Below are 144179 nucleotides of genomic sequence, written 5' to 3'. Positions count from 1 at the left end.
TATTTAGGCATTATCCATGCTAACCAAATACAGGCATGGCCACCTACATCCGTTCATCTACGTCACAACGAGTTCTTGGAAAACCAGACTCTTAAGCCTTTAGGACTTCCCCTTGCTTGGATATTGATTTCTCCAAGAACTCATTATTATGCATGAACATCTATTCCTTAGGGGTTCAATCATGACGTTCTTCTTCCCGACTTTTACATCAATACCGGCATTCCTAAACACCTTAAAGGTATAAATATACCTTCACTTACCATGGCAAACCACGGTTCGGCTGTCTATTTGCACGACGCGGCTCTCCACGGCAAGTTCGGAAGGAAGTCAAGTCCCCGCCTGACGCACTGACCAGACGCTGTCATCCTCCTCGCAGAGAATCCAGCTCCAGTGTTTCTGACTCCCCTTGCGGAGTGTTAGAGATCGAGACTTGGAAAGAGAATCCAACCTCACTCATTCTAGAGGTATGGAGCAGACTAGAACCTAGAGGGACTTTTGGCAAATCTTGGCACCTATAGCTAAAGTAGACTATAGACAAACAGCACCTACTTCTCACCTCGTACTACACTTAGGTTAGGTACACTAGGGTAGAACTAGATAGAAGCATCAGATGAGTATTAACATTTTAGCCTGTGTTATTTATGTATGTATTTTTATGAATATCTGTCATAGCTATAAACCATGCTATTGCAGTATTATTTTATCTTACTGCTAACGCTGTACGTATTATACTTCGCATTCTGTCTTACGATTGTAGCAGTGTGTTGTATTCTCGTGCACATTCTGTTCCATGTTGGAACAGATGCGCGTTATGAATGTTCGGAGTTGCTTGAGAATGCAGGGGGGGGCAGTTGGATGGGCGAACACGGAGGGGCAACATCTTTTGTCTGTTGGTGGTGCTATTGGTAATAAAGCAAAAATAACAATTGATGGACAGAATGCAGAACAATGTCATACATTCACCCCAGTACAGAGATCTGGGCCTAAATCCATCGTTTTTTTGCTCACCATGCCATTCCAGTTTGAACCCAGCCATATGCAAATCAGTCTTGACCCTGTGCCCCATGGGAACAGTCCAGCCCGAACTACCAAGCCAGGTCCTCCCTGGACTGGAAACAAGCATCCTAGGACCGGTTTCGGGCTTTCAGCCCTCATCAGCCAGGATAGCCTGATTCCAGTGGCATGGAGAGCAAGGGACTCACGTCTGAGCATACCCTTCCCACTCGGGGTGACAAATGCAAAAATAACAATTGATGGACAGAATGCAGAACAATGTCATACATTCACCCCAGTACAGAGATCTGGGCCTAAATCCATCGTTTTTTTGCTCACCATGCCATTCCAGTTTGAACCCAGCCATATGCAAATCAGTCTTGACCCTGTGCCCCATGGGAACAGTCCAGCCCGAACTACCAAGCCAGGTCCTCCCTGGACTGGAAACAAGCATCCTAGGACCGGTTTCGGGCTTTCAGCCCTCATCAGCCAGGATAGCCTGATTCCAGTGGCATGGAGAGCAAGGGACTCACGTCTGAGCATACCCTTCCCACTCGGGGTGACAAATGCAAAAATAACAATTGATGGACAGAATGCAGAACAATGTCATACATTCACCCCAGTACAGAGATCTGGGCCTAAATCCATCGTTTTTTTGCTCACCATGCCATTCCAGTTTGAACCCAGCCATATGCAAATCAGTCTTGACCCTGTGCCCCATGGGAACAGTCCAGCCCGAACTACCAAGCCAGGTCCTCCCTGGACTGGAAACAAGCATCCTAGGACCGGTTTCGGGCTTTCAGCCCTCATCAGCCAGGATAGCCTGATTCCAGTGGCATGGAGAGCAAGGGACTCACGTCTGAGCATACCCTTCCCACTCGGGGTGACAAATGCAAAAATTGGGACCCGTGCTCACTACGCCACTGGAGTCAAGCTATCCTGGCTGATGACGGCTGATAGCCAGAAACCGGTCCTAGGATGCTTGATTCCGGTCCAGGGAAGACATGGCTTGGCAGTTCGGGCTGGACTGTTCCCATGAGGCACAGGGTCAAGACTGATTTGCATATGGCCATGTCTAAACTGGGGTGGTGTAGTGGGCAAAAGAACGATGGATTTAACCCAGATCTCTTGACTGGGGGAGAATGTCTGCATTGTCAGCATTCCGTCCATCATTTGTTTGTTGTAACGCTTTTCGCCCTAAGTGGGATGGGTATTCCCAGACGTGGGACCCGTGCTCACTACGCCACTGGAGTCAAGCTATCCTGGCTGATGACGGCTGATAGCCAGAAACCGGTCCTAGGATGCTTGATTCCGGTCCAGGGAAGACATGGCTTGGCAGTTCGGGCTGGACTGTTCCCATGAGGCACAGGGTCAAGACTGATTTGCATATGGCCATGTCTAAACTGGGGTGGTGTAGTGGGCAAAAGAACGATGGATTTAACCCAGATCTCTTGACTGGGGGAGAATGTCTGCATTGTCAGCATTCCGTCCATCATTTGTTTGTTGTAACGCTTTTCGCCCTAAGTGGGATGGGTATTCCCAGACGTGGGACCCGTGCTCACTACGCCACTGGAGTCAAGCTATCCTGGCTGATGACGGCTGATAGCCAGAAACCGGTCCTAGGATGCTTGATTCCGGTCCAGGGAAGACATGGCTTGGCAGTTCGGGTTGGACTGTTCCCATGAGGCACAGGGTCAAGACTGATTTGCATATGGCCATGTCTAAACTGGGGTGGTGTAGTGGGCAAAAGAACGATGGATTTAACCCAGATCTCTTGACTGGGGGAGAATGTCTGCATTGTCAGCATTCCGTCCATCATTTGTTTGTTGTAACGCTTTTCGCCCTAAGTGGGATGGGTATTCCCAGACGTGGGACCCGTGCTCACTACGCCACTGGAGTCAAGCTATCCTGGCTGATGACGGCTGATAGCCAGAAACCGGTCCTAGGATGCTTGATTCCGGTCCAGGGAAGACATGGCTTGGCAGTTCGGGCTGGACTGTTCCCATGAGGCACAGGGTCAAGACTGATTTGCATATGGCCATGTCTAAACTGGGGTGGTGTAGTGGGCAAAAGAACGATGGATTTAACCCAGATCTCTTGACTGGGGGAGAATGTCTGCATTGTCAGCATTCCGTCCATCATTTGTTTGTTGTAACGCTTTTCGCCCTAAGTGGGATGGGTATTCCCAGACGTGGGACCCGTGCTCACTACGCCACTGGAGTCAAGCTATCCTGGCTGATGACGGCTGATAGCCAGAAACCGGTCCTAGGATGCTTGATTCCGGTCCAGGGAAGACATGGCTTGGCAGTTCGGGCTGGACTGTTCCCATGAGGCACAGGGTCAAGACTGATTTGCATATGGCCATGTCTAAACTGGGGTGGTGTAGTGGGCAAAAGAACGATGGATTTAACCCAGATCTCTTGACTGGGGGAGAATGTCTGCATTGTCAGCATTCCGTCCATCATTTGTTTGTTGTAACGCTTTTCGCCCTAAGTGGGATGGGTATTCCCAGACGTGGGACCCGTGCTCACTACGCCACTGGAGTCAAGCTATCCTGGCTGATGACGGCTGATAGCCAGAAACCGGTCCTAGGATGCTTGATTCCGGTCCAGGGAAGACATGGCTTGGCAGTTCGGGCTGGACTGTTCCCATGAGGCACAGGGTCAAGACTGATTTGCATATGGCCATGTCTAAACTGGGGTGGTGTAGTGGGCAAAAGAACGATGGATTTAACCCAGATCTCTTGACTGGGGGAGAATGTCTGCATTGTCAGCATTCCGTCCATCATTTGTTTGTTGTAACGCTTTTCGCCCTAAGTGGGATGGGTATTCCCAGACGTGGGACCCGTGCTCACTACGCCACTGGAGTCAAGCTATCCTGGCTGATGACGGCTGATAGCCAGAAACCGGTCCTAGGATGCTTGATTCCGGTCCAGGGAAGACATGGCTTGGCAGTTCGGGCTGGACTGTTCCCATGAGGCACAGGGTCAAGACTGATTTGCATATGGCCATGTCTAAACTGGGGTGGTGTAGTGGGCAAAAGAACGATGGATTTAACCCAGATCTCTTGACTGGGGGAGAATGTCTGCATTGTCAGCATTCCGTCCATCATTTGTTTGTTGTAACGCTTTTCGCCCTAAGTGGGATGGGTATTCCCAGACGTGGGACCCGTGCTCACTACGCCACTGGAGTCAAGCTATCCTGGCTGATGACGGCTGATAGCCAGAAACCGGTCCTAGGATGCTTGATTCCGGTCCAGGGAAGACATGGCTTGGCAGTTCCGGCTGGACTGTTCCCATGAGGCACAGGGTCAAGACTGATTTGCATATGGCCATGTCTAAACTGGGGTGGTGTAGTGGGCAAAAGAACGATGGATTTAACCCAGATCTCTTGACTGGGGGAGAATGTCTGCATTGTCAGCATTCCGTCCATCATTTGTTTGTTGTATTGGTAATAAAGCAGCAATTGGAATATTTATTGGAGTCCTGCGACTTTTTAACACTGGCGACGATTGGCTGTAGGAGCACCACCAACGTTTGAAGAACCCACGGATTGATTTTGTATTATCGTCCGAGTCGGCAACATTTGCATGGATGTGAATGGACTTTGGACTCTACATCCTGGTAATGACTGTTTTCCCTTCGAGAGGTACAGCAAGTCAGAGGGACTGCTGCTGGTTTTCGCCCAAGGCATAGTGTTTCGTGCTGGAAACGGGAAAAGCGGCAAGAAACAAGGAAGCGAAGAGTTATTGCCGTTTTGAACAGGCAAGTCAATTAATGGACTGTGGCTTGCCGGATGTTTCGTGTTGCGGTGCTTTCTAGTGAATATTCACACTTACCGGTGTGATTAACGGACATCCACGGGGCTCGCGCTGACTTTCTGGTCTGCATGCGCGTTAATCGAATCTTCATAGCCTCATCTCATCGCGGTGGTGTCATCGCGCATCACGCATCACGTGATTGGCCAGTGCGTCACGTCACGTTGGACGTGCCTCCATTTTGGGGGTAGTAACCTTGGTTACAGCTGAAGCTTTCTACGGAGTGAAGGAAGGTTTGCAAGTCGCGTTTCTTATGCTGTTTCTACGTGTTGGAGGGAGACATTAACAACCTGCGTTCATGCTGTTCCTATTGACTGTGATTATGGCATTTTAGTCAGTTTCTCGTTTTTTTTTTTTTCTCGTATTTTTTAACTTGAAATGTCGTCGATCTCAATGAGCCAGCCACCTGCATTTCTGTGTGAGAAAGGTGAGCCATTACTTCCTTGGAAGCGATGGAAAAATCTTTTTGACTCCTATTTGGTGGCAATTGGGGGGGAAAGATTCTCGGCCATTCGGAAACAAGCCATTCTTCTACATAACTTGGGGGTTGAGGGGCGAAATATTTATGACAGCATTGATGAACTTCCGATGGGGGATGGATCGGGTGAACCGTCTGATGTCTTTGAAATGTCAATGAAGATGCTTGAGAACTACTTTGGGCCACGCATTAATGTTGTGCTGGAACGTCATAAGTTTTTCATGAGAATTCAGGAACCAAAGGAGAAGGTTGGGAACTATGTAGCATATTTGAAGACTTTAGCCAGAACATGTGATTTTGGAGATTTAACGGAATCACTGATCCGCGATCAGTTAGTCAGATGTACAAATAGTTCCAGAGTTCAGGAAAAACTCCTTTCTAAAAACCCATCTTTACGTGAAGCTATTGCAATTGTGGAAGGCATGGAAAATACTTCAGGTTGGGTAAAGGAGTTGAAGGAACATAAAACCTCCACAGACTGTACTTCTGCCCCCAGCAGTATCCACGAAGTGGCAGCTATGGTTCAACAACCAATTGTGGAAGACAATGTGGGCAAAGTTTCTCAAGTCCCTAAGGCGAAATTCCAAATTGATCATAGCAAAATCAAGTGTTATCGTTGTGGGAGTTCGAATCATACTGCTAATTTTCCGAAATGTTTTGCTAAATCTGCAACTTGTCTAAAATGTGGCATGAAGGGTCATTATGCCAGGGTTTGTAAGTCTCCTCGCAAGGTTCAATGTCTTGAGAATGCTGAATCTGTTACAACTGGTCCAAGGATGGTCATTTCTAATGTTAGGAGTGATGGTATCGTGGATGCTGATCCCATATTTATGCCTGAATGTGATGTTGTGATTGGTGGGGAAAGTTTTGTTGTATTAGCAGATTCTGGTTCTCCTTTCACAATGATTGGAGAAGAGATTTGGAAAAAAACTTTTCCTGACATTACGTTACTGATACTGATATTAATCCGGTTAGTTATGGGGGGTCACGGATTAATGTGTTTGGCTACACGATTATGGGTATATTTTTCAAGGGCCGTGAGACCATTGGTAAGATCTATGTGGCACAGAGGGGGGATAATCTGTTGGGTTGGAGGCATCAGAGGGATCTGGGTATTATACTTAATCTCAATGCTCTCAAAGCTGCTGATCAAGTCATGCTTATTGACTGTATCCCCAATTCCAACAGGTTTTTTGAAGAATTTCCCCAAGTTTTTACAGATAAGTTGGGTCTTTTAAAAGATTTTGAACATCGCATTATCTTAAAGCATAATGCAATACCGTGTGTGCATAAGGTTCGGAAGGTTCCAAACATGATGATAGCTCCTCTTAAAAAAGAGTTGGACAGGCTAATGGATTTGAAGGTTATTGAGGAGATTGAATCATCTGAATGGTTGGCTCCGGTGGTTTTGGCCCCCAAGGATTCTGGGAGGAGCATTCGCATGTGTGTGGATCTCAGAGGTCTGAACAAATGGATATGGGTTGACCGCCAACCGTTGCCCAATATTAATGAGTCTTTGTCTATGCTGAATGGTGCGAGGGTTTTTTCTGGTCTTGACTTATCATCGGCGTATCATCAAGTATCTCTTCATGCTGATTCTAAGCATCTGACGTCCTTTGTAACTCCATTAGGAGCATTCAGATTCGTCAGGATACCCTTTGGGTTGGCATCAGCTGCGGCTTGTTTTCAACGTATTATGAAGTTGGTCATTGGTGATATGTCAAATGTCATTTTCTTCCAAGATGATATTCTTGTTTTTGGCAAAGATGACTCGGAACATGACATAATTTTAAGAGTGGTTCTAACAAAGTTAGCAAGTAAGGGCCTCACGGTCAACAAGCTGAAGTGTAGAATTGGAGTGTCTTCAGTTACATATCTTGGGCATGTAATTTCTGGGGAGGGCATTCAACCTAAGCTTGAATTAGCTAAGAGCATTGTTGAAGCTCCAACTCCAATGGACAAGGAGCAAGTTAGATCCTTCTTGGGTTTGGCTGAATTCTATGCCAAGTTTGTTAAAGGATTTGCATCTGTGGTTGAGCCAACAAGAAATTTGCTTAAGAAAGGTGCTCATTTTGAGTGGAATGAAGCCTGTGAAGTTGCTTTTGGGATTGTTAAACGTTCCATCAGCCAGTTACCCAGTTTAGGCCATTTTGATGCCAACAAGAGAACTATTCTTACCACTGATGCGAGTTTGGCTGGTTTGGGTGCGGTACTATCCCAAGTGGAGAATGGGGTGGACAAAGTTGTTGCTTTTGCTTCTCGGGCTTTGAGAAAAGCCGAGCAACAATATTCTTGTATTGTGAGGGAAGCGCTTGCAATAGTTTGGGCAATTAAGCATTTTAAGTTTTACCTTTGGGGTATTCCCTTTGTTGTAAGATCAGATCATCGTCCTCTTGTGCAAGTTTTCTCTTGCATGGAAAGTGACAGATTGACTCCTAGATTGAAGCGTTGGAGTGAGTGATTGGAGGAGTTCAATTTCCAAGTGCAGTACTTGCCTGGGTCCTCGAATGTGACTGCTGACTGTCTGTCCAGATTGCCTATTCAAGAACAGGAAGATTATGTTGATGTTGATGTTTCTTGGGTTAGGGAGTCCTCTATTTCCCATGAAGAATGGAGTCAGGCTGTTTCTGATGATCCTTTATTTTCTTGTATCAAGGATTTTATCATTAAAGGTTGGCCGGTTCATTGCAAGGATGTGGATACAGAGCTTCATCCTTTTTGGTCTGTTAGGAATGAGCTAACTTTTGCACATGGGGGGTTGATGAGGGGTAGTAGATTTATTCCTCCTGTATCCTAGAGACCAAAATTGATAAACCTGGCTCATGAGGGGCACCTTGGAAGGAGTCTCACTAAATCGCGGCTTAGGGAGAGATATTGGGGGCCATTTATGGATCGTCAGGTGGAGGTTATGGTTAAGGATTGTCATCTATGTGCGTCTAATGATAAGTCCAAAGTGGTCAATAATGCCCCTTTGTCTCCAGTTGAAGTTCCCAGTCAGCCATGGACAAAGCTAGGTCTGGACTTAATGGGTCCATTTGATTTACTTGCGCCGTCTGAGAGATTGGTTATTCTCTTGGTAGATTATACTTCCAAATGGGTATCTACCAAATGTGCGAGTAATGTCAACTCAAAAGTTATTGTGGAATTTCTGAAAGATTAATTTGCTGGGGAGGGTATTCCGAAATATCTCATTTTCGGAAAATGGTGTGCAATTTGTCTCTTCTGAGATGGGGGAGTTTTTGGATGATCTTGGTATCATTCATCTTAAAACAGCTCTTTATTCTCCTCAGGCCAACGGTCTTGCTGAGCGCATGAATCGTGTTGTCAAGGGTTGTGTGCAAACAGCGTTGGATACGAAAACTCCCCTTAAGGATGTGTTACGTGATACATGGTGGGCTCATCGTACCACTGTGAACCATGTTGTATGTAACTCGCCTTTTTTTCTTCTGCGGGGCAGACATGCGAAGTCCAAGTTGAATCCGACTTGGTTTCCTTCTCATGATCTGATTCCTTTGGATGGAAAGGAAGTGGAATCTAGGATTCATTCTTATCAGTCAGAGTATAAAAAACGGTTTGATCTCAAGAATGCTGTTAAGTCCAAAGTATGGTGTGTGGGGGAGTGGGTGTTGGTCAAGAAACCCAGGTTTTCGAAAAAAGGTATTTCGGAATTTATGGGTCCGTTCACGATTTCTTCAATTCACAAGAATGTGGTTACGATGCAGAATGGGTGTAAGTGGAATATGTCGAGGTTGGTGAAATACACGGGGCCTGATCCTTCTTGTGGTTCTAGTCCTTGTGATGTTTCAGTTTTTGATCAGTCTAGTTTTTCTGCTTCTTCAAGTTGTGATAACTTTCCTAGCACTTCAGTTCTTCCTGATCCAGGTCATGTACCGCCCAGGGATCCTTCTAGGAGAGTGCGTCGCACTCCTGCAAAGTTTAATGATTTTTATTTGAATACCTGTTAGTTAATTTGTGTTTTTATTTTCTTCCATTCTTGTCATTATTTGATTTTTCTATTGTTATGTAAAGGGGATGTGTTGTAATCTCGTGCACATTCTGTTCCATGTTGGAACAGATGCGCGTTATGAATGTTCGGAGTTGCTTGGGAATGCGGGGGGTGGCAGTTGGATGGGCGAACACGGAGGGGCAACATCTTTTGTCTGTTGGTGGTGCTATTGGTAATAAAGCAGCATTTGGAATATTTATTGGAGTCCTGTGACTTTTTAACACAGTTCATATCTCTTGCACGAGAATTAAGACTGTTCAATAAACCCTTTATATTGAAACGCCCGTCTATCCATTTCTGTGTAACTCTGTAGAAATGAAGCATGCACAATTGACTGAGTGAAACTGTTATCTATTGTTTCCACGATTCTGAGATTGTTCGGATTCTAAGGGAAACAAAGTTGTCATGTTTATGCGGTTGTCAGAAACTAATTCCTTCTTTTTGATTCGAGAAGTTTCTAGTGACCTCTGAGTTAGCTGGCACACACAAGTAATTAAGTTTAATGTACTCGATAGAGACATATTGACCTCAGTCCTATGTCAAAACTATAGTGTATATTATTCCAATGCGCAGAGCCTATCAGGAATATGGGAACTACACTACATGGCGCCCAACGGTTTGGTAAGGCACTAATTTTACGCTAGATACTGAAGTAACTCAGTCGTGCTTTTCTCAGAGACCCTACTCATAATACTCCATAAGACGTCTGGAGTGAGTAGGGATAATATCTGCCATAGCTGAGTAGGACAAAAATCCTATGTACTAGCTGTTTGGTTTGTTCAACGTTGAAGGATACAGTGTTCCAAAATATTGTGCACCTTATCTGTGTTCGCTTGAAACTTGCTCTGCAACTTTCATTAAACAATGTCCGAAATCGGCACAAACACCGAAACTGGTGGAACTGTACCAGACGAAGTCGCGGTACTTTTTGATAATACAAGTTTTAATGAAACCGATGAAAATGAGAAAATCATCGCTCCAAATTTAAGGAGAGCCATCACTCAAACTTATAAAACATTGCCTAACACCAAGAGGTGGTAGAGCAGTTTTTGTAATAGAGGCACATGAATCTCACCAGACAGAGGTATGCTATTCATGGATAGTATTCCCAGAATCAAATCCAGTAACTAAAACGTTTCACTTCTTCAAAGAAGATGAACCACCTGAGGAATATATTCCTTTCGAGGATATTGAAATTCCACTCACATACCAGGAGCATGATCTCTGGTTTAAAGGCGTCCTAAAACATTACAAACACATTATCAGGCTCGGTCCATTAGGTAGACCAGGAGCAACATGGCCGATTTTAGCTGGCTACACACCTCATCCGGACATTGAAGAAATGTCAGATGTAGAATTACTTGCTCAACTCAAAGAGTTAATCAAAATATATAGACAATTGGTTTAATATGTCATGCAGACTTTCACAGTCCAAACAACAATAGCCATTCCAAGACAAATCTCTCACCAGGGAAATGTGCTAAAAATCACTCCATAGAATTTACAGCAGTCATGGGTAAAATGCCCACAAAACGTGAACAAATTCCATTCTGTATAGCTAAAAAAATTACTCAAATCAAAGCGGTATTTCCTAATACCAGCCCTTATGAAAAACACAGAATTCTAACAATCCGTTTACCAATGGGGATAACACAACATCTGGAAGACTGCACCACTTGGGGCACAGTCTTTGCTGCTATCTACACTAAAACACATGGTGTTCCATCTATGGCGGTAATAACAGATGTCCGGAAACAAATTCAAAATGAATACGGGCCAGAGCCTGCTCTGAATTTAGGTATGAAGTTACTGAAAAATTTCGACCAGGTCTCAACGATAATATTATCTGATATTAAAGGAGAAGCAGCATCAGTGGCAATCCACCAGAAATTAAGGGAATTTGATGCAAAAGAACAACCACAAGAACTAGTCAGAATAATTGAAAAATCCTATGACGAATTAGGCCGAGACAGTTTGGGAGGGAAACCAGTTAAACCACAACTGTCCGAAAATCCTGAAAAGGCCTTTACTAAAAACAATCCTACCTCTTCTAAAAAGAAGTGGGAAAATAACAAACATTCAAAAGAGAAAGATTCTCAATCCCGAGGTAGGTCTCCTCAAAAGGAGCCCTCTGAAAGAAGGTATAACCTCAGGAATAGGGATAATTGGAGAAAACCTGATAGGTATCAAGATACTGATACACGTTCCTCTCATACCTTTCAGATATCGTCACAGACATCCGAAAGAAGAGGACGGTCAGATCAAAAAGAAGAACGCGTGAAGTCCAAAGACGATCAACACGTTCAGAAAAACAAACCAAAACCTCAATTCTCCAAGAAGAAAGTAGCAGGTCTGAAGATCAGACATGCCAAGGATTCTGAGAACACAACTCAAGAACGGAGAATGGGCTCAGACAATGTTGGACAGCGCAGCAGAACTAACAATAGCTCACCAGAACCTGAAGGGACTTCTGGAGATAGTGGACTTGAATGAGGGCATTCAGGTTGAAACTGTAGATACCAGGGTTAGCTCTCCACACAGGTTATATGAAATAACACTCCGGATGGAGGGAGACATACCAAGACATCTTTCAAGGGGTTATGGTATACTTCTAGCAGAACGGGACTGGCCACCAGAATTTGTCAGAGTGCACCCACATGGCGCAGAAATCATTATGCCAGCATTCTCCAACCATGTTCCAGTACATTTAAAATACACTTATGCCAGGAAATGGGCAGTGGCCCAAGCCCCAGCATTATACAAAAATCATGTAGGATGGGATGAGGACTCGCCTCACCATAAGGTCCAGCTAAAAAAAAATCAACCAACTGCATAAAGGCAGTATCCAATTAAGCAGGAAGCTAAAAAAACAGGTCAGGGAGATCTTAGATCAACTTGAATACCAAGGGGGTCATTGAAACATGCACCTCATCAATGAACAATCCTTGGTTTCCTGTTTCCAAACCAGACCATACATATCATCTAGTTTTGGATTACAGACACCTAAACTCTTGTAAAACATTTGCAGTGCAAAATGCACATAGTACAGCATTAATGAATAACATTGTGCGGGAAAAAATATAAAACCACATTAGATATTTCTAAAGGTATCTTTTGTCAAAACATAGCACCTGAAAGTAGGTATTTGACAGCTTTCTCAATAATGGGGACCCAGCGTCAATTCTGTTGTCTCCCTCAGGGATTCAAGAATAGTCCAGGGTTATTCTCAGCAAGGGTAACAGAGCTACTACAAACTTATGATGACAAGGCATTGTCATATGTCGATGATATCTATCTGACAGACGATGACCTGAACAGACACTTGAACAGGGTGAATACCATTATACTGGGCTTCACCGCTGAGGGCTATAAATTCAAATAATCAAGAATTGCCCATCTCAACATCTTTTTCCTAGCATATGAATTATCAAGTGAAGGCAAAAGCCTGGCAGCCAACTTTTTAGAAAAATGTGCGCTGCTCCAACCTCCAAAAACAATGAAAAACTTAGTTGATTCTAGGTTTCCTAAATTTTGGAAGAACCTGCATTCTAAACTACGCAGAAACTGATTCACCTACTTAACTTTTAACAAAGGTGAAAAGGTACCAATTGCATACAAATCACATTTGTATACGCAAACAGAAATGAAGTTTACATCGACAGACAAAATTCTGACAGCAGTTCAAACTGCTGTAGCAAAAGGAAGAGCCCTAGCACAGGGGAAACACATTATGGTCGTAACCCCTGTACCAGCCTTGAAGGCAGTTACAAAAGCGAGTATTCCGAATGCAAAAGCTTTACATCCAAGATGGATACAGTGGTTTAATTCTCTTGCTGCAACTGATGTTGAATATGTTTTTGATCCTTATTTAAAAACACAAGCATTCCTGCAATACGAACACGAATATCCTCTGCCTACTGAAATTCTCTCTCTCTTGACCAGTACGAATTTATAATTTATACTGACGGATCTGCACAACCTGTTACGGAGGGTAAGCAAGCGTATAGTGCAGCATGCCCGATCGTTAAAGGTCGTATGCTCGATGGCAAATTCAGACTAATGGTCACAAAAACGCAATGTCTAGGAGATTGTACAGCTCAGCGAGCTGAACTACAAGCATTTAAAATGGCACTTGAAAATACGGATCGCGAATTCCCCACACTCAGTGTGCGATTCTTTTTATTGCGTTCAATCATACAATTAATATTTACAGAATTTGCTTCAAAATGGTTTCAAAGATGCAAAAGGTGGCACAATCAAGCATAAAACGCTTTAGGAACAAGTAGTTCAGTTGCGAAACAGACTACAAAACACTCACGTGATACACACGCTGAGTCATCAACGTGATGGCGTTCACGGTGAAGGGAATTCATTGGCTGATGAAGCCGCGAAAGGGGCTGTGCAAACGGCTTCCATAGCTGCAATCACTCGTTCAAAAACAAAAATAGACAGTGAAATAATACTGGCTGTCAATGCTTCAAGCAAAGGCAGCGGTGCAGCGGTACCTAAAAAGTTTCCACTCAAATACTCATATATAATTGATGCGAACAATGTTCCGTTTGCTCGAATCCCTGGAGTGGGGGATAGGGTAATATCAAACATGGAACATAGATTAGGACTAATCCTAGCAGCACATGAACGGATCACCTCTGCCCATGCAGGTGTTTCCGCCACAGTATCATTATTAAAACAGAGATACTGGTGGCCAGGCATTAGAAAACAGACCAGGAATTAGGTTTTGGACTGCGAAATATGCCAGAAGATTTAAGTCTCTTCTGTGAAACGTCCTGCGCAGACGCCCCTGTTTCAGATAAACCATTAGCATATGTTTACCTGGACCACTGCGGTCCTTTAAAAAGGGATGGTAACTATAAATATATCATGGTCACAGTGGATTCGTGTTCAAGGTTCCTTTGGATTTGGCCTCAGCACTCGGCTGACGCTCGAACTGTTATAAAAGATTTGCGAGTCTATCGGTACATACGCAATTGGCACACTACATTCTGACCAGGGTCCTGGGTTTTGCTCTGGAGCTTACAAAGAAGCCATGGCCTGTTTGGGCGTAGCATTGCGGTATTCTTCTCCATTCCATCCTGAGGGAAATTCTGTTGTGGAAAGAAAAAGCCGGGACATAAAGCAGTCTATAAGAGCTAGGGTATTAGGTTCGGGTGATGGGTGGGTTAAACATCTTTATGGGGTCCAACGCTCATTAAACAGTTTGCCAAGAAGTTCTCTAGGGGGTGTCACTCCATATGAAGTCCTATTTGGAACTAGAATGTTGATTCCAGACCTGGACATGAAAGGCACAGTGGTAGAAAACAAAAAGTTTGATATCAAAGATCGTTTGGCTGTTTTACAGGACTTACATGAACTAAGATCGAAACAAAGCAACGTGTTCCTGAAGCCAACCACCACTGGGGAAAAACCAACCATCCCAGCAAGGCCTGTCTGGATCCCAAAGCTTGGTGATCTAGTCAGAGAAAAGATCGCGGACAAGAAGGAATTTGGGCCTTCTTACAGACAACCAGTACCTGTCCTAGCAATCCACGGATCGAGAACAGTACTACTGCCACCCCTTGCTGGTAAAAAGGAGAAAAGATTTGCGTCCATCGACCTGATCAAACCACACTATGTGGCCGATACTAAGCAGTAGGCCAAGTGGACTCCGACAATGTAGCAGGCGCACTCCGCTAGCTACAATCCAAGAGGTTCAAACTGAGAGACTCATCACCTTTGAAAATTCTACAGTGAGAAATAAAGAACTAAGCAACAAAGCTATGGAACTCATCCCTCTTGAAACCCAAATAACAGTTCGTCCTGATACACCGGTCTACAACAAAGTAACAAGTGAGCAACTGGCTCCAGCGAAATCAACAAATCCTGATGCAATTCCAACCATTGACAGAACTGCCTCTGGCTATTTCATTAACTTTGATACATTTTCTGAGGATCCCAGCGAACCTGAAATGACGGCAGCACAAAGAACTTTCAAAGAACAAGCAACAGACTTTTTTCATCTCCTGAAAAACACTTATCTGGTTTCACCATGGATTGAACTATGGATTGTTTTGGGAATATTATTCTTTCTACTGGTTAGCTCTGGTAATAACTCTGTGTATGCTGATAAATGGAATATATATACAAATGGACACAGCAAGTAAAAGAGTGAACTTACTTCTCCCGCCACACAAATCATCCCATCGTGAAGCAAGAGACTTGTCAGCAGTGAACATCACAGCCGTTCCTATACCAGATGGTATAGTTTGCGACAGAAATGAATATGACATTTTTGGCCCGTTGGAACATTTGAAGATTCCACACTTATTTAAAATTTCACTAAGTGACTTTATTACCTCTAGTACCTTTTCTGATGATTGGGACTTAGAGACTGTTAATAACAGGATGTCTGAACTAGAAATGTCTGCAGTATTCACAAATCATGAATATTTAGAGGGTTCATCAGACTATGAAGAAATGTATTGTTATAACCACTATGGTCATCATTTCTAGCATAAAACTGCATCACCTAGAAATTTATTTAGGTATAACCAATGGGAACATTGTCCTACACCGCCAAAGGGTACCTCAAAAACCTTTGCAATGAAGTTTCCATATTTTTTAGGGTTCAACCTATCAAATCCAGAATAGTTTTATTTTAAGAATGTGAATAAGACAGGAACGAAAAATATGTTAACCAATACGAAACAGATTTATTCTGCAGCCTTTATTGCCCAACTGTCTATACAGGGTTTCAACTTTTAGAGAGACAACATTGAGACAAAATCTGTCTGGGGGACAAAAGATTGGCAAGTGCAGGGGGTAGAAGCTTTGTTTAGAGCCTGTATCATCCCTGAGCAAATTAGGTTTTTGAATGACACTGTCCAACAAACATCGTGCCTTGGATTAGCCAAGATCAAAGACATGGACACACCGACCATACCTATATCTGCAAGTAATAGCACTACACGGGGGGGGGGGGGGGGGGGAGGTCGACGCACATAATATTTTACATCACAACAGATCAGATCCAGAATGGAAAAAATGGTTGCTCTGGCCCACAGACACAAACAACTGTCAAGATCGATTCCTGAACAAAACACAGGGTTTCACTATCAATAGGCCAGACCCACGCTATGTTCAAAAACAGCATCCAGGGGTAGTAACAACATACAGTGTAGGGAAACTCTGCCTGGATTGGCTACAGAAAGCTACACTGCAGGATGTGAAACAACACTTATCTTTACTTCAAGAAGGCGCAGACCTTAGGGAATTCTTGCTAGGACCAAGAAAACCACGTCAAAAACGTTTCATATGCGCCGGTATCTACGCTGCTTATAATGAAATATGGAAGATTACCCAAGCAGAGACTGCAGAACGAATACGAGAAATTGATCGTATTAATTTAGAGAAATCTCTCTCTGTAGTAGACAATGGGTTAACGACTCTGTCGTCCAGGATATATTCATTGGACAGCATTGTGTCTTCTGACATAGACATCATGGAACAGGACTTGGTCATGTTGCAACATGGTCAGTCTCAACTGCGTTGTATCGATTAGGCTGGACGCTAAAAAACTTGCGCGCAGGCGATGTGCCTTGGCATTTAATCAAATCTACGTCACTGTTTTCAGAATTCAATCTCACTGATAAACAGATCAGATTGGCACAAAGGAGAGCAGACTACACGGTGCTGAGCATTGAAAAACTGGAGAAATTACCATTCATGGTGGCAGAAAAACCAGCTACTGAGTGGATAATACATGGTAAAATTACTCTGCCTGTTACAACTTTCCATTTTCAATATTGCCTGAAACCTATACCAGCAGGCAAATATGAAAGGTTGGGTAAGGAATACATCAAGACTTCTTGGGATTTACCTTACACACATAGATGTTGGAGTGGGGGACGTGAAGTGTTTCTTAGCAGTACAAACGGTGAAAACGCACTAAGCGGTTCTCTCCTTTGTCAGGGTATCAATTTACACGGGGCCTGCGATGGTTCCACTACAAACTTATCCTGTCACCTGCAAGGCTCACCAGCTGCAGTGATTACTCCAATTTTTGGACTACTTTCAAATGGAAGTTACCCCATGTTGAATGATCACAGCTGCTGTGGCATGTTGCCAAGTATTCCATATCTAGTAACGGTTACATCCAGGGTCACTTGCTGTATGCAAGTCTTGTTTCCACAAATACAGACCGTCAGGGAGTCGCCTCTATGGCCTTCACTGAACATCTCTTCTATACGAATTGATACTCTAAGCAGAATGAAAGCCATTCTTTTACAACAAACTGCCACTGACCTCGGCCAAAGAAGCCTATGATCTACAAGTCGCAAGGACTTCTGCCGAGAAACATGCCCTTTTGAATACAAACTGCCCTATACATTTCTCAGAAATGTTAGAACGCATCTTAAACATGTCTGATACGAGCGGTATTGTACATGTATTTAAAGCCGTGTGTTCAGGACTGTTAGCACCTTTTCAAGCAGTCCTCGGAATAATTCTCAACTTCGTGCACTCTATGTTTGGCGGACTGCCACTACTTTTTGGACTCGTTGCAGGGATCCTTTTTTTTGCTCCTACTGCTCCGATATGGCAAGCCAAATCACCAGCGTCACTCCAAGCACCATAGAGAGAGCTCTACTGGACATGAAGTGTCGCAAGCGCATCGTCCAAATTTGAGGTTTACCTCGTCTACGAGAATTAAATACAACATGGTTTCCGTCACTCAGATCAATTTGGCAAGATTGCATCTTACCTGTTCTATGCTGCCTGCTTTGCGGTGAAGAATGTGTGCTAGAAATCTGTCTAACACTCCCATCAATCATGCCTACGGATATCGATACTCTGCTGGACCCGATAACGGCCCATGCTGTGTGTTGTCCCCAGCGGCTACCAATCCCTTTGACGGCATTCATTGAGATCTCACAGACGCAAATTGCTACTGCTGAGGTACGAAAGGAAACAACAGGCACGCAGGTAACATGCGATACAAACATTGCTGATGCGACCAATGCTGAGGGCGATGCTTCTAATCTCTGTGCGGTTAATCTTCTAAACGAGGTAATCCAACTTTCACCTCCTCTATCCCGGTTAACCTGCACACTAACCTGCACCTCCTTCAAGCTCGTTTCTGTTTCCGCCCCGTCCAAGGACCGCTTCCGTCTTCCAGGTGCGACGCATTCAACACAGCAGTGTGAGGGAGCTGTTAACAAACGCTGGAGAACGCCGAACGCCGACCAACGCCGGAGTAGTGCTTCTGACGGCCTGTGTATCGGAGCGTAAGCGTACCGGGGGCCCAAGAGAAGAGCTTTGGTTGTGTAGGGCACGGAGGGGCAGGGTGAAGGGGGAATCAACAAGAAGTCCGCGCAGCCCATGTACCTACGCGCCGAGGGACTGAAATCCGACACTGCCTCGGATCGGAAAGATGTAAGGTGGTGCTGCAGCTTTTTAGTGAGCAGAACATTTTATTCCGCGTATTTTATATAAAGGACAGCAGGAGAGCAGCTGAAAACCAGCAGAGCTGTGTAAAGTAGGAGACTGTATTGGGAAAGATATACAAGCACAGGCGATAATAAGGGGCTGGAAAAGTGTGCAGGGGAAAACCGTGGAATAGAGGTAAGTGCTGAATAAACAGTTATTTTATGGTGGAACAATCTGTAGTGGTTTAAAGATTTAAAAGTCATTCTTTAAGGTTCAAATTAACCTACATTTAATTATAGCCCTAAAATACATAAATCTAAATTTAGTGTTGGAAAAGAGACGGAGTACCCCTCAGAGGAAGCCTGTACCAAACGAGTCAGAAACCCTGGGAATCTTAACCCAGCTGGGGGAGAGTAAAAGTTAAAGTCAGAGGAAAGAAATGGCACCGGTAAAAGTACCGTCCAAAGCGAGAGCTCGTAAGACCACAAAAACCGGGAAAAAGACTGAGAAGGATATTGTGGAGAACCCTGTAGAGTCTGGGGAAGAAAATAGAGTCAACACTCAAAGGGGGGTGGCAAGCGACCCAATCGAAAGGAAAAAGCGACGGACAAGAAATGCACAATCCCTGACCCTAACCCCCAAGCCAGTAAATCAAAAAGCAGCAAAAGGTGGCGCATCAGTATCTAATTCAATCAAAGATTTCCTTGGAAGACATTTTAAGGGAAAGGACGTGATGGAGAAGGAGTCAAGGGACATGGAGCATTCAACCTCTGGACTAGTAGGCAAAGAAGATTTAATTTCCATAAACCAGATTGTACTTAATTTATCTGAGGCCTCCTTAAACCCACGGCTGTCTTCTTCACCGAAATTGACTCAGTGGTCTTTTGAACGGGAAAAAGAGGACAAAGGCGAAGGCGAAGAAAGAACTATTTGCAGTATTGAGCTAAGCTCAAAAGAATTCAATGATTCGATGACCCATCCAAATGAGAAGGGGGGAGCTGACTATTCTCTTGGTATAGAGAATGATCTATCGCGCTCCCCACTGTGTGGGCTTGAGGTTACAGGAACTTCAAGTACCTCCATGCTTGAGGTTATGTGGGTCCTGCAAAAAACCCTACAAGGCCTACTAGAGGTCTCAGTATTGAATAATGACCTTTTAAAAATACAAGGAGAGCAGTCTAAGGCTATGCTGGGCGAGCTGACTCAGATTAGAGGTTTAATGCTCGCCTTTGCGAGCCCGATTGATGGAGTCCAGGAGGAGATAGGCAGTAAAAAGAAGGAGGAAGTAGGGTTGAGCGCCCCAATCTTAAAGAATGAGGAACCCTCAGTATATATATCTCGTCATCCAATGATTGTAAAGAAATGGGGTGAAAGGAGACACTATGCAAGCAGAATCCCGAGATTAGGAGGGGGTGAGGTAGCCCGTACTAAAAGATACCTAACCAATCTCCACGTAAGAAATAAGAGAAAAAAGGATGGAGGAAAGAAAGAATACAAAGGTAAAGAAAGGGAAAAAATGCAAAATTTAAAATCGAAGAAAGCAAAGATTCAGGTAGAAGATAAAAGAAACCATACAAAGTTAGAAAAACCAAAGGAAGGTAAAAGTGACCCGGTATTAACATCGAGGGAGACGGAGATGAAAGAAGGGAAAAGGATAAAAGGGATAAAAGGGAGATTGATGATACAGGGGGGACCAGGAAACCTAAATGGTAGCCAGATACCCAAAGGGAAAGAGAAGGAAGAATATAAGATAAAGGAAAAAGAACCCAGAATTAAGGGAGATTTGTATGGTACAGGGCAAGAGTGCTCCCCAGACTTATGGATCTTTTTAGAACCATATAGGGATGTTAAAGGTGGGAAAAGGGTTAGGAAGCTAAATCCTCTAAACCGATCCCAACTTCTTTTCTTTTCTCAATGGCCACATGCGTAAGTCTCAGTAGTATTGGCACAGAGGATCTCAAAGAAGTGGGGTTTGTCACAAGTAGTAATGGGGGAGAGTTGACTAAAGTTCTCTTTCACTCAGCCATGGTGAAAAATGCTGTAGAAAAAGCCAAAACTGAGCTGCAAAGGGAGGGAATTAGGCTGGTAAGAAAGGAGGAATTACAGGGACAGTACTTTTTGACGAAGCATGCGGGCCTAGGCCTACGGCAGGTAAGATTAATTAACACAAATTGGAATAGGAAGGAGGATCTTGCAATAACGATAACAGAGAGCGGATCCGCGAGTTATGAAACAGACCTATTAATAGGAAATAGATTTAATCATCTAGCATCCCCAGATTTTAGGGCGGATGATGAGGAGGGTTTCCGGAGTGAAACTGATTAGGAACATGGGACGTCACACAGCCTATCAGCCATTTCATGGAACATAAATGGTCTTAAGAAAATAAGTGCAAACACTGATTTTGTTAAATTTATAAGGAAAAATATTATATGTCTACAAGAGACTTGGCTGTGTGACGATATCCTAGAATTACAAGCCCTGGAAGGATTTATCCAACATTCCAAAGTAGCTAAGAGGGAAAAGAATTTGGGGAGACCATCCGGGGGCCAAATAACGTTGATCTCTTCACAGATAGCAAGGAAAATTGTTAAATTAAAGCTATCATGTGACTGGGCATTAGGTTGTAGGGTCTTATAACAGAAGACCGACCCTCGATTTGAAGGAATATGTGTCATAAATGTATATATTTATAAGGGGAAGGATAATGACTACAAAATAAATTTGGGAAATTTGAAAGAAGATATAGCGGCAGTTTGTGTAAAGTATCGGAAAGATCTAGTACTAGTGTTGGGAGATTTTAATCACAGATTAGATCCCCGAAGAGTGGATAAATGGTATAAAGAATTTTTAGACGCATATAACATAGAAGCAGCCATCTTTCCAAAAGGTGAGATCTCTGCACAGGATATGATATTTACCCAATTGATGGGTTCATTGGGTATGATCTGTGCAAACGGGAGATCTCACCTGGACCGACCATCTAGCCGGACCTTTGTGAGGGGCCAGCAATTCTGCCCAATCGATTATATGTTCTGCCAGGCCTGGTGTTTCGAGACAATTAAAAATTTTGAGGTGGTAAAAATGTCAGGTAGTGACCATTACCCATTGAGAGCAGAAATCCAACTATCAAGCAACAATAGAAATAGAGAAAGGGTGTTGCAGACACATGCAGAATATCCAAAACGGCTGAGAACATGTATAACTGAAGAGAATGTTAAAAAGCTTTTGTTAATCCAGCAGGAAATTTCAATGGAAGAAATGTATGTGAATGTTGGAATAACCTGGTATGAATCATCCTCGGGAAGGCTGGCGGAAATACTAAAGAAGAAGATTAGGGCAAAAAAGTCAGAGATGGGTATGAAAAATCCTGTAAACTTGAGGAAGCCCTGGTTTGATGAAGATTGTAGGAGGGCAAAGGCTGAGATCAGACAAAAGGAAAGAAAATTAAGGGCTAAATTTAAGCTGGATGTATATCTGTATATCAGTCGCTCCAACAAGTGAGAATCAAATATAAAAAATTAATTCGGGGAAAAAAAAGAAGCTATAAAGATAAATGTTGGTCAAATATGTTGGAGGTAATAGAATCCAAAGATATTAAAGGATTTTGGAAACTAGTCCAAGAAAGTATGGGGACGAAAACCGGCTCCCTGATATGTAAGGTTGCAGAAGATGATTGGGTGGGTTACCTAGGAGAAATTTATGGGCAATGGCCGATGCAAGAAGATCTAAGAGTTATTGACTGGACGCCGTTGTCAGAGGATATAAAAGAATATTTTTCCTCAGAAAATATAAAAAGTATTATAGCCTGTCTGAAGCTCACTGGTGCGGCAGGCCCAGATAACCTACCGGCTATAATAATAAAAACAAGACCGGAATGGTGGGCTGACCTTTTTAAAAATCTGTTCCAAATAATCCTGGAAACAGGAATTATCCCAGAAAGTTGGAAGGGTGCTATTATAAAACCCATACATAAAAAGGGCGATTATAATTTACCGAAAAATTACAGATTGATTAATCTCCTTGACATAGGGGAAAAGGTCTTCGCAAAAGCACTATTGAATGTATTAAAAGACTGGGCAGAGGAAAAACAGATAATCCCGCCGGAACAGGGGGTTTTAAAGCTGGCCATTCAACAATTGATCATTGTTTTGCGCTATGGGCAATAGCGCGGAAGTCAATGGAAACACGGGGAAATTTATTTTGTTGTTTTGTAGATTTCCGGGCAGCTTTCGACTTGACTGGATCGGAAGCTGCTATGGGAGGATCTAACTAGTTATGGGATCCCAAATGAATTGTTACGCCTGATACAAACCCTGCATACCAAAAATTGGGTCCAGATAATTTTAGATATAGACGGTAGTTTATCCAGGAAAATAGAGATTGGAAATGGGCTACGGCAGGGATGTGTATTGGCCCCCCTGTTGTTCTCCTTATTCCTGGCAGATCTACCTTTGACTCTAGGGGAACCAATTGGGGCTAGCCCGAAACTAGATGGGAAGCATATTGCCTGCTTACTCTATGCTGACGATCTGGTAATTATGGACCAGACCGAAGTGGGCTTGCAAAGGAAACTGAATTCTTTTAACGCGTATTGTTTGAAGAAAAAACTGGTGATTAATATGGATAAGACCAAAACTTTGACTTTTGGTCGAAAGAAATCCGGTTTTACTTGGTGGATGGGGACCGAGAAAGTGGAATCAGTTTCTGAATACAGATATTTGGGGATATGGTTTGAGAAGACCATGAAGTGGCATACCCATCTAGACGCATTAAGATTGAGATCCTCAACAAAAATCAGTGGCCTGAAAATATTTAACAAAGCCTATGGTGAAATGTCGGACGGCCCGGTGCTAAAAGCTTACTCCGCTATGGTACCCCCACAATTTTTGTATGGTGCTGAATTGATATATTTGAGTGGGAAGATGTCCTGGGACCTTGAGGAAGGCAAAAATTAAAAAAATTTAATTATGCTGCCTCAATCATCCATGGTTCAGGCCGTAAGATTGGAGCTAGGACTGACCTCATGGGGTATGCTAGCTGGTATGGCCTGGTTTCGTTTTTGACAACGATTAGGGGCTGATGGAAATATAAAAGTATCCCAATGGTGTAAAAATGAAGTAGAGAAAAGTGAGTTAAGATGGGCAAAAGGGATCAGGGCAACCATGAAGAAGTTATACCGTAGGATGGAGGTTACCCTGGACCCTAACGATTCTGTGGTAAATATTGATAAAAAGATTCTGAAATCGTTGGGGAAGGAAATATCTATTGTAGAGGATCGAAAGTATCTTGGGAACAAACCATCAGTACATTTCATGAATATTGCTTGGGAGGATAATCAATGCTTCCCTTATATTGATAGGCTACCAGATTGTGGATTACGGAGGGAAGTCCTTAGGGTAAGAATTGGGGTAAACCCATGTTATGCAAACTATATGGTAAAAAGCGCCATGGTCGACAAGATGGGATGATGTACTTGCACCTTGAACACACAGTGTGATTTGTTACATATATTATTAGATTGCCACAGGCATTTAGAATTACGATGTATGTTTTTAAAACCATTATTTAAGTCATATGAGATCAAAACAAGGGCACAGGCTGTCGCACTGCTAACCGAAATGACTAATTTAGATATTGCCGTTGCTATGGGGAAGTTTATGCAAAAAGTGAAAGTACTTCTGAATACTTTTATCGAGCTGTAACAAATAGATCACGTGCAATTTAGGTTATAAAGGTGTTTAAATGAGTTTTTAAGATGTATTTTAATATTTTAAAAGAAATGAATTTTTTAAGATGTAATTTATATATTGTGTGTTTGGTTTTTACGGTCCAAATAAACGTGAATTAATATTGAAATTGAAACTTTCACCTACAACGGTAGACGACCATTTGTCTACAGGGTTAGAATATTTCATGTTTTCTCCATCCTCATACACTGACTTGATTCAGCACACAGTGTACCGGGAAGACTCTAAATTTGACCTTCATTTTTTCAAAACAAAGGTTAAACTTGGAACCTTTTCCTCCGTTTAATTTTTTGTTCTCCAAATTTGATTTTTTTTTTATGGCACAGTAATCTGCTTATAGTAGAACCATTCATAGAGAACAGATTTCTTTGAATCACTTTTCAAAGACAATATGCCACCTAGTCAATTCCAATTGATTTATGTAACTGGACATGAAATGGTTTCGGCCTTTTTTCTTCTGTATTTATGAGCCATTTCATAATGTATTTATATGTATGTTCATTCATTTAGCATTCAATGTAAATATATGCTTCGTATGAAACATTGCTTTAATATGTACAATACCAATGCATTTTTATGCGTGCCAACAGTTTTTATGCATTCTTACAATGTATTTTTAGACATGTTCTTAGCAATTCATGTGTAGCTAAATTTTAGATATGTCTAGAATTTAGTAATGTCGTTCATACGAAAGTGGAGTGGGTGTTGTGTGTCGATTTAGATACCGTATATAGGTTTCCCGATTTAGGTCCTTATATAGGCACAATTCGCATTGCCCATATTTAGGCATAGAAATCCTACCCTTATCCATGCTAACCAAGTACAGGCATGGCCACCTACATCCGTTCATCTACGCCACAACAAGTTCTTGGAAAACCAGACTCTGAAGCCATTAGGACTTCCCCTTGCTTGGATATTGATTTCTCCAAGAACTCATTATTATGCATGAACATCTATTCCTTAGGGGTTCATTCATGACGTTCTTCTGCCCGACTTTTACATCAATACCGGCATTCCTAAACACCTTCAAGGTATAAATATACCTTAACTTACCATGGCAAACCACGGTTCGGCAGTCTACTTGCACGACACGGCTCGCCACAGCAAGTTCGGAAGGAAGTCAAGTCCCCGCCTGACGCACTGACCAGACGCCGTCATCCTCCTCGCAGAGAATCCAGCTCCAGTGTTTCCGACTCACGTTGCGGGGTGTTAGAGATCGAGACTCAGAAAGAGATTCCAACCTCACTCATTCTAAAGGTATGGAGTAGACTAGAACCTAGAGGGACTTTTGGCAAATCTTGGCAACTATAGCTAAACTAGACTATAGACAAACAGCACCTACTTCTCACCTCGTACTACACTTAGGTTAGGTACACTGGGGTAGAACTAGCTAGAAGCATCAGATGAGTATTGACATTTTAGCCTGTGTTATTTATGTATGTATTTTTATGAATATCTGTCATAGCTATAAACCATGCTATTGCAGTATTATTTTATCTAACTGCTAACGCTGTACGTATTATACTTCGCATTCTGTCTTACGATTATAGCAGTTCATATCTCTTGCACGAGAATTAAGACTGTTCAATAAACCCTTTTTATTTAAACCCACGTCTATCCATTTCTGCGTAACTCTGTAGAAATTAAGCAGGCACGATTGAGTGAAACTATTGTTTCCACGATTCTGAGATTGTTCCGATTCTAAGGGAAGCAAAGTTGTCATGTTTATGCGGTTGTCAGAAACTAATTCCTTCTTGTTAATTCGAGAAGTTTCTAGTGACCTCTGAGTTAGCTGGCACACACAAGTAATTAAGTTTAATATACTCGATCGAGACATACTGACCTCAGTCCTATGTCAAAACTATAGTGTATATTATTCCAATGCGCAGAGCCTATCAGGAATATATTTTTGCAGGTCTCCTCCAGAACCAGGTGTATCAGTTTAGTGACAGAATTAAGATTCAGGAAGCAGATTGAGGATATTTGTTAGATTTGGGTTGTGAAGGAGAGGTCGGAGTCCAACAGAATTCCCAGATTTCTCACCGATGAAGAAGGTGACGGGTTAAGGTCTGCAGGCCACCAGAAGTTTGCGGGTGGAGGAAGGGCATTCTAGCTGAAGTAGAGAACCTCTGTTTTGTCCGTGTTTAGTTTTAAAAAGTTGGACTCTATCCAATTAGCTGAGTCTTTCAAACACTCTTTGAATTTGAGGAAGGCCACTTCTGAATGCTCCCGTAAAGAAAACAGCAGTTACGAGTCATCCATGTAAGAAGCCACCTTCACCCCTAGGATACGATCCGGGTGGCAAGTCGGGCCAGATAGAGGTTGAATAGCAGCAGGCTCAGGGCACAGCCCTGAGGCGCCCTACAGACCAAGGGTTTGGAGGAGGAAGAGAAAGGGTGAAGAAAAACCTGCTGTGAGCGCTCTTCCAAGAAGGATTTTTAGCCAGGATAGAAATGTGTCTTGAAAGCCAAATTGGCTTACTCTATTCAATAGGGTGGTATGCGACTCCATGTTGAACGCTGCCGACAGATCTAATAGTACTACCATAGCAGAAACGCCTCCGTCCAGTGTTTCTCTAAGCGACTGACAATTCCAATCTTGCCGTTTCAGTCTCCTTAAGCTGCGCAATAGCTTTTTATATAAGCTTTTCTCTGCTCGTAAGGGGAGAACCAGGGAGCAGAAGGTTTGGATCTTTTAGCTATATGAGCTTTCAGGGGTGCTAGAAAGCCAAAGACCTTAGTGATCCATTGATTGAACAAGACCGCATCAGTTTGGGTTGATAGAAAATTGGGGAGGATTGAAGAGAGCGCACAAGAGGCTCCTCTGTAACATTCTGCCATCATCTCTTCGGTTAGCACACAGAATCCAGTAACCTGGAGGGATGGCCGTGGCAAGGTCAGGGTTGGAACCCTCCTTGAGCCAGTTTTCAGTGAGAAATATGAAGTCCTAGGTGTTATCTGATAGCAGAAGCAATATGTCAGCTGATTGCTTTGAAAGGGACCTGCAATTATTAAGGAAGGCCTTATAACCGACAGTTCCATGTAACACCTCAGGGAGCAAGGGTACACAGTCACTGGTTATAGCTCGAGTTGGCCTAGCATTCTGCGTAGAATTAAGAGTGAAGTCTCAAGTCTTGCACGCATAGCGGAGTCCTCATTGCAGGGATTATATGGCTTAGATATATGACAAGGGCCACAGTTGAAATTCATTTTCCTTTTAAGGGGAGCAATACTAACCCATGAGAGGGGAGAACGGGCAGCGATGCTGGTGCTGGACGCGGTCCAGGCGCAGAGGGGCTTGCCTTTGGCACGTCTGCAACATGGGTCTCCTTAAACAGCCGAGTGGGAGCTGGTCAAACAACATTAGTCCGCTCACCAATCAAACATGCAATGGCCCCGGGAATGCGAGGCAAAATGGCGCTCCGCTCCAAGTAAAAGTGTAGGAAGTGCCCCAAAAATTAGTGAAGAATGTATTTCAGATGCCAAAATCTAAAATGCAATCTGCCCAAGTACAGGATCTCTTTAGATAGCAACGGTTATTTTTATATGTTAGCAGTTCTCCACACGACACTAGTTACATGCCAGAACATCAAATTCTCCAAATAGTTCTTGCACGCACACTTTACATCATTTAAAAACAGAATTTACTCAAAGTCCAGGTCAGGTATGTCTACAGCGACAGGGAATGAAACGAAAAGTTATTTTATTCAAACACACGGGCTCTTGAGTGAGAGTCTCAAGAGGCTTTTCCTCCAAGGAAGTGCTGACCTTTTCTATGGCAAACCTGACTATTTCGGAGGTCTTTGGGAACTGAGAATGTGCAGAAAACTGCCAGGAAATCTGCACCAGGAACATCATAATCTGCACTGAGGGTATTCCAGTTGGCACCTTCATAGACAATGTAACAATTTAGAACCTATGGAGGCACCAAGCTAGGTGGTTGCAGGGCAAGCCGACAGAACTGGACTCATCTTTGCGGAATGGCCCAGGCTGACAAGAAGGCAGGCCAGCACGGCCCTGCTGAAAGGCCTGACCAGTGACTGGTAGGCAGACAAAGCCAGAAATCTTCTTCAGAACCATGTAAACAAAGACTTTACAAACAGGAAACTGTGCTGCCGAATATCAAAATAGTAATGAGAGAGAGAGGCAATTCCCTCAAGGCAGAAGAGGGCTTACACTTTTTAATGTTAGTGTTTAAGGGAGGAACCATTGTGGGACTGCTCTCTTTCTGTTGACTTGCCTTAAGGAGGGGACAGGACCATTTAAGGCTCAGTCAAAAATTAGTTGGCCTCCCACTCCTTGACTGCCTGAGTCCAAGGACAGGAGCATGAAAGAAAGTTTTTACTAAAATACAAAATAATAGTTAAAGTCACATGTGAAACGTTAACATGCAACTTATATAGAAATGACAAGACATTAAAATGTGTGACGTGCAGTATGAGGGCATACCTATTCGTACTAGGCCTCAAAATGTCTAAGCAAGCTTCATTTTACAAGCAACTAAACCAAATGTGCTGAGATGTGCTCAAAATGCTTAAAAGTTGACCTTACCCAGACATGCCTTTAATAAAAGCTTCACATCACAATGCAGAATGCTCCTGATTAACATGTTGAAATGTTTTGCTAGAAACACTATTGTTGAATAAAATAAATTCTTACTTCAGATGCTAAATATGATGCATGAATAGAAAATGTTGATCTTTTAACAGTTTCTCATTTTATAATGGAGATGTGATGCTGAATAATATTTGTTGCAGCAGATGTTTGTTTCATATGGCCTATTGCTTAGCTAACATACAATTCATTTAATTAGAAGGTTAAGAATGTGGTCATTCCCATGGGAAAGGAGGTCGAAGAATTGAAAGGCCTTATGTGTAGACACATTTTTAATGTTTCATACTTCATCATAATTCTTTGGAAGTTCTTTGTGTGGAATCGTGCTAAAGGAAGAGGAGTCTGTTCTCAGAAGAACCCCAAAAGCTTATTGGACTTGAGAAGATGTAACAGGACCTGCAACATTTTTTGACTGTTAAATTAGTACGTGTTTCTAGCGTAGGTAAACCCCACTACAGAGACTTTTCCAAATGTCTTTTTCCAGTCCCTTGCTTTATACGCTTACCATTACCTTTATGCTGGATGCCAACGGGTTTATGGTAAAGGCTGAACGCGGATTTGTCATCCTTTTCAGACCAGATTGCTACTGCATGATTATTTTTGCTTTATTACTGAGACTTTACTGAGTTTGGTGAACCTCTCTTTATGGAAGTTCAGCTATTATTGACAATCAACTTTGAGGTTAATGCTCTCACTCTGGTCTCTCGAACTTGAACTCTTATCGAGTCCCTGCTAACACCATGTTCACCCCTTTCTTTAGAACAGAGATTTTTTTTCCCTTTATGGAACACGCTCAATGCATTAGTTATGATTTGTTCCAACTTTATTTTTAATATATATTCTGCAATTAGACTGACACTTTAACTACTTGAATAAACAGAAATCTTACTAAACCTTTAACTGGAAATAAAACCCTTAAAAAAAAAATCTAAATTGTCTGATCTTAGAAATAGTTTTGCGATATGATTTTTGTGATTCTTTGCTCCTGGTCTTCATATATGACGGCAAAGATCTGTTGCAGAGAGAGAAAAAAAAAAAGTCAGCAAGTGGGGGATTAACGCTGTTGGTGTGAGATAGAGATGTTAAATGGTTTTTATTTCAATCGAGTCCCGCTCCAGCATGTCAAAGGCTCAGGTTTGGACCAGAAACACCATAATCACGTCATGTAGATCCAACAAAGCCATCTACATTTGTTATCAATGGGGTTTGAACTATGAAACTTTTGGAGGTATCATTTGACCTAGCCAGTGCCTAAGCATTTGCAAGGAATTTCAGTAAACATAGAAAAGCTCTGGACTAGTACTGGTATGGTGCAGAAAAACAGAAAAGGACAGAACCAGGCAGCACCTTATACAGGTCAATGTGGTCACATCCTGGTTAAACTGAGTAGTAATTGGACTCACATGGCACCCTTTAGTAGCACTGGAGGGATACTGCGCATGAAAATGTTTTCTGGGAAGTATTCATAGGATGAGGAATCTACTGAAATCAGATTACAGCCAACTGTAAAATGTAGTTAGTCCAAATCAAATTCTTTGCTCTTACACTACAAATGCCTTGCCTATCTTTCAAAAGACACTCAGTTTTACGTTGTCTTAATGCATGTATTTTTAAGACTGAGACAACCTTTTTTGCTCCTCACAGCGCACAAAAACAAAACCAGCATTTACACTCAACGCTTTTTTTAAATATAATCTCAAAGCAAAACAGGTTAAATATGTTGATGTTGGTAGAGATATAGATATAGCCATGGTAGCAGAGCAGGCCACATTCCTTCACAGGAAATGCCCAAAGAAATGGGGAAGGGTGTGGGGCAAATGGAACGTATATAGGGGGGTGGGGGGTGGGGGGGGGGGGGGAACATCTGTACACCTCCGGTGTTGGCTAATGACTCAGACGATGACATATAACATTACCGCATTCATATAAGTGTTGCTGTCCCTGTGAAACTATGCACCGAATGACTATGTGCATGGCACCGTGATTATAAAACTACATATGCAGATTGTTGTTTCAATACAAATAATTTAAAAAGAAAAAACTATATGTTGATGTTGTTTCAAGTGCTCACATCTGCTTCTGTACTGCCTAAAGATACGGTGGCTAATTTGCAAGAATCGCATAGTTTACCAGTTGGTTTTGCACTTTGAAGACTTTTCTAGAATCCGCAATCTAGTGACGGGATCTGATTTTCTCCACTCTATTGTAGTCATTTCTCTATTTTTTGTTGTTGGTGGGCATAGAGGGACCCCCATTTGGTGTCTCTTGTGACGTTGCACTGCTTCCACCGGAAGCTCCCCTCTGTGGTGGTCATCTTCAGATTTTTATTTTTTCCTCTGGTATTTTGATTCTCCCTTCCATCTTTGTGGTGGAGGTAGGTGGGTCACTTGTGAATCCAGAAAATACTCCAAGCTGCAAAACCACACCTAAATGTAACAAATAAGTTTTGCAGCGTGAATATTTTCTGGAATTACATTCTGTGCATTGATTTTGTAGCGGTTTGTTAATTTTGCGGAGGTTGTGTTGAAAATGGGCATCGATTGGTTAACATACGTTTTAAGACCTTTTGTCACACTTGTGCTTTCTGGTTCATTTGTAGGTCTAAACAATAGTGTTTTCTTATAGTGTGATCAGATGACCATGTTGTCATACTAAGTTCATGCAAGGAAATTCTCGAAACGCAATGGTCGATCCCTTCTTTCTTGTAGAATAGGCTTTAGGTGTTGAACACAATCCTTCTCTAGCATACATGTGGCACAGCTGAATATTCTGTGCTATTCAACTTGTAATTGAGTTTTTAGTGACTGGTCTTGCCAGAAAAAGGTTTGCAAATGTGAATAGTTGCTTAATCTTTGTTGGGGTTTATTTTTTCAATATAATAAATATGTTAAGTCTTGCGTCCAATGTTCTTTCTGCGGGTCTTTGGTTTGTGAAAAAAAAAAACTAGAAATTTGTATGCTTTGATTCATAGGGAATTGTGAAATTACCTTTGGCAGGAACTGTGGGTCTGTCCTCATGACAATTCTGTCCTTGTGAACCTGAAAATATGGTTCTTGTAGAGCGAGTGCCTGCAATTCAATCACCCTGCGCAGAAAAGTAATAGCCACTGGAAATGCAGTCTTTAAGGTAAACATTTGTAATGAATCCATGTACAAAGATTTGAGGGCGCTTTCATTAACTGTGTGAGTAGCACATTTAGATTCCATGTGGGAGCAGGCATCTTTCTGGGTGGTGCAATCCTCTTAACTCCTTCTAAGAACCTCTTTATTACTGGTGCTGTGAAAAAACATGTTCCAATATGGAAGCAATGTGTAAGCAACTACTGCTACTAGGTGTACCCTCCAGGATGTATATATTAGCTTGCCCCCGGAACGGATGTTAGATATTTTAACACAATCTTCTCTTGCGTTTTTCCCCCCATAATCCTTTTTAAAGACACCATAGTGAATAGCTTTTCCACTTTGCCATATTGCACTTCCATGTTGTTGGCTTTCTTGCTTCTCTTAGAACAGCCATTGTGTTTTTCTGCAGTTTTAGATGTTTGAAATGAAGTCTTCAAGAATCATGCTGCTAGGCTCAAATACTCTGGGTAGAATACCCTTCCTTCTTCAATTGACAACAGATCCTGCTGAGTTGGTAATTTTTTTTTTTTAAGTTCACTTGTGCTAGTTCTATCAACTCTGAGAACCATGACTGTTTGTCCAACTGTGGTGCAATTAGTATCATCTTGTTTATTCTGCATTCGCTAATCACCTTGTGTAATAGTGGTATCAGCAAGTGTCCCCGACCGGTTTATCATTCAGTGCTTTCCCCAGGGGTTGGCGAGGCGGTTGTCTGAGTCAAAGCTTAGGCATTTAGCATTCAGTGGTGTTGCAAACAAGTCGGTTTCTGGTGTTCCCCATTGCTGAAAGATCTTTCTTATTGCACTTTGGTTTAGTTCCCATTCGTGGGAGCATGAGGTGTGTCTGCTCAGTCCGTCTGCCACCATATAGTCTGTCCTTGGCAAATGAACTGCTACAAGTGCCATCTTCCTCTGAATTGCCCACTTCCAGACTTCTTCGGCTAGCTTTGAAAGGGGTAAGGTTTGAGTACCTACCAGTTTTTCGATGTAAGACATGGTAGTGTTATTGTCCGTTTGGGAGCAATATTTCTTTCAATAGCTCTTTCTGAAAGGCTCTTACTGCTAGGAACACTTTTTAATTCCAGGATGCTGCTATGTTCTCACATGTTTACTGCAGGGGTGTACTGCATATTGTTCCTTCCAGACTCCTCGTACCTTGAGGTTGCCCATGTAAGCCCCCCACAACCCATATGGAAGGAGTCTTGTGTTGGAGAGCCTTCAGCAAGCATCCAGTCCCAACGGTGGAAAAAAAGAATCTGAAGATTGCGACCAAAGGTGGGTGCTTCTGGTGGAAGCAGTACAACGTCTCAATAGACACCAAATGGGAGTCTGTTGACGCCCACGAACAAGAAAAAAACCAAACAGAACAAGCATTGGCATAGCCAATAGGTCTCGCCTTTGGGACCTTTTAAGTTTTTAGCCATGAAACACTTGATGCTGTTGCACCAAGGATATTGTGCTGGATAACTAAACACTTCTAAAGTCCCAAAGGCGAGACCTATTGGCTATGCCAATGCTAGTTTCCTTAGTTACAACTTTTCAGGCAGAGCTTAGCCACCTATCGTTCTTCAGAAGACATAAAATGTAACTGTTTCAATATCTACCCATTTAAAGCTTGAGAAACAGTGACCAAGTAATGCTTAATATGAGATAATGCTTTCTCTTAGAAATTGTAATTGCTTTCTGACAAACTAGTGCTATCCATTTCTCCAACATACGCACCAAGTGCTTGCATCGTATATGTGACACTGCAGCCAGTTCTGTGTTTTGTAAGGAACCATATTACATGCTGAACTATCTACTCTTACTAATAATGCGGATTTATCAGTCGTGTAGCAAGGATATCATGGGCCCCAACACAAGCATGTGTAGGGAGCCACAGTGTCACCCAGATGGGTAGCAAAAACATTCATGAGTGGAGGGCACCCCTACGACCCCTTGGCCCCTGTGCCATTGTACCTCCTGCACTAATTATGCCACAGCACTGAAATTGATGAGGTTCAACTCCCACAATACAGAGTTGTTGGTTAAGAAATCCAGGGCTGGGTGTGCTGTACAACACATCTGACCCCCTAACTAGGTATGCTTGTAAAACAATTGACAAAGTGGACACAGACATAGCGCACTGCCACCTCAACCAAGGAGCGCACGGCCACCTCAACCAAGGACCAATGTAGAAGATTCCCTGTGTCCTGAGCAACTACGTCTTGACCTTGCCTCGAGGCGAGGGAGGGTACAAACTTTGCTCGAAACATATCAACATGTCATTAGCTCACAAATTTTCCACCCTGGCCTTTCATTTGACTACAGTGCCTTCTAGGAGAGGCAGTTTTGTTTGATTTGAAGCAGTTGTCACAACATACTTCATATTTGTAATTGAAATTATAGGAGTGATAGATATTAGAAAGTGATTGATGATGTAGCTGTAGAAAACGCAGGCGTTGTTTGCAAATTCTGAAATGAAACAATTTTAAAGGCATCCTCTGATCCAGCGGACTGCTCGTAAGCTAAAAAGTTCCAAATGTCTAAATTGTGATAGAACAGGGAGCTACTGTAGTTAAAACGTTTTATCTAATTGTAATGCAGTTTAATTAAGTTTGATTCAATTAACACACCTGATAAAAAAAAAAAAAGTGACTTGAAAGACAGTTTTGACACGTTTACCCTTGCGCATTTTGGCACCTTCATTCACCTCGCTGGGGAGGCTTCAGTTGAGTGGAGGGTGAGTGGCCTGACAATGGCGGTCGCTGAAAGGCTCCCCTGGAGGTTCTGGGACACAACATCATCACCACCTTCAGTGAGGCAATGTCCGTGCCAGTCAGAGCAGTCTCTCATCGCCCCTGACTGGTCGTGCAAACTGTGGGAGACCTCGGAGGGCATCTGGCAGGAAGGGGCGACAGGCTGCGACTGGGCTAACGACGTGAAGAGCTCACTCACCCAAGAGCTGGGGCGCACGGGTATATTGAAAGACGGTCCATTCACATTATGGAGGCCTTCCGAGAGCCTGAATGCTATGATGAGTAAAACAGGCGTGAAAGGTTTCAAATTACCTCAGATGTATTTACTTTAGGGGGAGTACATTGCAACATGAGGAGGGGTGGAAGGAAAGCAAACAGCAGAATGCACAGAATGGACAATTTGGATGTAATCGAACAAGGTCAGGTGAAAACAATACACGTTTGCATTTTGTGGCGCGTTTCTACTTTTAAATAAAATCTACCAATATCACTTTTGTGATCGCTATTTATACTGGGAGATTATGTGGTTTATCGGCTAGAGCTGCAGACATGCAACTGGGTAACTATGTTCAACAAACCCTCTTACACTGAATCAGTAAGACAACACATTTGAACGGGCACACGCAAGAAAAACAAGCAGCAGCTAAACACGCGAGTGGTGCGCGTGGGGCGTGCTGCACTCACTAACAAGCAGCAGCTGTTTTTGGGAGTGGTGCGTGAGCAGTCTTCACTTTTCAAGCACTGCACTTGTGTTTGTGGCGCACCGCTGCTCGCTCCCGCGAAGTGGATGCCGCCACAAGCACGAGTGTGTGCTTGAAAATTAGCAGAGCGATGGCTAAAGGCCCTCCTATGCAGCGCATGTGCGCTGCGTAGCTGAGACCTAAAAAGGACTACAAAAGAGTGGAGAATTCCAGACCCAACCACTAGATGGCAGAACAATGCACAGCATGTGAATCCAAAAAAGATTCACGCTGCAAAAATCTTGTTGATAATACAGCATAGTCTCAACAATGATCATTTAACATTAGTGTTGGAATGGTTTATGAACATGATTAAACAGAAGACATGTTTAGAAGAAAAAAAAAAGTTTATTTCGAAATTCATTGTGTAAACAAATGTACCACTTTCAAATATATGTCCCACCCAACCCCAAAAAAATACAACTACAGAGGCAGTTGTAAGGCCATGTGCATATCTTCAAAATAAAATGAATTCACAATCCATAACGCATAAGAGTAGCCCATCAACATTTTAACAGTGGTTTCACGTCCAATAACTTGGATCCTTTAAGACACCCCATGAATTGTACACCTGCCCTATTCAGTTCTACCTGAAGCCTTTATCAGGAACTAAAACATATTGGGCATTGTACAAAACCATAAGAATGGAGTGCTTGGCATTTGGCTAAATTAGAAGAGCTTGTAGGGACTTTTAAAAGAAATACATAATTAATCAGACAGGAAAGATGTAGGGAATTTGCTCTTAACTTACGCTCTCGCAGCTACTGTGAGCTTTAAATTATTTGGCTTTCAACAAATTAACTGCCAACCCCACAACTTAAAAAGAAAATCAAATGAATAGAGAATACAGGCTATAGTAATGCAATGGATAACAATGCAGTAGGATCAATTAAACCACCTTTGACGTCACTAGTAACACATTATGCCCTAGAATACAAACATTCTTTTGCTTAACCCCTTGCGTGCTGCGGACAGCCCCTGGCCGTCCGACGTCATGGTGGACGTGTGGAGAGGACAGCCGGGGGCCGTCCGAACCCCGCCCACTCTTCGCCCGCACAGCGGGAAGCTTCGCGCAGTGCGCAATGGGTTAAAATTAAATGTTTTGCTAATGGTAAAAGGAGTCCAAAACTGACACTTCTGTGTACTCTGCCTTTTGTTGAGATGTTTCGTAATGCTTCAACAAGAAGAATAGTTTGTATTTCTAGTGCACACACATTCAGGCATACAATATTAAGTAGTTTCAAAGTGCGTTTTGGCAAAACAATGAAGTATCAGAAAATTAGCAAAACATAAGAGCGGTGATAATGGGATGACTTTTACTTTCATTTTCCCCATAGGCTACTGAAATAACAAATGTATTCCCTTCAAAAATATTTCAAATGTAATGGCCCCATCTAGCATGGCTCTGGACAACATCTAGGAATGTTCATCATTTTGATATTCAAGCACTTGGAGACCAACACCTACACAGCACAAATGAACATAAAATGATAAGCAACAATTTGGTTTCCGAAGATCTCTCAGTTGTTACAAAGAGTTTAAGATTCACGGAGGCTTAAAAATTAAAGAATCTTACAGGGCCCTATACCATAATTCACAAATTTTCATATTTAAGTCAGAGATTTTGTGCGCAAAGTAATAAGAAAAATAATCTCAAGTTAAACCCCTGGTCGCTAGCAATACCCCCACAAAGACGTCTTTTCTGTAACCGTTTCACATGATTGTGGTAAATCTACAAAAGATTTGTTGGGACCAAGAGGAGTCAGTTTTTTTTTGTCTTTTTTTTTTTTTTTTACAGTTCATCTCTGGCAAGACGCATTACAAAGCTGTGTAACGTTTCCAAGTCTCTAGCTCCGTTGTGCTCTTCCACTTTTTCTCCTGCACGGAATAGCAACAGCGATGGGTAGCCACGGACCTAAAACACAGAATAAAGAACAAGGTTTAGTAATGGTATCAGATGGGCATCCTCACAAACACCTCAGTAAAAGCAACACAAACATACCCACTTGATCAATAAAGGCAGTGAACATTCACTGACTTGATGCAAGTTACTGCATTGACTGAGCAAACTAGGCGCACATGAATTTCCATAGGCACCATTCTTTAAGAAAAGAAGCCTGTATATTTTACACCAATATACGTTTTAATTTCAGTAACTAGGGTAGTGATTAAAACAATCATTGTGCTGTTGAGAGTAGAACTGGCTGCCAGGATTGGACCATGTTACATAAGTTCACACAAGATGTAAGGAGTGAACTTTTAAATCACAAACTCTTGTTAGCTTATTTCTTAAAGATGCAGAAGGAAAACCAATCTTCACAGTAGCACCAAGAATAAGCTACAAAACATGGTAAAACCACAATAAATTGCAACACTTGCTTTTCTCTTGTGCTCTTGAATCTTCTGTCAACCGTCATTTAGACAACAAGGCAAGATCTAAATCACACTTCCTCCTAGGTCCCTTGTCTGTTGAAATCAGTGGTACTAACAAGCAGTGGAATAATCTATAGGTCATGCTTTTAGAATGAGTGCCAAGCTATTGGCTTAGTCAATGGTAGTTTGTAAAGCATTTTTAAAAATAAAAAAAAAAACTTTTCAATGAAAAGCAAACAATTATATGGTATCTTGATACTGTATATTGAATTCAATATTTTCAATCTTTATAAACAGGCCAGTTTATTTCTCAAATACTTTGAGCAGGAAACTGAACACAATTTGGAGAGACTAAGAAAGAGTCAGAATTTAACAGAAAAAGCATCCCAAGTCCTAAGTTACTTTCTATAGTACTCAAAAGTGAAACCGTGCTCGAGGCATTTGGTGCTCTGCAGCAACTAGTGGAGCAGATTTATGGCCCTCGAGAAGAGACATCTTTCCAGTAACTCAGAGTACAACTTCTGCCTTAAATGCCAACTAAATGAGCAGTAGCCCACCAGTCTCCAGCGCCATAAATGTTGAGTTAGTGGGCCAAGGTGTGGGCTTTAATGCAACATATGGTATGCAGGAGGTTAAACAAACTCAAAGACTTCTCTTTAGTCAAACCCTGGAAAAAATATAACTATTGGTGTGCTTTAAAAGAAAAAGTAGGGAGGCGTGCTGAGCTACACTGAAAGCACAAGGGGTGGGAATGCAAGGGGGGAGCCGCACATGAAAAAGAGCAGGAAAACACGTAATTTCATGGAGTGTTGAAAGACAAGTATAGAGTAACTCTGAAGTATTCCAATGGAAGATATAAACCATCCACTCAAGAAGATGGCAAAGAACTATGCTTCAAGGAAAGGATTAAATCCAAGAAGTGGAAAGAAAGCTGATAAATAAAATACCAGTAAATGAGATGGACAAGAAAGGCAACCAATCATAAGCAATGGGCTGATCTAAAACCCGCTACGAGTATTGGTATTGTACACAATAGGCAATACCTAAAAATAGGACTTTATAAATAACATTATGCATCCAATTTCTCAGTCAATCCAGATTTCAAAAGGCAATTAGCTGCCCTATTAAAACCTGGGATGCATCTTATTTAGGATAGAACACGAGTTCAGCCCACTTCACTTTAATCACCAATAGTTTTCAATACTTGCCCCCACTGCTTACTGTGCATTGGCAAAGAGAGCAGCAAGGAAAAAGATGGCAAAAAGCAGACTGGAGAGGAGGAGAAGAACTCTCTCTACTGTGGGTCAAACAGGGACCCACAACCCATTCCTCTTGTGACCCTCATCCTGGATCACTTTCTTCATTAACACATGCTCAGAGCTCCTTAACAAATTGAAACAGAAAAACATTAATGAGCCTTTGGGCTGCAAAGTGAATTTCCTTCACAAAGAGAAAACTGGAAGAGTACCTTTTTTATAACAATTTTGGCACTGCCACTATGGTGCAGAGTAATTTGTCCCATCCCAGAAAGCAAACCAGTGTCAGGACAGTTGGTTGTAAAGATATGGATATAACCAATCAGTTTGCAGTTCTCTCGTACAGAATATATCTGAATTGTTATGTACCACCGCTTTCTCTAGTAAACCGGAAGAGTAAATCCTTTTGCTGTTTTGTGACCGATACTTTTTTAGATAAGATAAATCGACTTTGCAGGATGGATGCTTGCTTAAGAGCTTTAAACTTAAGACCGTAACTGCTCTCGTACAATATTTACCACATAGCGATCTTGCCGGGTGGAAAGAAAGTCATGAGGTTTCAACTTTATCAATGCTGGACAGTGGAGAAAAGGGAGAATTCCCAGCTTTATTTGATGGATGTTTTTCAACTACTACAGGAAGACATTGTAGCCTCTGTCTCTAGTTGTGGTCTTTGTCAGAGTGGATATTGAGAGTTTTGATAGCTGAATGTTGCTGCTGTTAGATGCATCCTTTCCCCGAGCTGCCTCTGCACATGGGCTAGCAACTTCTTTGAGGGTAACTGCCTGTATTTTCATTCTGCAGACTTCATCCTTCTTTGTGGAGTCACATCAAAGTGGCATTTTTGTGTTCTAGCAGATTCTCATTATATTTGGAATGTTTGCCATATTTCTTCATTCCTTCCAGCAGCATACCATTAGGATTTGAAATGTTCCCATTCAAAATACATTAAAAGATAGCTGCTAGAAGGAAGGTAACGTTTTTTTTTCCTGGTTGCAGCTACACAAGTAATAATTATGAGGATCCTGGAGGCACATTCACTCTGACTGGAGGTTTTGACCAAAGGCCTATCAACCTCCTTGTGGCATTTGGAATCAGTAGCTAGATGTATCCCACGGTTCTCCAGTTCTACAAGCTGGGGTTAAGTTGCTGGTTCTGAGGCACCTTCCTTAACTGGTCTGGTGTAAAATGTTAATCTGGTACAGCACAAGAGACCAAGAGTCAATGCTTTCACTCCAAAAATTGCAGCCAGAGGATGCTCTTCCTAAGCGGTCATGGAGAAATTCCTTCATAGAGACATGGGGAAAAAAGACAAACTTTTGTCCAGAATTGCTGCTCCAGGGACCCTGCCCAAAGTAATACTTTTACCGAAATGCACCAGGCCTTGTTCTAGCACATGCCCCCTCTAGGATATTTGATGAAGTCAGGCACACAATGAGGAAATGCTCTCTAGATTGCAGTTTAATCAAGATGAAACAGGCTTTCAGAGGGTCATCCACCAACACCAGCTTGCTGCATCCAAAGCACCGTTGAACGTCTGTTGTGAATGCCATACGTTGCACGGAGAGAAATTTCTCAGTAGACTAATAAAACCACATTTACTTAGTAGAAAAAGGACAACCCGAATATGATCACATTCGGCTTGAAGAAGCTTTTTAAGCCATGCCTGTAGATAGCAGGTAATTCTAAACCAGTTAGGAAGGCAGGATGTCAAAAGACCTTGAGTGGACATTGACTTAAGTAAATACGGGAACTTGTGATAATCGCTTGTACTCTGCTGTCTACTTGGAGAAGCTGGGTGTTAAGCCCTAGTTAAAATAGGAAAGCATTTGGTCTTACATCAATACTATTTAACTTCAGAGTGCTCTGAAGGCATTTTGATAGGGTGAAAGATAGAAGGAACATGCTGTTGATGTTCCTAGGCAGCGCCCCGGTCAGCTTGGGGTTAGTGGTGTCTTGCCCTTGGTCGTATTTGATGCGCAGGACCTTCAACATCTAGCTCCTCTGGGTCATGTGCCTTGCTGTTGAAGCCCTACCCTATGGCAACATGCGTTAATAACTAGCATGACCATGATATGCCCCCAGGAAGAGAACAAACAACGGCACTCTTTCACTCAATAACCCATTTGGTGCACAAAACAGGTGGTAGATGGACACGAGGTAATGGAGAACATGACCTTGTCCTTTGTTTTTGTTGGACTGGACGGAAGGTAGTGGGGCACTTTAAGGGAATCAGTAAAAACGCCTATTGTGCTGTGAATAGATACACGAGTTAATGGATGTTAACAAAGATCTCATGATAGAAAATATGAGCTGCTGTGAATGTCCTTCCTTTTTAAGGAGTATCTGTTTTTGCACTAGATCCTTGATGAGGAGTCAAGCTCATAGTGCTGAAAGTGTGGGCTCCACTGTATTATAATTGTTGGACAGCCCAGTTTGCTATACTCTGGGCTGCATGAAGCGGAACACCCTCAAACACCCTGTTACAGGTAAATGGCCCAAATTGGTGTAATGCAGAGACTCTCCTCTGGAAAAAGGAGCCAGGGTGGTGCGACCCGTACACTCTCGTCTACTATTAAAAAACAAACAGTTTAGCCTTTAATCCTAGAAGGAATGGGTTAAAAGCCAGTAGTGGTTTACACAAAGTTATGTGCACCTAAGCCCATCGTGGTAGGACTGACCCTGGAGGTACCCTGTTTCGAGGGAAAGCTTTAGACCAACACCAACATGTGTCTGAGCAAACATGTTGCAAATAAAGTTGAAGCAAGAATGTAAAACTTCTGAGAAGATGTGGCACAAGAGCAGTTACCAGCATAATTATTTTTATAAAAGGCAATGAATGAGCCCAAAGCAATACCCTACAAGAGGTAAGAGTCGTGCAGAACATGCCATATAGTCATGCTCCACTGCACAGCCAAAGTATCTGTCCCTGCTTGCTTGATGAGTCTGGCAGTAGTGCTTGGTAAAAGTAAGCAAGGAGGACCACATGGCTACACAGGAGATGTCTTTTACAGGAACCGCTCTGGTGAGAGCAATAGAAGCTGCCCTGGCCCTAGTGAATTAGGAACCAATGCCCTTTGGAGGATCTCTCCTGGTCAGGGCATTGCATATCTACATATAGAGGATAAAGCAATGCAAACTGCTGCACTTGGTCACTGCCTTGCTCTTCTTGGCTCAACGAAGCTGCACAAAGAAGTGATCATCCGCTCTGTACTGTGGAGTGCAGTCTATAGAATACGATAATGCAAGTCTGGGGTCTAATCAAAACAGCCTCTCCTTTTCTTTGCAGGTCCTTCTCATTGTTGGTATGATCAGGGAGAAAGAAGTTTAAAAAAAAAAAATGTTTGAGTGATGGACTGGCTAATGGGAAAAGTGGTTACCGCTTTTACATCTGTAAGTAGAACCACTGTCTGGAAAAATTACCCATCGCTGCGCTTAATGCCACATATAAACCCATCACTTGAAACCGGGTCAATAAATGCACGAACCTCGTCTGTTCACATTGTCAACAATAATGGTGGTAACCAACAGGATCTGAATAGTGGTCAATGAGATGGAAGGGAGAAAGGACTACCAACATCTTCAGCACTTTTATGTGTAGTCACTGCTTCGATGCAGACTTCATACCAAATAGGCACACCAGACCAGTGTGAGTGCAACAGCTTGCACCTGCAGAAGGTGAATTCATAAAAAGGCTGTAGGAGATACATTTACCAGGGCAGATCCTGATGTAATGACGGAAATATGCACCCTAGCAGAGGCACTTTTACATTGGGACTAATGTTTTCTCAGGCACCACTAACAAGCCCTTATCTGCTATCAGCACCAATAGGATGCAGGAGGCGATAAGGGCCCATGAAGTAAAGAACAAAATCCCATGCATTTCTCCCAGATGCACATTTCTAGGGCCCTTTTATTCATTCGGATGAGGACCACTGCCTCTAAAACCAAACTGTATGTCCGACAGCACATCCTGGCGAAGGGGAGTGTTTGAGATGGGAGTAAATAAATGGAAGAGCATGGCCCGTGCAAATTAGTTTGATGATCTAGCGATCCTTTGAGATGATCTCCCAAATGCTGTAAAAGTGGAAGATCCTCCCCGCCACAGACAGATGGTAAAGCAGTGGGAGTTCACAGATGATTAGAGGCAGCAGAACTGGCAGAGTATGGGGTGTTCTGGATCTACTGCTGGCGATGGAATCCCTAAATTCACCCCTACTCCACAAGTAGAGGTATATATGTTGTAGTGTTTGGGGGGGGCTGGAAGGTTGGTGCTGCTGTGAGGATTGTGTTCTGAGCAGCCTCAATACCTTCATATTGTAGGTGGAACTGCCTGACTGAAAGGTCACCCCCAGCTTGCAATAGCTGGTTATCTGGACCTCTCCAGAAAAGCATTTGGAACACATCTAAGCCTGGCAGCACAGGGTGATGGCTATGCTCATGGACTGAGCCACAGTGTTCCAAGCCCAGGCTGCCCTACAAGATATGTTTAAAGGCATCAGGACAGTCACTGACTAGATAAGTAAAAGGCTTTTTTTTACTGTGATTAGTAGGATGATTCTTAGATTTCTTGCCAGTCCCCACCAAGTGTGGGTAGCTAAGTAGATAGATGGCATTTGCCGTACAAAGGACTAAGCCACCAGAGGAGCAGATTTTACAGCTCACAGACTTCAGTTTGTTAAACTCGGCCCAGAGATGCAGTCCGAAAGGCATTTGAAATAACTTCTGAAGTAGAAGCTTAGACCACAAGAGCTTCTGGGGAATGCTTTACCTACCGAAAATATTAATCACATGGGGCAGGACTATGTTGTCTGGTTATTGATCTATGGGGTGCTGGGGCAAAAAGGGTTTGTCCCATGCAGGCAAAACCGGTTCCAGAAGAACCTCGTTCATGGAGAGCAAGGGCTCTGTAACTGTGGAGGATGACAACCTACAAAAGGTTGGATTTTGCCTCCTCAGAGCGTATGGTTAACTTCTAAGTGCCTGTTAGTATCATACCACCATAAAGAATGAGGAGACTTCTTATGAAGGAGACCCAGAGGCTTTAGAGATGACCCCCATCATTCAGGCTACTTACACTTTGCAAGTCAAGATAGAAGCAAGAATCCGTATTATAGATGGAACGAGGTTATCAGCCGCCGAGTCCAATTTCTGTACAGCTGTATTGCTCATCAGATACAGCAATGGCCTCGGAGTCGGACCGAAAGAATTCTTCCCTCCAGCCGAATCGGAGGCTTAGAAAGGTGGGTTGTCTTTAAGATTAAGACGTCCATTTCTGTACTTTTTAAAGCTGATCAAACACCAACAGTAAACACTACGGACTTCTTCAATGTTTCCATCGCTCTCTTTGGATGCGGACTATAGCATTGAAACTGATCCCCTTGCACATGCCTCATGGTTTAATGAAAAAATAGAAACAAAATCCACATAGCCATCTAATCCAAAACAGATATGGCTTTGACCGTTTTCACATTTTAAAAGCCATGGAAGGCCATCCATTAGGGAAGTCCAAACAAGGTGTATAGTTCAGAACAAAATAGAAAACAATACATTGCCATTAATTATTTTATCCAATATAAACTTGATGCTAATCAGCAAGGTATCTCATTCTCTGCTCGTTTCGGCTGCACATATACTAAAATATATTATGGTACATCAATCCTTCCCTAGCATAAATTTATTTACTATCATCTTTCTTCTAGATCAATGCAATTGAAATCCTTACAGTGGCGATGGATTCATATGGTGCAACAAAAAAAATGAGTTCAAAATCAAGCTATCTACGTGCAATCATGCAAGCAATTTCCAAATATGTAAAACAATTAGCCAGCCATATGGATGGGCATCTTTCACTACTGGTCCCTTGACATACTTACAGAGAATTTGTTGCACAGGTTTCGCTCTGCAGTGCAGTCCACTTTTCCAATCTTAACATCAGTTAAGCCAGGGAACTCTTTTTTGGAAAGATCCTCCCACGTGGGTGCTAGATGCTTACAGTGACCGCACCTGGAGACAATTGAAGAAAGGTTAGATTTACACATCTGCACAGGCAAGAAACTCATACACGACAGAGGTTGCCTCCTCTACAGCTGTAGGAGAGAGAACGTTTAATACTAAAAAGACTTATGCAGCTTTCACAGGTATGCAAGCAGTAAAATGACAAGTGGACAAGTGGCATGCTTTAATTACTTCAAGCCCTTCTGGGCAAAATTTAATGAACAACAATTTTAAAACCATTTTGTAGTGCCTACAGTGGAGCTTCATGGGTTATGAACCTTGGACATTAAAAAAAAATTCCTACTCATCATTTAGAGCAAGCTCTATTCATTTGGAGGTGACAAGTGTTTCAGGGACTCGGTACTGTGGGTACAATGTTCTAGCCAGTACTGCATTTCAAGATGATTGTGGGGTATTTTCGTATTACTTATTACACCTAAGTAAAAGACAATACTGGAGGTAGTACTAGAACTGCAAGTCTGAAATGATTCCTCAGACATTTATTTGCACAGCGGGGTGGGAGACAATGAATATCCTCAGGTTCATGTAAGTGTAGTAATGCCCTGCAAACCACAGAACAACCGATACCAGAGATACAGAACAAAGCAAATGGTTACACACATCTTAGGAACCCCAGGACCAAATGCAACAACATTTTGGATCCACAAGAATTATTGCATTATTTACCCAAGATCTACTCAGCCTTATGCTTTACAGTAGAGGTCAATACATCTCTTTGACGAACTGAAAGACAAAGTCTGGTTTGACAAGCCTTTGTTACTGAATTAACAGTATGACAAACATGCACCTTTGTTTTGAAACCTCTGCTGCTATAGTAAAGTTCACAAACTGCTATGTGAAGGGAGCAATTCTGTGATGGCCCGTGGTGCTAATGTTAGAAATGTTAGCTGCATGACATAGTCCTGTGAACAACAGTACCTCATTCTAATACGTGCTGAAGGAAACTCCAAAATTAGAACCCAACTGCTGGTGCACAAATGTTTGAGCCGATTGGGTGTAGATCGCCTAAATAAGAACAGTCCATTGTTTGAAGTACATATAGTGTGATCATTCCGATTTTTAAAATAACTTAGAAAATGAACAGTAGACAACCTAATCCGCTTCCCATCAAGATAAGAGTGACAGCTTGTTTAAATGTTTGTACAATGCTTGTTAAGCAAAATTCATGAGTTCAGGAAGACTAATTAGCAGCTCCTCATGAGAAAAGGCATAACCAAAGTATTAAAGGAGACTTGTCTCCTTCATTCTCACTTTAGGGCCTTGACCGCTTCCCTTCAGCTACAGAAACGTCAGCAATAAGTTTCCCTCATTTGTGGGGGTGGGAGCAGCTCACCGCCATCTTGTGCATAAGCCAGGGGGGATCCACAATGCATGTACCATATATGCCATACACAAACTAGGATCTGAGTTAGGGTACAGAAGCAGAACTTACATAAGGGGGTCCAGTAGGCCTCCACTCCAGTGACTCAGAAGAAAAGGTCTGGTCACAACTATCAATTCACAAAATCGGGTCATTCCCACCATTGCTCTACATGATAAATCCATGGCAGGAACAGTTGTACATGGTCATCAAAAAGAGGGCACACCTGGGTGCAGCGTCCCCCCCCCCCCCCCCCCCCCCCGCCACCCCCGTCACCCCTCCACCACCACAATTTCATGTCAAGGGACAGGACTAGGACTGACCCCACACTAAATTAGAGGGTCTAAGGAAAAAAAAAAAAAAAAAAAAAAAAAAAAAAAATCAAAAGCCAGGAACTAAGGGCACGTGTAATCCATATTTTCAGAAATTCGGTTTGTATCATCTGGGTTCAAAGCAATAATCGCTTAATACTTTAAAACACTTATGGAAATAATTTGTTTTGCCACACTTTCAATCATCATCGTTTAACTAGTGTCACCGTCAATGAACCTTGTTTTACTTCCCAAAACGACCAATATTTTTCTAGCAAAATTAACTCCATGAGATTCAGGTCGTTACTCAACCCTTACCTCAGATACCACCTATTCCCCAAAGATGGGGCGCAGCAGTCTTACTGCCTTGTCACACGGCTGCTGAGGGCACATCATTTCACGGGTCAAGAATATGGTTTTTAGGGATAGGCAATGGTAATTCCAAGTGTACGTGATTCAGGACCCCATGAGTAAAAGGTAGAGCTTTCATTGGAATACTCTGCATGCTGCACATAGAAGGGAATGAAACCTCTTTCAGCAAAAGAATGAAAATGCAGCTCTGCCAGGGTTCTCTCCTCACTGCCAAGCAAACTATGTCCATTGGAATCCTTTTCAGACTCCAAGCACACATTTTTTTTGTAGCGACTGTCCAATCATGTTGATTCACCTCATGCACTCTAGCTCAGCCATTCTAGTAGCAAGACGATCATTAACCCTCAAAGTAGTCTGCTGGCTTCCTAAAAGCATCAAACATCTTGGTCTGCAGGGTTACATCCCCTGCCTTCCAGTACATAAAGTAGCAGTCACGCAGTCAGACTGTTCTGCTCAGTTTTCAGCTGCTTCTCCCTTTAATTCAGTGACTTCTTAGAGTTTGCTGCTCAATGGAGCGTCATTTCGAATATTTATGATTTCCTCATCTCTATTGCTTGATTTTGCTTGGGAGAAAGTGTCACTCATAGTAGATGAAACGTCACTCGGGGCACAGAGAAGCGCACGCGCACCTTAAAGGAAACAGTGGTCAGCGCCTATACACAATACTGCTAAACTTTAATATATGGATGGTTTTGAGGCTGTTGAAACTGGCAGAGCACTAACACCAGTTGTTATGATTCACATATATAATTTGTCTTCCCACCACAATACTTCAGGGCTTTTAGCACCTACAGTAGGGAACACCAGGATATGGGTAGCTCTTAATGCTACTTTATTTTACAGGCTCATAGGGGACATCTATTTTGATTAGCACTCACTCATCTACAGAATACTATAGCTGCTTCTACAGATTTGAGGTGTGCTGCTGATTTATGCATGTATATACATTTCCACTGCGCAAACCTATCAAAAAGGCAGCGGAGCACTGTACACGGTCAAAGGTAAACTTATAGTCAGCGAGTAGTAGGAGAGGGAGCAGAGTGGAGGATGGTCAATTTATTTCAATGTAGTGTTCTTTAAAGAAGAGAGTCTACAAATCTTTCCTAAATTTAAGCAATGTTGGGGCGGTCCGGATGGATACGGGGATGATCTTCCAGACCGGTTGTCTTGTTTATTTTTTTTTTATTTTTTTAACAATTCTTAGTCTGCAGTCAGATGGTGTCCTGGCTGTGGGTGAGCCGTGAACCACCAGAGATGGTGAACTTGTCTGTAAGATAAGCAGGGGTGCTGGCTTTGTAAAATGATGCAGCTAGGTTTTAAAATCATGCATGCCAGCAAGGTGAACCAATGGAGATCCAACAGGATGAAAGGTGCTGTGATCATATTTCTTTAGGCCCTGGATGAGAGGAGCCAGCGTGGAGTCTGGGAGCCATACAGTAGAGCACTACCACCATCCAGAACTGCTGTTCGAGCCCTTGTACTCTTGCATATGAAGTCCCTTTCTGGAAAAAACAGTTTGACTTTCTTTAGAAGAGAGCTGGTACCAGGCCTGCTTTGTATTTTTTGACAATATGCTCCTTGAGGGAGAGGCTGGGTTCCAGCGTGAATGTTGGGGTTCAAAACAGTCAAGATGTGTGTCATTGAGCCAGGCTTGTACAGTATATGATATTGGTTTGCCTGGTGGGGCAAACATTCTAACACAACAATATTTAATAGTTAAGATTATTATTAGGCTTCCAGACAGGATGGAAGATTTCCCCAAGGCTCTGGAAGTAATTTTATTCAACGGCACGTTGAAGAAAGTTGCCTCAAAAAGACATTTATGATAAATAGTTTTAAGAAAATTAAAGGACAAATATTGCCAAATTGAATATGCTACTTACCAGTATGCATCTGTTCTTGGCATGTAGGGCTGCTGACATTCATATCTGTGCATAGATCGCCGCCTAGTGTTGGGTCCGGATGATTGCACGTTGTTGTCCTGGAAGAGTCTTCGAAGTATCCTGGGATAGGTGACTCCTCCCCTGGACTACAGTGCGCATGGGCATCCTCTCCATCCTCAGATTGCTTTTTCGCCATTGTGGCAGTGATGGAGTAGATACAGAAAGTGATGACCATGCTTTACAGTAATTCTGAGAGCTGCAGCCGCTACAGGTGCCGGGGAGGAGGGAGGGCGATATGAATGTCAGCAGCCCTACATGCCAAGAACAGATGCATACTGGTAAGTAGCATATTCAGTTCGAGGCATGTGGGCTGCTGAATTCATATCTGTGCATAGAATACATAGCAGTGCCCTCTATTAGCGGCGGTTACCAGTGCCAGCTGCAGCGGTCTGAAAAAGAGTTTTGAGAACAGCCTGTCCTACAGCTGCCTGCTGTTTCGATTGTACAATAGTGTTTGGTAAATGTATGTGTAGTGGACCAGGTGGCTGCTCTACATATATCATGCAAAGGAATGTTTCCTAGGAAAGCCATGGAGGCCCCTAACTTACGTGTTGAGTGGGCTCGTGGGGGAATCGTTAAAGTGCGTTTAGCCTTTTGATAGCACATTTGAATACATTTAACGATCCATCTGGCTATACCTGCTTTGGAGATACCGTTACCTTTGTGGTGTGGGGCAAAGGCAACGAAAAGTTGTTGTGTTTTCCTAAAGGGTTTGGTCCTGTCGATATAATACATGAGGGCCCTCTTTACATCTAGGGTATGGAGTGCCCTTTCAGCGACAGTCTGTGGGTTTTGAAAGAAAACCGGCAGTTCAATAGTCTGATTCATGTGGAACTGCGATACCACCTTGGGCATGAACTTGGGGTTGGTACGTAGTACGACCCTGTTGGCGTGAACTTGTATAAATGGCTCTTGGACGGTTAGTGCCTGGAGTTCACTAACTCTTCGTAAAGAAGTTATCGCTACTAGGAAAGCTACTTTCCAGGTAAGGAATTGAATCTCGCATGAGTGTAGAGGTTCAAAGGGTGGACCCATCAGGCATGTGAGGACCAAGTTGAGGTTCCACATTGGGGCTGGTGGGTGGCTAGGAGGAATGACTCGTTTGAGTCCTTCCAAGAATGCTTTGATGGCAGGCACTCTGAATAGAGAGGTGCTGCCTGGTCTGTAGATAGGCGGATATTGCGGTCAAATGGACACGTATAGAGGTGTACGCCAGATTGCATCGGTAGAGGTGTAATAGGTAACAAATAATGTTTTGGATGGATGCGTCTAGCGGGTTGATGTCATTATTATTGCAATACATGACGAACCTCTTCCATTTGGCTGCATAGCAAGCTCTGGTAGTGGGTCTCCTGGCCTCCTTAATGATGTCCATACAGTCAGGTGGCAGGTTGAGGTAGCCAAACTCTAGGACTTCAGGAGCCAGATTGCCAGTTTCAGCTGTTGCGGATCTGGGTGCTGAACCTCTCCATGGTTCTGCGTCAAATTCTCGGGTTTGACCCGCAGCCGTTGATGCGGCACCACGGAGAGTTCGAGAAAGGTGGTGTACCACGGCTGGCGTGCCCACGTTGGAGCAACCAGGATGAGTGTCAGAGAGTGTTGTCTGAGTTTGCGTGCCACCAGCGGTATTAGTGGTGCTGGGGGAAAAGCGTACGCAAATCTGCCGGACCAGTTCATCCATATCGCATTGCCCTGCGACTGTGGGAACCTGGCAGCAAAGCTTTGGCATTTTGCGTTTTCCCTTGTGGCGAATAGGTCTATGTCTGGATGACCCCACTGCTGGAAGTACGGTTGGAGAACTGATGGGTGTAACTCCCACTCGTGCATCTGGTGGCTGTGTCTGCTGAGCAGATCCGCCATCTGGTTGTCCTTGCCGGGGAGGTGTTCCGCCATGAGGAACATGTTCCTCTGAATGGCCCACTTCCACATGCTCTGAGCCAGACGAGACAACTGTGGAGAGTGTGTTCCTCCCTGCTTTTGTATGTAGTACATGGCGGTCATGTTGTCCGTCCGGATCAACACGACTTTGTTGCACAAGTGTACTTTGAATGCTTTCATTGCTAGGAAGATTGCCATCAGTTCTAGAAGGTTGATGTGCATCTTCTTTTGTTGTATTGTCCATAGTCTCTGCACTGTGTAACTGAGTACATGAGCTCCCCATCCCTGGAGAGACGCGTCCGCTGTCAGTATTATTTGTGGAACAGGCTCTTGGAACGGTCGGCCCTTGCAAAGGTTTTGTGGATTCCACCAATGCAGAGAGTTGTATGCCCGACCGCTCACCAACACTAGGTCTTTCAACTGTCCTTGAGCCTGATTCCACTGACGTGCTAAGCACTCCTGGAGCGGGCGCATATGTAGTCTCGCGTGCGGGACTATGAACATGCAGGAGGCCATCATGCCTATCAACTGCATGAACACTAGCGCGGGCAGGGAGTGTTGTGGTTTGAACTTGGAAATCAGCATCTGTATGCTGTTGATTCTCACTAAATTTGGCTGAGCTGTGGCCGCCAGAGTGTCTATGGTCGCACCTAGGTACTGTTGTACGTGTGCGGGCTGGAGATGGGACTTTGGGTAATTTAGTGAGAACCCCAAACTGTGAAGGAGGTGAATGGTGCGGGATATGTGGCTGGCACATTGTTGGGCTGACTTTGCTTGAATGAGCCAGTCGTCCAGGTAAGGGTAGACGTGTATGTGCTGCCTCCGCAGATGTGCCGCTACAGTAGCTAGGCACTTTGTGAAAACCCTGGGTGCTGTTGTCACGCCGAAGGGAAGGACTTTGAACTGGTAGTGCTGCCCCTGAACAGTGAACCGGAGGTATTTTTTGTGTGAGGGGTGAATGGGTATGTGGAAATACGCATCTTTGAGGTCCAGTGTGGCCAGGAAGTCTCCCTGCTTGAGCAGCGGGAGGACTTGCTGTAAAGTGAGCATGTGAAAATGCTCGGAGAGAATGTACCGGTTTAGGGGTCTCAGGTCTAATATAGGTCTGAGCGACCCATCCTTTTTTGGTATGAAGAAGTACAGGGAGTATACTCCCGTACCTTGCTCGTGGACGGGTACGACCTCTATTGCACCTCTATTGCACCTTTTAGTAGCATACTTTGCACCTCCTGCTGTAAGAGCGTTAAGTGCTCTGAGGACATAGGACGGTTTTTTGGAGGTATTGTGGGCGGAGTTGAGGTTAATTCTAGGCAGTAACCGTATTTGACAATATCTTTGACCCACCTGTCCGTGGTGATGGAGTTCCACGTGGACAGGAACCTTTGTAGCCTTCCCCCGACAGGTGTTATGTGGTCGGGAGGAAGGGAGAGGGCGTCACTGCTTGTTCTTGGGGGAGGACCTGGTGTTGCCGTAGCCGCGTCCTCTGCCCTTTGTGCTGGAGCCACGATATCCACCCCGGGTGTTTTTGTCGTAGGTGCTCTGTGTGTTGCCTTTGTTGTATGTTTGCTGTGACCCCTGTCCTCTACCTGCTCCTCTATTTCCGGGGCGACGAAAGGAGCCGCTCCGAAAGGACTGCGTTTGTAGAGCCCCCATGGACTTTGCAGTGTCCGTGTCTTTTTTTATTTTATTTTATTTTATTTTCTCTAGGGTGGTGTCAACCTCCGGCCCGAATAAGTAGTCGGGGTTGACAGGTTGGTTGAGGATGTTATTTTGTACCTCAGGTTTGAATCCGGAGATTCGCAACCAGGCATGTCGTCGCAACATGACGCTAGTGTTTATGGCTCTGGCAGCTGTATCCGCGGCATCCAGTGCACACTTAATGGATGCATTTGTGAGGAGCTGTCCCTCCCTGATGAGGATCTCTGCACCTTCTTTATATTGGTCAGGGAGATGTTGGAGTAGTTGTTCGAATGTGTCGTAGTGTGCTCGATCGTAGCGAGCGAGGAGCGCCTGAGTATTGGCAATACGCCATATGTTAGCCGCCTGAGCGGCAACCCGTTTGCCGGAGGTCTCTAGCACCTTGGACTCTTTGTCCGGGGGAGGAGCATCACCTGTTTGCGAGTGTGCCCTCTTGCGAGCATTCGCAACTACAATTGAATCCAAAGGTAACTGGCCTCTAATGTAGGTGGGGTCCCCAGGCGCCGATATGTATTTTTTGTCGATCCTGGGGTTTATTACTCTTGCCCTGGTGGGTTCCTTGAAGATGTCCTTTGCTGGTTTGAGGACACCCTTCAACATAGGTAGAGTTTTAATGTTCCTTTCTGAGGATGCGAAAGTGTCCATGAGAAAGTCGTCCTCTACGGTGTCAGAGTGAAGTTGCACCCCATGATTGGCCACAGCACGTTCAATTAAGGCGTTGAACGCGGCAGTGTCCTCTGTGGGAGATGTTTTTGCTCCATAGAGTTGCGGGTCCTGTGCATCTATAGGTGCACCGGAGTCGACAGGGTCATCCCAAGCTTGATCAGGGTCCTGTTGGCCTTGAGGATCCATTTCTCCGGGGTAGGGGACGTGGTCACCCATGTAGTCCTCCAAAACATCTGTGTCGGAGTGTGTGGGAGAGAAGGACAGTGGATCCTGGTAGGGGGAATGGAGAGGTTCGTAAAGAACCGGTTCCGAAACCACTGGCAGCTTTGTTTTAAGTGGGATCCGGAAGGAGTCCAAAGCTGGCTCTGAAGTTATTCTCCTTTTGTGGAGCAGCATCCCGCAGGAGAACATTCGGCAGGCGTGATCGTGGTGTGGGTAACCCGTGTCCTGATTTGGAACATTTTCGGGGCCGTGGATGGCGGCAGGTCAAAAGTAATGTTGGCCGGTGCCGAAGAGGCTGTTGGAGCTTTTATTGGCTCGGAGCCCGATGTGTCCTGGAGGACTGTTTTGTGTTTGGTGCCGTGCGCAGCAATGGGCCGCACCTGGAGCACCATCGATTTCTTTGCGCCGACCGGTTCCGTAGAAGCGGGAGTGGACTTTTTCGGCGCCGGTGAGTCATCGAGTCGAGGGGCGGTAATGGCAGTCGACGTCTTCGATGAGTGTGCCTTTGGTGGTGCTGTCGAAGCGGTGTGAGACGCAGCAGGCAGTTTGACCTTTGGGGTCGGAGTCGATTGCGTCTGTGCCGGGAGCAGAGTAGGTTTGGTGGCACCGAAGGTCTTCTTCCGTATGTCGACGCCGACGTCGGCCGATGCAAGCTCGACGCCGACGTCGGCCGATGCAAGCTCTGCACCGAAGTCTCGTTTGGTGCGCTCGGTGCCGATGGGTTTTGCTGGCGTCTAAGGTGTGGTGGGCCTCGATCCGACCAGCGTTACTTTCGGTTGAACCAATACAGCTTTCGGTTTCGAAGAAGGGAAACCAGCCGGTTTGGGTATTAATGGCTGCCGCTGAATGTCTGAGGCCGGGCCAGAGGGCGGGGCCGAAGAACTGCGGGATAGGTCTTGGGTAAGGCCCGAAGGCGATCCCTCGACCGGAGCCATAGACTGGCGCACTGGGATGTCCTCAGTCTGTACGGGTAGGCCTTGCTCGTCATCGGAGCTACTCTCTTCGGCCCCTAAGGCCTCATTGTAGTCTCCTACCTCGGTGTCGTCTTCGTCTCTGCGAAAGAGGCTTTCTTCAACGTCTTCCGAGCCGGAGTCGTGTTCGGAAACGGGGCTGGAGGGTAGGTTCTCCACGTCTTCGACATCTTCGGTCTCAGCGCTGAAGATGTCGGCCGGGGCCGGTGCCGCTTGCTGCGCTTCGAGTCTCGCTGCTCGTCGATTCTGGAGAGTCTTCTTGGATCGGAATCGGGCACAGGCCATACATGTAGATTCGTCGTGATCCGGTGAAAGGCATTTGTTGCACACCGGATGGACGTCGATGTGGGGATATTTCGCATTACATACCGGACACCGCTTGAATGGTGTCCTCGATTCCATCGTCTATGACTGGTCGATGGTCGGGTAGGAAGCGAAAAAGTTGGTTCTGGAAGTTAGTAAACTAACAAGATACTATCGATACCGATCGGGAACAGTACCGACGCGAACTAAAGGCCTTTTGGCCTAGAAAAAGTTTTTCCTAACTTGAGTCAAGATAAGCACATCCGAACCCAATGGCGGAAAAAAACAATCTGAGGATGGAGAGGATGCCCATGCGCACTGTAGTCCAGGGGAGGAGTCACCTATCCCAGGATACTTCGAAGACTCTTCCAGGACAACAACGTGCAATCATCCGGACCCAACACTAGGCGGCGATCTATGCACAGATATGAATTCAGCAGCCCACATGGCTCGAACATTGCCAAATCCAACTATTACCTTCTTGACATGTCCTATGATCAATAAGCTTTTCTAAAAAATAAATGCAGAATTGCTTTCAATTGAAAGTGCAGTATCATTTCAAGGAAGGACTGTTTGCACCCTTCAGTATTTTTCCAGCAGCCAGGAGGGAGATTTATGTATCCGCTCAGGGACAGAAGGCTCTGGTGAAGGATCTTGCCTGACACTTTGGAGAAAAGATGGAAAAGGAGAAGAATTCTATGATACCATCAAAGACATGGCCACATAGGAGGAATGAAGATAATCCTTAATGTGCCTTTTGTCAATCCGGCTACTATAGATGCACACCTGGCAGAAAAGCATACGGATATGCAAGTTCCTGACCGCGGGGACATAGAAACACTATCACAACCGTATCGGTTTATTTTCTTGCAACAGCAAAAAAGTTGACATCTAGTGTCTCTCCCTAGGAATTAATGGCCAACTACTCCGTACTTAATCACATACTCATGATGTCAGGAGAGGTACCGGTTTAGCATGTGTGGTTTGGTGCTATACAGTCAAGGAAGGCAAACTGCCTTGATCTGGAGATTTTCCAAAACAATCCACTACCAAATTTAAATCGGCCTAGATTTCCTTCCTTCAGTTTAAGATTATGCATTTCAGTAGTTGTGCTAGTCTAACAAAATGGTGCCTGGTGTTGGTGGGTAGCAGAGGGAGGTGCAAGCTAGATGGCCCACTCCAAGTTCCAGCATATTTCCATGGTACAATTTGGCCCCGATTGACCATTTTTCTTGCGATGTACATTGCCCCATATGAAAACCCCAACCAGCAACGAAGCTTTCATCAAAACCCATTGGGGGCACTGGGCCTCCTACAATGGAATGCTACTTTTGATCAAGAGGAGCACATTCCTTTATTCCAGTTTCTGAACTTTTGAGAACATTTGCTTCATCAAAGCTGAACTTCTCCATCATTTAAGCCTTCCTGCACATTATCCATCGCCCATTTACCTTTTGCTATGCCGAGCTGAAATATTTTTGGAATGTGCTTCTTTCAGATGGGTGCAAAGTGGCTGTTGGCATCTTTCTCTGATGATTTCAGATTTCCTTGGCTCTTCGAATGAGTCTGCCTTTGGAGGTAAAGGCCAGCTTGAAGTGTTGATGCTGCTTTTGGTGTTGCTGGCTCCTTCCTTACAGTATGTGAGACTGCTGTGGGAAGACACTCTTCCCATAGGTCATAAGCTGGACTGTTGGACACTTTCTCCTGCTCTGCAAACCAAACCACTTTGGTCTCTTTATCTTCTCTTTAACAATAGCTCCACAGAATCGGCTTCTAGAGACATGGACATTGTCTAACTCCTGCTGTGCTTTTGGAGTATATTAAGTGAGAGACAATCAACCATGAAGGCCACACAATCTTTAGATAGGAACAGATCACTTCAGGTTATACTCCCTTACTGTGGATCTCTCACAACCCCTCCCTGGAATCATCAATTTGAACAAACAGAGGGCATCATGATGGTCATTAAAAGGGCTGTGCTACTCGTGCCTTATGTTACATTACTGCCATTTGGTGCACCATATTGCCTGAAGAGTCCATTTGCTCTCACTTTTAGGTTGGAGGTGCGGATGTTGAGGAAGAAAAATACATTTTAACAACTGAAACTAAAAGAATGTCCCTCCGAGTACTCTCTCTTAAGAACAAGAGTTGTTTGTCTGGGGATTTGAATTTTCCATTCTTCCTATTCTTCACAGTTCAAGAATTATCTCGTGGGTTAATTCATGTGTGAAACCCTTGAACGGTTTGTTGAATTAAAGAGGTCTGCATTTGCGGGAGTGAAATCAATATTTAGTTCTCTCACCATCCCATGTTGAGACCTCACTAACTGCAGAACATCAACTGGAGAGATTCCTGACAAGTCAGACCCTAGAATCTAAAACTTTGCTGTCTGTACTAACAGCTGAGTGGCATGATCAGGATGCCTGAATCAATGGAAAGAGCAGTCTATAGCAGCCTATTCCTCCATGGTTTTTTGTCCTTGGGAGTTACAGCCTATGCCTACATTGTTGAGGCAATCTACTGATGGCCATTGCTGCACTACTTGAGTCTAACACTGGGGTTGTTCAGATACACAGGACTGTACGGTTTGAAAAAGAGGCCAAGCAACTGCAGTCTCTGTGGTGGGTTTCTCATGCCCGGATATAACTGAGATACCATCTTCTTCACACACGGAGTTCAAGACCCTGCTGTGATAGATGCCTAGGCTGTTGACTTGAGTGATGGCTTGACAGCAAAGGCTTATCAAAGTGAAGAATTCTATGGCACAGTCCAAGTTGACAAAGTTTCGCAACTTGGAGATGCCTTGATTGTCACAAGGGGTCTTAACATGCAGGAGGGGAACATTGAGGTCTCTCTTCAAGTGAGCTCCATCTCAAATATGCCTCCTTTTCACGCATGCAGTCACCCCACATGCAATTACAACGCGGTCATTACAATGATCGCGTTGTAACAACGCACACCATTACCTTGCAAGCCGAACAACGACTTGCGGAGGGGGGGTGCTGGATGTTGGAATAGTATAATTTACTATTCCAACTCCAGTTGGCGCGAACAGCAGAAAAGGTGTTCTATTTTGAATCCAACGCCTTCTTCCCCCCTCCGCAAGTCGTTGTTCCGACTTGCGGGGTAATGGTATGCGTTGTTACAACACGGTCATTGTAACAGCGTTGTAATTGCATGCAGGGGTGACTGCTTCGTTGTGAGGGCTGTTTACCCTCCATCTCTATTCTTCAGCCTTTTTAGAAGTATCTGTCTGATATTCGTCCGGCTTCTAAATAACACGTGCATCTAAAATGCAACCTCACAATCCAGGTTTCTCCTTTCCAAGACTTCTTTCCAGCACAGAAGGGACTTATTGCAAAAAGACAAGCACAGTCAGTTAAAGGGGAGCTCAGGACAGACACTCCTCGATTAAAAAAAAAAAAAAAAAAAGTTAAGGAAATAAAATGTTCTAACCCAGATGAGCAAGAGCTGTGTTAAGGGATTCGTTCCTCAACAAGCAAAAAACACAACCTGCTAAGTTGCACTACTGTGATCGTGCAGCACTTGGATGCAAAAATGAAAGTACTATCAAAATCCTGCTAAGTGCACAATGCCTATGCGCCAAAATTCTGATTAGTTTCATTTTTCTGGGGTGAATGAGGAATTAACTTGGCCTTTTCAGTCAAATCTTTTTAGGCTGAACATGACAGACAGCTTAGCTGTCCGACTGCAAAAGACTTATTGTCAGCTTACCAGATTTTACACCGAGCATAAAGCCTGCCCCTTGATTACCACAGGTTGGCATGATTGTCACTCATTTGCTTGCTTCTTATTCAATAGCTTGCCTTGTCAGTCTTGGATCTGCCCCATTTCATGAAGCATAGCCTCTTTACCGGTTTGTTTTCACTGCTCACTTTTAGGAAAGTACTTTTTTTATTTTTGCTTAAGCACTCTGACTATGCATGTGTTTTCCAGCTGTCTCTCTCGTATGTTTCTGTCCCATTTGTGTTGCTTTCTCTAACCAATGTACGTCAACCCCTGCCTTCTGTATTGCTTCTACCACCTGCATCCTCCATGTAGCCCGCCCCACCACCAAATGCACTGCATGTAGTTTCCTTCCTACACCTTTCAGCACAGCAGCCTATGTTGGCATGCTTTAAAAATGCAGCACTTCTAGCTCCATCATAGAACTGTAAAAATAAAGATATAAACACTTACCATGGGGCATAAAACTTTATGAAAGTAAGACCTGTAGCCACTGTCTGGTCAAAGTCAGCTTCAGAAAGAGTCAGCACCTTAGACTGTTGAGAAAAACAAAAAAATATCTTTGATAAGAAGCCTCTTGATAATGCAACGTTTGTAGATAAAAAGGAGCAGGGTACTTGGTTTTTTTTCAACGATATTAAGTTCATTAAGAAATTGAGCTAGTTTACTGAACTCTAGGTACAGCAGTTGTCACTGCAATTATGCAATGTTAATTATTTAACAAATTCCTTTGTGGATCAGCCAAGACTACTTTGGGCATCATCCTCATTTCTGAATTGGTTTGCTGTTTTTCAAATGACAGCAGTAAGCTACTGAACCTTTTCTTCTATTTTCAAGCATTATAGATACTGATAAATATAATGAATGCGTGTCTATGGTGCTCCTCATTCTTAAAAGTACTGTTCATATATCCTTACAACTTCAGAGATACTTCCATAATGTTTGTAAGACTTCGGTGTAAAGTGAATACACGACTGGTCAGAAGGCCTTCACATAACATTACATTGTATTGCATTGTTTAGCATATCAATCAGTATGTTCTGGGAGGGGCACCTTTATAAAGGGCTGCAGAGCAGGACTGCAGTTTGATACCTGTATCACAGCACCATCTTTTACACGGGGCAGGGTTTTGCAAACAGCAGTAATGGTCAAGCAATGTCCCAATGGGAATGACAATTACACTATGGCATATGGATGGGTGAATCAACAGAATTCTTCGAGAGGACAACTAGCAGAGGTTTTGCTTACATGGTGTGCTTAGAATACACAGACAAACTTCAATCTGGCAGAGACACTGCACACACCTCATCTTGAACAGGTTCTGCCTCCTGTTTTGGCTCAGCAGCAGGCTCGTCAACTAGCTCCACGACCTCTTCAGGAACCTTTGTCTGGGAATCAATGTATTCTTTAAGAGAATCTAAATCTCTCTTCCCTTTGTACTGATCCACCTGTAAAAGATTGTAACAAGAGTAAACATATTCAGGCCTCAAACTCAAATTTCAAAATGTGTGTGGTTACCAATAACCGGTTCCAATACTTATGCAGAGCAAACCACAAAGAAGCAGAAACATGTGGTTAATAAAATAAATAGCATGCATAGAATCAACAGGTCCGTAGAAGGTGTGTAAATTCCTTTTGTATATTTAGGCAAAATTCAGGAAAAATTAAGTGAAATGCATAAAGGGCATTTAGCCAGATTTTCTAGTGCACAATGCATTCACGCGTCCATGATGAGAGCTGCAGCGCCTTACATTCTCTATTCATTCATGCAGTCTTCGTGCTCTCGTAATAAGAGGTCCGTTTCCCCCCCCCCCCCCCCCTCCCCCAACAGATGGAAAAATTACGTGATTTGCAATAATGGTTTAACTTCACGTTACGCAAAATGGCAGATATTACAGCAGTTTGCAATAAATTAGGCAATCAAACTACAATGTGCCATGGGCAAACTATATCCATTGTTTAGTACAAGAATTGTTCATAAGTCAATAAAGGAAAGTCGAAGTTCAAAAAGAGGATTCTTAATCCTTTCTTTCAAGCAGCCTAGAGTTTTCAGCAGGACAAGGCAATGTGAATGACTGAACTATTGTCATCATGGTACCAGGCAGGCAAACGCGCAATCATATCCATTAATACATCTGCATGTCAGCCTAGGGGCCTTGAAAGGGCTCAAGTGAATGCTAGAACAATAACAAAAAGGTTTATGTAGCAGTACACACAACACTTCTGTCACTCACAACAGCGGTAAATAACCAGTCCTACTATCAACCACGTTAAGAATACTTAATTTAACGACATTTGAAGAGGTGAGTGTCCAGCTCAGAGCCATCCTTTGACCATAATGCCATCTCCCCTCCTCAGTCAATATGTAATTAATATGCTGACACAGTAAACTGCTTTGGAGAGGTCACAAGAATGTTTCACGGGTTAGAGCGAAGCAATTGGTAATGGTGGACACAGGCAGACTATGAAGAAAAATGGAGGCAATGGGGCAGAGTTAGTGTGAAAGAAGCTACCAAACTTTGATTTTCTTTACAGAGTGGCCGATGCAGTCCAAGAAGTTCATATTAATGAGAGAAGAGAAGAGAAATAATTTAATTGTGGTGTTGGGGAGAGGTTACAAAGGGGAGCGGTTATGGGGAATAAAATATAGCTAATAATGGTAGTTACAAATGTGAACAGTGCGGTGACGTTTCTCTAGTTTTGTTTGTAATATACATGTTTAGAATATGAGAAGGGAAGAATTCAGTCAGAATCTCAAATCAAAAAAGTAAATAAAAATCTGTGCAACAAAAACCCACACAGCTTGTAATCGATAATAGAATTACAAGGCAAACATTACTTAAATTGTATTTCAAATTAGTTTCAGAAAAATTTGGAGAAACAGTATGGAGGCAACTGTGGTTAATAAGCGTAAAACTTTTGTGCATATTGTGATTTTTGACAGGGAGTACCCGGTGTAATTATAACCATTAATAAAACATTATAAGAAAGATGTGAGGATCAAGAGCTAAAAATCAAATCGCTTTTTAAATGCTGCAGTCTTGGGGACATGCCCGTGAGGGCCAGATTTGAGGAATTTAGATATTTTGCAAATAAGTAGGAATGCTATGAAATAAATACTAAAAAAAAAAAAACTAAAAAAAACTAAAAAAAAACACATTAACCATGTCAGGAGGGCAGTTTCGTGATGGCGGGCAGTCCTATGAATAGACTCTATATCCTCAGTGCTAGTCAATGAAAAACATCAGCACTTCTTAAAGTGCGCAACTACCTACAGAAGGAAAGCGATGTATTGAACATTTTAATTAGTGCATAAACTTTTGTTGCCATCTACTAATTTAGGGTCTTTACCTTTTCTCCATTCTTAAACCAGAGGAGGGTTGGATAGCCACGGACCTGGTTCCCAGTGCAGAGCTCATAGTGTTGGGTACAGTCCACCTAGGAATAATCATGAAAAACAATATATCAAGAACGATGGTCAATGTACCACTTGGGCCAATGCTTATGCAATATGCATCAATGAATAGATTTTTTTTTAAATATGCATTTTACTTTATATTAATAAACTTTAACGCACTCATACACAGATGCCCTCGTGCTCAAAGATGATAGGAGTTTAGCATGTTATTTTTGGGGAAAGAAAAATTAACAGAATTAATTACGCGAGCTGTAAGAATTTAAAAATAGATCCAATATGCAAACAAGAAGTATTCTTGGGGTGCAAAGAAGGTGGCAAACACCAATCACACATCTATAGCTTTATATATCTTGAGTTTGTTGGGAGTCTTTTTTGGAAACACAGACATGCCATGATCAGGTTGCTGTAAGGTCGGCTTAAGATTCGAGTATCTGGGGAGGAGTTGCAGTAGAATAGAGGAGGCAGACTTCCTGAACTATTTAAAAGCACCATGCATAATGGAAGGTGGCCTATGTGGAAGGAGAGTCATATGGAGGCAGAAACTGTGCTCCAACAGTGCTGCAGCAAACCCGTTCCTGCAGTAAAGTCACTAAAACAGGTATTGGAAAATGAAAGTGGGCCGATGGCAGAGAGACTTCAGACCCCAGGCGATGGTTGCATAGAATGTAATGGTCTGGATTGTTATAAAAGTGTACATATTATTTAACTGTTCTACATACTCCTATAGAAGCTGAAAATGAAAGTGGCCTGCGTGCATACAAAGCTCTGCCAACTATGGACGATAAACATTGATTGGTCAGCAGGATAAACTGCCCATCAAAAGTCCAATACGACGCTCAAACATCCAGTGATAAAGATGGCAGGCATGTTTGCAGCTTGATATTTTTTCAAGTTACGAGAGGGAACAGCCACGTCTTAAGACCTCTCTGGAACAAGATGTGGCCATCTCCTTTCAAGATTCAGTGACTAGCAACAACATCTGGATACTTTGAATGGGAAAAAACAAGACCCGGGCTAGGCCCTTAGCAGTGCAGCTTTCACTGAAGGAAATCTGCTCGCATTCAGAGGAGATCTCGGTGTGCAATGCGGGCAGACCAAAATGAGATCTTGCCAACAAACGGACCTCATTGAAGAATTTGCAAAGCGCCGTTATGTGATCCCAAGAGTGCAGATGTCGAAGAAAAAAAAAAAAAAAAAGTATTGTCGCCAAGTTAAATCCTTTGTAGTAAATGTACTGGTAGAGTACATTGGCATACTAAGGATGGTAAAGCAAGAGACCAACGGTGGCCTTCCAGATGCAAGATGTTTTAGGTAAGGGAATTTCAGTCTGAGATATGTGGAGGAAAGATTGTACATCTTAATTGACCCATGGTGTTAAGGTGAGGTCAGTACATAGGATTAGTTTAAAGCTCTCAATATAGTTGGATGGTCCAGTTTAGACACTATGATTGGTAGACCAACTTAAAAATAAAAAAAGGCAGCAGACTCGCAGTTTTACCAGCATTCTGTGTTATGGTGTTCCTGGTCAGCCTTTCCTTCAGGCTCTTCTCATGTAGCTAGTCCTTCAGCCAATCATAAGCCAATCGATACTGGCTTTGGAGTTCTTACATGAGCCGGAAATATAATTGGGGAGTGGACTCAACTGCAGTGAAGGAACAGCGAGAGCTCTCCTTGCTGTAGTGAAGAATTTGCTGATCTGAATTAGTCACACAACAACCTGTGCTGTAATGACCTGTGTGGGGAGACCAAAAGGGAAGAAGTGGTTTGAGGACAAAGGGATGGGTATCAGAGGGTCTACAGCCATCACATTGCCAGCACAAACCTTGGGTGGGTGGGTGGGTGGGGGGTGGGGGCGCTAGGAAGCTGTGTGCTGTCAGACGCAAGGGGCATGTGACAATCACTATCGACCTAGTCATCGCATAAGCTAGCAGAAAAAATACCAGTCTACTAGGAAACTATTTTTTTACCTACCTTGCCAATCTTTACAGCCTCAGAATTTTCATACAAAGCTGCAAGCTGTTCCCATGTAGGAGCCAAAGCCTTGCAGTGGCCACACCATGGAGCAAAGAATTTGATTAGATGCCTGCCTGGAAAACAATACAATGGTTTCATCAAAGCTCAGCTGAACTTTAGGCAAAATTCCTACATTTTTAGAAATGCAGATAATACAACATGAACACAAAGCACTGGGTTTTACACACCATTCAAGAGACACTATGGCTACTTCCCCATCAACATTACATCCCATCCTTCCAAGATTATTCTACTGCAAAACCATTTAGAGGACCTCTGAAAAGATGTGCACTCTAAACCTTTGTTTGGAAAATGAAAAAGGTCCAATCTGATTTTTCACTAGCATAGGTGAACTCTGTTGTAGAACTGAATTCATTGTGTGAGCTGCACTTCACACACACACACTATACTGTTCAGTTTTAAGGATCCAACCATACAAGCAGAATCTGGTGCTCATCTCAAGTCACAAACATATCAAGATGGTAGATGCATTCGATCAAAGTTCAGCCCTAGTCACAAGTGCAATATTTGTAAGCAACTTCCATAAGACACACGAGACACCCCATCCGGAAAATGACAGGAGCTGAATCCTCTAATGAGCTATTTAAATTACCTCTGGTGGACTAGTCCCATACATCCCATAACACTCTCAAGACATTGACTTCACAAAAGCAAGACACAAACGCAGGGCTAAAGTAGAAAAAAAAAGAAACTCAAAACTAATTGCAAAAGTAGATTTAGTGTTGGGCACCAATGGCTTTGTAGAATCCGGTCTACAACTACTGTACAGAGGTTTTCTACCGATTTACAAAACCAAACATCAGCAGTTAGGATTCTTAGTGGTTGAACGTAGTCGGGGATGGTCCACTTTCTAAGCTACCTGGCAGGATTTTGCAGCAATCGAAAGGGTACATTCCCAATTGATTCTGCAAGCGAACTGAAACCAAGGTCACAGCAAACGTAGTCAATAGAATAGACCCAACCCCCTCTCTGAACCCTAATAATAATCTGCATATACCCAATTGTCTCGTTCCCCTCTCACATAGCACAGGTATTTCACTCCACATTGAAAGCCCAAACAGAAAATTTGAATCAAAGAAGTTTGTGTGTGACCTTTTGCCTACTTTGTCTAAGCCAAACTTTGGAAACACGCCATAATCGCATTGATTTTGAACACCAATAAAAAACACTGCTCAATTTTCAACTACCGTGGTAAACGTCTCTTAAGATCGTTTGAGATGATGGGGAATGTTTAATCTTTAAAGTGTGCTGTTAAATATAAAGAATTGAGGGAACAGCACAGAGAAACCATTTACCTCTGCCCATCCAAGGAGAAATCTGATCACACTGGTACTTAAAGGGAGATGGAAAGGGATCAGTGGGTGGAGAGTTGCCGCGTGGTGTGTAGACACCTGCGTGAGGTGTTTTTGCTAGTATTGATGTAGGAGAATAGGAGTTGTTGCAATAGTTATTCTCACAGAGCTACAGCCAGCCAACAAATGTGAGTGCCCACTGATTTCTTAATAGAAGAGGGATTTGCTGTCCTCTGCGTGAATCATCACCACCCTTGTTTTCAGCTCTGCTTGACAAGTCAAATTGCCTCAGTTCCAGCACATATAAACTCAAACAGAGGTAAATATAGAGTTCCCACAATGTGGTCCATCCCCATATGTCTGAAGAGTCAGCAATAGATAAAGAAGAATAGGAGGGGTGAGGCAGAGTACTTCATCCATAAAGTCTCACGTGCCAAAGATCACTGACCGGGTGGCAATCACCTGGACACATGCACACTGCGACAATCATAGGGGCAGAGAAGAATCATGTGGGGACCCACTCTGCCCCACTGGACCGGAGACAGACTGACCAAAGGTGCCAGGCTAGACTCGAGAAGAGTCCCTGGAGAAGGTAGAGACCGGGATCCCCTGGTGCACATAGATCAGTGAGAGACACTACTTCTTGGTCCAATGAATCTGCAGCACTGCAACCCCATGGAGAGACTGACTTGACCCGTCGGTACAGCACTGGCTTGGGGCCTCAATGCCTAACTGGGTGCTGGAAGCAACTGAAGGTATTGAAAGTAGGATGCTCAGGAAGTGGGGAAATTGGGAGGGGGTGGGAAGAAAAATCACGAGCATAAAAAAAAAAAAAAAAAAAAAAAAAAAAAAGAGAGTCCGATATAGACTGCTTGGTGGAAAAAGGGAAGTATTTAGGGAATGCATTAGAGCAGTGATGGGGGCTGGCCACCTACAGCACAGGCATGCGTATGCTGTACCAGTGTGCAAAGCTCTTTCAGGAGGCAGATACAGTCCGATTGAAAATGGAAAAAAGGCAAGATTGCTAAGTATAATCCATTTTAAAAAGCAACAAAGTACTGTTTATCCTTGAGAAACATACTAAACCTTAAAATACTGTTGCTGAAAACCAGGCACAGATCAGAGATAAATAAACAAAATCACAAACTGTGGGAGATACGTTCTACAAGAAACGGATAAAGACCCAGGCAGACCTGCGGGGCCCGTTGGGCATTGCAGCGCCGGCCCAACCAGGAGCTGCCCTCTGATTAAGCAGGACACCACTCAGTGTGTGAGGGACCCTTCTCCTTATTGGATCCCGTTGCAATCACGCATTGTCTTATCCAACACCTGTTCGTAACTAACAATATTCCTTGCCCGTCACCCCAGTTTTTCTTTCCGTCCTCCCCCCTTCGCTTCTTTCTCCTCTCCCCCATAGGAACAGCGTACTTTCTTGTTTTACCACAAATTCCACTAAGTCACAATTTATGAAACAGTATTCAAATGTTGCCCGAATACAAAGCGCTCTGCAGTTCACCAGTTTCAACCTAGGCGCTCAAAAAGGTTTATGATCGGGCCATCGCAATTTCTAAAGAGGAAACAACTGAAGAAAGGGAGCAAAATACTAAACTCCACCTACTGCGATTGAAAAGACTGCGATTCACAAGAAATAGGAAGCTACAAAGTCAAATGATAGGCACAAACATGATAGACTTTCTACTTAAATGACAACACATGCACACAAAAGTTAGTGATCTAAATAGTTACCTTCTGCAATGTGCATCTTGAAGGTGGCTGCCGTAAGGTCATACAAGCCTTGCTTTGCTTCAGGAGCCTTGGCTTGCTCCACTTCAGGCTCTGGTTGCTGCAGAGAGAAAAATGATGGTTGTATTACACAGAACTGGTAACGAATGCAAGCCGAAATCTGAAACCTTACTACAAAGGATTACACAACTAAAAGTTCTATCCTACACACCGAATGAGAGTAATCCAAGTAACTATTTAATGAAAACAGAGGTTAATGCAGAACCCAAACTGGACAGCTCAGGCATACCTCTTTTTGCTCCGGAACTGAACCAATTAGTCACCCTCTCCAATCATTACTGTAAAATAACAGAACAAATTCACATTCGGTCACGAGCACAATCCTGCAACGTGTCCCACAAGCCCTGTGGAGATGTTTCACTCGGATGTCATATGCAGCTTTGCCACCATTTCCAGGGGAAGCTGTTTTCGTAGGACATACGGACGTCATTGGACTGTATAGTTTCCCCCAAACTCTCAAAGTTTCCTCCTCAAAATACTACCCTAGCGTCTCTGTTCACGGCCTTAATCAAAAGGGAAACCATTGCCAAGTGTACGGGTATCTACCCGAGAAGTAATACTGAGCCCCGTCACCAGCTCACAAGTAACCTGTCCAGCGTCTAACAACAAGAGAGGAAACCGGGTCTCAATTTGCATTTCCAAGAAATTTCTATATAGGTCAAAGATATTTAGAAGAAAATGGCAATTCATACTAAACTATCATCACCACGGTCAAAGACCTTACACTGAATGAACCACTGCAATCCACACAAAAAAGGGAGACACCACATAAGTTTTACAAAAGATGGAAACTTGAAAGAAAGCTGAAGGCAAGCATGGTATGCTAAATATATGATATCAGAATAGATTACATTTGGCAAGCTCTGGAATAAAATACATCAGTTATTGTTAAAGCAACCAATGTAGCTCCAGTTTGGCTGCCATCTGCTCCCTGCGCGCCACATCACGTCCCCCATCGCCAGAGAAGTCCCAACTATAACTGGTGGTTATCGAAAGAACACAAATCCTGGCTACCTCGTTCTTGTGGTTCTCAAACATTTGGGGAAAAAACTGATCCAATGGCCAGAAAATATAATCCGAATTCCAGTCCACTAGCTCCTGTGAAATGCCATCTTCCCACCATTCATCCAGCCACAGGAGGCATAAGATATGTTGCAATGGGACCACACAGCCTCTGGAGAATTTACTGTCTGGCAACAAATACAAAATTAGCCTGTGACCCAGAAGGCTCACCAAAATATGGCACAAAGGATCCAAGTGCCATATGAGAGGATGAAACTACCCATACTTAACCCAGTGTGCAGCATGAGGCAAGTGACCTACCAACAGCAGAAACCTATTCAGTTCCTTGAGTGACCTGAAAGATTTCACGCAACCTAAAACAGAATAAAGTGACAGCCAAGCCCTAACTGGTCCCAACAATCGCTTGTTTGATCACGGAACTTAATGAAACACTGTACTGGGCACTCAGTTCAAAGCTACTTGGCATACCAGCATCACTTCAAACGCACTGACCCGTGCAACAGAACAAAGACAACGTGGCAATGGCACACAATGACCTCCTACAAAAATGTCAGGAAAGATTCTAGAATGGTTGACTTTGTAGAGCAAAAACCTCACTACCAGTATTACAAGGGAGGAGGGCACTGCACAAATGCATCCACTCCTCACAATCGTTGGACAATCTGCATTACTCCACATATCAATTTAGCCGTCAAATTTACCACCTTACAATTCCATCCTCTTCCGGTTAGTGCCCAGGACCACCACAACTGGATGTCTTAAGGAACTCCTGGAAATGCATGTCAACAGCATATTTTTGAAACACAAAGAGCGTCTCAACAGAAAACCAAAAACGTCGACCTCCAGTTCTAAACTGCAACAGTTGTCCGAACAATATAAACCTCAATTCACAACTAACCCGAGAGCTGAAAAAGATCCCTGGGCTGCCAGACCGATATATATTTTTTTGTAGTAAAATCTCTTCGAGACATTTAGAAAAGCAAAACTCTTGTAAGAGTGCTGGAGAACGGTAAGTTGGATCCACTTTCCCTTCTTCCCTCCCTTCAAAATTCTGTTGCCTTGGAAATGCAAAGAAGCTGGGGAAAAGTGTACATCACTAAAGAAAAGGGTGCCCGCCCCGCGCCTCTTTACCAGTTGCTAGAAAAGTACTATATAAATATATATAGATTGTAGAACTACTAATAAGCTCAGGAGATGCTTACAAGTGAAAGAAATGCCTTTTCAGTAAATAGGGATTTGAATATTCCTGCATACAAGTGGGCGAGTAGGTAACGCAAAAAGGCTCGCCCATACCAACTTTGCCCTTTTCTGGCAAACTAAGCAGAGCGCAGTAAAAACAGGCACAGGAAGCAGTCAATGTAACCAATGTCACAATCCACTGTATGAAAGTTAGCAAACACTAAAAGATCTACAGCAAGGGAAAGGCGGGAAATGTCCCACGTCAAAAGAAATTGCTCCAATTTAAAAAAGGCATGCAACTTATTTACTGGCATCTCTTCAATTAGTTTATGGATGGATGTTATGTTAAGCAGATGGAATTACAACGCAACAGACATTAGGAAATAAGTATGCATTATTTGGAATGCATTATTGATTATGATAACTCTGCAAAGAACGATCAATGAAAATATGAGTAAAGATATACATGGCAATGAGACCGTCAACATCTCCAAGAAAACTAGAGGACGAACTGTCATTTCATTTTTATTTTTTATTTTTATTTTTAAATCGGATTTTACATTCAGAAACTAGATTTAGGAAGACCGCAGCACAAGGGGTGTAGAGCTCTGGAAGCAATCTGGGTACTGGTATGCAAATAAGCACCTGCTGCTAATAAACAGCTGGTTAATCGTGTCTTAGTACACAAACCTGTATACTTTTGTTTTATTATGAAGGACAACTTCAAGACACAGCTAGTAAACGTAAGATGTCTGTGTGAGGGAGGCAAGGAGGGAGAAAGATGGGAGGGGGCATTTACTATGTTTCACACAGATCTCTTTTGCTCTGAAAAATGACTGAATGGAGAAAAACCGTATTAAAAAAAGAAAACAAAAACAAACACTTACAGCAGGTTCTTCATTCACCATCTGCAACATCCAATTTTCTAGAGTCTGGTAATCCCTAGGGCCCTGATACTTCACAGCTTCTTGGCCAGGTTTGAAGAACTTCAATCTGAAAGTATGCATTAACAAGAAATCGATCATTGGTGAGCATTTAGAAGCATATCAATTCACGTGCATCACTAAACGCCACATCTGTTTGGTATTGAGGAAATAGGGAATAAAACAAGTGGGATTTAGGCATCATACAAATGAACATATTCCTATTTCTCATGTAATTTGTTGGTTTTAAAAGATTTTGGATGGCTCTATAAAACCTTTACAGGAACACACAACAGTCCATTTAAACAAAAAACATTAAGAATATATAGAATAGTTCTAAAAATTTAACATTTAAAATCAAATGAAGGTTAATTAACAATTGACTAATAGAGCCGCTTACAATTTACTATCCCACTTGCAATAAGCACCACAGTCAAGGATTAAACGACCTGTACAACACACTTATAGATCTAGGAACTTCACAATAAATTTGCAATGCAATATTGCAGTTTTAACTTGATTGGGTTTTTGCACATTTGAACGCTTCTTTTAGGCTAGCCCTACTATCCCTCAAAATAGGCCACCAACTACTGCAGGAAATCGGTAACAAGACCGGCTTTGACAGTGACATATATGAAGGAAGGCATGAATGGTCCCCCATTTGATAATAGTAATAATGAGTGGTAAAATCTTCAACCTAAACCTTATGTAAAGGTATTGGGGATATGAGAAATCAGGCCAGTCAACACAGAGCTCCCTTCCTGGGAAATATTTATTAAAGGTGTACTTTAAAACCAACCCGGAACCAGTATTTATGAAACTTACAAACGTATTGATTTGTTCAAAGCCAAAGCATTTCAATCAGAAATGCTGCACATACGGATACAGATGGCACAAACAGCAAGGGCGGACTGATTGGTTTACCATTAATCTGACTTGGTGAGGATTGAGATGCTGTTTGACAGAACAGTAAAGTTGGGCATTGACAAACATGCTACTTTCTAAATTATACACAAACAAATATATGCATTTACAGAGACGGAGGATATTGATGAGCGGTAACCATTCCTTGCTTTCTAGTTGCAGGAAATGACTCCAGGGCTTGCTTCGATGTCAGCAGGAACTGAATTTCACTGGAAGCTTACTAGTAGGTATACGAAATGGAACCAAGATGCAGGTAATTGAGCTTTGGGTGACATAAGTTTCAGATTAGTAAAGTCAGGAAGGTAAACTGGTGATAAGGGAGAGAGATCTTTATACACCAATGTGAATACTCTGCAGCGTGCACTGTTAGCGCAGAGAACCCGTGAGCTACTAGACGATGGGGTGAGGTAAGAGTCCTTTGCAAGGCTGCACTTCACTTGCTGAAATGGAGCACCTGCCGCACAGTGGTCGGAAACAGTATCCAGGCCGGCCTTCTAGTAAACTGCTGCATCAATCTATTTTACTGAGTATCAACGACTTGATCACTTCTTTGCCTTTAAGGAATGGAACGTGCAGGCAGAATTATTGTATATTTAGGGCTGCGTAGCTGTTCAGTGACTCACAAGGGGATTGAATAGAGCATCAAGTTAACAGCAAATGAGGCAAAAAAAAGTCATGAAGGAAGAGGAAAGAGCCAGGCAAGGGCAAAAGTGCAGTCAAAGAAGGAAGATACAGAGCCGCAGTTTTCGAAGAGTTTCATGCAATGGGAATTAAGACCCTCCCAGAAGCAAACAGCAGTGAGACGGTTGGATATGTGCAACTAGAGGAGTGCAGGTCATGAATGAGAAAGGATTTGGTCATCATCATGAGCATATAGGTGGAACGAAGCGGGGGCATAAAAAAAAAAAAGATCAACCCAGAAGGTCGTTTACAGGGGAGTGGGGAAAAACAAAACGGGGGGGTACAGTGCGCGCATAACTCCAACAGATAGAGTAATGGGTGTGGATAGCTTGGAGTCTCACGCAATAGAGTAAAAAGTGGTCATGAGATAGAACAACTGGGAGCTGAGCAACTGAAGCTCACAGTAGAGGCAACATCAGGGACAGGGGTCATCAGTGTGAAAATAGAGCGCGAGGATAGCAGAGAAGGGATTATGCCGAGCAGCTGAGTTGTAGTTTAGACAACATGTGAAAGTAAATTTCGGTGAGTGAAGAGAACAGAAACCGTGTGAGTGTGTGACAATGTTTATTTAGACCATAGTCTTTAAAACCCATACACAGCTTAAGATCCTCATAGTAAAACATAGAAAAAAACCAATATATTTTATCACAATTTACAAAAAATATATCGATCCCTAAAATTCTCATCCATAAAATTATAAAATCAGCATCCCTCTTTTAATTTCTCCTTTATAAAGTCATGTGTTGCTTTCAGGAACTTCCCTAGAGCAATAGTATCTAGGGATGACATATCCATAAAAATACACGCCGCTTGCACATGCGAGTTCACCTTATATTTTGAAAGTATTGGTCGCAAAAATACTTTTCGTATCGCTAAAATCAATGTGCAATCAAGCAATATATCATTTCTTACCCCTATTCCACATTTACAGATACCATCCATTTGGATCAATGCCGCTTTTATTTTTCCATCCGACTTCCAAGGGTTAATACCCACTTGTACCCGTAGAATTTCGGGTCTTAACCATTTATTAGGCAAAAAGTCCAAATATGGGAACCGGTCCTCCCTTTCCCAAGCACTCCTTACCCAATTAACTGATTTTTTCACCCTCAGATGATCACGGTCTTGCGATCTAGAGAATTGTAGGCCTTGAACCCCAAGTATTTTCTTTGTAAAGAGTGTGTCCAGGGATGGCTGCGAGAGACTCAACTTTAAATGCGCCGCTACGGACTGGAGGGTTTTCCTTCCATCTCGTGCCCAACCTAGGCTACTAGTTATAATTTCTTCTCTACACCATGTTGGAGATAAACAAGTTGTTGGGTTAAAGGAATTTGGCGATTTGATGACTGGATCAACTCCCAAAAACAGAACTTCACCGAATACCGTTCCAATTTAACAAATTCCTCCTGTTGGGATCGAAATAAAGGCTGTTCGAGACCCAACAAGGCAGCTTTTACATGTGTGGCCCAGTGAAAAAGCAATGTGTGGTTTAATCTGTTGCAAAACCCTTCTTTGCAGCCATAGAGGTGGGCCCTAGTCTCGCACAGAGCAGCTAGGCAAGAACACAGCACTATAAACTACATTTTTTAAACCCAAGTCACTCAACAGCATAACGGAAGTAGATTTAGGCAGGCTTCTAAATCGTGAGAAACGTTTCTTGGCATCAAGGATGTACGATCAGAACCCCTAAAGTGCTGTGCCACAGAATGAAGATGCCTCTATTTTTTGCGTGTATTGCTATTAAAAATGTCGAAAGTGGGCCACCGCGAGTTTTAAAGATGTAGATCAATACTAACGGAGATGCACTGGCTAAATAAAAGGATCACTTTGCTACAAGGGTCACTCATGTTCAATTATTGCTAACTCTACAGCCTAGTAATCCAATGTTTAAGCAACTTGTATTGTCAATGTATTCATTTTGAATGATTTGTGGGAAGAAACAAGTTATCCTACTGCAATGTTCATTACAATTTACAGTGATTCTTTGGCGCTACAGAAACTTTCGAAGGACACCACCAATTTATGCAGAGCATTTCCAATTTTCGAAACAAGAACCGCCAGCGTATAGCAAACATGCAATAGGCTTGTGACCCCATATAGAAACCTCCTTTGCTACTAGTCAGGGAAGCAACCAGGTTGGCTTTCAATATAATAAAGGGGGATTCGGACAATTGCACACTCCAGTCTAACACCCATTGTGCCTTAACCCGTCTTTGCCCTCAGCAGGAGTACTGCATGTGACCAAGGGTATATTCTTTATGGGCAACGAAAATAGTATCAGTACCGTGGCGATTTAAAGTTCTCATATTTCTTCTCATGGGAGACCAAGTTATTGAAAGACGATTCGTTTTCGGTTGCCCTAGTCCCTACAGAGAGCATTAAGCCTACACGAGTAACCTTGACAGACTAGGTTTTATCTAGGAAGCCATTAAGTCTGTTACTAAGGACTTTCCCAGTCAGTGTGCCGGTGCTATCCAGTAGACACTTGGTGGTAATTTAATAACATTTGACCTCTCCTGCATAGCAATAAGATTCTTGTGTAGATGTAGGGTGTCTGCTCGTCTTTAAAATAGGATTAAAAAACGTAACCGAGACAACCCCTAATTCAGGATAATGTGAAATCATGCCTAAGTGCCTTCATTTTTTTTTCCCCTCACAGTGCAAAACTTTGGACAACTCTTTGATTTGTAAAAATACTCAAGTCATAAGGAACAAACTCCTTTCTAAGCACATGTATCATAGGAATTTGCATCAAATTAGGTGTTCAAGTTTAAACTTGACTAGCAGCTAAACCAGTGTTCCTCTACAACAGTAGTTCTTAACCTGGGGTCCGCGGCACATACTTCGGAGGTCTGCAAAGATTTAGAAAATTAAATAGCAAATTAATAAAGAAAATGTACATAAAAACAAAAATTTAAAATTTGAAAGCTTTTTTTTTTTTTTTTTAAATGGAAAGGAGTTTGTCATTGGAGGCCAAAATGAAGGTGTTCACTTTAGCTTGATTTATGGAGGCAGCCAAGTACAGCTCACAGAGTCTAGTATGGATAATTTATGGCCTCAAATTAAGCACGGATATGCACCTACACAAATAAAAGCATGCATTATCACCAAAAAACTTAACATGCTAGATTCTAGCATGATGCATCACCTTTTAGAAATAGAATTCAATTTCCATTTAAATTTCGATTTTTTAGTATTAATTTCGTAGAATAGGTCATATTGTGTATATTTGATAAATGTATACTTGTTTTTGTATTTTAGGTTCAAATCGCAGAAACTGCTCCGGTCGAGGCCCCCGGCAGCCAGTAGTGATTTATTGGGAATCCACAGAAGTCAAAAGCTTGTGAATAGGTGCTCTAGAATACGCCAATCAACAGTAAAGGCAGAGGAGCTGATGCCTACTGCTACCAGTCTCTAAACATCTTCCATTTCGTTAGATATAGCCAACACCTTGGGTTACAGCCCATACTAATATCTATATACTTTCTAAAAGTGACGAGTTCTTTTGATTCCTCCCTTGGCATACCAAGCAGAGGACAAGGACTTATTCCACCTAATGGTCTAAAGCAAAGATTTCCTGGCCTCTTACATTTCTTATCAAACAAACTTTAATTGGTTTTGTACTTGTCGTCCTTTTAGGTTTTGTAGATGCAATACCCCAGCAAGTAAGGATTAAAAATATTTTATAATCAAATCAGTCTTTCCACCTAGGTCCTGGAGGTTTAAGGATTTGATTAATTTGCGAATGGTGCAGCCTGGATATTGACTCAATCCAAGCCAGCCCGGTGTTTGCTGATATTCATGGATCCGATGTTCTTTCCGATACATCAGAAAACAATGCCATTGCTAGATTTAATCATTTTACCAAAGGGGGGCTTATTATCATTCATGGTAATAAAGTCACGTTCTGAATGAAGCCCACCTCTATTTGAATCATTGTGTAATCTAGCCTTGGCATTCCTTTTAGTTTGGCTGAATCCATGAGCGATTCAGCCAAACTCCTGTTAGACCTTAGTGAGGCTTCCGTATTTGCTGAATATTTGTGGAGGGCTGCCTAATTCAATATCCCATTTGGGGGGGGGGGGGGGGGGGGGGAGGGGAATAAGTGTTACTGTTCGATCTACAGAGAGTAAATTGACCTACCTCGCATAAGATATGAAATTCTCTTTTTGAGGGGCAAGTGAGCAAGTCAGCTGCTAACAAATAGCAGATACCTTTAGCTAGACTGATAAATAGCCATAATACACTCGATAGCAATTCTTGCAAAATGGCAGAGAATTAACAGATTGTCAAACTAATCGACCACTCGCAGGGCTGCCTACAAGCTCCTTACAGAGCAGAATATAAGCTGTAGAAAAACCTTGCTTGGGAGCACTACTTTGGCCTCAAGTGTGGCAAAAATAAATGGCATAACTGGTCATTCCAATACAAGTTAGTTTTCCAATGTAGTAAGTAGCCGGTTTCGTTTCAACACACTGCACAAAGACGCTAGTTTTCTTTGAAAGTGTCTAGCACTCAGAGTACTCAGTCAAATGGCCTCTTCTAGAACGACGTTACAACAGAATTCTAATTCGCCATTTTTACCTCCCCATCCACCATCAGGGGAGCTTGAATCAAAGAATGTATGCTTTATAGTGCTGTCATGACCTGCACCTCGACCAAGGCCTTACAGCAATCCCCTGACATAGGGGACTTTATTTCCAACAGGAGGAAATTTTTTACCTTTTATTTTCGCAAAAAGTGGGATCATATTAGGGGTTCCTTTGATCTAGAGTTGCTGCCAGTGGCAAATGTTCTTAAAACCAGTGTAATCACACTCACAAATCAGCATTCTTCACGCACTGACGGACAAAGTCCACAATCGCAACTAGGTCACATGTGTTTTCAAAAGACAGTTTGCCAGTAAAACTTACCCTGTGGGATGGATGCAGTTTTTGGTCCCTGGAGCAGGGATTCCTAGGAAGGAAAGTCTTGTGTTATTTGCTCAGGTAGCACCTTCCTGGACCCACCAGGCTATCGAGTTTTCTACGAGTCAGGAGTTCGTAGGTTTCCCTGGGGACTCTGGGTAAAGGACGGCTGACATACTATTCAATGACAAACTGTTTGAGTCTATAAAGTTTTGAAACTTGTGTAGTTTTGGTCAGTTGCACCCTGCTATGGTGTGGCCAGCCACACACATATGCCACGATTTTGACAGATTGAAATGTGGGATAACATGATAGGAGACAGAAGGGAGGCAGGCAATTGACCAGCACCTAAAAACGAGACTAGAGCCAGCTCTCACAAATTACTCAGAATTAGAAAAATAAATTATTCTTTCGGTTTGTTGAGCATCTATTCTTCTATAGAAAGCTGATTAAAACATATGCGAATGGTCAGTGGATACACCAACAAGGAGTTCAAGTTCCCTACGGTTGGTAAAAAAATCCCTGAAATCTGGTGGCATTTCATGTCCACCCAGGGAGAAGTTCGAGCTACTATCCCAAAGAGACATACTGAAAAGACTCTGAAACTATTCTGATTTTTCAGAAGCTAGAACTACACGATTCAGGTCATTTTCCGACGATGGGTAATTTACCTGGGTCTTTAAGCGAGGGTCAAGAAGGGAGAATAAAAAGGCAGACAGCTGGTAGTATAGAACTAAGTAAATATGGTAATGCACAAATGAATTAAGGTAACTGGAGATACCACAAGCACTGATGATCAGACCATACACAAGGAAACATTAACTGTGTGGTGATGGCATAAACTGGGTAGAGGGGAATTTAATACCTGGTGAGGGTGGAACATCACGAGACCCTTTATTGGGATTAGGGACACAATAAAAAGGGCTCATAAGCCATCAAGTGAACTTTCACTGGCCTACCCCAGAAGGCTCAGTGTACAGGGATGCCCAGTCGACTGATTATCAGAGATTCACCGACGTCACTTCTGAAAGGGAAGATCAGATTGTAAAACTAGGTCGTATAGAGAACAGTGCATTGTTTTTAATGAACCAACGCCCAACAGAACGATACAGAGTTCTGTTATATTACAGTTCTTAGAGTGTACTGTGTCAGAAAGGCTTTATGATGCCAAACAAAGAGTGGTTGTCTCCAGAAGAATTGGAGCTTCAGATCCTCCCAGTAGGGTAGGTAACCTTGTACAAAGAGCCAAGTCTTCCATTAGGAGAGAAAAATCAGTTGTGGATCAGAAAGTGAGAAACTTCTACAGCGTGGAGGTCAACAATACAAAAGCACAATTTGCTTACCCTCCCCCCCCCCCCCCAATCTGTTTTTCTGGAGCCTAGCTGTTTGTAGAGGATGAATCTTTGTGACATTCCAATTTCCGCAGGGATAACTAGATTATCAACAAATTTAGAAAAAGAGAATTGGCAATACAGAAGATCTATGGCCGATGTCCACAATCCTGAATTTTATACAAAAAGCAACTGTGAGCCAGTGCCAGGGGAGCGGAACCACTCTAGAGCAACCAAATAATGCTTCAGGAGACACAAGTAAAATGTATTAACAAAATGGCGCTGCAGAAGGCACTTCAGAGCAGCAACAAAATTACAATAGAATTATTTGCTAACCCAAGATAAGAAAAATGCATTCTAACCCTTATGGAGCTTATGGAGAATACAGTGTGAGATATCTAACTGCAAATAATTGCCACAGTGTAGTCAGATACCAATGATAACCAAATGTGGGTCTCTTTCGACCCTCACAAGTCAGGCAAGACTAGACTATTAAAACCACAGATAAAATCGGTAGGATAAGTGCAATCCGACTAGCTCAGTGAGACAAGCCAGAATTGATCCTCAAGTTAATGTCTTTCACTTTACTGAACAGGGAGAGTACACAGGCCAAAACTAGGTCAAGAAAGCAGCATCTTTTCAGTGTTAAGAATAAGCCAATTGGGCACAATCCAGTTGCAGATCACCAAGGTGGTGGTGGACTAGCAAATCGATCCAGTTACATCTCTTCTGAAGTGCGCAAACACGCTAGACCTGACTTGCCTCTTTTCACTCTACGCCATGATGCTCATTTACATTGAGAGACTAGTCATGCTTCTGGACTAGACTGCATAGTACTATGAAATGGATGTACTCCTATTCCTGATCAACAAAAGGATTTTTTAACCATAGCTCATTAAGTCATACAGAAAAAAAAATAAGGAGGAAAATCTAAAACAAAATATTGCGGGCACATTGTACGCTTGCTGAACCAACCAATTAACACACAGCGACATGTAAATTAAACTCCTTTGATATTGCCAGCTACAATTAAATTAGACTAAATTTGAAAGGCAATTGAAATACACAATATGATAAACTCCAAAGTATTTATCTAGTTACTATATATTTGCCCAATTATTTACATATTAATTCCCAAGCTTACCACAGATAGTTGGCACTGCAGACAGATTTGCTCTGTTTGAAGCATCTTGCAGAACTAAGTAAGCCACTTTAATCAACTCAGTTTCCTTTCAACTCAGTGGGATAAACCACCCACTATAAAGTGCTTTGTAATGAGGGTAAAATAAAAAAGATACACATTTACTAATTTTAGGGTCACCCAAAAATGCTTAAACACAGGTTATCTATTTTTAGTAGATGCTCAACTTTCCTTTTTGGCCAACAAAATAAAACCTCCTCCAAAGTTAAGTTATTGTAATCTTCCATCTGACGTTAGCATTACATCAGTGAGAATTTAAATATAGACTAAGACAACCATGATGTATAGTAGAGATACTCAATAAGCAACTTCTACAATTACTGTCTCACAGCAACTAGTATTCAGGAAACTCCCACATTCATTAGTTTTAGCTTCTGGACAGCTTTCTCACATAGCAAACCAGACCAGTACTCCACCTTGCCATAAACCAGTGACATGGTGTACAGGTTGGAAATAAGCAATGGCCGCTGGATTCATCCACAGCGAAAGGGATCCGTCTAACCATAACCTGAACCAGTTGAAGGCTTGTCCCTAGTGTTTTTGATCCCGAGAGTAATTATCTATTCCGCACAATCTTTTCAACAGATTTATGGCAAATACATGCCTTACCACTGAAAATCAAAGCCTGAAAGTAAATCTAAAATATGTGGTCATTTAATAAAAAATTAAAGTCAAAATCATTGCTCATTCAATACTCAACCATGCCCTAAAACTAGAGAGCACCATTTATATAGATGTTGGACTTGGCCCTTTTGAAGGCATCTCCAAACTTTTTTGCCTTTTTCCTCATATTTTTTTCTGACCTGTTTGTGTTGGCTTTAGGGCCCTGGGCACTTTACCACTGCTGATCAGTGCCACAGTGCATGCGCTCTCTGACCTAAATTGTAACGGGGTTTGGTTTATCCATAATTTGCATTTTGATTTACTGGCAAGTCCCTAGTAAAGTTCACTGTGTGTGCCCAGGGCCTGTAAATCAAATGCTACTAGTGGGTCTGTAGCACGGATTATGCCTCCCACATGAGTAGCTCTGCAATCACCTCAGACCTGCCACTTCAGTGTCTGAGTGCAGTTTTAAACTGCTATGTCGATTTGGCAAGTGCACCCACTTGCCAGACCCAAACCTTCCCTTTTACTACATGCAAGGCACCCTTAAGTAGGCCCAAGGGAGCCCCCATGGGCAGGATGCAGTGCATTTGAAAGGTAGGAGTTGTACTGGTATGTTTTACATGTCTGGATAGTGAAATACTGCCAATTTCGTTTTTCACTTTGCAAGGGCTATCTCTCTCATAGGTTATCATTGGAAGTGCCGTGTAACCTCTTAGAAGTCTAACTTCCAATTGGGAATAGATATAGATTTGGGGTCCCTGAACTCACAATTTAAAAAGAAGTTGCTTAGTGAAGTCAGTTATTAAATTGTGTGCTTAAAAATGGCACTTTCAGAAAGTGGGCATTTTCTTGCCATACTATTCTGTGCTTCTGCCTGCTTGTGGAATCCACATCTAAGGGAGGGTGACAGTTGGTCTGTTTGTGCATTCACTCTAGTCACACAAAGGTAGCGGAGGTGTGCCCTGCATATCCTTAAGGCCTATCACCAAGCTTGTGGGTAATCCTGAGCTAGAGTGGCAATAGGAGTGGTCAATGAGACCTGAATAGGGCTGCGTCAGTCCTCAAACAAAGCTGTCTTTACCCCCCCCCCCTGTAGTGTGTCTGGAGCCAGGTCAGGAAAAGGCAGTGTCTTATGCACTACAAAAACTTTCCTTTCAAGTTTGCCTATTTCACAGGCAGAAAGGGGTATAAGCATTGGACCTGTGACCCCACATCTTCACAACACTTCTGGACCAAGAGGAGATCCCACCAAGAAGACCTGGAGAAGCTGTAAGAGGGGAACTGCCACTCTGCTTGTTGCGGTGTTGGGATGGCCTGCTGGACTTTTGTTTTCTATTTCCTGCTTGCCACGGTTCTCCAAGGGCTTCTATGAGCTTACCTCCTGTTAAGAAGCCTCAGGGCCATCAAAGACTCCAGGCGCTATACTCCTCTGATGGGAGTTCTGACCTGCCAAGTGGTGCCAATGCCAGTTCTGGGCCTTTGGAGGTGGTTTTGCTGCAAAGGACTCAAGGAAATCCATGCATCCACCTCCAGCGTCTGTTTTTCCTGACACCACCGCCGTGCAGTTGAAAAACCAATGCATCACCACGGTGCAGCTGAAGAATCGATGCAGCGCTTGCCATGCGGCTGAAAGATCGTCACAGCCTTAGTCCTGAGCACTGTGTCAGCGATGTCTGACACCCGCTCAGACTCGAGCCCTACTGCACAGCTGAAGAAAATCTATGCTTCACCTGCTTTAAGGCTAGGACAAGCGAGGCAGCGCCTGTTTCACTGCCTCATCAACCCAGCATGTCCGGATTTTCTACCTATCACAGCTGTGCACCAAGTTCTTCATCAACATGGTCCAGCAATAAGGAACAGATGATGCGTCGGTTTCTGTGCACGCATCACCTCCACTGACAGTAAGGAACCAACGCATCACCACCTCTGCGCTGCAGTAAGGAAGCGATGCATCACCTTGTCAGGGAGTAGGGAACCAACACATCTTTTTGCTTTTCCGGCGCCTCACCTCCCCTGTGCTTGTTTTAGTCTTTGATTTTGACAAATCATAGGCGCTTTGTAATAAAAGTGACGCATCCATAGTTTTCTATGACAGAACTATTTTAAACCTTTTAAAAGTGATATCCTTGCTTATGTATGTTGGATTGTCGTTGTTTTGGTCTTGCATTACTTAGATAAAGATTGGTTATTTTTCTAAACTGGTGTGGTGACCATTTGTAGTGTTTTTACTGTGTTACTGTACGTTTATGTGGAAATGCTTTACACACTGCTTCCGGGATGAGCCCGACGACTCGCGCCAAGCTACCAAGGGGGTGAGCAGGAGTTATCTTTGGTGTGAAATCCCCTTACCCCGACTTGAAGAAAGGGTCCCAACTTGGACAGGGTGCAAGCCACAGCGACTAGAGACAGCCACTTCTAACTAAATGGGGGGTGGGAAAGCAGCGAACTCTGGGTAGTAGTTCCCAAGTTTAGTGGCGAGCAGCTCCTGTATAGAGCATACTACAACACCAGCAACACTGAATTTGGTCACCTCAAATGTCTGCTTTTCTACAAAATATATTTAAGTATAGGATAAGCACAGTGCCATCCATGCCGATGTAGAAAGGAACAAAATCTTATGCCATTTCTATAGCAAAGTCTTTAAGCATAGGATTAACAGTGCCATCCACACACAGCCTCAAAATTACATAAGCCTTTTACCTTTATGCAAAAGAACAAACTACGGCTGACCATAAGTTAAGCACTTTAAATCCCAAATTTTTAATTAAAAATTCAGTTCCTGTGCACAAATCTCCCAGGAGCACGCCGTAGGTCGACTCCACTGGAGACCAGTTGTGTAAAATAGAGCAAAAGAGGAAGGTGCACCAGTAAAGTCCAAGTTCAAACAGATATTTTTGAAGTATTCTTTTAATTTTCTTGTAAAAGGGACTCGCATCCAACGCGTTTCGTTCCACACTGGAACTTCTTCAAGGCAAAGGTAAAAAAAGTGCCGGAGCTTCCGGCACTTTGCTGTTACTTTCTCCGAGGACGGGTTGGGGATAGTGGATTCCGAGAGTATTGGAACCCATTGAAACTTGTGTGCTCTTATCATGGAGCCTTTATTCTGATCATTTTGGTCACCATTTACAGCTACCCACGCTGTCGCGGTGTTCTCTCCTGTTTCCAACTCGAATTTTAGACGAAGCCACATTACCTTTTTTACCTTTGCCTTGAAGAAGTTCCAGTGTGGAACGAAACGCGTTGGCTGCGAGTCCCTTTTACAAGAAAATTAAAAGAATACTTCAAAAATATCTGTTTGAACTTGGACTTTTTACTGGTGCACCTTCCTCTTTTGCTCTATAAGCCTTTTACCACTCTAGGCACAGTATTACAGCTATGGATTGGTAAATACTATCCAAGTCAAACTGGAATGAATAAAAGCAACCCCTGACACGCGTTTTATTATCATTATAGCTCAAATAAGGACATACAAGTAGGGGTTCACCAAGGAAATGAAGGGAAGCCTGGGGTATTTCACAACCCGGAATTATGTGGACCTAGATATATTTCTACGAAGACCCAATTACTCGCTCTAACCCCTGTTATGGATTTAGTATTCTGGAAGTATTTCCAAAAAAGCCAGGTGTCTACTCTGGTGTTCAGAGGGAATCAACAAGAATTGACAAAGACAGTAGTTCCTGTACTGTTGACCGATTATCTTTGCCAAGGATTTTTGCAGATGCTGCTGCTGGGGAGGGAAGCCATCCAGGTTGGAATGTGATAGCCAGACTATACAGGCACCTTCAGAATGATGTGTGTGCCATTTTATTCTTTGTTTTTTACTGTTCCAAGATGGCTGACGCCACTTAGAGTAATAAATAAAAGAATAAATGGTTACTTGCGCAAAAATGCTCTGGCAGCAATAGGCCTTTAATTAACAGACAGCTAAAAGCTGTTTGTAGACGAGGCCTAAAATGCTCCGATTTGCTGTTGAAGTGTTACGGGTTGAAAATCCACCATCAAAAATTCCCTCCTCTGTGGATAGTGAGAGACCTAAAATGCCCTTGGCTTCACTGAATTACTCAAAGTTTATGAAAGCATGGTGTCACACGCCGTTTAACCAAAAGGTATTTTTGTTTTCTTCCTGTGATGCAGCCTGAAGTTTTACAATAAAAAAAAAAAAAAAAAAGCAAAAAAGTAAATCCATGCTTCAAAACAAAACCTGTGTGGATTGTGTAATATGAAGGAAGATTAAATAAATAAACACACCGCTCAGTATCCTTCTGTACTTACGTGGGGTACCCTCGAACACCATTCTCCGTGCATACCACACTGTCCTGAGTACAATCCACTTTTGCAACGTAAACCCGGGCTTCCGGCATGGTGTTGTACTTGTCTCCCATTTCATTCCATGTTGGCTGCAGACGCTGACAATGTCCACACCTTTGGGGAGGATACCACACAATTAGTAAGGCTGCAATTGGCTTTACAGCATACAATCTCTTTAATAAAAGACATTACTAGCATGAACTAGCTATGGAAGCCCACAGCACTGATAAGATTGTAAGCATTTATTTGGGAGCGCAGAGTAAGCAGTAGCTCATTTTGTTCAATAGTGTCCCAACCCGTTTGTGAAACAAAAATAATAACCACTGGTGACTTGCCAGCAATTTTGAGCTGTTGGTTGCATGCTATTTAGCGGTCCAAAACTCTCTTTGGATCTATACTGTTGAGAGTGTGATCAGAGTGAAGAGGACACCTAGAACAGGCGATTTTTCGGGTTGAAGAAACTAACAATAAAAGAAAAAAAAAAAAAGAAAAAGAAAAAACACATTCTGGATCAAGAGTTTGAGGTTGTGAGGGCAATACAGAGGATATATTGAGAAATAAATATGTTGGGAGGAATTTCTCATTTAAGTCCACTACAGTAAGCAAAACAATGTTATGCAATACGTTCTGCCCAGGGGGACAGAAGACGATTTACTTTCAGATAGAGTGGAGCCAAAAAAAGTTTCCATGACACGTTACATCAGCACTAGTTGAGTTTTCTGCCTGGTATAGCAGGGATTATTTCAAGTGTTAATTCTAAACTATCACTGACACCACCAAAACACATACAAGCAGGGTTCAAAGTTAAACCCAATTAAACACAAAGTCGTTTTGTGGCCTAACCGGCATTTCACCATCCACGCCTTCACTTGCTCACGCCATTCGACCACTGCTGAAGGGTCAGGCGGGAGTATGTTTATAGTGTAGAACAGACTAATGAGGAGCCTCCATTCTTCCTGCTGAGAATCATTTTACAACGTTGCAAGCAGGAAACAACGCACATGACACAAAATTGCCTATAAGCAAAAATATTGTTCGTTTTGAAAAGCACACACTGGTATTGAAGCCTCTAGTACTAATGGAACTGCTTTGTGGGTTGATGTGCTCCTTGTGAAAGGGCGGAATGCGGACACATTGAAGTCAGCCAATGGCTGAAGTGGGCTGACCAAAGGCCCCAGGCACTACTGGGCAGAAATAAAATGCGAATGACAAATAGATTACGAGGACTGGCTGAAAGTACCCGCAAGTAAAAAGGCGTTAAATCAAAAAGGGTTGGCTAATGCTAGACCTAGAGTGGAAATGTGAAAGACTGCGTGGGAGTGATGGACAAAAGGGTCGTGGGGGGAGGAGCTTGGTAGAAGCAGACTATTTTAGATGTCTAGACGTTCCTCAGGAGCATACATGAACTTCTAAAAGAATCAAGTACAATTACAAAATGTACAAAAGGTACTCTATCTGCCAAACGAGAAGCAAAACACCACAGAGATAAGTAGTAGAAATAAAGTTATTAGAACTCTGTTAAACATTTTACCACTCCATTTGACCTGCGTGAACTTCCAAAGCGAATTCTAGCGGTAGTAACGCTGGAGTTTATTTCACAGTAAAATCAGATACGCAGCTGGCAAAGCTATACAACTTCCTTATTCTGTAGGACTAATCTACAAGTATACACACAGCCTGGCATTTAGCCACTACAAGTTTGCTTTTCCTGATACATACGCGATATCTTATATCCAGTCTAAGTGAAGCCATCTGTACAGCTTTATGCTTGATCCTGATCCGATGCAATCAAAATGAGGTCAGTCAACAACGAGGGCTACTGGACCACAATAAACCACTTCTTGCAAAAGTAGGCACTATGACTATCAAACAGTATGAGATAATCGAATATAGATGGTATCTGACTAACAATGTGACCACTTCTACACAAAAAGCGTTACAACAAACAAATGGACGGAATGCTGACAATGCATACATTCTCCCCCAGTCAAGAGATCTGGGTTAAATCCATCGTTCTTTTGCCCACTACGCCACCCCAGTTTAGACATGGCCATATGCAAATCAGTCTTGACCCTGTGCCTCATGGGAACAGTCCAGCCCGAACTGCCAAGCCATGTCTTCCATGGACCGGAATCAAGCATCCTAGGACCGGTTTCTGGCTATCAGCCGTCATCAGCCAGGATAGCTTGACTCCAGTGGCGTAGTGAGCACAGGTCCCACGTCTGGGAATACCCATCCCACTTAGGGCGAAAAGCGTTACAACAAACAAATGATGGACGGAATGCTGACAATGCAGACATTCTCCCCCAGTCAAGAGATCTGGGTTAAATCCATCGTTCTTTTGCCCACTACACCACCCCAGTTAAGACATGGCCATATGCAAATCAGTCTTGACCCTGTGCCTCATGGGAACAGTCCAGCCCGAACTGCCAAGCCATGTTGTCCCTGGACCGGAATCAAGCATCCTAGGACCGGTTTCTGGCTATCAGCCGTCATCAGCCAGGATAGCTTGACTCCAGTGGCGTAGTGAGCACGGGTCCCACGTCTGGGAATACCCATCCCACTTAGGGCGAAAAGCGTTACAACAAACAAATGATGGACGGAATGCTGACAATGCAGACATTCTCCCCCAGTCAAGAGATCTGCCACTGGAGTCAAGCTATCCTGGCTGATGACGGCTGATAGCCAGAAACCGGTCCTAGGATGCTTGATTCCGGTCCAGGGAAGACATGGCTTGGCAGTTCGGGCTGGACTGTTCCCATGAGGCACAGGGTCAAGACTGATTTGCATATGGCCATGTCTAAACTGGGGTGGCGTAGTGGGCAAAAGAACGATGGATTTAACCCAGATCTCTTGACTGGGGGAGAATGTCTGCATTGTCAGCATTCCGTCCATCATTTGTTTGTTGTAACACTTCTACACAAAAGGCACTGCTTCAAGTTGCTCACAAACGGTGTCTTTCACAAGCAGCAACTGCAATACTTCAGAGGTCTGGCCTTTCAACAGTTTAGTGCTCTGTTGAAAGGCGGAGTAATGCTTTTATAATTTCATACATAATGGTGCACCAACACAGCAAGTTTCATGTCGTCTCGAGTTGAAGCCCCGAGGGAAACGGCCCTATTGAGAGTAATACCGAGGCTGGGGCAATCGGAACCTCCTAATCCGAGGAGCCAACTAAGCCTTGATTAGGAATGCCCCAGCGGGGGTGATGTTATTTATCACACCTGGTAAATTCTGAACCCCAGGGTATAGCTTTGATCAGGAGAGATTCATTGTAATTATTTTGAGTACTTGGGGCAAATAATATGGCTTTTTGTGCTCACCAAAACAAAACCTGCATGTTGCAAGGACACTACTTTTCCCCCAAATTAAATTCCATAGGTTTGACATGCTGAAATTTAACAAAGTGTGCATACTTTATGGATAAGCTCTGCACAACTTGAAATGCCAACCCCCTGCGCATGAGTCTGAAAAATCCAGCCATTTCATAATTAGGGTTGCATTAAAAGGTGAGGACTATTCCGATGTTCCCTGAATAAACGGATAGCATGCTTTCTGAATAAACAAATGTAAACCGTAATATATTTGCCTCCCAAAAAATGTATGGCAATTGAACTTGACAACCATTCCTCCTTACGGCCTTGACACCAGGCCACCCCTTCCAGAAACTTTGCAAATTGCCCGTAAATGCCCTTCACAGTGGCCCAGCACACAGATCGCTCGTCTCCATATTGACTCTATTTTGCCTTCAATTTTCCTCCTAGTTATAGTTCTCCAAGCAGGAATCGCACCAGAGGTCTCTCTCTCCTTCCTAGGAACATTCACGCAACAAGCCTCCTCTGTGGAGGCTCATAATTGGTACTCTCTGAACTACCCTGCACCTCAACAACCAAGCGTTTACCCTCATATGCTTTCTAGATCAATAACGCCCGGAACCGAGAGCTCCATCTCATGCCTAGAACATCAGTGTCCCGGCCCCCCTGGTTCTCAGATCCACTCTAACATAAGACCACGGCTTTAGTCATCACGCACAACATCGAAACATTGCCATATGGTCTCACTACAAAGCCACAGAAAGCACATCCTATAGAGTAGCACACTAGCCATCCACAAAGCACATTAGCAGCTCATGAGGAGTATGAAGACCCATTATGTAAGGAGAATTCTTCCTACTTCTCATACATATCTAAAGAGTTATATAAATACACATGCAATTACAACACTAAATTCACGGATGCAGCTATACCTCAAATTCTGAGGCAAACGCCACAAAAATATTTTTTAAAAAAAATCTAAATAGCTACTGGTTTTAAACGCCAAGCGACTGCAGCTTATTAGGGAAAATAACATGTTTACTGAGATAAAGGCCATTTCTGTTGAGTCTAGGTGCGCGGCTTTGAGACGGGAGCAAGGACAGGAAATTGAAATAGACCATTTCCCTTGAGAACGCTTCAAAGCCGGGAAGCATTCTCAAGTGCGTCGGTATTCCACATTCAGACACCTCCTTCTGTAAACAACTGCTAATAAAAGGCTGTACATCCTGCTGTTTCATGCCAATAGCCCTGTGATACACAGTTTACCAAGTGTAAACAGCTAGTGGCCTTTCTCCACTCTAGATGCCGAATCAAGATGTTTCCTTGGTTTGCACATGTCATGACCCAAACACATTTGTCATTTCCAATTTCTCGGCAGACGTGCGGCTTTTTATTTGTTGTAAGCAACGCAATTTGAGAAATAAAGCCCGATTTTACCAAAATGTGGACTGCTGCAAAAAACGTTTATTCCTGCAAAACGTTTGATAACGGACGTAATCCACGTTGGTAATTATTCTTGAGAATAAAATTAAGCAACAAGAGCCAATGACTTAGCCCACCGTAGGAAGGCTAATGCGAGGGTTGTTGTGTCAAATGTGCCTTTTTTCATACATGAAGAGTAATTTTCATAAGACTCCATGAAATACATTTTGCGGATGCCGAGCACACTCTTTGGCTGTGTTCGATACTTCAGCGTGCATCAAGATCTGGGCAAGGAGGGACCAGGACACGTCTCTCTTGGAAAAATGTGGCTCCCACATCTCTGCGTCTGATTGGCTGAACACTGCCTACCCAAAGACTTCGCCCTTTGGAGAAGTTAGGAAATAAGAGTATCCTGGGTCGGTGTGGCCACACTGGGGGCCCGATTTAGATGTTGGCGGAAGGGTTACTCCATCCCAACGGTGAGGATATCCCATTTGCGAAATATAAATCCCATATGCTATAATGGGCTTTATATTTCGGCAAACGGGTTTATCCGTCACTGTTGTGACAGCAGCGGTGGCTCGTCCACTAAGGCAAAAAAGCGTCGCCATCCTACCGCCCCCCCCCCCCACTAGCCTAAAAAATTGTAAAGTAAAAGCGATAACATAACAGGTTTATTATCGTTTTATTTTACAACTTCTAAGTGCTGAGTCTTGGGGGCGAGGCCATTGCAGGAGCAATCACGGAAGGGGGACCGGGGGGGGGGGGGGGGGGAGCTATCTGGGTGCATGTCGGTTTGGCCTGCCGTCTTAGGACAGCCAAACCGACATGCGCACAGGCTCCCAGGGTATACATATAGGTCGCTCAGGCCAATCCTGACGCTGTTCTCATTCATGAAAGCAGCATCAGGATTGGCCGTAGGGGAGTCTGGGAACCTGTGCTGCAGTCAGGGACAGAAGAGCAGCGATTGGCAGTTAAGTTCTTTTTTCCCCCCCTTCTTTTTATGTATATTTGTCATTGTCCTCCTGCCCGACACTCTGCACCGACACCAGCTGCTGCTGTGTGAGAGTAACCCATCTGCCAATATCTAAACCAGGCCCTGCATCTACAAGGGTTTAGGCAAATAATCAGCCACCCTGATGGGGCTCTACAACACAGAGGGGATAGCTATGAACAGGACAGCAGGACAGATGCGGGGAGTGCAAGAGCCGTTTGAACCAGGCTCTCCTCGCAGCTATGGTACAGAGCACATGCACACCTCTAGAAAGTTAGTGTTACTTTGTGAACTGTAATCCATAAAGGAACAGAACTGATGATCCAAGCAAACAATATAGCTGCCTTTAGTATCATTTTATCTGGGGAGAAGAATTCTGAGATCTTGGTGATTTCACAAAAAACCTAGGCCAGTGGACTGGATGTGACACATGGCACACGTTTGTCATATTTCATCTTTTGTCCTTTGCTTCAAACTTACTACAAATGTTATTCACCAATGGCCACCTATACATTTTTAGGTCTCGTGAGCCAAAGGCTCGAAGAGACATTTTATATCTGGGCTTTTCAAAGTGCTGCCGTGGACTAAAGCTACAGTGCACGTGAACGTGCACGCGCGCAGCGCCATGTGTCTTTCCTCCGTAGCGATCGTAATCACGATCACTTTCACTTTCGCGGGCTCCTCTGTTGCTGGCATTCCCCCCTCCCTTCTCGCCCAGCCCTTCTTGTTTCATGTGCCCTGACAAATGCCGTCGGGAAGACTTATACGCCACATACCCTTCTATATTCTTAGTATTACTGGCCCTAGGGGCCGCTCGCATCCCGTCCCGGCTGCACTCTTATTATGCAGATTAACCGCGGCTTTAATGCGCCCCCACCCGGTCCATTACTGTTATGGAAATCCCGGCCCGTGCTCATCTTGTGATAACGCCATCGTCCTCGGGGACACCGTCGACCGCTCCGACCCATCCTGCAGCGCGTTATCTGGCCACCCTCCCATGAGACCGGGACACAATCTTTTGCTTCCTGGCGATCTCTTCCGATCCACCGCGTTGACTCGAGGTGCCTCTGTTGCAAGCCTGCTGCCTGCAGCCTCGTCGGCCCTTACAGCCCCGGGACATGGCTTGATAGCGCCAAACACCACCGTTCTGGCTCCAGGTGCTAGTGCCGTCCTGCCTATGTTCATCGCCTCCTCGCCAGCGTCCCTGCTTCTTTTCCAGCGCGTCAACTTCTTTCTCGTTCATTCTCCTCCCCCGTGGATGTTGGATTTACAGTGCCACAAAACTGGTAGCAAGTGGGCTATAAAAATCAGGTTCTTGCAAACTTCAATTCTGTTGTAAGAATAGGATTTACACACGGGCTCCAGTGTACATTGTGGTAGTTTTGTTAGGTAAAATATGGTATTCAAGGAAAACGAAAGCCCTTTGAAGTATTTTAAACAACCAGGCATAAGTGTGCCGCGCTTTATGTACGAGTTGCAGCTTCAGAGCTGCATCTCACTGTGCTTTTCCATCACCAGCGGCACATCACAGCAGTCTGCGAGCCCCCACAGTAACAATGTTGTTCCTGCTTACAATTCACATGCTTTACTTGATCTTGCATTCCCTATAAGTGTTTGCTTCTTCCAGGATGTTACTTTTTTTTCCAAGCAGTATATTACACTTATCTCCCCTCCTCATAACCTAATTTCCATTGACTCGTTCTCCAGCACCGAGAGGTCATACCAATGGCAACAGGCTATGCAAATATGATCACTCCACTTCAAATAAAAAAGTACAAAAACATTTTAAACGCCAACAGCTCTAACTTTAAGAAATGCGAGACCTATTTCATTGCAAATGCTTGTATACATAAGCGGTCAGTCAGGAAAGTGGGGCGGGGTGGGCTGCAGCCTCGTGCATTCTGTGGAAGGCAAGGGATGTAGTGCATTGTACTGCAGCATTTGTATAGTGCCCCTATGTGGCTTGCCTACATCTCGCTCTCAGCTGCCTCCAGGAATGCAAATATTGAGATATTAATCTCAGACAATATTGCCGCATTATCCTTTCCGAAACGTTTGTGTTGAGGCTCAGTTAATTAAGTCTGCAATTTAAACAGGTATTGCCTGATTGATTTTAAAACATCAGCAGTTTTTAAAATTCGCTGTACCCCATATATGCGACCTAAAAGCGTCCCATGGAGTACCGCAGTGTTCCACAGACCCTACATTCAACTCAAAATAATCCACAATTGTCATTCGAATTTCTTTAGTGAAAACCACATACTATAGTGCCTGATGGAGAAAGAGAGGCACTATGACAACAGTTCCTTAAGAGAGTGGGCAGCTCCAGCACCACTGGGGAGTAACTTAATAGTGAGTTATTATAAGAGTCTTGTATAGCGCTCAGCTACCCGCACAGGGTTTCTTGGCGCTTTGGCAACAGGTCGGGTCTGGCAATTACAACGGAATCAGACCATCCACACTGCTGCACGCCGCACACTACTGCACGCCGCACACTGCTGCACGCCGCACACTGCTGCATGCCGCTGCACGCCACACACTGCTGCACGCCTCACACTGCTGCACGCCTCACACTGCCGCACAAAACATTGCTGCACGCCACACACTGATGCAACCGGCACACTGCTGCACGCCACACACTGCTGCATTACTCACTGCTGCACGAAACTGCTGCACGCAGCACACTGCTGCACGCCGCTGCACGCCACAGTGCTGCATGCCTCACACTGCTACACGAAACACTGCTGCACGCAGCACACTGCTGCACGCCGCACACTGCTGCACGTCACAGTGCTGCATGCCACACACTGCTACATGCCGCACACTGCTGCACGCCACACACTGCTACATGCCGCACACTGCTACACGCCGCACACTGCTTTTATGCGAGTTTATGCTACTGACATTGTAAATGACAATGCCTTTTATTTGTTTTAAAACCAAAACATAAATAAAAGGCATTGTAATTTTACAATGCCAATAGCTCAAACTCTTATAAATGCGAGACCTATTGCATTGCAAATGCTTGTTAATATAGTTGCAGCTAAAAGTAATTGAAACTAATTTTATTCCGGTCTTTTTCTCCTATACATTATTTAAAGGGTGCTCCTATTTGGAATAAAGGGATGAACCAGCATGTGCTTGCAGTACATGCTTGTGTAACCCCATTCATATTAACAAGCACTGGCAAAGCCAACAGGTCATGCAAATGCGAAACCTTCTGGCTTTTCCAATTTATTTTACCCATGTTGTACAGCGGCGTGACTGTGCAGCATGACCACATGTTAAAAGTAGAAAAAAGTGCTGTGGTGGGTTATATCGCTTTTGCCCCCCCCCCCCCCACCCTTATGGCAATGGGATTGGCCAACATATGGGAGGGTGGTAGCGGGATAGTAAATAAAATGCTATGAAGGCACTGGCCGCATAACAGTGCTTTTCGATGGCAAGGAGCAACACAAACAACAGGAGGGTAGAAACAACAGACAACTGGTTGTGGCTGGAAGAAAAGAGGCAACAGATGGGGTGGGTGGGTAAGAAGCAACAGTGACAAGGGTGGGTGTGTAAGAAGCAGCAAGGACAATAGGTGGGGGTAGAGGGGGAAGTAATAAGGAGGAGGGGCGGGGGGGGGGGGGGGGGGGGGGAGAGAGTAAGCAGCAACATGAACGGTAAGAATAAAATAATACCTGAATCACAGTGAGCAGTGGATGGACATGGAAAGACACTAATCAAAAACAATCAGTACTTAGTCCATGCCCTAAAAGATAGAACAGAAAGTGACACTGGCGAGTGTTATGTTAAATGGATTTCTTGAGCGCACATATGCCCGAAGGTGTCTTGGCGCTACCTCAACTGAAACCTAGTAGCTTCCAGCCAAGGAACAAAGTAATGATTAAAGAGAAAAGTTTCATGAGTTTTCCTGAAGATGGTTTTTAAATAGAGAGGTAGGGCATTCCACATTTTGGAGGCACTTGACAAAGCTTCTTCCACCCAAGGAGGCCAACTCTTGAGATGGAGGCATTTTTTGCAGTCGAGGACCTTCTGGTTCTCTGAAAGGAGTGCCCCTTGAATTTCTTCTTCAGGTAGTCCGGTCCTGTACCATGTGAAGACTTAAATGTGATGGAAAGGAGCTTTAAAGGAGGACTGACAGACAGCTATGTAAGTGGTGGTGAAACAGATTGGAATTTTGAAATGCCCAATAGCAATCGAGCAGCAGCATTCTGAAGACTGTGCAGTTCATTCATGCTGTTGCATAGTCATGTATGAATCATTGCAGTAGTCAATATTTGAAAGGATAATGGTTGTCACTGCTGTTTTTTGAATCTCAGATGGTATAAAAGACAGAACTTTCTTTCAAAGTGCTGGCCCATTAAGAGAATGGTAAGCTATTGGGGTATGGTGGCGGTGGTGGTGGGGGGGGGGGGGGGGGAGAAGTGTCTCATAGCCCTCACAGTAAACAATACGTCTGGCAGTGGCCCTCGTAACTGTCGCCAGTGTGCCAATCATTTTGCAGTTTAGTCACCTCCCACAGTAACCCATTCAATGCTAATTCAAGACAAAACCAAAAAGGTCCAATATTGGAAATGCGATGGTTCATCTTTTTTCATTTTTTGTTGTTATTGGAACCATATGCCACAAATAATAAAATATGTTACCACCTACACATGGTGGCAACATACGAGCAATAAAAAAATCTAAAAGTAAAAAAAATATATATGTATAGTTTCATAGAATAGTATGGCGGCTTCCTAAAAAGGTTTAGAAACCCTTTTAGTTTTAAAGCAATCACAAGATACCATCACACACAAAAAAGAGGTACTACTGACTTAAATACTGTAACCTGAGCACAGGTTACTTTACAGAGGCTGAGATTTAAAGAGACACTATATACAGAATGACTGGTAAAATAAATTAAAAACTGGGATAACAAAGTTAAGGGGGAAAAAAAGCATTGGCAAAGTAAAGTATTGGCCTACTGACCCCAGCACTGAAGCACACTTTTTAGGCTGATGGGCTCATGTGATCAGGAAAAAAGCCACCTCTCACACTACAAGAGCCAGTGGCTGTTGTGTGCTGATCAACTGTGCCATGCTGCGGTGGGCAGAAGCAAAATGTGAATGACAAAAGAACAAACAAATGGATGAAGATAGTTAGTTTATAATTGAGACCGAGAGCAGCAGCTAAAGCAGTCTCTAAGCAAGACTTAACTCATGTCCTGACATATCCCCGATTGTTTCACTTGGTAATAATACCCATGAATTGCTGGAAAGCATAATAGATATATGGTTCATACTCCAATTAAGACCTACTTGATAATGTATACTATACTTAACAGGAGTTTACCTGGTGTTTCTGGTAAACACATCTGCGCAGCCTATGCCAGCAGATACAGACCTTTCAAAATGTTAACTGGGGGCAATTTCACATTAAAAAAGCATTGGCAATTGCAATCATTTCTACTTCTGTATTTAAGTAAACAAAAACGCTTGTGCGCTAGTTTAACAAAGAGAAGAGGTAGCACATGGTAAAAACAGGGGGTCCTTGTTTATCAAACATAGGAAATATTGCCCTGGCAGTGCAGAGGTCACTGGTCTTTAAACTCTGTATGAGGAAGAACACACTCAGTCACCAGTCCCATCACTGTTTCCTCTGCCGAGACGTTTAAGCTTTGTGAACATCTTGTCACTAATCAAAAGCGAAAATGATTAGTAGCACCAGGGGCAGTCCATAATTTGAGCTGGTGGTTGCAGAAGGAGCGGCCCACAATTTTGGTGACGCGCACTTTTTCCTCATTAGACTTTGACCCAGCGCAAGAGAGAAAAGACCAAATGGGGCGAAATGAAGAGGAAGAGAATAACGAAAAATCACTGAAAGGGGAGAAATGAGGGATGAAACGGAACCAGAATGGGTGCAGTAAAGGGACATGGAGTATGTTGTGATGGAAGAATGAGGCATGAGGTGGAATCAAGACTGAATCATTGGTATTCAGCAAGTCTGACATTCATCAGCATTGGCTGCGGGCACTTTTACATACTAAGCACTGAACAGGGGCATATTCCGTTGCACACACTGAACATACAACAGCAAATGTTCGCCCTCTACCACAAAACAGTTACATGAGCTCTCCTCTGATAGACAGATGCCAAATGGGCATCAGTACAGAAAGTTTCCGTTGTGCACAGAATGTGTAGCATGAACGTATTAAATACCAGCTGCCCTCGCAAACAAAAGAAACAGATCGTAGGAGTGTGTGTGTGTGTTGGGGGAGCTGTCAAAGACAACCTGGAGCAGGTAGCCAGACACTCACAGAACACAATCACTGCACTTGAAGCAGTCAAATGCAGCTGGTACAATGCGAGATTGGGGGAGGGTCTACCAGCAAGAGGGTGAACTTCCGCAAAGGAAGGCCTGACTTAGTTTGCCTCACTTAAAATTGACCAACGCAACAGGATGCACTTCGAATGCATGGAGAAAACGTAAATAGCCTAGTAACTGAGTAACTGTATTCCTCAAGCTTGAATCCTGCAATACCACTCCAGAAACAATGGACAAAGCGAAAAAATGCATTCACAACCTGTTACATTTATGTTTTTACGAGTCACTGCTTTATTTCCATTTGTCACCAAAACGTTGGTTGAATTCGTTCCGAGTTACAAAATTCTTTGGGGTTGGGCAATATATTAAGATCTCCTGTGGTAAATGTATAAACGTGTAATAAATACTCTTGTTGACTGCGGTAACATAGCTCAGTTAGCTACACGGCAATAGCTAAGTGCAGATATCGAAACTCCCTTAAACATCCCACACCTTAGATATCAATGTCATACCAAGCCAGGGCAACTTTTTCGCTCAGTGTCCCTTTTTACAAATCGCGATAGCCACCCACGACCAGTTCAAAAGTACCATATTTGCTTCACTGCATGCTTTATTGTTTCTATGGCACTTGTCTACGACATTGTGAGTGTATAAACGCCCTCTCTTAAATGTTACTGTTCAATAAAAATTCAGAACTGTACAAGGCATGTTTTGAGAAAACTACTAGGTTTCTGAAATCATCGCCTGGGGAAAAGTTCTCAAATCTCACTGCAGCACACTGGATCTTAAGATCCTTGCAAAAGGTGGATGTGAGGGGTGTGTGCAGTACTGAAAGAGTGAAAAGTATTTGGCTTGCATTGAGGGATATTTTAGCAGAAAAAGTTGAAATAAGGTTGAGAAATATCTAAGTCAGGCGAAAAATGAAGTCTCTTCCGGCTTAACAGGGAACACTGTGACGTGGAGGTGTGCGCGTGGACTTGGACCAAAGTATACATCATAGCGAGGGTCTAGGGAGCCTTTTCGACGCTCACTCAGACCCCGGCCCCCCTTTGGCCTGAAGAGGAAGTGACTGTGGTGCCGCCACGTCAGCAGCTAATGCCCGAGCAAACACCGCAGGGGTGTAGCTCCTGGCTTAACTAACACTACACCCAGGTTCGCCTATGAACCCTTCAATCAGCTTTACAATTAGTCTTCTAGTATTCCAAGTACTTAAAGACAACTAGAAATCAACGTAATTTGGTTGAAATAGATGGTGGGGACTCTTATTCTTACTTCACAACATTGTAATTCGGTTAAAATTCTGCGAGCGACTTTGAAAGACGTTAAAGGGAATCCAAGTACTTTGCAGTCACCAACCCTGCGTGGGAGTTTTTTTTAATTTTTTTTTTTTTTTTTTTAAAGGAAGGATGTTATTCTTCGCATAAAAGTATCTGTTCATATTTACCAGGGCGCGAAGAACATGATGAAATGCGGCGCCTCGGTAATGGCGTGAGTGAACATCTCGGCGTTGTAGAGGTGTTTTCCGTGGGGGTCCTCTTCCTCCTCCTTAGCCAGGTCGGAGTCATCGGGCTCCCCGCGGGCTGGCAGCAGCGCCGGGCAGAGGCAGAGCAGGAGCAGCAAGCACCCACGGGGGAGAGACATGGCAGCCGGTGGTGAGGGCCGAGGACAGAGAGACCAGCAGAGGAGGAGAGCGACAGGGAGGCAGTCAGCTGAGCAGGCAAGGGGCGGCTGACAGCGGGCCTGTCTGCTCTCTCTCCTGGGCCTGGCCGGTACTGGTGCTCCTCGTGCAGTCAGCGGCGCTTCATTTTACTGCAGCTGCCGCAAAGCGCCGTCCTGGATTGGAGCCAGGGGGAGGCGGAGCCTGCGCCGACGTGTATCTAGAGTAAGCGCACACACACCAGGAGCTCTCACACTCTGCTCTCCGACCACTGTAGCCTCTCCTACATGTATGCAATTGAAAATGCCTCTCCTACATGTTTGCAATTGAAAAGGGACATTTTGTTGACATTGTTTTTTAAGGTACGCCAGTAATTGCGTACACCTACCGCTGAGAAGGGTGATTTAAGTTTGAAAAAGAAAGTGTTCTTTAGAAGAGTTCAGGGGCATATTAACAAGCCAGGCGATACAATTATCGCCGCTTTAGCGGCAGGAAACTGCCGCTAAAACGGCGATAATGGCCTTGATAATATGCTCTATGGTATTCCAATTGAAGCCCATGTTAGATGTCCTTCACATCTAACATGGGTTTCAATTGGAATTCCATAGAGCATATTATCAAGCCCATTATCGTCGTTTTAGCGGCAGTTTTCTGCCACTAAAGCGGCGATAATTTTATCGCCTGGCTTGTTAATATGCCCCATAGTTAGTAATTAGGGAATGTGGCGTAACAAGCAACGCTGCATACTTTGGGTACTGGGAAACAGGATTCTGTAAAGTTGCTCAATAATCACACGAGGCACGTGTTGGGCTATCGCTATATTTATTTAGCATTCAATTTAACATGTACCGAGGAGCGTCGGCCGGCACTCCCGCTCTGGCTGCCCGGCGCGCTAATCTGCGCGCGCACCCCAGCGCCAGCACGGCCGCCTGCGTCACGTCAGCGTGACGCTATGACAACTAGACCGCTACATATCTCCCCCTTTTACCAAACCAAAAATCAGGCACTTACAGTTCGCAGGTTAGTTCAAAGTCTTGGAACCTGGAAGGCCTTACAACTTGTCTCCCACTCCTGGTCACCTTACCAATGTTCCCTCGAGCCCCTTGGCTCTGCGTTTCCTCGATTTCTGTTCCTCCACTCATCGCTTCTTCGCTGTTCATATAGCCTCTCGGCCTGTCCATCTCTACCACTGGGGCCTCACCCCTTAACACACCTTCTTGCTCTTCGCCTGTACCTGCTTCTTCCCTTTGTTCACTTCCGCCTTCCTTGTTCTCTTCATCCCCGTCTTCCGTGTCCTCACCTTCCGGATCCCACTGTTCCCATCTCAATATCTTGTTGCACCGGGCCATGCGGTCCTGCGACCACACGTTTCCATCACTGAGCAGGGCAGCTCGATCATAAACTTCCTTAACCTGCATCGGCTTGCTGTACTTGCTGTCTCCCTTTCTTTGTAGGGTCGCCAGCTTTACTCTCACCCATTCTCCTCTCTCCAAATGAGTGTCCTTCACGTTCCTCCTCTTGTTGTAGTTGTTGGTGTAGGTGGCTTGTGCTCTCTCCAGATTCGCTCTCACTACCGCCGGGGACCATTCGCTGGTCACCACCTTCTCCTTCCAGATTCTGTTGTCGTGCGTGAAGGGTTCACGTCCTCTCAAAATTTGAAACGGGCTATACCCCGTGCTTGTGGGCGTTATTCTGTAGGCCCATACCATGTTCTCCAACGCTTTCTTCCAGTCTTTATTACAGGTGATGGCCGCTTGTATGGCCCCCATCACCACTCTGTTAAATCGTTCCGCCAGACCGTTGCCTGCCGGATGGTATATGGCCGTGTGCTTTACAGAGATGCCATTTCTTCCCATGAATTGTTTCCATCTTTCCGACGTGAACTGTGGTCCATTGTCACTTAAGATGGACTTGGGAATTCCTTCTCGGGTGAATGTTTCCGATAGAAACTCCAGGATGTTCTCCGTGTCCATGGATTCGCTCACCTTTATTTCTGGCCATTTAGAATAACGGTCGATGAGGACACACACGTATTTCTGTATGCTCTGGTCATCCAGCACCGGTCCTAGAATATCTATTGACAACTCTTCCCACGGGTTTGAGGGAGTGTCGAATTTCCCAAGAGCTGGACGTAGTGGTCTCAGTGTTTTGTCGGCCCCTTGACATTGGGGGCACTCCCTGACATGCCTCTCTGCTCTTACATCCATACCTGGCCACCAGTAGTTCTGTTTCGATCTGGCCTTGAGTTTCCCAATGCCAAGGTGGCCTTCGTGCAATAAGTCCAGCAGCTTGTTGATGAGATTCGTGGGGGGAATTACTCTGTCTCCCCGGTAGATGAATATGCCCTTGTCTCCTACTGTCAGTTCTTCTTTCACTTCATAAAATGGTTTGAGGCTGGGTTTCACCTTTTTCTTATCAGGCCACCCTTGTGTGATGTGCGCTTTTACTTCCATAAGGTCAGAGTCTTCTTCATAGGCTTCCGTCCACTCTTGTATGCTGATTATCTTCTCTTGGTCCTCTATGAGAGCTACCATCTCTCCTTTGTCCGCTGGGTCTTCTTCTCCCGGCTCCATGGCCGCCGCTCGACTCAAGTAGTCCGCCACTCGGTTCTTGTTTCCAGGAATGTACTCCACATCATATCTGAATTCCAACAGTTTTAAGGACATCTTCGATATCCGGGGTGTGGCACTGGCGTGCCCGCTCGATGTTAATACCTTCACTAACGGCTTGTGGTCCGTCTTGAGTAGGAATCGGGTACCCCATAGGAACTGCCGGAATCTCGTCATGGCCCACACTACCGCTAACATCTCCTTCTCGATGACGCTGTACTTGCCTTCTGTCTCCGTCAGTGCTCTGGAGGCGAAGCTGATTGTCTCCGTGTCCCCTCTTCCACGGTCTTGCATGAGTACAGCGCCTAACCCCTTGTCGCTGGCGTCGGTGATGAGTATGGTGGCGCCGTGTGGGTCGTACCCCTTGAGTGGTATGGCTTCTAGGATTCCCTTTTTGATGACTTCGAATTCCACTTGGGCTTCCGGTGTCCACTGGAACACTGTGCTCTCTCTCGTCAACCTCCTCATGTTGTAGGTCTTGGATGCGAAATGTACCACGAATTTGCTATAGTACTCCGCCATCCCCAGGAACGATCTGACCTCCTCCTTGTTCTTGGGGGGCGGTGCTTCCGCGATGGCTTTCACGTTCCCCGCCTTGGGTGTGATCCCCTGTCGCCCAATTTCATGGCCTAAATAGGTTACCGATTGCAGTCCCAACCGACATTTCGACCATTCTGCCGTGAGACCTTTGGCTTCTAGTGTTCGTAGTACCTTTTCTAGTTTCCGGTCATGATCTCTCCTATCTCTCCCCATCACTAGGATGTCGTCCTGGAAGTACTGTACATCTTCGCAGTCTCTGAACAATTTGTGCATCATCTTCTGAAAGACAGCTGCCGCCGAGGCTAGCCCGAACGGCATGCGACAGAATCTGTAGCACCCGAACGGGGTGATGAACGATGTCAGGCTTTTACTGTCCGGGTGTAGAGCTACCTGGTGGTAAGCTGATGTAAGGTCAATGGTGGAGTACCACTGAACTCCTCTGGTTTTTGCCAACATCTCCTCTATCTTGGGAAGGGGAAATTTCTCCACCACAATGTTTTTATTGAGTTCTCTCAGGTCCACACAGAGCCTGACCTTCCCGTTGGGTTTCTTCACGACCACCAAGGGCGCCAGCCATTCGGCACATGTAATGGGTTCTATGATGCCCTTCTTCTCCAGATCTTGGAGTTCTGTCTGGACGGCTTCCCTTACTGCAATGGGCACATTCCTCACTTTATGTGCCACTGGCGTGGCTCCGTCCTTGAGCACTATTTTATGTTGAAATTTCTCCATTTTTCCTACAGTGCCCCCAAACACTTTTGGGTAGTTCTTCTTCCATCTGTCCATGTCCGGCCATTCCTCCTGTTCTGTGAGCAGAATTTGTTCCTTTCCTCCTGGGTCGAGTTTTATGCCTAGGTCGCCCTGGTCTAACCATCCTAGGACAGAGGGTCCTTTTTCGGCCACATACAGTTTACACCACGCGGATCGGCCTCTGAACTCGAACAGTAGCCGTCGGAAACCCAGCATGGGAATGCGATCCCCATTATAGGTAACTGGTCGTATGTCTAGTTTCTCCAGTTCAGGGCCCAACTTGGATTGGAACTGTTCTTCCCACACTGCTCTCTGTATAATGGTAAATGGGGATCCGGTGTCTGCCACTACTGAAATGGTGATGCCGCCCATGGACATCTCTAGGACGGGTTTGGTTGATCTCTCGGCGTCCACGCTCAATACCTGATCGTATATACATAAGACGGTGACCACTTCTTCCTCTGCGGCTTCCTCCAGGTCTTCTGCGCTTTGGTCAACATATTTCACCACTCCTTTCTGTTGTTTCTTCCGACACACCTTCTCGTAGTGACCCATGATACCGCAGTGTAGGCATTTGGCTCGGAACGCCGGGCAACGTCTGTCGTGGGCTTCGTGGGACCAACTCCCACATCTGTAGCACGTTTTCTTGTTCTCACTGTCCGCTTGTTTCCCTTGCCATCTGCTAGTCCCTTTGGCCATGGGTTGTTTGTTTTTCTGGTCCTTGCGGTGATCTCCCTCCTGTATCCTGTTCACCATGGTTGGGGTGACCGCCTCTTTTTTGGTAGCGTCGGCGCACCTCTTCGAGAGTTCTGCCCTCTTCACTATGACCATTACTTCCTTGAGTGTGGTGTCCCCACTCGTCCACAGCTTGTCTTGCACGTTTGCACTGGTGGTGTGCATGATCACCTGGTCTTTTATGAATTCATCTTCCCACAGTGCGTACTTGCACGGGGCTGCTAGCTTTCTCAACGCTGCTACATACTCTTCGATGGATTCCCCCACCCTTTGTTTCCTTTGCTGGAAGTTATATCTATCCACTGAAACGCAGATGGTGGGGCGGTATCGCTCATCTAGGGCCTCCACTGCATGCGCATACACATCGTCGTCTGTGTCTTCTCTCTTCGTTGGTACCAGACTCTTGTATATTCTCAGTCCTTCTGGGCCCAGATTTAGTAGCAGGATGCGTTTTTTTCTCTGAGGAGTGAACTGCTCTTCATTTTCGTCCTCCAGAACCCCTATGAAATTGTCTATGTATTCCTTCCAGTCCTCCCATTTCATCAGTGGGTCTCCGGGTTTCGTTAGGAATTGCACGGGTGCAACCGCATACCCTGCCGGGGTACTCATCTTCACTTCCTTGGCGCTCGTTCCGTCGGTGGCTTTGCTCGGGGGGCTGCCTGGGGTGTTGTTGTTGTTCCCTGTGTGCTTGATTCTCTGGGGGCTCTTGTTACTAGACCCCACTTCCTCCTCCTTGGTAGCCAGCGCAGCGCTCCCTGTACGTGGCTATGTGTGAAGGTGGCGCGTGTGCTCTTGGCCGTTTGTGGATAGCGTCGTCTCAGTGGCCTATATGCAGTTCGTGTGCTGTACTGTGGCACTGCCACGCTCCTCGGTTGCTCCGTACCTCGGATCGTCCGACGTGGTTGACTAGGGCGTTTCCCGTGACTCCACCGCTCCAGGCAGGCCTGTCTGGTGTTCCGTTTTGGGCCTGGTGCCCTGTTTGCGTGTCTTCCTTCGCCTCGTGGGGGCCACGTGGAGTGTTGCCCTCTCCTGTGCTCCCGCGTCGGTCAGGTCTGTATCCCACCCTCGTCGCCACTGTAAAGTTGCTCAATAATCACACGAGGCACGTGTTGGGCTATCGCTATATTTATTTAGCATTCAATTTAACATGTACCGAGGAGCGTCGGCCGGCACTCCCGCTCTGGCTGCCCGGCGCGCTAATCTGCGCGCGCACCCCAGCGCCAGCACGGCCGCCTGCGTCACGTCAGCGTGACGCTATGACAACTAGACCGCTACAGATTCGAGTCTGCGTCTGCTCAACATCATGTGTTTCTAAGCACATCACTTTGTCTCTTGGGCCGGCAGAAAAAGAAAATAAATGTTTCCTTATGCGATGTGACTAGTGCTTGTGACAGCGCTTCAATGCCTTGAGTCCGCACTGTATTAATAGAAAAATGCAAACATACTATATGGTATACTTGGTCCGCGGAATTCTTATATCTGTCTTTTGCAGGGTTACGTTCACACACATATATGTATCACAAATAATTTAGGGCTGCTTTTTTAAAAAAAAGTGTATTTAAACATTTAAACCGTATATTTGCCAACAATCTGTGACCAAAAAAGATTGTAAGTTTTTAATACCTCAAAACACTAATCAGCGGTTGATGACGTTAGTGGAAATCGTTACAACAAACAAATGATGGACGGAATGCTGACAATGCAGACATTCTCCCCCAGTCAAGAGATCTGGGTTAAATCCATCGTTCTTTTGCCCACTACGCCACCGCAGTTCAGACATGGCCATATGCAAATCAGTCTTGACCCTGTGCCTCATGGGAACAGTCCAGCCCGAACTGCCAAGCCATGTCTTCCCTGGACCGAAATCTAGCATCCTAGGACCGGTTTCTGGCTATCAGCCGTCATCAGCCAGGATAGCTTGACTCCAGTGGCGTAGTGAGCACGGGTCCCACGTCTGGGAATACCCATCCCACTTAGGGCGAAAAGCGTTACAACAAACAAATGATGGACGGAATGCTGACAATGCAGACATTCTCCCCCAGTCAAGAGATCTGGGTTAAATCCATCGTTCTTTTGCCCACTACGCCACCGCAGTTCAGACATGGCCATATGCAAATCAGTCTTGACCCTGTGCCTCATGGGAACAGTCCAGCCCGAACTGCCAAGCCATGTCTTCCCTGGACCGGAATCTAGCATCCTAGGACCGGTTTCTGGCTATCAGCCGTCATCAGCCAGGATAGCTTGACTCCAGTGGCGTAGTGAGCACGGGTCCCACGTCTGGGAATACCCATCCCATTTAGGGCGAAAAGCGTTACAACAAACAAATGATGGACGGAATGCTGACAATGCAGACATTCTCCCCCAGACGTGGGACCCGTGCTCACTACGCCACTGAAGTCAAGCTATCCTGGCTGATGACGGCTGATAGCCAGAAACCGGTCCTAGGATGCTAGATTCCGGTCCAGGGAAGACATGGCTTGGCAGTTCGGGCTGGACTGTTCCCATGAGGCACAGGGTCAAGACTGATTTGCATATGGCCATGTCTGAACTGCGGTGGCGTAGTGGGCAAAAGAACAATGGATTTAACCCAGATCTCTTGACTGGGGGAGAATGTCTGCATTGTCAGCATTCCGTCCATCATTTGTTTGTTGTAACGCTTTTCGCCCTAAGTGGGATGGGTATTCCCAGACGTGGGACCCGTGCTCACTACGCCACTGGAGTCAAGCTATCCTGGCTGATGACGGCTGATAGCCAGAAACCGGTCCTAGGATGCTTGATTCCGGTCCAGGGAAGACATGGCTTGGCAGTTCGGGCTGGACTGTTCCCATGAGGCACAGGGTCAAGACTGATTTGCATATGGCCATGTCTGAACTGGGGTGGCGTAGTGGGCAAAAGAACGATGGATTTAACCCAGATCTCTTGACTGGGGGAGAATGTCTGCATTGTCAGCATTCCGTCCATCATTTGTTTGTTGTAACGCTTTTCGCCCTAAATGGGATGGGTATTCCCAGACGTGGGACCCGTGCTCACTACGCCACTGGAGTCAAGCTATCCTGGCTGATGACGGCTGATAGCCAGAAACCGGTCCTAGGATGCTTGATTCCGGTCCAGGGAAGACATGGCTTGGCAGTTCGGGCTGGACTGTTCCCATGAGGCACAGGGTCAAGACTGATTTGCATAAGGCCATGTCTGAACTGGGGTGGCGTAGTGGGCAAAAGAACGATGGATTTAACCCAGATCTCTTGACTGGGGGAGAATGTCTGCATTGTCAGCATTCCGTCCATCATTTGTTTGTTGTAACGCTTTTCGCCCTAAGTGGGATGGGTATTCCCAGACGTGGGACCCGTGCTCACTACGCCACTGGAGTCAAGCTATCCTGGCTGATGACGGCTGATAGCCAGAAACCGGTCCTAGGATGCTTGATTCCGGTCCAGGGAAGACATGGCTTGGCAGTTCGGGCTGGACTGTTCCCATGAGGCACAGGGTCAAGACTGATTTGCATATGGCCATGTCTGAACTGGGGTGGCGTAGTGGGCAAAAGAACGATGGATTTAACCCAGATCTCTTGACTGGGGGAGAATGTCTGCATTGTCAGCATTCCGTCCATCATTTGTTTGTTGTAACGCTTTTCGCCCTAAGTGGGATGGGTATTCCCAGACGTGGGACCCGTGCTCACTACGCCACTGGAGTCAAGCTATCCTGGCTGATGACGGCTGATAGCCAGAAACCGGTCCTAGGATGCTTGATTCCGGTCCAGGGAAGACATGGCTTGGCAGTTCGGGCTGGACTGTTCCCATGAGGCACAAGGTCAAGACTGATTTGCATATGGCCATGTCTGAACTGGGGTGGCGTAGTGGGCAAAAGAACGATGGATTTAACCCAGATCTCTTGACTGGGGGAGAATGTCTGCATTGTCAGCATTCCGTCCATCATTTGTTTGTTGTAACGCTTTTCGCCCTAAGTGGGATGGGTATTCCCAGACGTGCGACCCGTGCTCACTACGCCACTGGAGTCAAGCTATCCTGGCTGATGACGGCTGATAGCCAGAAACCGGTCCTAGGATGCTTGATTCCGGTCCAGGGAAGACATGGCTTGGCAGTTCGGGCTGGACTGTTCCCATGAGGCACAGGGTCAAGACTGATTTGCATATGGCCATGTCTGAACTGGGGTGGCGTAGTGGGCAAAAGAACGATGGATTTAACCCAGATCTCTTGACTGGGGGAGAATGTCTGCATTGTCAGCATCCGTCCATCATTTGTTTGTTGTAACGCTTTTCGCCCTAAGTGGGATGGGTATTCCCAGACGTGGGACCCGTGCTCACTACGCCACTGGAGTCAAGCTATCCTGGCTGATGACGGCTGATAGCCAGAAACCGGTCCTAGGATGCTTGATTCCGGTCCAGGGAAGACATGGCTTGGCAGTTCGGGCTGGACTGTTCCCATGTGGCACAGGGTCAAGACTGATTTGCATATGGCCATGTCTGAACTGGGGTGGCGTAGTGGGCAAAAGAACGATGGATTTAACCCAGATCTCTTGACTGGGGGAGAATGTCTGCATTGTCAGCATTCCGTCCATCATTTGTTTGTTGTAACGCTTTTCGCCCTAAGTGGGATGGGTATTCCCAGACGTGGGACCCGTGCTCACTACGCCACTGGAGTCAAGCTATCCTGGCTGATGACGGCTGATAGCCAGAAACCGGTCCTAGGATGCTTGATTCCGGTCCAGGGAAGACATGGCTTGGCAGTTCGGGCTGGACTGTTCCCATGAGGCACAGGGTCAAGACTGATTTGCATATGGCCATGTCTGAACTGGGGTGGCGTAGTGGGCAAAAGAACGATGGATTTAACCCAGATCTCTTGACTGGGGGAGAATGTCTGCATTGTCAGCATTCCGTCCATCATTTGTTTGTTGTAACGCTTTTCGCCCTAAGTGGGATGGGTATTCCCAGACGTGGGACCCGTGCTCACTACGCCACTGGAGTCAAGCTATCCTGGCTGATGACGGCTGATAGCCAGAAACCGGTCCTAGGATGCTTGATTCCGGTCCAGGGAAGACATGGCTTGGCAGTTCGGGCTGGACTGTTCCCATGAGGCACAGGGTCAAGACTGATTTGCATATGGCCATGTCTGAACTGGGGTGGCGTAGTGGGCAAAAGAACGATGGATTTAACCCAAATCTCTTGACTGGGGGAGAATGTCTGCATTGTCAGCATTCCGTCCATCATTTGTTTGTTGTAACGCTTTTCGCCCTAAGTGGGATGGGTATTCCCAGACGTGGGACCCGTGCTCACTACGCCACTGGAGTCAAGCTATCCTGGCTGATGACGGCTGATAGCCAGAAACCGGTCCTAGGATGCTTGATTCCGGTCCAGGGAAGACATGGCTTGGCAGTTCGGGCTGGACTGTTCCCATGAGGCACAGGGTCAAGACTGATTTGCATATGGCCATGTCTGAACTGGGGTGGCGTAGTGGGCAAAAGAACGATGGATTTAACCCAGATCTCTTGACTGGGGGAGAATGTCTGCATTGTCAGCATTCCGTCCATCATTTGTTTGTTGTAACGCTTTTCGCCCTAAGTGGGATGGGTATTCCCAGACGTGGGACCCGTGCTCACTACGCCACTGGAGTCAAGCTATCCTGGCTGATGACGGCTGATAGCCAGAAACCGGTCCTAGGATGCTTGATTCCGGTTCCAGGGAAGACATGGCTTGGCAGTTCGGGCTGGACTGTTCCCATGAGGCACAGGGTCAAGACTGATTTGCATATGGCCATGTCTGAACTGGGGTGGCGTAGTGGGCAAAAGAACGATGGATTTAACCCAGATCTCTTGACTGGGGGAGAATGTCTGCATTGTCAGCATTCCGTCCATCATTTGTTTGTTGTAACGCTTTTCGCCCTAAGTGGGATGGGTATTCCCAGACGTGGGACCCGTGCTCACTACGCCACTGGAGTCAAGCTATCCTGGCTGATGACGGCTGATAGCCAGAAACCGGTCCTAGGATGCTTGATTCCGGTCCAGGGAAGACATGGCTTGGCAGTTCGGGCTGGACTGTTCCCATGAGGCACAGGGTCAAGACTGATTTGCATATGGCCATGTCTGAACTGGGGTGGCGTAGTGGGCAAAAGAACGATGGATTTAACCCAGATCTCTTGACTGGGGGAGAATGTCTGCATTGTCAGCATTCCGTCCATCATTTTTTTGTTGTGACGTTAGTGGAAATGACATTATAGACTCCTGGAAATGACTATGATGCCTGTCCTATGTGAGATTATGAGATATAAATGACAAAAAATGAATTAGTAAACTATTATCACTATGGCCAGCCTTAACCTTGCAAACACAGGGCCTGTTTCGCAAAAACTTTCTTTAAATTTACAATGTATTTCCCTATTCAAAAAGGTATTTTACGAGTAGTATCCTTACAACTGTGAAGTCTCCCCACTCGTGAGGGAGCTCCACAGATACAAAGATAGGACTGTCCTATACAGGACAGTCCCAGGACAGTCCTATCTTTTTCTGTGCGGAGTCTCAGCTAGAAACGCGGAGACTCTGCAGTCATAAGGATACCTTTGTGAATAGGAAAATATCAAAAACATACATAAAAGTGGAAGTTTACCTTCGTGAACCGGACCCCAGTGTCATAATACAACAAACAGTTTCACCGGAATACATGCAATAAATAGTTCAGGCACGCTAGTTCTTTTCTTTCCTGTTTTTGAACACCCTTCTTGAAATTAGTGATCTGTAAAATAAACAATCGATGCGCTATGGCAAGGGGATCAAAGCACTTCTACCAGTATTCTGGGATGTCTTTCTGACTTACAAGTGCCACTCAGAGTTAGAGACTAAGGTGAAAGAGACCTGGGCTATTGTGTGGTGAATCGTGCATATTTTGTATTAGCAATGTGTGGTTAACATATAATAAATACGAAAGAGTCTGTTGAGAAGTTGTGTTTATTTTAGCATGGATAATGTAGGCCTCAATTTCAAAATGGTTGTTGGAATCCTCTTCAAACAATGGATATAGCCTGCACACCTGCGTATTCTATTGAGTAAAGTTGCTCTGTGGTTAAACAATTTGTATCTATTGTGTGCTACCTTGAAACCTGACCCGCTCCTGTCAGGAAGACTAACTCCAAAATGATGTGTACAAACATTGTCACATACTTCAAGGTGCACTACTCATGCCCATAAGGTGCAATTGAGCTAAACTGGTTTTTTTTAATGATTCTTCATTTCTAATGTATACTATTTATCTCATTTTTTGAATGCACAAAAAATGATCAACAATGATAACAATTATGTAAACCGTTGATCTTCAACATTTCTTGTGTCATATATAATGTTCATTTTACATTCTTCTCATTGAATTGAATTGAGTGTACAATCAAGAAAATAACATAGAGTCTCCAATGCCGTGCTCCCAATGCATTTTGGGAAATACCTTCGTCAGGGGAACTCTACAAATAACAAATAATACATGTATTCAAACATACTGTAAAACAACAAGTTCATGAACAAAATAGGGTATTCCATCACCGTCAAGTTGATGTGATTGATGCAAGCTGTTGGTCAAAAATATTTCAGGGATGTGGAATTCCTATAGCCCGACTCCCAGGACATATTGTTTGGGGTCAAGGGCAACAAGTTTTCATGGGTATTTTGTCCTTAGGACAAGTAGGCCCAACCCCCTACAGCCTAACCCTTTGGCTGACAGTTTGCAGTACCACATTATAGATCAGGAAAGGGCACTGTCTGCAGTTAAGGTAATATTTTTGCCCATATGTTCATGCTATTCAAACATGTATTTAAGGTTAATTAATTGAAAGCCTTTGTTATTAGGGTGAGCGCTCTAAGTAAATGTTGTAAGCTCCGACTGCACTACTGACAGTGGTTCAAGTATAAAAATGTGTGTAAATTTAGCAATATGAGGCTATTTATAATGCTCCCACAATGCTCTCTTATTTGATGCAAATATTTGCTGAAGCTTGAAGGCAATGCTGATGATTCTTTGCTTTCAAAATAAAATGTTCATACAAAAATGAAAGCAGGAAAAAAATGTTTTACTAAACTACTGTAAAAATTCAGGTACCATTTGTTTGCAGCATCATTTAGGAACATGTGTTAATGCATGCTAGTATTTCCCAAAAATATTCATAATGCAAAATCAGTGTAACCAGTTTCAATAAGATTATGAGAAACAAAAACAAACAAACATTGGCAAAGCCAGTAGGTCTGAAATTGATGGTCAGTTTTTTAGTTTTCTCAATGTGTGACTTGTTTTGGCATGGTTTTAGTAACACCTTATTGGTGTTGGAGATGCCGGCCCTCAAGCAAAAATTGCTTTTGTGGTCTCAAAAAGCATGCACTGCCTCAGTAGTTACTGACACTGAACAAAAATACTTTGTGTGCAGATATGCTTCTTGTGAAAGAGCTGAATGCTGTCCCTCACAGTGAAGCCAGCCGATACAGAGAGAGAGACAGAATTTTAACAAACACAAAAGGTCATGGGCAAATTTGGGGCCCAATAATTAAAGAAAGTCTCAAAAGTGCACGCATGTATATGTCCTTGCATTAAGTGCAGCTATGCAGCTTTCGTGAATTCCCAAGAATTTATAAAAGTAGGAAAAGAAATAGTAATCCTATAAAATATTTCTGAACTGCATTTTAGCATGAGCAAATATGCATGTGTAGATTTGCTCATGCAAGAATCTCAGTGTTTGCAAGTTCACTTTCCCTCCAACCACTTTTTTCCAACTCTGGAAAAAGGTTTACGTCTGCCATTGTCAGGATTACATTTCCAACATTTTTCAGTATGGGAAAAGATTAGAGAAGAGTTGTTGAAAACCCTTAAAACATGCAAGTTAGTAGGTTTGCACAGTCTCAAAAGGGCATTCTAACCTTGGAACTATTGCTTACCACTATCTTCAGCCCCAGTATGTAGATCTGCAGAAACGTGGCAACATAAGGAGATTGCAAGTATTAAAAACTACTATGGCATGAGCCCTGGCATAATCAGAGAAGCTATGTCAGAGCTCTTGTATATTGAGATTACTGCCATAATTTGTCGCTGCACTACATGGCACCAAAGGGGCAAGTGGATTTCATTACAGGACAAGTCGATTTATGAAGCAACCTGCCCCATGGACATGTAGATATTTTATTAAATTCCACACCCCTGATATTTGTGTGCTTAAAGTGCTGTGTAGGAGAGTATGATCTGCTTCTTATAGTTACCCCCACTTTTTGCTGATGTTTTCGATTTAGTCTGTCTGGGATCCTGCTAACCAGGACCCCAGTCTAGCTGCTTTCTCCTCTAAATTGATTGTATATACTTTAGGTACACTACAGATTGGATTCTGGGCTACCCGTATCAGTTCCTAGTATATGGTATACTATGTACCCAAGGCATAGGTACCCCAATGGCCTCTCAGGGGCTGCAGCATGTATTATGCCACCCCTGGAAGACCATTCAAAATGACACCACAAGTCTGCTACAGCAGCCTGTGTAAGGTGGTGCATGCACCCCTTACTTAGATATAGGTTCACTATATCTATCCTATATCACTGCACATATAAACCAGTCAGTCACCCCTATGGCAGGCCTTACCAATCCTGAAGGCAAGGTGCTGGGTTTTATGTGAGAGGGTGCACCTGCATGAGCAGAGCCCCTCTGCAGCCTTCAGAACCTATATTCTGGGGTTGTTTGTGATGCAGCCAACCATATATACTTAAGTGCATTATAACCTCGTGGTAGATGCTAACGGCTGCAAGGAAACTTGTTGTGTTTGGTGTCCAGTAACTGGAGGGGGAGGTAGGATTCCACCCTCCTAGAGGGATAAATATGACAACACCGGTACACCCAGTACCAGCTTTCTCGACCCTGGCATCACAAAATGGATACTGCCAGCCACAGACATGAGTCTGCCCTCCTGCTGCTGAGCCAAGCTCGAGCAGGGGAAGGTTTGACAATAGGTTGCCTGTCACAGGGAGGTGTGACCACCTCCCAGACAGGCTTTAGTGTACTGGGGCTGGGTGGGTGCACTCTGAGAGTGCTTTGATGTCTGCACTGGGGGCACATTTGGTGTCCCTGTGCATAGTCCAGCTCAAACCGGTTGCAGGAGCCATTTGCTCCTGCTATGGCGCAAAACTGGACAAAGGACATGGGCTTAGCCACCCCTCTGTTCTGACCCTCCCATAGGTCGGTCCCCAGAGTTTGTCCCACCCCTTCCTTGGGTATAAAGTAGGAACCCCTGACTACAGAACTTTAGATTTTACCTGGACTAAACTCTGCTACAGAAATCAAGTACTTCAACGATCTGCACGATGCTGGACGACAGAAGAATCTCCCTTGGAGTAAAGGAGTTACTCCCCTGCAAGGCAGGCACCTAAACGCATCTGACCGGTTTGCATCTCCCGAGCTCCTGAGGACTCCGAAGATTTCTGCAACACAGGAGGTGGGTTCCCGTGGTCTCTGAGGTTGATCTGCGCTCTCAGCTATTCTGAGGCCCGTATCCCTCGTCGGGACCGTGCAACCCGAACCCCTGTGCACCGTGTACATTTGCAGCAGCGTATGCTTTTTAGCAATCCCTGAGGCTGTACTTTGGGCTACTTGTAGTCCTAACCTCGAGCAGTAATTCCACTGTAGATTTCTGGCCTACACTCCACGAGTGTTCCGTGGGCTGGTATTTTGTGATTCAGCTCGAGGTCCCTTTGTGATCCCTGGTCCGACGACCTGTGGGTCCCTGTGAAGGTAACTCTGACTTTCCATGGGCTTTCCTGGTTGCTCCAGACGTGCCCTGACTCTCCATAGCTTGGAGAGTCCCCAGGACCTTGCTGGTCCTCACCGAAGCATCTTTCCTCTGACCGCATGGGTTGCAGTTGCCAAGGCTTGTTGGTGTTCAATCCAGACACTGTCTCCCTAGCACTCGACATCCTTCGTGGGACAGCTCACCTCGGGACTTTGGTCGATGTCTCCTGGTCCCCGTGGCTGCAGAGTCAAGCTTCACCTCTTCTCACCTGAAGCACCCGACATTGGTGGGCATTCATCTATCGTGCCCTTGTTCACCCTGAAGTGACCCAGACTCTTTCCCCTCTGCTTTCAGGTTCTTCTCATCTCCGATCCAGGCTTGGATCATACCGGACACTTTTCATCTTCCCGGCAGCAGCACTTTTCTGCATCACGCCATTGAAAACAACAAAGATTCCCAACATCACTTGCCACCTATGCACCTGGCTTCCCTGGGCTAGGTAACACGGGTACTTCATACTCACAAGGGTGCTGGCCTTAGAACCTTCTATGTTTAACTGGGTGTGCTTGAAGTCTTCTCCGAAGTGTCCTTAATCTTTAAAATTCCAACCATGACTTTCCCATAGAGTTGTACAGAGCTCGCGTCTGTGTTCTCACACTGCACCTGTCCTCCGTGGGTCCCCTGTGTCACTATCTTGGGTGGTTCCTTTTTGTCCCAGCGATTCTACGTGCTCTAGGCACTGTGTCTAGTCAAGTCGTGGTTGTTATACCACTTTCTTAGTATATGGTTTGGTCTCCCCTGGGGCCCACTGTGTATTGTGCTATTTACTGTCGTTCTAGTGATTTAATAGTGTGTGCTTTGTTCTCTAATCTCATAAAGAGGTTAGTAGAGAGTGTTTAGTAATAAATACATATATTTTATATATTCCTTGTGTGGTTCTCCTTTTATGTGGTCATTCAGGAGGTTATAATCTGGTAAACCAAGCTGCTTTACATTCCTTCGAGACTTAGCCTGAAGGCTGCTCTCCATAGCTACCACTAGGATAGCTTTCAATAAAGGTTGTCTTTTACCTAATTATCAATAAGGGTTGTTTGGACTGGCACAAGGTGTCCACTTTAATTAATGGTCAGCATATACCAGGCCAACTTCTCACATTGGTGTGCAGCAGTTGGGATTCAAGCTTGCTATTGTTTTACCAGATAATCTCATTGAGTGACTAACCAAAAACCACTAAAGGTATTTAGATACATATAAATCAAGACTACAATAAAGTAAGTTCTACTGAACTTAGATTTGGGTAGTCAAAGGTCTAGCACAGCCTTTCTCCAACTCAAGAGAGTTTAGTAGCTCCCACTAGGTTAGGTAGGTGCCTACACCACACAACTCTAGTATGTCTTCTAGGCCAGAAAGCCAGTGGGCCTCTGCCAACTACGTATGACCATCTCTCATTCCAAGAATTGAGAACTATGTGTACATCTAGGAAACTGAAGACAGGGAGACATCCAGGCACTCAACACCTCATAGAGGCTTTGCTTTTGGATGACCTCAGAAAGACCCCAGGGTCTGATGAGGCAGGCAAGTTGGGTGGAGCAGTAGAGGAGGAAAGGCCAGGAAGTAAAAACTTCTATGACCTGGACTCCAATGCTGACCAGGAGGATCAAGATGATCCTAACCTGGACAATCCAATTCTTCCTAAAGGTAAAGGAGAAGGCCTCAGTGGCCCTCTCTTTACCCCACCCGGAAGCGTTAACAGTTTACCAAGAAGATCCAGATCTCCTTCTCAGGATTCTGATCATTCTGGTATTTCTGTAGGGACCTCTCCTTCTCATAGAAGGGAGCCCTCCTATGAGAAGAAGTGCCAACTGCTTGAGTTTGAGAGAGCTAAGCTCAGAATCAAGAGAGAGCAATTGGCCTCAGATAGGGAATCCCTGGAGTTTCAGATAGCTTCAAAAAGGTTGGGGCTAGAGCCCAATGGTGGCAGCAACAGTGTCCCTAGAGGTAGAGAACATACTCCTGACCATAGGAACCTGAACAACATTGTCCCTCCCTACCAGAGTGGGGATGACATCCACAAATGGATAACTGCACTAGAGAGGGCCTGTACGGTACAGAGGGTCAGTAAAGAGCAGTGGGAAGCAATCTTGTGGCTCTCCTTTGCAGACAAAGGTAGTGACAAGCTCCTCACTGTTAGAGAAGAGGATGCTGATAATTACAAAGTCTTGAAGAGTGCTCTGATTGATCGGTTTGGCCTAACCACTGAATAATACAGGATTAGGTTCAGAGATACCCAAAAGGCACATACTCAAGACTGGGTTGACTTGGTTACTTGGCAGTAAAGTGTGTGATTTTAAAGGATTGAACAATTTAATTATGAGGGAGCAGATACTTAATAATTGTCAAAATCAGCTGTTGCATCAGTACCTGGTGGACTCTGATCCGACCTCTCCCCAAGAATTGGAACAGAAGGCAGACAAATGGGTCAGAACCAGGGTGAGGCAGAAAGTTCAGAACCAAGGTGGTGACTCCAAGAAGCAAGATTCTAAACATCTCTGATAAGGGTGGGGAGAAGGGTAAAGCCCAGAAGTCTTCTCAAGGACCCCAAAAATCTGCATCTGGTGGGGAGTCACAATCCAACAAGGGAAAAGGCAAGAAGAAACCTTGGTGTCAAATCTGTAAACAGAAGACCCATTGGACAAGTGATCGTAACAAGTCCAAGGACTCAACTCCAGCCACCATTTCCCCAAGGCAACTGGTTCCCTTAGTTCAGCTCCAAGTGGTGGTACTCAGAATAAGGGTGTAGTAAGGTTAACCATGGGATCTGAGATGGACTCTGGCCTAGTCAGAGTTCCAACTCAGGCTGTATTGATCTGTGATGGAGGCATGGGTATGGCCTCCTTATTTGTGAGTCCCAGTAATCTGGGCAAATACAGACAACAGCCTTTGATGAATGGAAAAGATGCCTTGACATTCAGGGACACAGGAGCAAGTGCCACAATGGTGACAAAAGATTTTGTGAATCCTGAACAAAATACTTGGTGAGATGTACCAAGTGACCAATGCTAGCAATGTCAGGACTGACCATTCCTTGGCAGTTGTTAATTTCACCCGGGGAGGAGTGACTGGCCCTAAGAAGGTTGTGGTAAGTGCAGACCTCCCTGTTGAATGCTTGTTGGGCAATGATTTAGAAACTTCAGCTTGGGCTGAAGTGGAATTCAGGACTCATGCAGAAATGTTGGGAATCCCTGCAGATGTGTTTGCTATGACTAGGTCACAGGCAAAAATATCATCCACTGAACAGGCCCTGGATCCTGGAAAAATGGACCAGGCACCTTCCAAGAGAAGGAGCGGTAGGGGTAAGGCAGCGTCTTCCCCTCTGCCTCAGAATCCAGACCAGTCTCTTGAGGGAGCTGATCTTAGTCCTGAAGAAGAAACTGACCCAGAGGAGCTTGAATGTGATCAGGTTGAGTTCTTGGGGACAGGGGGCCCTTCCAGGGCAGATCTGAGTCAGGAGCAGCTGAGCTGCCCCTCTCTTGAACCCCTCAGATAGCAAGCTGCTGTTGAGGCTGCTGGACGTGCTAGTGGGTCCCATAGGATCTACTGGGATGCTGGACTCCTTTACTCAGAGAGTAGAAATCCCAAGCCTGGTGCCACCAGGAGGATGGTTATACCTCTGAAGTTTAGGGGCTTCCTATTGACACTAGCACATGACATCCCATTAGCAGGTCACCTAGGCCATCACAAGACTTGGGACAAAATTGTCCCTCACGTTCATTGGCCTCACATGTCTGAAGACACCAAGGAGTTTTGTCGCTCCTGTGTCACCTGTCAAGCCAGTGGTAAGGCAGGTGGTACTACAAAGGCACAGATTTATACTGGTGGTGGTGGACCATGCCACTAGGTATCTAGAGGCAATTCCCCTTAAAACCACCACAGCTCCTGTGGTGGCAAGGGCCCTCCTGGGAATCTTTTTAGGGTGGGTTTTCCTAAGGAGGTAGTATCAGACAGAGATGCAAACTACATGTCTAGTTACTTGACTGCTATGTGGAAGGAGTGTGGAGTAAATTACAGATTTACCACCCCTTATCACCCACAATGCAATGAGTTAGTTGAAAGGTTCAACAAAATCCTCAAGGGCATGATTAAAGGTTTCCCAAAAAAGCTTAGGCGCAGATGGGACATACTTTTGCCCTGCCTTCTCTTTGCCTACAGAGAGGTACCTCAGAAGGGGGTTGGTTACAGCCCATTTGAACTTCTGTTTGGACATCCATTTAGGGGTCCATTGTCTCTAGTGAAGGAGGGATGGGAGTTACCTCTCAAACCCCCTAAACAGGATATTATGGACTATGTACTTGGTCTCCGCTCCAGGATGGCTGAGTACATGAAGAAGGCGACTAAAAACTTTGAGGCTAGCCAGGAATTGCAAAAGGCCTGGCATGACAAAAAGGCTGTGCTGACTGTTTATCAGCCATGGCAGAAAGTATGGGTGTTGAAGCCTGTGGCCCCAGCAGCCATCCAAGACAAGTGGAGTGGCCCTCATACAATAATTGAGCAAAAGTGAGAGATTACTTACCTGGTGGACCTTGGAACTCCCAGGAGCCCCCATAGGGTGCTCCATGTTAACAGGCTCAAACCATATGTTGACAGGGCTGACATGGGCTTGCTCATGGCTACTGATGAGGGACAGGGGGAAGAGAGTGATCCACTCCCTGACCTGCTCTCACAGAACCCTGATGATGGTTCAGTTGATGGAGTAGCCTTGGCAGACAGCCTCACTGTCCAGCAGCAAACTGATTGCAGAAAAGTTCTTAATCAGTTTAGGCATATGCTTTCACTGACTCCAAGTCAGACTACCTGGTGCACTCATGAAGTGGACACAGGTGATAGTCTACCTGTTAAAAATAAGTTTTACAGGCAACCTGACCATGTCAGGGACTGCATCAGGACTGAAGTCCAGAAGATGAGAGATGAGGTTTCGTGTTAAGTACAGGGGTCTTAAAGCAGTCACTAGGACTGATGCCCATCCAATCCCTAGGGCAGATGAGCGTATAGATACTTTGGCCTCAGCCAAGTTTCTGAGCACATTTGACATAACAGCTGGCTACTGGCAAATCAGATTAGCTGAGGATGTAAAGCCAAAAACATCATTTTCTATCCCTAGTGGGCAGTACCAATTTGTGGTGATGCCCTTTGGTTTGAAGAATGCACCTGCCCCTTTTCAAAGGTTGGTGATTAAAGTCCTTACAGGCCTGGAAGCCTATAGTGCAGCTTATCTAGATATTGCTGTCTTTAGCTCCACCTGGGAGGATCACCTGGTCCACCTGAGAAATGTTTTGGAGGCCCTGCAGAAAGCAGGCCTTACTATCAAGGCCACCAAGTGCCAGATAGTGCAGAGATAGGTTGTATACATGGGCCACATTGTGGGTGGAGGTCAGGTTCAGCCATTGCAGAGCAAAATCCAGACCAGCATGGACTAGGTTGCTCAAACCACCCTGACTCAGGTCAGAGCTTTCTTTGGGCCTGACTGGGTACTGTGGGAGGATTGTCAAAGGCTATGGATCCATAGTGAGCCCTTTGAATGCCTTAACTTCCAAAAGAATGCCCAAAAATGTTCAGTGGACAGTTAGCTGTCAAAAGGCATTTGATAAACTGAAGCAAGCCATGTGCACTGCTCCCATTCTGCAAAGTCCTGACTATTCCAAACAATTAATTGTCCAAACAGATGAATCTGAGTTGGGGGTAGGGGCTGTGTTATCACAATTGAATGATGAGGGTCGGAATCAGCCAGTAGCTTTTATTAGCAGAAGACTGACCCCCGACAGAAACGTTGGTCAGCTATTGAGAGGGAAGCCTTTGCTGTGGTTTGAGCTCTGAAGAAGCTGAGGCCATACTTGTTTGGCACTCACTTCATTGATCAGACAGACCATATGCCCCTCTTATGGTTAAAACAGATGAAGGGTGAAAACCCCAAACCTATGAGGAGGTCCATTTCCCCACAGGGGATGGACTATGCAGTGGAACATAGACCTGGGACTAACCATGCAAATGCAGATGGACTCTCCAGATATTTCCACTTAGACCATGAAGACGCAACTGGTCAAGGTTAGTTTAATGTCCTTACATTTGGGGGGGGGGGTTGTGTAGGAGAGTAGGATCTGCTTCTTATAGTCACCCCCATTTTTTGCTGACGTGACACTGTTTTTGGCTTAGTCTGACTGGGATCCTGCTAACCAGGTCCCCAGTCTAGCTGCTTTCTCGTCTAAATTGATTGCATGTACTTTAGGTACACTCCAAATTGGATTCTGGGGTACCCTTATCAGTCCCTAGTATATGGTATACTATGTACCCAGGGCATAGGTACCCCAGAGGCCTCTCAGGGGCTGCAGCATGTATTATGCCACCCCTGGCAGACCATTCAAAATGACACCGCAGGCCTGCTACAGCAGCCTGTGTAAGGTGGTGCATGAAGGCAGGGTGTTGGGTTTTATTAAAGAGGGTGCACCTGCATGAGCAGAGCCCCTCTGCAGCCTTCGGAACCTATATTCCGGGGTTGTTTGTGATGCAGCCAACCATATACACTTAAGTGCATTATAACCTCACAATAAATGCTAACTTTAAAACGGCTGCAAGGAAACATGTCGTGTTTGGTGTCAAACACCTTGGAATCATACCTCCCCACCAGTAATTGGCGGGGGAGGTATGATTCCACCCTCCTAGAGGGAGAAATATGACAACACCGGTACATCTGGTACCAGCTTTCTCAACCTTGGCATCACAAAATGGATGCTGCCAGCCACAGACACGAGTCTGCCCTCCTGCTGCTGAGCCAAGCTCGAGCAGAGGAAGGTTTGACAATAGGCTTCCTGTCACAGGGAGGCATGACCACCTCCCAGACAGGCTTTAGTGTATTGGGGCTGGGTGGGTGCACTCTGAGAGTGCTTTGATGTTTGCAATGGGGGCACATTTGGTGTCCCTGTCCATAGTCCAGCTCAAACCGGTTGCAGGAGCCATTTGCTCCAGCTATGGCGCAAAACTGGACAAAGGACATGGGTGTAGCCACCCCTCTGTCCTGACCCTCCCATAGGTGGGTCCCCAGAGTTTGTCCTACCCCTTCCTTGTGTATAAAGTAGGAACCCCTGACTACAGGACTTTAGATTTTACCTGGACTAAACTTTGCTACAGAAACAATTACTTTGACATCTGCACGTCGCTGCACGACTGAAGAATCTCCCTTTGAGTAAAGGAGTTACTCCCCTGCAAGGCAGGCACCTAAACGCATCTGACCGGTTTGCATATCCCGAGCTCCTGAGGACTCCGAAGATTTCTGCAACACAGGACGTGGGTTCCCGAGGTCTCTGAGGTTGATCTGCGCTGTCAGCTATTCTGAGGCCTGAATCCCTCGTGGGGACCGTGCAACCCGAACCTCTGTGCACTGTGTACATTTGCAGCAGCATATGCTTTTTGGCGATCCCTGAGGCTCTGCTTTGGGCTACTTGTAGTACTAACCCCGAGCAGTAATTCCACTGAAGATTTATTTCCGGCCTACACTCCACGAGCTGGTATTTTGGGATTCAGCTCGAGGTCCCTTCGCGATCCCTGGTCCGTTGACCTGTGGGTCCCTGTGAAGGTAACTATAACTTTCTGTGGGGTGTTCTCACCTGTGTTCTGCTCCAGAAAAGGACCCGGCGTGCTGACCTGAGTGCTGGGGATTCCTGCTGCCTTCCGCCGTCTGCTGCCGCGCTCGATACACTAGCGGTGGCGGCCAGGAGGGGGACTACACCGCCCAGCAGCACCTGGTGGGGCGGGGCGGACGGTAACGCCCACTGGACGCGCCTGGAGGCGCTACAAAAATCGCGCTCACCCTCGGTGGAGCGGGGGTGTTCTCACCTGTGTTCTGCTCCAGAAAAGGACCCGGCGTGCTGACCTGAGTGCTGGGGATTCCTGCTGCCTTCCGCTTGCCTGTGCCCGTGTCTCCCTCTCGCCGTCTGCTGCCGCGCTCGATACACTAGCGGTGGCGGCCAGGAGGGGGACTACACCGCCCAGCAGCACCTGGTGGGGCGGGGCAGACGGTAACGCCCACTGGACGCGCCTGGAGGCGCTACAAAAATCGCGCTCACCCTCGGTGGAGTGGGGGTGTTCTCACCTGTGTTCTGCTCCAGAAAAGGACCCGGCGTGCTGACCTGAGTGCTGGGGATTCCTGCTGCCTTCCGCCTGCCTGTGCCCGTGTCTCCCTCTCGCCGTCTGCTGCCGCGCTCGATACACTAGCGGTGGCGGCCAGGAGGGGGACTACACCGCCCAGCAGCACCTGGTGGGGCGGGGCGGACGGTAACGCCCACTGGACGCGCCTGGAGGCGCTACAAAAATCGCGCTCAACCTCCGCGTCGCGGGACCGCGCGCGGGCAGCGCCGGGCTGAGCCCGGGCAGAGGGCGGGCCGTCTGTGGCCGTCCGGGGTCGACGGAGGCCGGGCTGGGCCACGTCCCTTACACATCACACGGAACACCGGATCTGCACTGCCACGGAGGTATCCTGTGTTACCCGGGGATTGGGCCACTCATATCTAGGTAACTCACTCGGGATAGTTGTACCGGGGAAATTACCTGTAATACATACTGTATCCGTGGATAGGGCGTGCTTAGTATCCAGGAGCACAATACGACATCGGGTGCCACTTAGCGTTGACGGCTCCTGTACCCCATGCCCGCAAGATCAGACTGACTCTAGAATAAACCTTCAATCTGAACCGTGGGGGGCCGAAGAAGGCACGTTAGGTAGTAGACCGTACCATCATGGTTAAAAATAAGAACACCAAAACGAGGGCAGGGGGAGGAGTCAAAGGGACCCTGGATGCCTTTATCACCAGAGCAGAGTCTCTGTTAGTACATGAAATTCAAATGGCTGAGCGTAGATTGTCCTTGGACCCACAATTAGCAACTAAAAGATCCTCACTGGGCAACATAGCATCTTGCTCTACACCTGGTGGCCTGTCAGACCCAATTGAGTCGCCTAGGGAGTTTCACACTCAAGTTGACTCCACCGATATACCAATGATTACAGCCCATAACCCCCGGGGAGGTATAACAAGAATAGGTGGGTTAGGGACAACGAATGATAATCAAGCCGCTGAATTGAGCCCATATGGCAGAGATAGCACACAGCCAATTATACCTCAGGGAGCAATACATGGGGATATCACAAGGGAGGAGTTTAGTAATCACCAAGTAGCAGGCGTGATAGATCTGGAATTGACCCGGGGGGAAGAGGAATCCACGCGCCCAAAAGCACCCCAAGTAGTAGCGGGGCCCACAGTGGCGAGCGGCTTACAATGCACCACACGCGCTAGCAAAGCCAGACGGAAGGGAGGGGCCAAATCTACCAAAGGCTGTATTAAAAATCCGGATAAAATAGCATGCACTAGATGCAGCCATGAAAGTGGGTCAGGAGGGAGCCAACAAATCATCTCTGAGCTTGAAATTAAAATGGAACAACTCCTCCAGCGCCTGTTAGGACCTTTAATGGCGAAAATAACGAACATAGAAGGGACCATAAATAAACTTTCGGCCAAAACCCAGTCACAATACGATGGAGACCCCGGGGAGGAAAGGGAGGAGGGTTGCACAGCGACGAGCAGCAAAAATAAGGAGTCAAAACATAGGGGAGTTGAACAAATTGAGTGTAGCAAACCGCCAGCACATGTAGCCAATAAGGGCAATATGGGTAATAAAAATCTGAATGGGGAAACCCGGGTCCACCCAGGCACCCGATCCGAGACTAGAGATAATGGCTCGACACATAGGGAATATACGAGGCAAAGTGGGACAGACCGTACGAATTGCATCCAGGCCACACAAGGGCTCCAGACATTAGACCTACCCCCGGCCTCTTGTCCTTATTCAGTGGTGCTTGTAGGTGTTCCGGGTCTGAGTGAGGGAGTGGAGGAAGCGACTAGCACCTTGATTAATAAAGCTGCACACTGGATCAATAATAACATACCAGTCAATAGATTCAGACACGACCATATTCTTATGGCGAGGAGGGTAACCTGGATTGGCAGTGGAGAGAAAAAATTCCCTGGTGACTGTATCATTGTAAATTTAAGATTTCCGGGATTAGTAAAAGAACTTCTGGATAATAGGCACAAGGAGAGTAGGAGAGGTTCATGTGTAAGGATGCTCCCCTTGTATTACTTTTATCGGGACAGTGCCCTTGACTCCGGACAGACCCTGCAAGGGCAAAGAACAACCATGAAAGGTAGCCGGGAAAATATACGCTTGGCCCCAAATAGATTTGCCACCCTCACTGATTACTCTGCCCTGGACGAACAGGACTGACTGGGGAACGCAGTGAGCACAGTGGTGAAGAGAGTACATGGCGATGTTAGAATCCAGGGAATAACAAGCAACACAGTATGCAACAACCAGGATGTTAGAGTTGATACACCTTCTGGACAGGCTAGGGTGGTGGGAGATATAGCCCCACAAGACACCTTTAGGGAGATAAATTCAGCAAAAAGGATGCATAGAGACGGAACTTGTGGAAGGGTTTGTGCAACTTTTGAGCTGAGGTTGCTGTCCTGGAATATTGCGGGTCTTGCATCCAAAGTCGCAAATCAGGAATGGCAAAATTTTATTAAAGAATACAAAATTATTTCCCTGCAGGAAACCTGGGAAACGGACTGTAGTGGCCTGTTCCTGGAGGGCTATAAACTGTTTTTTGTCCCGGCACACAAATCACCCATGGGTCGAGCCAAGGGAGGTTTAATTATGTATGCGGCATTGACGCTGCAAGGAAGTTGGCAAGACCTAGGGTGGGACTCTGAATGCCTCCAGGGCATAAGATATGTGACAAAGGGCCTTAAGGTTATTTTTATAAATTTTTACAACGCAGGACAATCAATGTCTAATTTGGCGGAATTGGATCAAAGAATTAATGGACTAAACGATGTGGGGGATCCAAGTGCACGGTTAATTTTAATGGAGGATTTCAATACCCACCCATGCCCACACTTGAAATGGGAAGGTGGCTCATGGGATGCCTGTCCTTCTATAAAAGGATGGCATACAGAGCATTCTAGAGAGGGTAGGGCATTAGGCACAATTTTAGGCAAATTTGCATTAACACCCACAATGGATTTAGTCACAGATGGATCATCAGTCTTAATGACCCCATCCTTTAAGGGGCGGGGCTGTGATTCCATCATCGACTATATTTTTGTCTCACATGCTTTAATTGGCCGGGTCAGTCACTTTTCGATAGTTCCCAGCATATTTAGCGACCATAATCCCCTGGAATTAATATTAGAGATATGGGATCAGTGCGCCAAAACAGATAAAAGTAGGACTGGGGGACAGTATAAGGCAGTGGATCAGGGCAGAAGAATCAAATGGTGTAAGATTGATGGGTTAGTATTACATAGAGCGCTCTTGGCAGAAAATGATAGCCATATGTGGAAATGCTTAGATAGCAATATTGAGGGGAGCGACCTGATCACAGCATTTGAGGGCACCGCCCAACAAATTGATAGCTTATTAAGGAGTAAGACGAAAAAGCAATTTGATCCTTGCCCGAGATGGTTTGATAAGGATTGCTCCAAGGCCCACAAAAGTCTGAAGCAGGCCCTCAAAACATTCCCAAGGGATAGAGGCATGATCATGGAATGCAGGAAACAGTATAAAAAGGTCACTAAAAGAAGGAAGCATTGCCTTCAATCCCAAGCTTGGGAGTCACTAAAAGAAGCTGCGGAGCATCGTGACATGACAAGCTTTTGGAAAACAATAAATGATCCGTGCTTCCAAGACACAAATAAGCCGCAGGTAGCATCACACATCCTACCGGAAGAGTGGGTAGTGCACTTTTCTAAATTATATAATCGGGGTAATACAGAGATGCTGCAATCTCAATCCTCGGAATTAACCGAGGGCGAGTGCATCCCATTCACGGTGGAAGAAGTGAAACTTGGAATAGATGGCCTGACCTTAAGAAAAGCGCCTGGACCGGATGGGATTCCGCCAGACCTGTTTAAAAGCCAGGAGGAACTCTGGGCACCAATATTGGCCAGAGTACTAAATGCTGCCTGTCAGGGGGCATGCCGAGATCATGGTCTACGGCGGTCATCGTTCCAATATTTAAAAAGGGTAATAGAAATGACCCCCAATGTTATCGCCCAATATCCCTGATAGATGTAGCGGCGAAAATCATGGGGAGAGTCATTCTTAATCGCCTTTTAGAATGGGTCAAAGAACATAATATTATTACCGATATCCAGTATGGGTTTAGAAGTGGGCGCTCAACAATAGACCAGTGCCTTAACCTGTATCATCTAGTGGCCAAATACACTCTGGCCAGGGAAGGCACTGTGTACTTAGCGTTCATGGATCTCTCAGCAGCTTTCGACTGTGTCAACAGAAGGAAGCTGTGGGAGATGCTGGCTGAGATGGGCATAGACTTGGGTCTGTTACGAGCACTACAGTTACTTCACCTTGAAACCACGGCACAGGTGAGATTTACAGACGATGGTGACGTGACAGAGGAGTTTCACTGCCGGGGAGGGGTGAGGCAAGGCTGCATCCTGGCCCCTTTTTTATTTACGCTATATGTAAATGGGCTAGATAAAGCATTGGGAGGGCTGGGTGCAGACTGCCCTTCTATAGGGAGGAGAAGCATACCAGTCCTCCTATATGCAGATGATGCAGTTCTCTTGGCCCGCACAGGAAGGAGCCTGCAGTTGCTCATCAATGGGTTTGTCAGGTTTATGTCGGACCTAGACTTAGTGCCAAAGTTATCCAAGTCTTATGTTATGGAAGTAGGCAAAAAACCGGCCAAGAATTATAGCTTCACAATAGGTACCCACACACTGGAAAAAGTAAAAACTTTTAATTATTTGGGGATTGTCTTTGACCAAGACCTCTGCTTTAAACCCCTAGTAAGCCTTAAATGCAGTCAACTGCCGAGTACGGTGGGATCCATTATGAATTTTGCAACAAGATTGGGTCGTTGGTCCCCGCACAAAATTATCCAACTTTATAGATCAGTTTGCTGCTCAAATACCCTTTACGGCAGCGAGGTTTGGGGCTTTCGTGTCATGGGGAACATTCAGAAAGAAGAAGACAAATTCTTAAAAAGGCTTCTACAGGTCCCTACAAGCGTCTCTACGTATGTTACCCATGAGGAGTTGGGCATAGACTTTATTACTGACCAGGCTGCCTCCAACCCAATTTCCTGCTGGGTAAAAATATGGACTAACCCAGAGGCAACCCTGAGTAGGTCAATCATACAGGATTGTATGAAAGGGGATAAGTGGTTTAGAATACCATGGTTAAAATATGTAAGGGATGCACTGATCAAGTTGGGTCTTGAAAATTTTTTTAATGATCCAAGTACGTTGGCCAATAGAGATAAGGGCAGCATAAAGAAAGCCTGTAAGCAGTATCTGGCCACGAGCAGTATAAGAAGGGCCCAAAAGTACAGTGAGATTACATCAGCTGATTAAAATTAAACCGGGCATGGAATTTTATTTGGCCAACATGTACAATAGACATGATAGATTTTTAATGTCTAGATTTAGATTAGACCTGCTGCATCATATTTTGGCCGTCCCAGCAGGTTTTGTACATGACGCAAGTTCAAAAGGGTGTTGCGGCTGCGATCTTAGATCTCCGCAAGACACCCTGCACTTTGTTTTATTGTGTCCCTATTATGCCCACCCATGCTCACTGTTTTTAAAAACAATACTTAAACGGGCTAATATTGGCCAGGCTAAAGTGGCCCTTTTATTTCTCAAGCTTGCCGCTGATCCGTTTACACTGTTTAGTATGGTACACTTCTTGCGCTTGGCAGTCAAGCTGAGAAAAACTAGGGGAGAGGAGTAATGGGGCAGACCGCATCAAAAATGAGCAGTAACAAACGAATTAAACCCAGAAAGGAATAGAGTACATTTGTACAGTTCCCTCGCATAAGGATGACATTGATTGTGAGTTTTAAGATGAATGTTTTAATGTGGATTATTTATTAATGTATGAAATACTGTGTTTTTTGGAAGGCCCGATTGTATAACATGTATCTTTTATGGCTATTTTTATAACCGAATAAAGATTATTTGAATTTGAATTTGAACTTTGTGTGGGCTTTCCTTGTTGATCCAGCCGTGCCCTGACACTCCATAGCTTGGAGAGTCCCCAGGACCTTGCTGGTCCTCACCGAAGCATCTTTCCTCTGACCGCGTGGGTTGCAGTTGCCAACGCTTGTTGGTGTTCATTTCAGACATGGACCCCCCAGCACTCAACATCCTTCATGGGACAGCTCACTTTGGTCATGATCGACGTCTCTTGGTCCCCATGGTTGCAGAGTCAAGCTTCACCTCTTATCACCTGAAACATCGGTGCGCATTCATCTATCATGCCCCTGGTCACCCTGAAGTGACCCAGACTCTGTCCACTCTGTTTTCAGGTTCTTCTCATCTTCGATCCAGGCTTGGATCACACCGGACACTTTTCATCCTCCCAGCAGCAGCACTTTTCCGCATCACGCCATTCAAAACGACGAAGATTCCCGACATCACTTGACACCTATGCACCTGGCTTCCATGGGCTGGGTAACACAGGTGCTCTGGTATTCACAAGGGTGCTGGCCTTAGAACCTTCTATGTTTAATTGAGTTTGCTTGAAGTCCTCTCCGAAGTGTCCTTAATCTTTAAAATTACAACCGCGACTTTCCCATAGAGTTGTATGGAACTCGCGTCTGTGTTCTCACAGTGGAGAAGTGTGGCTCACTGGTTAGAGTAGGCAGACCTGGAAGCAGAGGTCAGCCCGGGACCAGGGTTCAATTCCCGGCTCGACTGGGTCTTGAGTCCATAAATTGTCCATGGACTCGATAATTCTCGCTCCAGTGCATACTCAATTCATGGGTTCACACTCTGCGACTCTGGGCAATAGCTTGCTTAATCTCCACAATGGCCCCTCGCGGCGGGATGCCTGGCTTTCACCTTGTGGATGCCCTGCTGGGTTATCTCACAGGGGAATACCAGGACGGGTTCCCTAAGCAAGCGCTTAGAGACCGGTTGGTGATTTGCGCTATATAAATATCTGTACATTTACATTTACTGCACCTGTCCTCCATGGGTCCCCTGTGTCACTACCTTGTGTGGTTCCTTGGGGTCCCTGTGATTCTACGTGCTCTAGGCACTGTGTCTAGTCAAGTTGTGTTTGTAATACCACTTTCTTAGTATATGGTTTGGTCTCCCCCTGGGTCCCACTGTGTATTGTGCTATTTACTGTCGTTCTAGTGATTTAATACTGTGTGCTTTGTTCTCTAATCTCATAAAGAGGTTAGTAGAGAATGTGTAGTAATAAATACATATATTTTATATATTTCTTGTGTGGTTCTCCTTTCATTTGGTCATTTAGGAGGTCATAATCTGGTAAATCAAGCTGCTTTACATTCCTTCGAGACTTAGCCTGAAGGCTGCTCTCCATAGCTTCCACTGGGATAGCTGTCAATAAAGGTTGTCTTTAACCTAATCATCAATAAGGGTTGCTGGAACTGGTACAAGATGCCCACTTTAATTAGTGGTCAGCATATACCAGGTCAACTTCTTACATGCTGCATAATAGAAAAGTGTGTCATAGCTACCACTATTAAAAGTGCTCCCATGAGATTCACCGTGTTTGCAACCATTGCCATGCTTGACCTTATAGATCCCAAAATGTACTAGTTGCCAAAAATCAAAACCTAACCTGCCGCCACTTCACATTCTGTCACCCATGTAAAAGGGTGCTTACCAATGTGCTCAAGACGTCTCTAAAACAGATTCAAATCCTACCAGTCATCACGTGACCTCATGATTTCAGCAGTGTAAACTTCCCTGAGAATAAACAGTAGTGTCCATCAATGCCAACAGTGCCAGCTTAAGTCTGAAATGCCTCTATACGAAACATCTGATGTACACTTACTCAAGCAGCAATGAACGAAAGTGAGTTACTGGTCCATCAAGGAATATAAGATTTCGCAGCTTTCTAAATAAATTGACATGAATCTGCAGTTAGTGATGTGATGTAGGCGAACCACCATTACTGTCCCTTCAATGGCTGTATCACTTACTTATTTACTGAACCACTACATCACGTAACTCGCTCTCGCCCGTGTGTTTCAGATGGTGTACGCGCCTTTTGTCTGAGTCAAATCTGACATACTCACGTCAAAACCGGTGTAATGCAGTGTGAAATAAACAAGGAACCGAGACTCAGTCGAGTAAGCCCCGCTGACAGAGTCCTGCAATGTGTGAATAAAGATTTCCCAAATAATGCGATACAAAAAGTATTGCGGTACGAAAAATAATGCGATGCACAAATAGGGTCCTTGGGCTGAATACTGCAAAACCAGTCCTTGTATGCATAAATGTGTGACTCATGTGTTGCTAATGTTTTGAAGTGTGAAACTTGTTTTGAATTGTACTTCATTGTGCCCTTACATGCTTAAAATAAATTTGATCGACAGCATGAATCATCATAGGACCTCTTGGACCTGATGTGTATGAGCAACAGTTATAGAGAATGATGTAAAATACAATATGGTTACATCAACTTTTGTGTATGTGGCTCAACCTTATAACCAATGGCTAAAAAAGTCTATGTGCCAGTTTATAATATTTTCGAAAAAACAGTCATCAGTACATGCGAGAGGGGCGTGGCCAAGCTGAGGATCATGGCGGACGCGTGGGCCGAGAGCTCCGTGACAGAGGTAACGGCTGCGCGCCCCAAGGGGGAAGCACCGGAACTTGAGGCCCCTGCTAAGGACGGCGCACCGGTGCCTGGACCATGCATGGGGGCCTGGTGGCGCGGTGGTTGATCGGGGCCCCCTGGGAGACGGGCCTTGGAGGGGCATTTGTTATTGGAGAGCCCTCCCTGCCCTGGACTGGACTGCCCTGGACTGCAGCTACTGCCAAACGTAGCGGCGAGGGAAGAAGAGAGCTGAACAGGGCCATCTGTGGTGCGTCACTGGGATTCCTGGCGAGGCTGACGAGGTGGTCAGCGCTGGTCCGGCCTTGGGGCCCTGTTGCACAGCCTTGGCCCACATACTGATCTATACAAGTATGGTCAGGTACAGCCGAGACCCCCTCCTCCCTTATCAATACTAAGACAGTAACACGCCTAGCACAAGGGTTTTAATTTTTGGATTAGGGAGTCGTAAACCCCCGGCCGTATTTATTAACATAAAATTAAATCAACAATTTTAATTATAATATTTAAACAATACGCAGAAAACCATTACATTGATTACTTGGATAGGTACAGGTGTAATTTTCCTAACCTTAACATATCTCTAATACAAAGATATTCCTATCCGAATCTAAACATTACATAAACAATAATCATAACAATAACATTTCATTTTCTGCGTATCCCTATCTTGAGCCTACGGCAAGGTCATTAACTGGAGCCAGATCCTTATCAAATTATGCCCGCACTCTAACGGAGTGCGTATGCGCAGGGGGCCCGTTTACCGTGAGGGTACTTCCCCCCCAGGTCGCCCCCGTATGCCCTTATGCCCGCCCTCCAACCGGAGTGCGCATGCGCAGAGGGCCCATTTCCCGTGAGGGTACTTTCCCCCCCCCCCCAGGTCACCCCCGTACGTCCTGTAAATTCTCTCCATAAGGGGCCCTTGCAGTTATGCGCCATTTACTTGCGCCCTTGTGCACGTGCGGGGTGGCCAAGCATCCTACTGGAAAGCGTGACTCCCCCTCCCCCGCACCCATCCAGCCAACCGGCTGTAACTGCCCCTGGAGTTCTATGAGAGACCACTTGTCCCTCCCCCTTGGGTGACGCCATTCAAGAATGGCGCCGCCCTCTAAGGACCTTAAATTTACTGCTCACCAATCATGACCTTACCGCCTGACCAAGGAATAGCACTAAAATACGACAATAAACGATTTATTCAAGAAAAACAATCTACCATAATAATGGGAAAGAAACTGTCACACATATGAATAGACATTATCATGTTAACTCGAAGGCAGTAAAATACAACAATAAACATGACCTGTTCAAGAAAACCATCTCCTAAAATAATGGGAAAGAAAATCATCACACATCTGATAAAGGTGACCACGTGAACCTGAAAATTAACTTCTTCACAATACACCCTGTAAAACCTGCTTTTAGGGGACGCTGGGTGGGGAAATAAAAAATACAGCCTCCTAGCGAGGCTGTTGTCCTTAAGGGACGGCAGGCTGTGGGAGCGGCGAGCAAAGAGGTAGACGCCGCCGCTCCCCAGCCTTTTATTCAAAAATTCCATTCGCGCCAGGCCGGTTCTAACCGGCCTAGCCTTGCTGCGATGCGTGCCCCGGAAGTGATTACAATCACTTCCGGGTCACGCCCCAACAACGTCGAGACCAACAATTGGCGGGACATGCTTGTCACATCACCCATGCGCATGACAGGCCCGCCCCTGTGTGGTCATCAGGGGCCGGCAGGACCGCCATACATGCGGCGTGTCCGATGCCGGCCCCGCCTTACTATATGGTCAGGTACAGCTGAGACCCCCTCCTCCCTTATCAATACTAAGACAGTAACACGCCTAGCACAAGGGTTTTAATTTTTGATTAGGGAGTCGTAAACCCCCGGCCGTATTTATTAACATAAAATTAAATCAACAATTTTAATTATAATATTTAAACAATACGCAGAAAACCATTACATTGATTACTTGGATAGGTACAGGTGTAATTTTCCTAACCTTAACATATCTCTAATACAAAGATATTCCTATCCGAATCTAAACATTACATAAACAATAATCATAACAATAACATTTCATTTTCTGCGTATCCCTATCTTGAGCCTACGGCAAGGTCATTAACTGGAGCAAGATCCATATCAAATTATGCCCGCACTCCAACGGAGTGCGCATGCGCAGGGGGCCCGTTTACCGTGAGGGTACTTCCCCCCAGGTCGCCCCCGTACGCCCTTATGCCCGCCCTCTAACCGGAGTGCGCATGCGCAGAGGGCCCATTTCCCGTGAGGGTACTTCCCCCCCCAGGTCACCCCCGTACGTCCTATAAATTCTCTCCATAAGGGGCCCTTGCAGTTATGCGCCATTTACTTGTGCCCTTGTGCACGTGCGGGGTGGCCAAGCATCCTACTGGAAAGCGTGACTCCCCCGCACCCATCTAGCCAACCGGCTGTAACTGCCCCTGGAGTTCTATGAGAGACCACTTGTCCCTCCCCCTTGGGCGACGCCATTCAAGAATGGTGCCGCCCTCTAAGGACCTTAAATTTACTGCTCACCAATCATGACCTTACCGCCACAGGCCTGCATAGTTGACCGACTATCAGGCCCCCCCCAAAAACTCACCGCAAGGTCATGCCCTGCCGCTATACCCAACTAAATCGGCTAGAAGATCCTCCATAACGATTACAAATCCCTAACCTTTGACAGATGGATGCCGTCTTTTAAGAAGCACGACTCTAAAGTCTGGAGGTGTGGACCCCTAGATAGCCTCCCCTTAGGGGATCTTTGAAGCCCTCGTGCCCGGATGTACCCGGGCATAGACGTGCCTACCCACCTACTTCTGTGATTAGTCTTGAGCCCAGCCCCCTTATTACCCAAGCGTACCCGGTCATCCCCACCCCGAATGTAGGATAATAATGCGAGGGCTGACTGGCTAAGGGGAAAATTACATTGTCTGGGAGCCACTAAACGGCCCCAAATGATAGCAGCGCGATGTGCCCAATAGACACAATGCCCCAGACAGATACCCCTTGCCGGTGAAAATTGCCCCCTTGGAAGGCAAACCGGGAGGGCCCCTATGGGCCACCAAGATTCCCCATGAACATATCATGGAACACAAACCTTCACTGGACCTCTATGTTCTGGGATAGGGTCTGCGCAAGCCTCTACCCCTACCGCGGAGCATCCCAACAGCTCGCCTACGATGGCACCTGCGAGCACAGGCGCCGTAAAGGCAGAATACCTTTTCCTGACCCGGGGTGTCGGATCTGCCTTTAAAAAACCTGGGCACAGTCGAGCTGGCCAGGCATACCCTGTGAAGTTGCATACTGCTAAAATACCACACCTGGCAATGACAAATGGTTGACACCTACACCTGTACAGTAGCGTGCTGGTAAATACCCTGACTGGCAACAACAAATGGTTGACACACTTCTATCCAAACCACACAGTGCATGGGCAGCACCATCTCACCCATGCACGCTGGCACCTCTTGAGCTTTTCCATTGATCGCCCATCAGCCTTGAATCCGCTGCTTGCATCTCCCGTCCTGGATCTTTCGGTACCCTTGCCTGCCCACATCTTGCAGTCATTGCGGTGTGGAGCGCCTCCCATGTAACAGTCATGGATCCAGCCATACATAAATGAAAATCAAACACAGATGATTAGTGTTTTTGTAAAAGATACAGTGTGATACAATGTGTGAGACAAAACGAATGCAAGATAACATAGGAATCCACCATTGGGTGACTTCACCTGGGCCAGCGCTTCGCAAGACTGTCACATGACAGCTTGGAATATCTAGATGTGAATGGCCACTGAAAGGCAAGTCATATTTCGTACGACAAACGCCAATGCTTTGGCCATTCTGGTGGCAATAAATTGCCCCGGCCAGGCCATTGGTGCCAAGACCTGCAGCTGACGCACTTAAAATGCGACCATTAAAAGACGCATGGGCATGTAACATTGATCTCTTTGCATTCCGATGAACCAGCCCACCTCTTCATGCTAACAGTAACTACCCCAGTCAGTAATACCCCCAAAATTGGACTAAATGTGGAAAGAATGTGTAACTGACAAAAACGGCATCTATATCCTGCATTTTTGTAAAGCAGCCCAAACTCAATTTAACCTACAAATGCCGAATCCATACTTGCATTCCCTGTGAAGCGGCCCAAGCACACTTTTACATGCATGGTGTTACAAACCATCATGGGAGCGCAAACCTTTTGCCCTTAGTTGTCTATTCAGCAAGTGTAGAACATTGACATCAGACTTTTCAATGAAGCCCAGAATAGCCCAAAGTGCATTAACATCAGACTGTCCGCTGAGAGCGCTCAGTATAGCACTAGTCGTGCTACCGGACGTGCACAGTTTCTTGCATGACTACAGCTCCAGGAATGGCAGAATCTGAGCATAATGCTGCTAATTAATTAGAACCATACGGGAGACCTAATTCCAATATTTGCATCAAAATGCATTCTCTGAGTTTAACAGCAAAATTGATAAAGTGATGGATCTAATCCTATCACTGTGTTTGCAATCCCATGGAATACAGCTAAGGCACAGACCAGACAAGTTCTCAGAAGGTAGGAAATGTGATCGCTGGCTGAATGAGGGCTTTAGCACCAGGCGGCTCGAGATCTAGTCGTGGATGCCTCACTTGATCAACCATATGATTCTGGGGGAAAAACACTATCTGGTCACACACTCCCTGTAGATCATAAAAGGCCTATACGGACCCTCCTGCAAAGCTGGCTTTATGATCTGTGAACTCGCAGGACAATATATTGCCTGTGTAATATGAACCCTGACCTAGATTCAATTTAACAGTGCATGACAGTCTGACCCGAAACTGGGACTTTAAAACACGCATCGTATTTCCAACGGGAGCGCCTGACATAGCCCCAGTTCCATTACCTGAGGAACATTGCCATTGCCATTAGACTTACAATGAAATTGCTTAGCCAAGGACTAATTGTATTACATGGGGACCCCTTTTTATCTTGTTTTTTGCGTGGAAGCTTACACGATCCGCCCAGCATCACATGTGTTCAATGTCATTGTCAGGATATTCCGTTTGCCAGCTTCATGACCAGCCCAAAACACAAAAACCTTGGGGCCTGCTAAAGCTGATGCCAACGCTTACCATGGTTCTCCCTGTTATACGTACATGCATACCATGTACTTTGTGCTCTCAGAGGTATACACCACATGCGCGCGCGCAACTAATTAAAGAATGGACCTGGAGTGCAAAGTTGAGTTCCACAAGGGTAATACTCACGCTCAATATGACAGACGGTACACGGGACCCATATAAAGGTGAATCTGCACGACATGGCATAATACAAAGCAGATATACAAGTAGAAGGTGTAACGGCTGCCCCAAGGAAGTGATACACACAGTCCCTGACAACCATACAAAGGCCTTACCACCACCCCCAGCCGTCATGTGGGGGATACAAGGAATATCCAGGAGTCCTTACTGGCCAAAACATACACTAGATGCCACTACCACCCCCTACATCATTCATATGGAACGAATATAATTAATTTATACAAATTAATAGGGTAACAAGAAATGGTACGTATGGTACAGAAGACTTGGCTGTACCACCCTTATTCGTTCCCAATTGATCTTACGCCTGCAACAAGTCATATGACCCTGACTTCTTGAGACCTGCATTAGTACTCTTGTCTACTGTGCAGAAGAACCTCATAAGTATCAAAGCCTCGAGATCCTTCCTTTCTGTTTGCGTAATAGATTTCGAAATAACTCAGCATCAATAAACAGTGCCTAATATCTGGCTTTGACGCAACCTGTACCACTAGAAACCCACCGCCTGACCCCACGTAGCATGCAGCAACGAGTCTCTCCCCGAGGAATATCATGTAGGAGTATTTATCTCCTGGAGGTTAGCAAAAGAAATACGCTACTATGGTGTACCCCCTAACCAGTTTTAAATATCACTTACCAAGGGGAAAGGCGTCTGAGCCATTAGAAAAAAGGACGACACATCGTTAGGTAATATTACTTACAAGAGGCAATGCAGTCTGAGCAAGGCAAAATTTTGCCAATAGACTGTCAATCTAGAGCGCGTATCACCGCACCATATCCTTTACACGAGGAACATTGAGAATATATTCTTTAAATTGGGAGCGCTTAGTGTAGAGTCGCGCTTGAAATCCGGTATACAAAATAATGTCCAACATAATTGTGCTCCGCAAGGGAGCATAGGATGTGACTGTGTTTTAGCCTAAGCGAACTTGTGTAAGGCATGGATGGATATGGTTCAATTTCAATATTTAAAGCGCAAACTCGACCCGAAGGTATTGGCGCGCTTTACATATGCACCGGTTACATTACACAAGGACACGTTCATGCATTTTTTGTTAGTATGCACGGAGAGATTTGCCGATACTCACAGGATGTGGACGCTACCCCGAAGCTCGAACCCTGATTACCAACCCCAAAATCGGCAGCTCTAGCCACCAAAGCTCTCAAGTAAGCCCAGATCTGAGCATGAGCGCTTCACCCAGACCAGGGAGTTGCTTTTGATGCTTGCTCCCCTCGCTGTCAGTTCAGAGTGACAATATAAGATCTCTGACGAGGATGGTGGGGAGTGCACGTACAGGCCAGTGGAACTCTTACTTTCACAATGGCCTGTAAGTCCTAAACCATTGGACTGAAACAAAGATAAATAAAACGCTTCACCGTCATATAAAACAATTCCTCGCTGAGAGCCCGATCCATCCTGACCCCTATGTTTTTTTAAAAACAACAGGCTTCCAATCATATCGTTAATCATGTAATCCTCCGACTTTTATGCAAATAACAAAGCTTCGTGCACGTTTCTTTTTTCCACATAGTACACAGGAGCTCAAAATGAAAAGGCAGACATCCTTCCCACACCAGATGAATGGCAAACTCGAAGCACGGCACAAATACCTCAAATCAAAGCGTAGCACTACATTGTTGTGCCAGAGCCTGCTGCCTCCTCTATAGCCCCTGCACCCGTGTGACGCCCGCCACGTTCCCCTTGATTCAAGGGCCCCCGCCATTGACCAATTATGCCGCCAGCCAAGCGCATGCTCACCATCATTACAAAAAGGGCACCGCAGCCGACCGACACAGCTCTTCCTCCTGCGCTCGATCGCCTCCTCCGCCGCCGAGCCCCACATCGGCACTGGTCGCACCCAAAAACCAGCTGCTCCTCTCATCACGCAGATCTCGAGAAAGGCAACATCCACGCTCGTCCGGTGATGCAGCACACGTCCCCCGCCAGGCGCTGCACCGATCTTCTGAGAACTCCCGCTTCATCGCGATAATACTGGGGGCCCCACTCTGCTCTCTGCTCGAGTCCTCGCACGACCTACAAAACAAAGAAGAAGAAATAAAAAATACAGCCTCCTAGCGAGGCTGTTGTCCTTAAGGGGCGGCAGGCTGTGGGAGCGGCGAGCAAAGAGGTAGACGCCGCCGCTCCCCAGCCTTTTATTCAAAAATTCCATTCGCGCCAGGCCGGTTCTAACCGGCCTAGCCTTGCTGCGATGCGTGCCCCGGAAGTGATTACAATCACTTCCGGGTCACGCCCCAACAACATCGAGACCAACGATTGGCGGGACGCACCTGTCGCGTCACCCATGCGCGCGACAGGCTCGCCCCTGTGTGGTCATCGGGGGCCGGCAGGACTGCCATACATGCGGCGTGTCCGATGCCGGTCCCTCCTTACTATAAGGTGGGGGCAGCTGCGATCCAGAGGTAAGATCGACCGCCGCTCGAGCGGCACAAGCGGGGGCTTCCCTGGCGGGTTTAACGGCCGGGTGCATGAGATGACTAGTGCGCGGCCTGGCTGGGCCTCGGCGCTGGGGCGCCTCTTTTAGTACTGATTTGCCTCCTGAGTCCAAGATAGTACCTGAATGCCCCGGGAGGGGCCTGTCAGAGCCTGCGGTCCCGGCCGGAGATGGCATGTTAGCGCCTGGGACCTCGCATGCCTGCCGAGTGGCGAGATGACCGGTTGTGACCCCAGGGGCTGGACTGGAGGTGGTGCCGAGGGCTGTGGTGGCCCCCCATGGTCTGGACAGCGGGTGCTGCCGCATATAGAGGTGGGTGTGCTGGAGAGCTGGGCGAGACCTGCTTGAGCAGCAACTCGGAGTCTGTCTGTGGGGCTGTGGAACCGGGCAGCACTGGCCTGACGGTCATGGTGCACATGCCTTGGCCGTACACGAACTGGTGCCCATCAGGGGTCGGGCCTTAGCTAGGCCACTGGGACAGGGTGTTGGCAGTGGCACACCTGGATGCGACGTCAGAGAGAGGAAGGGGCTAGGCTTTAATTGGGAGTTCGAAGTTTGTGCTGGCTGGGCCCGTGGACTAATGGGCTCCACTGCTCATGACTTAAGCGGGCAAAGGAATACCTGTGGGTCTGAGTGAAGCTGACGGCCCTGAAGTGGAGCAGTGTTCAGGACCCATTGCACACAGCAAGGACTATTGGACCAGCATGGTGAGGGCCAAGCGGACCTACCCTGGCAAGTGTCGGTGCAGCCCTGTCTGTGATAGGGGATCTCTGTGCACTGTTGGACCCAGCCTGTAGCATGTCCTACCCCCAATAAACAGTGTTAGCGCCAGGCGTTGATTTGGCCCAGCTGGCCAACGACAGGATGGGAAAACCCAGGGGCCGTCAGACAGGGGCCCTTCAGGACCCAGAAGACAGGGCCCTGGAACAGTCACAATCTAGCCCAGAAGATCCAGTTCAACAGCAACTCAATAAAATCCTAGAGGCATTAGCCGACACGAAGGTCACCCTCCACCAGGACATTAGCACGGTTGCGGTGGGGCTCGGCCTACTGCGGGAAGACCATAAGAAATTGTCGGAGAGGCTTAAAGAAACCAAGTCTAATGTCGCCGAACTGGCGCTGGCACAAAAAGCTCTGGAACATCAGATGGGGGCCCTCACGGACAGGGTGTGTTTGCTAGAACAAAGGGCCGAGGATGCCAAAGGTTCAACAGGCGGAACAACATCAGGGTCCTGGGATTACCTGAAGGGGTGGTGTCCTTCTTGGAGCTCTGGCTCAGAAGTGTGATAGCACCAGAGGGTCTATCCACTTTCAACATGCTGGAAAGGGCCCAAGAGTACCGGCCAAACCATTGGCTCTTGGGAGGCCTTTGTGGCCTGTGGTGGCCCGTGTGCTCCACTTTCGGGACAGGGACCTTCTCCTGCAAAGGGCGAGGGCCCCTTTATATTAGACAACAGTAAAATCTCCCTTTTACCGGACTACACGTTGGAGTTGCAGATGAAGCGGGCCTCATATTTGGACATCAAGAAGGAGTTGAGAGCTAAAGGCCTCCAATATTCTCTGATGTTTCCAGCCCGTCTACGAATAATGTTTGATGAGAACACTCACTACTTTGACAGTCCTAAAGATGCCTGGGACTGGTTGGAGGCTTAGAAGGGGGAGGCACCACGGGACAGGGGCTCTGGATCTACCGCACGTAAGGCCACAGAACTTGGGAAATGCCCGAGATGATGACCCGGCAGGGGGACCTCGAAGAAACCCTCCTCATGGCAGTCGGAGAAGGAGAGGGCCGAGGCACTGCAGGCGGTGGCGGCGCTCATGCAGGGCCAGAGTCCTACCTCAGGGGCAGTGGCCGGCTCCTCGAGAGAGATTGAAGTCAATGAAACTGACACCTTCCGCAGCGATAGTGTGCAGCTGCCGGTAGTGACTCCTAACACTGCAGACGATATTATATGATGTAATTGGTAAGCTACGGTGTATGTGCCACATAGGAGAATGTTGAACCGCTGTTGTCTGTTTCATGCCCGAGCTGCCCCATCACTTTGGGGGCTGAAGCGCTCCGACTGGTAGGAGCATCCTGTTGTATGCTATATCGGCTCACCCCCCGTTGAGTGCCATACTAGGTTGGGGCCTTATTTAGTACTAACTGTTTCACATGATGTTTGGGCGGCTGCCCGTTGTCGGACTGCCCAGGGGTCGGGGTGTTGACCATTATATGGGTCCATTTGTTTGTTTTTTGTGTTATGATGTTTGCAGAAGGGGGAGGTGGCGCAGGATTGAGGGGGCGGAGGGGGTGGGCTTCCCTTTGCAAGCCGCTTGATGATACTCGACACGAATGGCGGACACTCATAGTGTAATACGATTCCTCACATGGAACATTAGGGGAATGGGGTCTATTGTAAAACGCCATAATATTTATTTATACCTGCGGTGTAGAGACATACACATTGCGCTAGTCCAGGAAACAGTAAGGAAGCGGGGAAGCTGAAGGGCGATGGCGAGGCCAGGTCTTTGCGACCACCTCCTCAGCTTTTGCCAGAGGGGTTTTGATATGGGTTAAGCTGGGGGGTCCCTTTTGCTCATGAGCGTTCATGGTTGGACGTAGAAGGCCGGTACTAGATGGTCACAGGAGGGTGGCGGGGCAGGAAGTCACCCTTGGCAACATCTATGCTCCTAACCAGGACCAGATTGGCTTTCCGGAATCCTTTTCTGCTGTATTGGCTGATAAACTAAGTGGCAACTTGATACTTGGGGGAGATTTTAATTGCGTTGCGGACGTTGATATTGACCGCTCGCATCCTCCCTTGTTAGGCTCACAGCCACGTCGCACAGCCATGGGGTTCCGCAACTGGATCTCAAACTGGGGTCTCGAAGATACTTGGAGGCTACATCACAATAGGGTCAGAGAGTTTTCCTTTTTTTCCACCGGTCCATCAGGTGCATACACGGCTTGACACGTTCCTGTGCTCCGCTGCCTTCAACAACTCTGTTAAACACTCTGAATACTTAGGGCGCACACTTTTGGATCATAGCCCTCTGATAATGACACACCAGCCCCCGGCACGTTGCCCTCCGATACCCACCTTTAAACTAAACCCTGCAACGCTCGAGAAAGCCCCTTTTCGTGCTTCTTTGCCCACACTCCTAGACATGTACTTTCCAATTAATTTCAATACTGTATCCTCATCTCAAGTGGAGTGAGAGGCTTTTAATGTCGTTGTGCGGGGCCATTGTATAGGACAGGCGACGGGGCCACATAGAGAGCTCCAACAGGAAATATTTGACCTAGAGGGGAGCATCTGCAGGTTAGATAATGCTCAGGGCATGGAAGAAACGGCTCGAGCGGAACTGCTGTCTGTGCGGGCAAAGTATAACAATGCATAGGGGCGGCTGCGATGTTACAATCATAAAGACTACTTAGATAAAGTGCAGAGAGAAGAAGGGAAGGCGGGCCGACTTTTAGCAAGATTGATCAGACCTGAGCTAGGGGGCTCTCCAATCACTCAAATTAGCTTAGATACTGGGGAGGTGGTGTTCGACCCGGACGCGATTAACGATTCCTTTCTGACATACTACGAACAATTGTATACAGCCCCAACTGCCGCTTCCCGGCTGCATATCCGACAGTTCTTGAGCCTTTGCCCCTCCGTGTGTTGGAGGAGGAGGACCGGGAAGAACTGGGAGAACCGATAAACTTGCAGGAACTCAAAGCTGCTATTAGCGCATTAGCACCTGGCAAAACGTTGGGGCTGGACGGCCTTCCAACAGAGTTTTACCAACGCTTTGCAGTCTTACTAGTGCCGCATCTTGTCAAGTTTTATGCTGAGGTGTATGAGTCTGTGGAGTTGCCTTGCTCCACACAGTCAGCCCTGGTGATTCCTCTACCAAAAACTAAGCAGGCTGGTGAGGGTGTTAGGGATCATAGGCCCCTCTCCATGCTTAACATGGACTTTAAAATACTAAGCAAGGTTTTGGCCGAGAGACTACTCCCGCAGATGAAGACATTAATACACCCTGATCAGAATGGATTTATTCCCACTCGCAACACCTCTTATAACCTCAGTAGGCTTTATTCTGTACTATATCATGCTGAGGACCCAACTAAGAGCTAGGCAGGGGTGGTTTCCGTCGATCTAAAAAAAGCCTTCGACACGTTGAGGTGGGAGTACCTATTTGAGGTGATGTTGCGCATGGGACTGGGTGAGGAATGGGTGCAGTGGGTGCAGCTTTTGTATGCCGCCCCTACGGCGAGGGTTAAAACTGGCAGAACAATCTCCTGGCAGTATAGGATATCCCGCAGAACTACGCAGGCAACTTGCTGATTTACCTGTCAAGGGCAGTCACAGGCACCTCAGCGGGCATGCAAATCCTGGATAACTTTGCGAGCCTTTCAGGCCTGCGAGTCAACAAAACGAAGACATATCTATTCCCTGTAGCTGGCCCCATGCACAGGCCTGATGCACTGATAGCCGATATATCGTGGGCTCAGAATATGTTTAAATATTTGAGCATACACATATTTCACTCCCTAGATGACCTTAAGGAAGGAAACTTGGGTAGAGCACTGCACTCGATGCGTTCCTGCATGCACATTTGGAAAACTCTGCAACTGCCTATCATGGCCCGGGTCTCCCTTTCCAAAATGGTCATGCTACCACGCTTATCGTACTTTTTTGTCAACCTCCCGGTCCTCATGCCCAGCGGATGGTTCTGCTCCTTGAATGCCTCTTAAATGCTCTATTACAGGATCTGGTGTGGGGAGATGGGCGCTCCAGGGTGTCTCTTAAAACGATACAGCACCCCATGTCTGAGGTGGGGCTGGGAGTACCAAATTTTGACTTATACATGTTAGCTGCGCATTTACAGTGGCTGGCGCAATGTGTAGAGGGTGTGAACGAGGAGGGTACGTGTTTATCGCTTCCGGAATCCCGCCCTAACCTCGTTATGATGAAATTATTAATACTTGCAACACCGACCCCATACTGCTCTCTGTTACAGCGCATGGCTTTCCAAGCATGGAGGAGATGCCAGGGCAAGTAGCGGCAGACCACCAAATACACCCCTATGCTACCTCTCGTAGGACTGCCACATGGCGACCCACAAATTTCATTCACAAGCGAACAATTGGTCCGATGGACTGAGGCAGGATTGGATACTGTTGGGGATTGCTTTCGAGACAAATTCCTGCTCCCGTTTGCAGGGCTTGTGGAGGACTGTGGTTTTCCCTCAGCCCAGTTCCTACAATATGAGGCCTTGACACATACATTCGCACAGCTATGGAATAAAGGGAGGGATGAGCCGGAGACACAACCAGTGCTACATGCCCTGTTCACGCTGGGGACGGCGGGGCACCTAGTGAAATGGTTTTATGTTGCACTACAATTAGCGTCCGTAGGGCCCCTAAGTGGGTTGCATGGCAAAGTGGGATAGACTAGAAGGCAGAGAGCTTACAGATGCGGAGTGGGGCAGGGTCCTGTACTATCCTAAGAAGATATCCCGTAACCCACTCGTTGATATACAATTCAATTACACACACATGGCTTATATGACACCGCACTGCCTCAATGTGACGTATAGGAAGGAAGTCCGTCCATGCTCTAGATGCTTGCTCCCGGATGCGGACTTTGGTCATATGACTTTGGACTGTCACAGCTTGTGTCCTTTCTGGGAAGCTGTGCTTGGTAAACTCAAGGAAGTGCTGGGTAGAGTGCTGCCTCCCACAATCTAGACATGCTTGCTAAGTCTTTTTACCAGACCCCCAAAACGTAAGGTTAGGAATAGGCTCATAGACCTCGCATTGGGCCTGGCTATACATAGAATTGCGATGGAATGGAAGTCTCCGAGTTCGAAACCTGGAACAGAGACGTTATCATGTGGGCTGGGGCAGAATGTAGAGAACTTAGATGGCAAGATTCTAAAGGCATGAGGAAGCACCCTATAGCTGGACAATGGAGGGAAATGATGGTAGCTTGGGAAACGCCTGACGATGCTACGGCTGATGCAACAGGCTCCGATCCTGGCTTGGGGTCCCACACTGAAAGTGTGTAGCACGAAAATGCTAGGGGACCCCCGGGAGATCTGGATCACTGACCCGACTAGTAGCTTTGTGGGAACATACTAGGCAGAGTCCGGCTGTTGAGACATGTTAGCTTTGATAACTG

At 45.1% G+C, this 144179-nt stretch overlaps 1 protein-coding gene across 1 annotated transcript; it reads right to left on the bottom strand.

Moving 5' to 3' along the window:
• Positions 1-36006: 36006 nt before the first annotated feature.
• Positions 36007-98388, bottom strand: TXNDC5 (thioredoxin domain containing 5). Its single transcript, XM_085607248.1, has 10 exons — positions 97913-98388; positions 84391-84540; positions 70433-70538; positions 67287-67383; positions 64186-64301; positions 62148-62234; positions 60101-60244; positions 59250-59332; positions 45184-45313; positions 36007-37593 (listed from the first exon to the last, which is right to left on the bottom strand). Exons 1-10 carry the CDS (start codon positions 98107-98109, stop codon positions 37471-37473), a joined length of 1233 nt encoding a protein of 410 aa, XP_085463374.1. The 5' UTR covers positions 98110-98388; the 3' UTR covers positions 36007-37470.
• Positions 98389-144179: the final 45791 nt, after the last annotated feature.

This window comes from Triturus cristatus, chromosome 5_2 (assembly GCF_964204655.1).
Source record: "Triturus cristatus chromosome 5_2, aTriCri1.1, whole genome shotgun sequence".
NCBI lineage: Eukaryota > Metazoa > Chordata > Amphibia > Caudata > Salamandridae > Triturus > Triturus cristatus.
Note: the sequence above shows the minus strand (reverse complement) of the source record. Positions and strands in the feature narration are given on the sequence as shown.

Excerpts from the sequence above, each read along its gene's own strand:
- TXNDC5 (XM_085607248.1), bottom strand. The coding sequence starts at position 98,109 with ATGTCTCTCCCCCGTGGGTGCTTGCTGCTCCTGCTCTGCCTCTGCCCG. Across the intron at positions 84,541-97,912 it reads ATCATGTTCTTCGCGCCCTG|GTGTGGACATTGTCAGCGTC; the intron begins GTAAATATGAAC and ends TCCTCCCCAAAG. Across the intron at positions 37,594-45,183 it reads ACCTGTGCAACAAATTCTCT|GTCCGTGGCTACCCATCGCT; the intron begins GTAAGTATGTCA and ends TCTGTGTTTTAG.